At 41.9% G+C, this 139096-nt stretch overlaps 4 protein-coding genes and 2 pseudogenes across 6 annotated transcripts; 4 read left to right on the top strand and 2 right to left on the bottom strand.

The window, feature by feature from the left end:
• The first annotated feature begins 9455 nt into the window (after positions 1–9455).
• BTK (Bruton tyrosine kinase) lies at positions 9456–34088 on the top strand. The gene is made up of 18 exons (XM_081081239.1): positions 9456–9611; positions 10222–10320; positions 12941–13009; positions 14533–14614; positions 20918–21046; positions 21357–21424; positions 22373–22560; positions 22994–23056; positions 23643–23697; positions 23981–24060; positions 24241–24368; positions 25244–25318; positions 26109–26280; positions 26796–27012; positions 28017–28081; positions 29353–29471; positions 29959–30116; positions 33385–34088. The coding sequence occupies exons 1-18, from the start codon at positions 9471–9473 to the stop codon at positions 33454–33456; spliced, it is 1980 nt and encodes a 659-aa protein (XP_080937365.1). The 5' UTR covers positions 9456–9470; the 3' UTR covers positions 33457–34088.
• A 581-nt stretch (positions 34089–34669) lies between these two features.
• Positions 34670–38676, top strand: TIMM8A (translocase of inner mitochondrial membrane 8A). The gene is made up of 2 exons (XM_081081130.1): positions 34670–34911; positions 36378–38676. Exons 1-2 carry the CDS (start codon positions 34780–34782, stop codon positions 36537–36539), a joined length of 294 nt encoding a protein of 97 aa, XP_080937256.1. The 5' UTR covers positions 34670–34779; the 3' UTR covers positions 36540–38676.
• Positions 38677–43451: 4775 nt separating this feature from the next.
• Positions 43452–49330, top strand: LOC308511758 (protein SET-like; annotated as a pseudogene). The gene is made up of 2 exons: positions 43452–43491; positions 48500–49330. The product of its transcript is annotated as a protein SET-like (transcript).
• Positions 49331–67276: 17946 nt separating this feature from the next.
• TAF7L (TATA-box binding protein associated factor 7 like) lies at positions 67277–87411 on the top strand (the record flags this gene model as incomplete). The annotated part of the gene is given in 12 exon segments (XM_081081661.1): positions 67277–67342; positions 68142–68220; positions 71811–71944; positions 73425–73551; positions 73800–73855; positions 76480–76557; positions 77499–77558; positions 77560–77647; positions 78734–78847; positions 80079–80191; positions 81506–81565; positions 87367–87411. Coding segments are annotated over 12 exon segments (1020 nt in total).
• Positions 87412–87837: 426 nt separating this feature from the next.
• Positions 87838–88721, bottom strand: LOC308510845 (large ribosomal subunit protein uL22-like; annotated as a pseudogene). The gene is made up of 2 exons: positions 88650–88721; positions 87838–88406 (listed from the first exon to the last, which is right to left on the bottom strand). The product of its transcript is annotated as a large ribosomal subunit protein uL22-like (transcript).
• A 2918-nt stretch (positions 88722–91639) lies between these two features.
• DRP2 (dystrophin related protein 2) lies at positions 91640–136995 on the bottom strand. Its single transcript, XM_081080894.1, has 24 exons — positions 136818–136995; positions 124429–124514; positions 123165–123348; positions 119244–119407; positions 117337–117493; positions 115786–115906; positions 113476–113744; positions 112938–113084; positions 112148–112226; positions 110360–110420; positions 109985–110046; positions 108884–108958; positions 107238–107439; positions 106929–107014; positions 105156–105313; positions 104600–104766; positions 102692–102803; positions 101232–101368; positions 100871–100936; positions 100553–100618; positions 99532–99675; positions 97490–97727; positions 96163–96283; positions 91640–95852 (listed from the first exon to the last, which is right to left on the bottom strand). The coding sequence occupies exons 3-24, from the start codon at positions 123279–123281 to the stop codon at positions 95728–95730; spliced, it is 2874 nt and encodes a 957-aa protein (XP_080937020.1). The 5' UTR covers positions 123282–123348; positions 124429–124514; positions 136818–136995; the 3' UTR covers positions 91640–95727.
• Positions 136996–139096: the final 2101 nt, after the last annotated feature.

Genomic DNA, 139096 nt, shown 5'->3' with positions numbered 1-139096 from the left:
AATTTCCTAGGATAATCCTCTGGAAGAAGACTGCTGCTGGAAAATAAGATAGGAGGTGGTTGAAGGTACCTTCAGGTTTAAGTAACACACCTAAAACACCTAATCCAATTTATCACTTAATAGAATTAATGATACAGGTGTAAACTAGGAGTTAATCCCTGAGGCGGATTCATTAAGGGAGAAAAATCAACATCCACATTAAATGGGGAAGGTCACAAGGCTTTGTGTGGGCTTACATTTGGACATTTTTATCTGTAGAAAAAATGCTTTCTTAGAAAATGACTCAGCAGGAGGAAGTTTTGTCTCTCATTCTGTCAAGCTTTGTACTTGAGGTCCCTTTGTGAGGACTTTCCATCCTTTATTGTCAGGTTTAACTGTGTGACCCAAGCCTCCTCTACCTTGGAGGACATGAAACTCTAAAGGCACTCTTCCCCTTTTTCCCCTTTGGTCCCTTTGTTTTGTCTTTGTGGGTCCACATTTCTCCTCTTTCCTGTAAGTCTCTGCTGACCATCCTCACAGTCCTTTAGTTATGTTGTCCCTTTACCTTGAGGAGGCAGGCCTGATGACCTGTCTGCTCAAGTGAGCCCCTCTAGAGTCTCGGTGGCTCCAGTAATGTCTTTCAGAGGGGACTGAAGATAGAAGTGTCAGAGGTCCCAAGCAAATGAAGGGCGGAAACAGCTGAGGGGGGGGGGGTGTAGAATAGGGACAGCAGCAGGGAGCCAGATACCATGCTGTTGAGAAGAAGAAAAAAAAAGGCACTGGTTTAAGTCAGGAAACAAAAAAAGGGAACTGAGTGGCTGTGAAAGGGTGGGGTTTGCTCAGACTGTCCTTCCTCTCTCGACTGTAAGAATATGTCTCCAGGACCAGTGTCTTCTGAGATCGAGTCCCACCTTCAAAGTCCTGGCATCTCAATGCATCTGGGAAGCTACCTGCATTAAGTCAGGACTGAGGTGGGTCTGGGGTATGGCAGGGGCTGGGTAGCAGCAGCAAGTGCCTTTTTGGGGGACCCCTGGAGGCCAGAGAGAAAGCATGGCTGGTGCTGATATAGTAGGCTGGCGGAGGAGGCTGACTGAGGGTGAGAATATCATCAGCATAAGGCCCTGGCAGTCCCTTCCGATGATCAGAACAGGCTGTAAGGGTCTTTTCTGAGGAAGGTTGTGGGGGAACAGTAAGAGAAAAAAGTGACATGAGGTGATCATCTGAACAGGTAGCAAATGTTGTGAAGGGACACCTATGGAAAACTTGGCTGTACAGTAATATCGTCAGTGGCAGTAGGATAAAAATAAGTCCTTTGTTCAAATATTGCTTGAAGATCCAAAACATGTACTTGTGTCACTGAGACCCATAGAAGAAAAACATTTAAGATATAGATTATCTGACAAAACAGTAAAAGCTCACATGCCACAATAGGCCGTTGACCTTTCTAAGCTGGGAAAAGCACCAGCTGAACCAAGGTTTGGTAGGCTACCTGCCTCAAGCTGTGTCGGGACAATGTTACCAGGATCAGAGCTGGCTTGTTGGAAGGATTGTGTGCACCAACCTCGTGGTAATAGTGGGTAAGAGATTGGGCCCGAAGAAAGCAGCCTCAGCCTCAGCTCAGGCTGTGTGGCCAACCCCTGAGGTTTTTCCTATTACCATTGCCTGCCATGTGCACGGCTTTCATCTTGCCTTCATCATTTCTTCTCTCCTTTCTGCTTCCCTCCTCCTCTTCATCCCCCTTTTCCCCTCCACCTCCTTTCTCTTACCCGTAGCCCCTCTTCTTTATCCCCTCCTTTATTTTGTCCATTACCACATCCCCTGGAACAGAGTCGGTGCTTAATAAGTAATTGTTGAATTGCTTTTCCTGCCCCTTTCCTGCCCCCTGCTCTTTTGCTTGTTCCCTTTCCCCTTACTTTTTTTTTTTCTTTTCCACCTTACTTTCCTAATACTTTCCCCATAGGATTGTTGAGATCAATATGCATGTGAAAACACGTAAAGCAATTAAAACAGGGTCTGGCAATAGTAAGTGCTAATTTCTCAGTGTTTGCTGTTATTTTTATTCTGCCTAAAACTTGCCAGTGTCCCCAGAGGGCATGACTAGAGCAAATGGTGTGGTATTTGGAACAAAAGGGATTGCTGATTCTGACCAAGACATCTTTGGGTGTGCTGCTGGACCTCCAAAAGGAATCCCGGTCCAGTTTCCAGGTCACCCAGCTCTCCAAGCTCCAAATCAAATGCTTTGCATTCCCAGAAGCAGGGCAGCAGTAAAGCTCAGAGGCAGGGGTCTACCAGCTCAGGGGCTGTCCTCTGTGCTGTTAGTTGTGTGCTAGTTCTGCTCCTTCCCGCATTTTGCATGTCAAGCCTCTGAACCAAGGGTGCTAGAGCCTTTTTTGGAGTCTCAGTTATTTGATAAAACAATGTCACCCTCCACATAAGCCACAAAATGCAAATACTCATGGAACCTAAAGCATTCTACGGAAACAGTATCCCTTAAGGCTAGCCCTATCTGCTCTATTCTGACCCCTTTTATATTCAGGCTATTTAAACTATTTGCTTATGTTAAAGCCCAAATTCCTGTTGCTTATGTCTAGTGATATGTTTGTTTAGAATCCTTTGTAAACTCCTTTTGGTGAAAACTAGTACAACTTTCCGTTCACTTCTAGGGTCTTGGAGCAATTTTAAATGATTTACTATTTCCATTAGAGCAAATTTCCTACAGAGTTTCCTTTCAGTGGACTAGATCTATATCAGGAAGTGACTTAGGTATAAGGACAAGATATGGCTTTTGAAAACCAGTTTGGGTGTTTTCCACAGAGTCCATAGATATCTGCTGCTTTTCACTCAAAGATGCTAAGATCTGATTTCTAACTCCTGGGAATAAGGGAGAGCTAGAATTTTCAGTGAGGCAGTGCTCAACAAGAAGCTATAGACCAGACCGACCTTGAACTAATTCATTCCAAAGCTGCTTGGTTATGCAAATGAAGCCATCAGAGGAGGGAGAGAGAGAACTCCTCTGAGGACCCTGAAACAAATGGGCCACGTGTGACTTTCAGTTTCTATGGAGGTTCATGTGCACTAACTGAGGGTGTTCAGAGAGAATTGGAAACACAAGCCTTAATTTTAGGCTTTCTTTCTTACTCTCTGAGAGCCATCAGTAGATGTCCATAGGGTTAATATTGGTCATCAGGACCTCAAGGAGTTGCTCATCTTATTGACCTGCCTCCCTGGAAAGGAAATAAGCTATAGTCTATTAGCTCATCCCTAGAAGAAGAAAATTCTAGGGAATCAAGATAAGTTAAATTTTAGACAAGTTGTAGGTTGGAACATAGTGGAGTTCAAGATCATTGTCTCAATGAGAAAGCAGATTAGCCTGAAATAAAAACAGAATAAAAATGATTAGAAATGGAGTAGAAAAGAGGTAAAAGTAGGGAGAAAGCAGTCTCTCAAAACTGCTAATGGGAATGGAAATTGGTACAATGTTTCTGGGAACAATTTTGTCAATATATTGCAAAATGCAAAATGCACATACTTTTGACTTGTTCAGTTATTCTTATTTAGAGATCCTACTATCATGGGAAAATAATCAGGAGTAATGTTACACAAGAAATTTAGAAATTTTTGTATTGGATGGATGGATAGGTAATGTGCAATATGATCTCAAATATGATAAAAATGCACAGAAAAAAAAGAAAAGTAATATGGCCACATAATAATGCTTCTGGATAATGAGCTTATAGTTGATGTTTTCTTCTTAATATTCCTGTCATTAAAACATTTTCTATAATGAACATATGCTATTTTGATATCAAATAAAAATAAAAATGTTTAAACCAGGGAAAACAAAAACTGACAAAAAAGCCAAAGGAGAACACAAGTCCAGAGTGAAAGATGGACACTCCAGCAGTCACCGTCAATGTGATGCTGACTGTAAATTTGCACATTAGCTCTCCTTTCCTCATCACTTGGCCAGAATCTACTGTCTCTGGGGCAGGGCAGAAGACATGATGTATTCCAGAGACTCAGAAGTTTCCAAAACCATAGAAGAAAATGTAAAATGTTAATGTGAAATGCTGAAGAAGAACCATACCCCTGAAACATCTTGGAAATGACTATAGCAGATGACAATTTTCCTGGTTAGCACGCAGCCAAAAAACGGATTCTGCCTGGAAGTCCTCACCATAAATTTGGTTTCCTGTAGTCTGACCCTGAAGCTTTTCATAAAATAATTATGTTTCACTAGGGCAGCGATGGCGAACCTTTTGAGCTCAGTGTGTCAGCATTTTGAAAAATCCTAACTTAACTCTGGTGCCGTGTCACATATAGAAATTTTTTGATATTTGCAACCATAGTAAAACAAAGATTTATATTTTTGATATTTATTTTATATATTTAAATGCCATTTAACAAAGAAAAATCAACCAAAAAAATGAGTTCGGTGTCACCTCTGACACGCATGTCATAGGTTCGCCATCACTGCACTAGGGTCTGAATAGAGCTTTTTGAGAACCTAACAAAAGTTTTTAAGTTTCTTTGTTGCTATGGTTATATTTTAAAGAAGACTTCTCTTCTCATTCTCAGGCCAGGACATTCTTAATCAAAATCTCAACCAGAACCTGAGAGATTCTTTTTGGGACTGAGAAGAGATCTTTCATAAGCCAAATTTAGCCCATTGATTATACTCTAATTAGAGACAATTGACAGATAATTCTTTCAGATTTCATAGTAAAGCATCAGTAAGATAGGAATGAAGAGGGAAAAAGGAATAACACAGATAAGCTGGACTTGGGTTTACTACTTTGTCTGAATAAGTGAGAATTCATTTTGAGAATGGAAAACTATCTCACATGTACAAGAATGTTTGTGGCAGCTTTGCTTATAATTGAAAACTAATAACTTCTATATCCACTAATAAGAGAATGGAAAAATGAAGTATGACATAGTCATCATATCATATAGAATATTTTCCACATATAAAAGTGAATTAAAATGGTGAAAAAGGTGAAAGGATTAGGAGAAAAAATATATATGACACATAGACACAGACAACAGTATGGTGATAGCCAAAGGGAAAGAGGGGCAGGGAAAGGTAGAAGAAGGCAAAGTGGGGATAAATGGGGATGGAAACAGACTTGACTTTGGGGGTTGAGCACACGATGCAGTGTGCAGATTATACATTATTGAGTTGTAGACTTGAAAGCTATATGATTTTTATTAACCACTGTCACCCCAATAAATTCAATAAAATATAAAAGTAAAAATGTATGAACTAGAGCTACCAAGACAAATAAATCTTTAAAAAATTACATTGCGAAAGAAAGCAAGTTGTTGAAGAATATGTACCACTTACATAAAAATGTAGAACATGCAAACCAATACTAAATATCTGTTATGAATACTTACATATATAGTAATAATATAAAAACATGCCCACGAATGACAAACACCGAAGCCAAAATACTGCTAACCTCTAAGGAAGAAGGGATGGATTGTGAAAGACACAAGAAGGTTTTTACTCTATGGATGGTATCACATTCTTTTTTAAAAATATTTTTTTATTGATTTCAGAGAGGAAGGGAGAGGAAGAGAGAGATAGAAACATCAATGATGAGAGAGAATCATTGATTGGCCGCCTCCTGCATGCCCCTTACTGGGGATTGAGCCCACAATCTGGGCATGTGCCCTTGACCAGAATAGAACCTGGGACCCTTCAGTCTTCAGGTCAACTCTCTATCCACTGAGTCAAACCAGCTATGGTGCATTTCTTTCTTTCTTTTTTTTTAATGAATTCATTGGGGTGACATTGGTTAATAAAACCATGCAGATTTCAAGTGTAAACCTCAATAAAACATTATCTGCACATGCCTACGTGTGCCCATCGCACCAAGCAAAGTCTTTTTCTGTGCCCATTATCCCCCCTCTCCCGCTTTGTCCACCTCTGGAAGCAATTATGGCAGAAAGTTAGGACTCTGTAGAGCTAAGTAGTGAGTACATGAGTATAATGTTACTCATTGCACTTTTGTCTATTTGCAATATTTCATATTATACAAAAAGTTCATTCAATCAAAATTTTACATCCATAATAAGCAATAACAACCCAAGGGACAAAAAAAGTGAGCATTCCACCTAACCACTGAGCTTTTATCCCATCAACAATGAAAAGGAAACAGTGAGTGACTCTAGGAATCTGCCAGTTAGGATCTCCTTGTGGAAGATTTAAAGAAAAATGTAAGAAAACCTGGCAGGACTTCATGTGGGAAAGAATTTTCATGTGGGAAAAGGTACTATGGACAGTTAACAAGGAAAATAATTTTTTCCAGCCTGGAAGAATATTGTAGAGGAAATTGCTCGACAATCCTTGTACCCCTTTATTTACCACCATTTCCTCTTATGTGGAATGTTCCTGGAAGAAGAATAGGAGTCTGTCCCAACTACTGTTTGATAATAGCCATGGGAAATGACAGCATGCTGAGGTAGATGGCATCACACCTCACTGAAAGAAAAAAAAATCCCTTTGGGAGACAATGAAGTATTACAGAAACAGTAAGGGTTGTGGAGTCCAGATGGATGAGGTTGAGCAATCACATTATCTCCCTGAGCCTCATTTCCTTCATCTGTTTTTTTTTTTGTGATAAATAAAATAATGCGTGTAAAATGCCTGACAGGTAGACTGCATTGATACAAGAGTTCTCTTCCATTTCCCTAGGGGGGAAAAAGAATAGCCAGAATCTTGCTGGAAAACTAAATAATGCTTTAAAGGAGAAATAAAGAGAACACACTGCTTCTTGGATATTCTGGCTAAGTAGTTATTTGAACTATGAATGACTGACTATTTCTAATTAGCATCTTCTGCATTCTTCCAAATCATAGGCAAGCTATGAAGTTTCCTGAATTTTGCTCTGGTGTTGTCCCTAATAGTGTTTTATATTAACTTGAGTAAAGATAGGAGCCAAGGGTGGTTTAGATTACTGATTCTGCAAGTGCTATATATATTAATTTCTTGGCATAGTCCAGTCTGTAAGATGGATGAACTATTTCTTATTAAACTCAAAATCTTTGCTTTTGAGTTTAATAACGAGAACATTATAATGTTGTAATTCTGTATTTTAAACAAAGAGTTTTGTATCTATTACTTTTCCTCCTCTTTCTTTATATGAAGTGTGTGTGTGTGTGTGTGTGTGTGTGTGTGTGTGTGTGTGTTTCATGTCCCTTCCATTTCCACCCTCTGAGTGAAGTGTATGGTCAGTTCTCATGGTGCATGTTTGTCATCAAATCAACCCTGTAGGCTTCTGAAATTGTTAGGAAAAATAATTAGTACCAGCTATAATGCATACCTAAAGAAACTGCAAGTGCTCTCTAACACACAGTGTTCATTACATAGCAACCTTCAGAAAGACATAAAGATAGATACCTCTCCTTTCACATTATTGCTGGATGGACCAGTGGTGACTAAGAAAAAACTGCCACATTTTCAGGCTGCATTTCCAGACTGGATCACAAGGAAATAGGAGAAGAGCAGTCAAAGAAGGGATGACCAGGCCATGGAAATCCCAGGAATCCTCCAGCTCAATGATCTAGACTAGGGTAGAATCCATTTCACTGCTTGCTCACAGGGGTTTTGACTAGTGAGAGGCTTACTTACTTCCTCATACTTAGACCAACACTAAACCCTACCCCAACACAGACACTTAAAAGAGAGGAAGGCTCCCTCTTGTACAAACTGGATTTGTTCTAAAAATGAAAAAGAGCAGAGACAGCTCCCAGAAGGACCTGTCTTATAGGAAATAGGAACAGAGACCAAGACTGAAGCAGATGTTGGGTCTGAGCAGGGAGTATATCTATCAAGAGTTTGCAACAAAACCAAAGACAAAATGCTGGATGTGCTTTACTCAGCTTTAAAAAAATAGCCAGACATGGTTTGTTGGGAAGCTTCAAATCCAATTTTCTGGTTATGCTACTCAGTTTCTTTAGGATTTTATTTTGTTTCATGTAATTTGAGTCTTTGATTGTGAAGAGGTACTTAATTAGAATTCACCATGGGAACAAATGCGATATTATTACAGGAATCTCCATGAGTTGGCAGTTCCCGAGAAAAGAGTATTATTAGTTGGTTACCACTACTTCTGTGTAAATGAATAACTTTAATATCAAAAGAAATCTCTTTGGGATTTTAGCTGAATCTGAACGTAAGAAAGGACTCTCATTGGTTGTAAACACTTAAGAGTTTGTCATTCCCATTTAAACCAAGGAGTTAGGGAAGAGAGCTGTGTGGAAGGGTGTGGGGAAAGGTTTGCTCCTTTGCCCAATTTTTTCTTGAAAGATTATTTACAAACCATGAACTAATCCACCCCCAGAAGACAATGGCATCCACATAGCAGATCATTCTGAACATCCCTGCTGTTCCTTTAACCTATTTTTGTCCCTCCAGTATGATAATAGACACTTCTATATCACAGAAAAGAGTAATATAACGGTGTGGATAGACTCAGGCTTCAATAAAAACTACTCCCTTGCTTTCCCGGTGTGAGCAATAATCTGTGCTTCACAAGCAGTAAAAAACCTGCTAACTTTATTTTGCAACCAAGGTACATGCCCTTGACTGGAATCGAACCTGGGACCCTTGAGTCCGCAGGTCAACGCTCTATCCACCAAGCCAAACCGGTTAGGGCATGAGTTACTTTTTATAAATGATCAGAGATGGCATCCATAAGAGTAATACGACTGCATCATTTTTGCATGATGCTGTTTAAGAACTAATCTAAGTAAAAAGGTGGGGAAAAACCAAAAAACAAAAACAACTCCCTCCCCCAAAATTGTTTTTTTTTTTAATTTTAGAACAAAGCTTCCACGATTTGTAGCTCTATCAGTGGGTGATGAGCAAAATCAGTTGGGCGGCAGTTAGTATTCATCCATAATTGCAGGTGCACCCTCCATATCCTTATTAGACCCCTTGTACTGACCCCAGTGGGACAATGTTTGAAAAATTACACTCACCATCTAGGAAACTGGGAACTGAAAGTCCAATATCTGCTTCAGTGGAGTTCTGGCACCTGCATTATCTCTGTTGTGGATATCAGAGTCCACAGCTGCACAGAGACTTTTGCTATTCACAGATTCTGCACTTATCATCATAAAAGGACGGTTAGTATAAATTTGCCTCTAGACATTACCAAGCACACAGGTACATGTCATTTGCCATCCAGAGCATTTCATAGCCTTATACAAGACCTTCGTTTATGTGAGGTTACAATGTCGAACCAATCCACCCTATTCAATGTACATCCATTATACCTGAAAACTGACAGAGATGGGGACTGTGGAAGAAGAATGTTAAGGAAAGAAGAAGGTCCTTTGTTAGCTCTACACGTTTCTGTTCCATTCGAAACTAGGTGGCTAGGCTGAGGGGGTACCAGGGGTGTTTAGAATTAATGTGATGGGTTGTCAAGAGCTTTCGTTATCAACAGCACAAAAGTGAGCTCCCGAAAGACGAAACTATGGCTGCAGTAATACTGGAGAGCATCTTTCTGAAGCGATCCCAGCAGAAAAAGAAAACATCACCTTTAAACTTCAAGAAGCGCCTTTTTCTTTTGACCGTGCAGAAACTTTCCTACTATGAGTATGATTTTGAACGTGGGGTAAGTTTCTCTGCTGTGATACCTGAGTATCAAGGACTTGGCCTCCGATCTTCATTGGGGAGGAGTTAGAGTCTTTTTGGTTGGAGGAGAAAGGTGGAAGGGACTTAAGTACATTTTAAACTCAGCAAAATATTTCCTAGACTAGAATTAGCTACAACCACATAGGAGCAAAAATTCAAAGGTGCTATAAAACCATGAGGGAAATCTTACCATGGGATTTTTGCCATTGGTGAGCATTCATTAAATGATTGTTGAGAATGAAATCCAAGACTTGAAAATTGCTTCCTTATTTTTTGTTATAAAGACACACAGTCATCTACTCTTTTATAGTGCTTACCCTCCATCTGGTAGTCAAAAAAGGGTGAGAGCTGGAAGTTTTTTTTGTCTTTTCAAAATGACTGGTCCTGATAATAGATCGTGGGTGTCACCTCACTATGTTGAATGAGTAGATAAAATCTAATCATCTGGTTGCTTAATCACTCTTTTTTTCCTTTTTATTGAATTTATTGGGGTGACACTGGTTAATACAATTATACAAGTTTCATGTGTGCAATTCCACAACACATCATCTATATTCTTTCTCCATTTTCTTCCTCACTCTCTTTCTCAGAGAAGAGGCAGTAAGAAGGGTTCAATAGATGTTGAGAAGATCACTTGTGTTGAAACAGTGGTTCCTGAAAAAAATCCTCCCCCTGAAAGACAGATTCCGGTAAGAAGAGACCATTGACAGAACAGGGGTGGGGGTAGGTGATGGGGAAGCAGATAAGAAACTTGGAACACTTCAATTCTCTGTAAATAAACTGGTTGGTGAGATGGTATAATGTGGAACACACAGAAAAAGCTTTATAAAATTCTTCACTCTGTCATGTACTGATTCTACCAAGTCTCAGCATTTTCCCTCAGATTCAGAACAACTCATTTACCTAGAAAAATTTGTAACACATATTTCAAGATGGCATCATATGAACTTTTCTCTTTTTTTTAAAAATATATTTTATTGATTTTTTACAGAGAGGAAGGGAGAGAGATAGAGAGTTAGAAACATCGATGAGAGAGAAACATCGATCAGCCGCCTCCTGCACATCCCCCACTGGGGATATGCCCGCAACCCAGGTACATGCCCTTGACCGGAACCGAACCCAGGACCCTTCAGTCCGCAGGCCGATGCTCTATCCACTGAGCCAAACCGGTTTCGGCATCATATGAACTTTTCAAACTAATCAGAGATGGTTGGTTTTATTCCCCCAGTTACCAGGGTCAGATTTGCAAGGTTGAGTTTGTTTTAAAGCCAGTATCCCAGGACTCTGAATAATAAGAATTTTTTTAAAATATATTTTATTGATTTTTTACAGAGAGGAAGGGAGAGAGAGAGAGAGAGAGAGAGAGAGAGAGAGAGAGAGAGAGAGTCAGAAACATCGATGAGAGAGAAACATCGATCAGCTGCCTCCTGCACATCTCCTACTGGGGATGTGCCTGCAACCCAGGTACATGCCCTTGACCGGAATCGAACCTGGGACCTTTCAATCCGCAGGCCGACGCTCTATCCACTGAGCCAAACCGGTTTCGGCATAAGAATTTTTTTTAAATAGCTCACTTATTCTCTCATTTCCCATAGCCTCTCCTGGGCGTACCACTTACTGAGTTAATTTTAAAGTATCATTTTTTTTCAGATTACAAGAGAAATTAATATTATAGAAACTTGCAAAAATATGAAAAAGCACAAGAAAATATAAAATCACAGATAATCACATCATCTAGCTAAAACATTATTAACATGTTGGTGTATGTTTTTTTCCACTACCAACACATATTTCCAAACTAATATGTGTTATATATTTAAAACATAGAATCATACTACACATCTTGCTTTGCAACCTACATTTTCAATATATGAAATCTTTACCCCATGACAATAGGTACTCATTAATAATATGAATTTCATGGCTGCATCGTATTCCTTATCATGGATATACAATTCTGTAATTTGTTTAACCAATTCCCTGTTACTACACACTTGTTTTCAAGTACTTGACATTATAAACCATGTTGGAGGAACATCCTTGCATACATATGTACTTTTGTTAGTCTTTTTATTCAATAACTTCCTAGAAGTAAAATTTTTCTTCTCTTTATGAAATCTATGCACTTTGGTTATTTTTATCTTTTTATTCTATTTTGTTTACTAGAAGTGGAATTTGAATTTAATACACTCCTACAAATTATACATGAGAATATCTATTTCTCTACATTTTTTTCAATGCCAGATATTATAGCCTTGGACAGGTTTGGCTCAGTGGATAGAACATCAGCCTTCAGACTGAAAGGTCCCAGGTTTGATTCTGGTCAAGGTCTGGTTGCAGGCTCAATCCCCAACCCTGGTCAGGGCGCATGCAGGAGGCAACCAATAATGTGTCTCTCTCACATTGATGTTTCTCTCTCTGTCTCTTCCCCTCCCTTCCACTCTCTCTAAAAATCAATGGAAAAATATCCTCAGGTGAGGATTAAAAAAAACAAAAAATATCAGATATTGTAAATGTTTGTTAAGTTGTCATCAAGAAAAATGGTATTTCATTGCTGCCTTATTTTGCAATTATTATTATTGTTGTTGTTAAAGTCTATGGATTTTAAAGTCTATGTCATCAAATTAATTCACCTTCTACTTAATGATTTTAATTTTTGTCATTATATTAGAAAACTCTTATCTCCCACAAGATTTTATTGTCAGTTGTTTTTTTCTCAGTCATTCTGTTTCATTTTTTATTTATTTCAGAGAGGAATGGAGAGAAAGAGAGAGATAGAAACATCAATGATGAGAGAGAATCCTTGATCGGCTGCCTCCTGCATGCCCCCTCCTGGAGATCAAGCCCACAACCCAGGCATGTGCCCTCATCTGGAATTGAACCCGGGACCCTTCAGCCCGCAGGCCGACACTCTATCCACTGAGCCAAACCAGCTAGGGCTCAGTTTCATTTTTTTTACATTAAGCTCTTGAATCCATCCAGAATTTACTTTGGTGTATGGTGTGAAATAGCTACCTAACTCCTTCCCCTACCACCAATATTAGTAGTTAAATGTCCCAGTACCATTTATGGAGTAAACTCCATTTCTGCAATGATTTGAGATGTCTGAGGCTCTTTAAAAAAATGAATATGTGATGGTTCCTATGGATATGTGTCCTTACTAGGTTATAGGAAGCAGTCACTAAGAATCTGCATTGTCTGTGCAGGAGAGCCTTCTTGGCCTACTGCAAAGAACTCACAGCACCAAAGGAAATACAGGAAAGAACAATGCATCAACCAATAACCATGATTTTTCTTCTTTCATTGCAGAGAAGGGGTGAAGAGTCTGGTGAAATGGAACAGATCTCAATCATTGAAAGGTTCCCTTACCCCTTCCAGGTGAGGTATTTTCTCTCACCAGCTCTCAGAGGAACCTGCAATGTAATCATTAGGGATGGGATGTGGGGCAAAAAGCAGGATACTAAGTCCCAGGAAACAAAAGTTGAGGTGAACAAGGAAACTGGACTAAGAAATGAGACTGGTATGATCTAAGAGTGTTTGCTGTTCTATTTTCCCAATTTCACATAGTTTCTTTTAGTTTCTACACCTCAAAGAGACCCCATAATGGCATTAATTTTATTGTGGTGTGTCTTGTATATGATAACTGCATTGAGAAAGATGAGCTGTTTGTCGAGTGAGCATTTCACTTCCTCTGGTTCTGCATATCTGTCTAACGGTGGCCATGTGGGTTGAAAAGTCAGAAAAGGGAGGGGGGAGAAGTATTAGGAAGTTTGGTATGGGGAAGGCTTATTAGACTTATACATAAACCTAAATTCTATTCTAGTCTGGGATGATTGGAGAGCCACATAGACATATGTTTGGTAGATGCATTGTAAGCCATAAAGGAGAACAAGAAATTCAATTCATCTTGCTTGTGTCCTGAAAACTCTGTAGGCCACTTGTCATGAATATAGAAGCCCCTGCAACAGTGAAAGCCAGAAAAGGAAGTGGAAAGTCTCAGGGGAGGGGGCTTTCTGTCATGGATTGATGAGCACAGCAAGACTAACAAGCAAGAAGAAAAATGTAAAAGGATCTTGCTCATGTCCTTGACTGTATCAAAGTTTACAAAAATTTTGACGGAGGGGTATTTTAGACATAGTTTTGCTATCATTGTGTTTCAACAAGATGACATTGTTTGGCTCGGCTAGTAGAAAAAGCTAAGCTGCATATAATTCAAAATTAATTTACATTTGACTTTAGAATCTACTATGTGAGGTTTATTAAGTCTCTACAACACTTAGCACAGTGCCTTGTTCTTGTGAGGTGTTAAAAATATTGACTGTTTGATTTGATGACAGTGCTTAACATATACTTTACTCTTTTTGGAGTGGATTTGTGTCCATGTTTGGTTTACTTTGCCTAATATTGGGAAGTGGAGGCCACTGGGCTGTGAGGGGAAAATTAGCCATGAGTTAAAATTTGGTTCCATATTATCCAAGTGAATAATTCATATGTACTAACCAAGACTTCAGTTATATAAATCATTACTTCAATTCTCTATACAAACTCATAGTTTAATAGGATTATAAAATAGCCTTTGTTGGATAAACAAAAGTCCTGTCTCCACCATGGGCTGAGGGAAACATTATGAACTAAATTTACACACAAATTGAAACATAAGTCAGGAGAACCTAGTATTCAGTAAGCTAAGACCTTCTAATTTCTACATACCTGGATATGAATTGCTTAGGAATTCTGCAGATAGCTCACATGACCCTGGACCAAATGTTGACTAAAGACCCTGCGTTTTTTTGTTTTCCACTATGAATATACAAAGTTGTGACTTAAGATTATTTACATCAAGATCTTTCTCCTTTTATTCTGAATCCTAACTGCTAAAGTCTCTGTGTCCATTGTCCCAGGTTGTATATGATGAAGGGCCTCTCTATGTCTTCTCCCCAACAGAAGAATTGAGGAAGCGTTGGATACATCAGCTCAAAAATGGTGAGAATTATTTGGAAAAGAAAGAAAGAGAATTAATTTCCAAAGAAAAGAAAGGCAGGAGGAAATAAGAGGAATGGGGGAAGATGGAGAGGGAGAAAGAGAGAGGAAAAGACCAAAGAGAAGAGAAGAGAATAAAGAGAGAGGGGAAGACAGAAGAGAGAAATAAAAGAGAGGGTGAAGGTGAAAAGGAGAGAGGAAAAGATAGATGGAAGGAGGGAAGTGAAAGAAAAATAAAGAGAGGTGGAATGGAGGGAGGGAGGAAAGGGAGGAGATAGGAAGAGGAAGAGAAAAAATATCACACACTAGACTAAGAATTTCAACCCAGTCCCACCACTATGTCTGTAGTGCAATGTTGTAATTGTAAGTATCTCTATTTCTCTATTTATAGAAATGTCCCATTCTTTACACTGTTTATAAGGGTGGTGTGGTATGGCATTCAATGGTTATTTGCAATATTTTGAATCCTAAGTATGCAATACCTAATTCCAAAAAAAAATAGATGTTTATAAGAGTGCTTGAAGTCAATATAGAGAACCTGGTTCCAAGCCCTCTTCCACCACTAATAAGCAGAGTAACCTCTGGCAAGTAGGCTAATAAACTTCTTTAAGACTTGGTTTCTTCTGAATTTGGAGTAATATACATGCCATGCCTACCTCAAAGTTTGTCTTAAGGATTAAAAGATGCTATATATGTGAAAGCATGTGGAAAACAAGTAAAGCACTGTACAAGAAAGCACTATACATATCTTCATTGTGGATAAATACTTTCCAAGGAATTATTTTATGCTCCTAGCTTTATAAAGATCTAAACTTGAACATAGTTTCAGCATTTCATATACACCATATGGTGTTCTCAGATAAACTTGACAGTAAATGCTTGTAGCACAGGATGCATGAACACATATTTGTGTGTATATATAGCCACACGTCAAGTGACTGAGAGATTAACTGGTTGAGTTGACATCAGGAAAGGCTGCCTAGAGAAACAGGAAGGATGGCAGACTGATAACAGCATGGTTGGGTTATTGCATGACAGCCTTTTGTCTCAATAACATTTAGATTCTGATACTTGGTAGCTGGCTACACCAGCTTTGTCCACTCCCTTGAATACAAGTCAATTGGTTAAAATAAAAATTACCAATTTTTCAAGCTGAAAGAGGAGAGGAGTAAGGAATAAAGGGGTCATTTGTTGAATTCTTGCTATGTACCAGACACTGAGCTAAATACCTTATATTTATTTTTTCATTTAAATTTTATAGCAACCGTGGGCACAAAACAACAACTATAATAACTAATGTTTAATGAGCATGTATAATCTACCAGGCTCTGGGCCAAGTACTTCAAATGTACAATTTCATTAAATTCTCACAATAAGCTTATGAATTGTGTATCATTTGTCTATTTACAGAGAAGGGACTGAGGCTCAAAGAGGTTAAGTAACTTGCTCAAAGGCACACAGCTAGTGAGTGGAGAAGACTGGATTCCTACCACATCCCAGAAACTAAGCTAAAAATATAGTTTCATACTACTTGGTTCTCTAGCCCAGAAATTGAAACTATAGTTGGTGTAAGATACAGTCATGCTCTACATAATGACATTTTGTTCAACAGCAGACTGCATATATGACAGTAATCCCATCCTATATAATGAAAGGGCAATATGCAAATTGATCCTAATGGTGGAACGACCGGGAATGACTGGTTGCTATGATGTGCACTGACCACTATTGGGCAGACACTCAACGCAGGAGCTGCCCCCTGGTGGTCAGTGCGCTCCCACAGGGGGAGCTCCACTCAGTTACAAGCTGGGCTGACAGCTTCGAGCCTAAGCTGGCAGGTGTACATCCCCCAAGGGGTCCGGGACTGTGAGAGGGTGCAGGCTGGGCTGAGGGACCCCCTCAAGTGCATGAATTTTCATGCACCGAGCCTCTAATCCTATATAATAAAAGGCTAATATGCAAATTGTCCCCTCAACTAGGAGTTTGACCCAGAGTTCAACTGGGGATTCAACCAGGGGGTGGGCTGGCTGGACTCCACCTGTGCATGAATTCATGCACCAGACCTCTAGTAAGATTATAAAGTAGCTGAAGAATTCCAATTACCTAGTAACATCATAGTGCAATGCATTACTCATGTATTTGTGGTGATGCTAGTGTAATAAGCCTACTGAACTACCAGTCATATAAAAGTACAGCAATATGATTGTGTACAGTACATAAGACTTAATATGATAATAAATGACAATGTTACTGCTTATGTATTTATTGTACTATATCTTTATTATTTTATAGCATACTTTTTCTACTTATAAAAAAAGTTTTCTGTGAAACAGTGTGCCATTTTATACCAGCAGCAACTTCATACATATTGTATTTACCACAGCTCTTGATTGCATCATTTTATCTTGTGCTTGATTTAATCTTGTGTAGTTATGTACAGTACCATGCTACACAGGCTTGTAGCCTAGGATCAATAAGCTATACCATAAGGCTAGGTATGTAGTAGGCTATATCATCTAGGTTTGTGTAAATATACTCTATCATGTTCACACAATGATTACAAGCCAAAACAAACAAAACACAACCACTTCAGTTGTGTCATTAGTGTGGGTAGGTGCAATTCTACCTTCTTTTCCCTTATGTTTTACCAAAGGCATTTTTTTCCAGTTGTTCCAGACCTGGGTGTATGTCCTGTTGAACCTGCTTGGGCTGACAACATGAGTCAAAAAGCAGGTGTCTTGCAACAAAGACCATAGTTGCTGGACGATTCAGATGCAAGTTCTAACAACCCCAGGACAGACTGAGGTGCTAGTAATACCAATTGTGAGATAGTCTAGGAGCCATAAAATCCCACCTAGTTAATGTTATCTCACTTTAGAATAAAATGCACCAATTGAAAGTCACTAACATGCCCTGGCCAGTGTGACTCAGTTGGTTGGGCATCGTCCCATGCACCAAAAGGTTGCTAGATTGATTCCCAGTCAGGGAACATGCCAGGGTTGCAGGCTCGATGCCCGATAGGGGCAGTGCAGGAGGCCACCAATAGATGTTTGTCCCTCATCAATGTTTTGCTTTCTTTCTCCCTCTCCTTTCCTTTCTCTCAAAAGAATCAGTAAAAATATTTTTTAAAATCACTAACATGAGAAGAGGACTTCATCAGAATCCTGGATGCCTCTACTGTGAAGAGGCATGAGGGACCCTTCTCAGGTGCTGGATCTAAGTGCGGTTAAGTGGTTTAGACAAATGTGGTTAGCTGTATACCTTAGATATTTGTACTTTACTTTATGATATGTAAGTTATACCTCAATTTAAAAAGTAGAGCCTCAGGTACCTCTTATCCAGCTGCTATGTTTGTTTATTATTTCAGGGGCACTTTCCAGGCAAAGGTTGTATGCCTGAGGACTTAGCCTTGGGCTTTCTTATTCCACTTCCTTGAACTTGACAGCAGACACTTGTATGTTATAACACCACAGATATTTGGCTATATTAACTCTAGAATCTGTTTACTCAAGCTCAATAGAGCCTATCCTAATTGCAATTTCAAAAATAAGAACTCAGCAAAATGAATGAAAGAGTGGCATTGGCAAAACTCCAACAACCAGTATGGAGACGAATACTTCATTCATTCCTAAAACAGAATTTTAGACATTGTCTTGATAGCTCTGGATATAAGACACCAGTCCATCAAGTACTAGGAGAATGTGCACTAACCACTAGTGCTTCCCAGCCAGGGCTGGCCCTATGAATTGGTGAAGTAAGCAGTTTCTCCTAGCCTTCCCACTGTCTTAGCTCAGGCTGTCATAACAAAATACCTTAGCTTGGGTGGCTTAAACAACAAACATTTACTTCTCATAGTTCTGGAAGCTGGGGAGTCCAAGATCAAGGTGTCTCTGATTTGGTTCCTGGTGAGAATTCTCTGCCTGACTTGCAGACTGGCCACTTTCTCACTGTGTCCTCACATGGCAGAGATAAAAAGAGACTCTCTCTCTTGAGTTTTTTCTTATAAGGGCACTAATTCAATCATGAAGTCTCCACTCTCATGACTTAATTCCCTTCCAAAGGCCCTCTCCTAATACCATTACATTGGGAGGCTTCATAATATGAATTTTGTGGGGACACAAACATTCAGTCCATAACAGACCCTCTGCTTTTGCAATTCTCTCCGAAGTGTCTGGAAATACCAGCTCTGGATTATCTAACAAAAAAGGGCCACTATTTTAAAGGAACCTCTTAAGAGGCAGACGTTATTTGGTAATGTAGGGTGTGTTCTAAATATGTGTGCTGGAGGTGGGGAGGAAGGAAGCTTTATGTCCCTTCATTAGCATATTAGTATACCTTCATTTATCAGAGTAATTAGTTGTTAAAAATTCTTGGCATATCTACTAGTGCCTAGGCTTGCACCCAGGGTCTTCAAGAGTAGTGTCATTGGAAGAGGGGTAGATGGTGGCAGTGATGGGAGCAATCAGTTCTTGCTGAGAGGAGTATATGGAATGTTGTTCAGAATTGCCAGTGCCTGGTAATAATAAAACTCAGACAAATGTTTGGTTGGCTTTACTATTATTTTAAAATTCTTTATGGGTGATGCAGTCCCTTATAGCCTACACTGCATCTGAATAGCTCTCACCATCCTATACTTGGTGCAATGGTGAAGTGGAATGCTGAAAAAGTGAGGTGTGAGGGTGGGCATGGTAAAGTGGTTAGAAATCTTCAAATCCATGTTTAGAAAAACATCAAGATAGCACTTTTTAAAAATATATATATTTTATTGATTTTTTACAGAGAGGAAGGGAAAGAGATAGAGAGTTAGAAACATCGATCAGCTGCCTCCTGCACACCTCCCACCGGGGATGTGTCCTCAACCAACGTACATGCCCTTGACCGGAATCGAACCTGGGACCCTTCAGTCCGCAGGCAGATGCTCTATCCACTGAGCCAAACCAGTCAGGGATCAAGATAGCACTTTTAGAAAAAGATGGCACTTTTGTTCTTTTATTCTTGGCCACCAGAAGTTTCCATGCCCCCCCCCCAAAAAAAAAACTTAAGTGAGTGGAGTATGACTAACAAGTTCTTAAGGACTGGAGGTCTCTATAGAGGAAGGTTTTGTTTTGTTATCTTTTTAAAAATATATTTTATTGATTTCAGTGAGGAAGAGAGAGGGAGAGATAGAAACATCAGTGATGAGGGAGAATCATTGATCAGCTGCCTCCCACATACCCTCTACTGGGGATCAAGCCCACAATCCAGGCATGTGCCCTGATCGGGTATCAAACTATGGCCTGCCTCCTAGTTCATAGGTCAACATTCAATCACTGAACACTAGCTGGGCTTGTTATCTTTTTAAAAAATGTTATGCAGGTTTTCTTCTTTGCAGTAAAAGCTGAGATGAGTATGTCCTCCAATGCTTAGACCAGCCTAGGTCTTAGACCAGCCTAGATCTTTGCCCCAATGGAAGCTAGTGTCAGTTACTTCAGTTGTCTTTGCTTCCCTGTTACCTAACAACATGATCCCAGGAAGACTTACCTAACTGACTCCATGTGAAGGATCTTGAGATGCCACAGTATTAAAAACCATAATACCAATTCCTCTTATCTGCAAAGTACTCCATTCTTTGCAAAATACTTTAGCTTCGGGGAGATTTTCTGATCCTCACAACCCTAGAACAGAAATAGAGCTCCAGCATTCATCTCCTGCAATGAACTCAACCCACATTGGTGGCCCTAGGAAGATGAAAACCATGTTTATTGTAGATAAAATCTAGAGGCAGAATCACCTTAATTTTCCCCTAAGCTTACTCTGTTGATTAGAATATGAACACAGAAAGCCTGGTGCAGAAGTTCTCTCTAAGGCAAATATCTCTAAAATATATTTAGAGATGTATTGACTCAGGGAGCTGGGACATTGGTATATTGAAAGCTGAAGTGAGAGTTTGGCTTGGACAAATTGTGTCCCTTATCTGGAAAAAAAAACACATCGTAATCAACAGCTGCCTTACAAGAAGATTATAATGGCCACATGGGAAAACAGATAACATATTTTTGTTCTTGGGCTTTGGAGACATCAGATATTCTTATCATGCTGGTCAGGAGATAGTTATCATGACTGACCACTGAAGAGAACTGCACAGGACCTCTCTGGGGCTGGGCATGGGAGCCAACTGGCCTTGCTGTCTGCTTCTCTCCAGGGAGGCTGATGAAGGGGCAGTTGTTTGAAGCTCACCACTAAGCTTAATTGAAGAGGAAAACATGCAAATGGTTGATTCTCCTGCATGTTAGATGTGATCTTTCTCTCTCTTCTCTCCTGTTACAGTAATCCGGTATAACAGTGATCTGGTACAGAAATACCACCCTTGCTTCTGGATTGATGGGCAGTATCTCTGCTGCTCTCAGACAGCCAAAAATGCCATGGGCTGCCAAATTTTGGAAAACAGGAATGGAAGTAAGAGATCTGATCAATATCATTTCTCCCTCCTTTGACTCTATCATACACTCTTTCAAGGGTCTATCAAACCCAGGTTTGTACATTTTGGCCATTGCACAAAGGGGCCTGGGAGAAGGTGGGTGCTGAAATCCAGCTAGTGCTCTGTTCTCCAAGCTGTGCAACCTGCCATGGGGCTGTATCCATCCAGACTTTTTCTAACTTGCCTAAAGGCACTGCAGAGAAGAGAGGGCAAAGTCCCTGACCAAACCACTCTCCAGGCCATTTCCTAATATGCATTCTGTATCATCACTGGTATCTTATTTTGCAGGCTTAAAATCTGGGAGTTCTCACCGGAAGACAAAAAAGCCTCTTCCTCCCACACCTGAGGAGGACCAGGTATACAGGAAAATTGGGCACTGCTATTGCTCAAATAGAAACTTACAATTACCACAGAAAACACACCAGAGTCTTTGAATTTTTCTGGGACTTGGTACTGTTAATTGATATTCTTTCTAAGACAGGGAATTTGTCCTTCTAATTAGGACTTCCCCTTCAGTGGAAAGATAGAGGGCTATTCAGAAGCCCTTGGCAACCATTTAATCCAATCACCTATTTAAAACAAAACAGATCTTGATTTTTTAAAATAAAAGTATTTTCAAACATAAAGTTAAAAGAATTTAATAGTGAACACCCAATACCTTCATCCTATTACTAATATATTACTTCAAACTTGCTTATTTGGTTACTTTTTGAGGTCTAGAAAGCTCTTCTTCATATACAGGCATACTTTAGAGATATTGTGGGTTTGGTTCCAAATCACTGAAATAAACCGAGCCATAATCTTTTGACAGTGGAGGGTTGTCAATTTCTAAAACAAACAAACAAAAACAAAACAAAACACACAATATCTGTGAAGCACAATAAAGCAGGGCAGAAATTATTATGCTCATTTACAAACAAGGAAACTGAGACTCAAAGCCACTTAGTAGATCCATGTACCTACCCTCTGTGCCAAATAGGTTTCCTGATTGTGCCTGCAAATGGTTTTTGTCCAGAAGCTTTAAAAGTACTGACATCTGGATCCCATCCCCAAAGATTTTGATGTAATTGGTCTGGGAAACTGTCTGGGTGTCAGGATTGTTAAATAAATTTTCCCTACATGATTCTGATGTGCACTCCAAGCTGAGAACTTCTGCATAAGTGCTTAAAAATGGACGCTGAATAAACTGTCTTACTATGCCTGATTTGGATTAGAATAGTGTCTCTAGTAAACCAGAGAGTTCGGAGAGAAGAGAGTATTTAATGTCTAGCCAAACCACCCTACTTTTTCTCCTACCTATGCAGATCTTGAAAAAGCCACTGCCCCCTGAGCCAACAGCAGCACCAGTTTCCACAAGTGAATTGAAAAAGGTTGTGGCCCTTTATGACTACATGCCAATGAATGCAAATGACCTACAGCTACGGAAGGGTGATGAATATTTTATCCTGGAAGAAAGCAATTTACCCTGGTGGCGAGCACGAGATAAAAATGGGTGAGTCCAAAAAAAGAAAAGAAAAATGGGTGAGTTCATGACAGCCCTTCCTGAGCCTTGTGACCACCCACTTCACACACGTGCAACATAATTTCCTTACTCAGTATTCCAATCAGAAATTGTTCTTCCCACATCAAGGTGAATAGGCTGCCCCTCCAAGCGCTTCCCAGAGTGAAGCTCTACACGTGGCCACCTCTCTGAGCCTGTAGGTTCTGACCCAAATATTGTAGTGCACAAATAATTGATGTCACATGTGCAGAAGCCACACATTTCACTAGCCAAACCATGCATCTGTTACATGATCCTCTTTGAGGGAGGGGTATGGTTTATATACCTCCATTTGAGATTGGTCTCAGGGGTATGGGCCTATGAATCTGTTTCTTCCCCGGGGAATGGGAATGCTGGATTATCTGCCACAATGTCTCCTCTACAGGCAGGAAGGCTACATCCCTAGTAACTATGTCACTGAAGCAGAAGACTCCATAGAAATGTATGAGTGAGTATGCTTATGATTCCAGCGCGCAATCTTCCAGGAGGAATAGAATATAGTATATATGTTTTTGAAGTTTCAACAAAGCTTTGATTTTAAGGTACTCATTAAAATCACTGCTAACTGGGTCAAATGATGCCACCACCCCAAGCTAGTGCCTATGTCTTACCTTCGCCACAAATACCATCTGCTTATGAGAGGTGGGGAGACCACCACACCCCCAAAAATCCAAAAGAACCACACTCTAAGACAGAGTTGACAGTCTGATAGGACACATTTGAAAGGGTGAAAATGTCAAACTTCTGCCATTATCCTTTCTCCTTAATCATAGAAATAGATTGTCCTTGAGTGCCCTGTCCCTGATCCCTTCCCTGCAACCCTCTGCCACCTGTCTTTGTCCTCTACTCTCCATTTCCATGAATTTTCAGTACCAACTAAGTTTGGGAAAGTGATGCAGTTGTGCTTTGCATATGATAGGCATTCAGTAAAAATAGGGGTTGAGTGGATTGACTGAATCAGTAGGATGGACACTCTAATCTTGGAATCAATTACACCATGGTCTAGGAGCCACTCAAGCACTCTCCCTTTACAGGTGGTATTCCAAACACATGACTCGGAGTCAAGCTGAAGAACTGCTAAAGCAAGAGGTAAGTGTGTGACCACAAGTAAATGGCATCCTCCTTGCACAAAACGTGAGGATCCTGAATTGAGGGCTTGCTGCTGCCCACTAGGCAAGGCAGTGTCAAGACCATCATTTTTATCGGGTCCCAATTATACTCTTCATTATCAAAAGCAATGAGGTTGCAGGTGAATCATGGAACTTGGCATTGAAAGCAGGGGTTGTTCTATTTTCTCCCAGGTTTTGGATGCAGATGTGAGCACCACTTCCTCCTTAGAGTAAGCTTATTTTTGTTTGTTTGTTTGTTTCAGGGGAAGGAAGGAGGTTTCATTGTCAGAGACTCCAGCAAAGCTGGAAAATATACTGTGTCTGTATTTGCTAAATCTACAGGGTGAGTGCTACTCTTCCAAGGCCCTGGGGACAAAGGACAGGGGTGCCCACCCAACAGCTCCTTAATGGTGTGCCCCTTGTATTTCCTCTGTCCCTTAAACTCAAAACTCATCTCACTTCACTTCTTGGGTCCTGCATGACCCTTGTTCCCAAGTTGCTGACTTAGAATCTACTTCTTCAGGGACCCTCAAGGGGTGATACGCCATTATGTTGTGTGTTCCACACCTCAGAGCCAATATTACCTGGCTGAGAAGCACCTTTTCAGCACCATCCCTGAGCTCATTAACTACCATCAGCATAACTCTGCAGGTGAGTACCAGGGACACCAAAGAAGGGTGTGCCAAGCCCCAGAAGAAGCAGTTCAGAACAAGGTGATGACGGGATGAATAAGCCTCACAGGGCAGTCAGTGCAAGTAGCTGTGAAAGTCAACCCTTGTGATGCTCGGTGGTCAACTAAAGAGGTAGTCAAAGACAGACCTTATACCCATTGGGACTGGCTTCTTATTTGGTGATTTATGCTCAGTGCTAAGGAAAAACATAGAAGAGACTGATGATTAATCAATCAGCAAGTATTCATTGAGTTACTACTGTGTACTCAGCAATTTCCTTGGTACTAGAGGAAAAATGCAGAAAATTATTAACAAAGGTCCTTGCACTCAAAGAATATAAAGTTAGAAAACATCAGAAAATGGCTTGTAAGTACAGTAAGTTCTTACTTAATATCACCAATAGGTTCTGGGACTTTAAGCAAAATGATGTATAACAAAACCAATTTTAACATAGTCTAATTGATATAAACAAGTGTTAAGTTCCTATGGCAGCTCATCAACATTATAATGAAAACGTTATTTGAGGATCTACTGTAGTGTAGACATTCTAAAAACTGAAAAGTTGGTGAGGGAAAAAGCTTCATGGAGAAGATAGAATGTGAGTTAAGCCTGGGCTGGGAGGTGGGGATATATTTAATTGGGTAGTGCGTTTTAATTAGTATTTCTATTTTTTGTACCTAAAAACTTTTTTATGGGAGGAGTAACTTCCAGAAAATGTTGGGTTTATGAAGATCTTCTGGGATTCAAAATGTACTAGAAAGATGAACATAGGAAGTGTGAGATTTTAAGTGAGGGTGTGTCAGGTATCTCACCCCTACACTGCACCAAGAACATGATGCCCTCTGTATGTTTCAGGACTCATATCTAGGCTCAAATATCCAGTGTCTCAACAAAACAAGAATGCACCTTCTACTGCAGGCCTGGGCTACGGTAACTGTTTATTTTTCCAGGGTAGGGTGGACTAGACAGTTGCAAGGACTACCTTTGGCCGACCCAATTAGACCTTGCCTTGCCTTAACCGATGTGTCTCAGTGGTTAGAGTGTTGGCCCTAGCACCAAAGAGTCCTGGGTTTGATTCCCGGCCAAGGGCATGTACCTGGGTTGCAGGTTTGATCCCTGGCCCATACAGGGTGCATACAGGAGGCAACCAGTCAATGTGTCTCTCTCACATAGATGTTTCTCTATCCCTCTCTCCCTCTCCCCCACCCTCCCTCCCTTCCACCCTCTCTGAAAAGCAGTGGCAAAAATATCCTCTGGTGAGGATTAACAACAACAACAACGAAAAAAGACCTTGCCTCTTGAGTGTTCTTGCAACACACTGTTCTGCACCAGCTGCCTCCAGGAAGGTTAAGACAGAGCTAAACAAGTTATTTAATGATTTACCCCCTCTGGTGGCTCGAAGTGGGACTGCAAAAATATAAATTCATAAAGTGATTATTTTTAAAATTGTGGAAAAAAACGCATAATCATAAACATAAAGGGTTTTAAGATGTCTAGTCTATCTTCTTCCCTTATAGCTGACTTGCACCTAAAATTCCAAGATTCCTCCAACCAGTAATCTCTTGTCCCTGAGATTTACCTGAGCAAAGGTGGATTAGTACCCCCAAGAATTTCCCTTTTACTGCTTGCCTATTTCTATTCCAAGTAGGAATTCTTATTTATTGTAGGAATTATATGTACATGACTCCCAAAGACTCACACTAAGGCTTTGTTTTTATAGGATCATGGGAAATTGATCCAAAGGACCTGACCTTCTTGAAGGAGCTGGGGACTGGACAATTTGGGGTAGTGAAGTATGGGAAATGGAGAGGCCAGTATGATGTGGCCATCAAGATGATCAAAGAAGGCTCCATGTCTGAGGATGAGTTCATTGAAGAAGCCAAAGTCATGATGTGAGTTACAGCCCAAACTCAACTCTCAATCCAGTTGCTGGAGTCTAGGAATTACCAGGACAATCCATTGTGGTTTAAGGTGACTTTTAGGGAGAGATTTGGACCAAGGAATGAGGTCAACCTTTGATTGGTAGAAGTCCTAGCTTCTAAGGTAATCATTTATCTCCCTTAGATATTGGTTGAAATTAGTGTTGATCATGGGTGCTTACCATCTCAGTAGCATTTCGAATGGTTGTGGAATATAAAACTTTCAAGAGGAAGACTGATTCTGATTTAGCCTTAGTGTTCATTGATTCCTCGATTTGTTTCCTGTTCTATTGATGAGTCCCAAGTCCCTGCTCACTCTCACATATTAGGTACTGTTGGGATTAAGGGTGGGAAGGAGGAAAGTCAACTTGCTATTGTGGTCCCTTATCTGACACTCTAATCCCAGGCCAACCCCTTTCTACTCCAGCCCTTTTCTGACTGGTATGCAGAGCCAGAAGGGGAAGACTGGTTCATTGCCTCTCCTGTAGGAATCTTTCCCATGAGAAGCTGGTGCAGTTGTACGGTGTCTGCACCAAACAGCGCCCCATCTTTATCATCACTGAGTACATGGCCAATGGCTGCCTCCTGAACTACCTGAGGGAGATGCGCCACCACTTCCAGAATCAGCAGCTGCTGGAGATGTGCAAGGATGTCTGCGAAGCCATGGAATACCTGGAGTCAAAGCAATTCCTTCACAGAGACCTGGTGGGACCTCAGAAGGATTAGCCTGGGATCAAGGGCTGAGGGGGTGGAAGTAGCAGAGAAAGACATATCGTACATGGATGAGGAGGGTTGCTGATGCTATCATTTCAGTTTTATCTAGAAAACACTGAAAGTTAGGTGAGCCTGTGCCCCAGTGGTCAGCCTTTCAAGGATCTCCAGCCTCAATACCATGAGTTCTGCCATGGTGGGAAATAGAGCAGTCACTTACTGCCAGCCCTGTACCATGCCAAGGAAATGGTGGGGTCCTTCAGGATTAGAAGAGCAACCCTGCTTCCCAAAGGAGCTGCTCCTGACACAGAGTCATCATTTGATTACATCAGAGTCACAAGCTGGGGGCCTGCGGGTGCATGTTATTTAAAAAATGTTATATATAGCAAACACTTAAAAATATGCATTTCATATTTTTTTAAAAAACTGAATTTCCAGCTTCTCTCGAAAGTCTAGACCATCTTGTAACACCAGGTCCACAATCTCACAGGCCATGCTGGAGCTGAAGAGCAGCTGCCTCCTTTAGACAAGCGGCATGCTCTCCACTTTCCTGCAATCTTTTTCCACCCACTTCACTCTATCAGTTTGCCTGCATGACCTCTGAGGCATGAGTTTGTGCCCCCATCAATTTCAGCCAGGTCAAGACTCAAAGGGCCCTAGTCCCACTGGCAGAAAAGTAGAAAACAAAGCACTTGCCTTCTGTTCTCCCTTAATTCTCACAGCATTTCAGTTCAAGAAGGGATGTTGTGGAATTGCCAATGTCAATGAAATCATTCTGCATGTGCTCAGTGTTTCACTTATGAAACAGGTCACTTTACATGTGGTGAAAATGCATAAATGTTTCTCAGTAGCATCAACTAACTCCTGTTAGGTGGAAAGGTGTCTCTAGTTGAAGGAGATGAGGCTGCCTTTGCTTCACTCTCCTGGTGGGAAGAAGCTTTTATGCCTTTAACCTGTATGCCAGGGATGGATTCTCACTGCTATCTGTTGTACTGCAGGCGGCTCGAAACTGTTTGGTAAATGATCAAGGAGTTGTTAAAGTATCTGACTTCGGCCTGTCCAGGTGAGGGTGCCACTTTCATCTTTCTCTCTAAAAGTAAAAATAGCGCAGTACAAATATGAGGAGACATCATAGTTTTCAATCTTTTCTCTTTCTTTTTTTCTCATTCTAGTCTTTTCCAACATCTTTCTACACTTTTTCTTTCTCTGAATGATTTGTCACTTCTTTCATTCTTTTGTTTTACTGTTATATCCCTTTCTTCTATTTCCTTCCCTTTAAAAAATATCTTTATTGATTTCAGAGAGGAAGGGAGAGATAGAAACATCAATGATGAGAGAGAATCATTGATCAATGCATGCCCCACGTGCCCCCTGGGATCAAGCTCAAAACCTGGGCATATGCCCTGACAGGAATCAAACCACTGAGCCATGCTGGCCAGGCTCCCTCCTCTTTTTTTAATTAAATTTTTCCAATACCTTATCTTGATCTGTTAATCCTGTTGACTCTACTCCATCTTTTTCTTTCTTTCTTTCTTTTTTTTTTCAGCAACTAAAGCCTTTCTTTCTTTCTTTCTTTCTTTCTTTCTTTCTTTCTTTCTTTCTTTCTTTCTTTCTCTTTCTTTCTTTCTTTCTTTCTTTCTTTCTTTCTTTCTTTCTTTCTTTCTTTCTTGTTTTCCTTCCTTCCTTCCTTCCTTCCTTCCTTCCTTCCTTCCTCCCTCCCTCCCTCCCTTCCTTCCTTTTCTTTTCTTTTTTTTTTGTTAATCCTCATCCAAGAATATTTTTTTCCATTGATTTTTTTTTTTTTTAGAGAGAATGGAAGAGAGGGGGAGAGACAGAGAGAAAGAAACATTGATGTGAGAAAGACACATCGATTGGTTGCCTCCCGCATGTGCCCTGACTGGGGGCTGGGCATTGAGCCTGCAACCGAGGTACGTGCCCTTTACTGAAATCGAACCCGGGACCCTTCTGTCCGTGGGCTGACTCTCTAACCACTGAAGAAAACAGGTCAAGGCTTTTTTTTCTTAATCAGTCTAAGTCCCACTGGCAACTGCAGAATAGATGGAAGGGAAGGAGAAGAAAAGATAAAGGAAAAGGATAGAGAAGAGAAAGGGAGTACTTATTACATCTTATTTCATTTCATCCTTGCTGTAACTATATTGTCAATCAGGAAAGCTAAATCAGATATGAGAACAGGAACATGTTAAAAATAACATTTGTAGAAGACACTGGATGGCCTGTGGGCATGTATGTGTGCAACTCTTGTTACTGTGCCAAGAAAACATAAATACCAAACTCTCCAAATCCTAACACTAACAAGTCCTGAATTCTTTGCAGGTATGTTCTGGATGATGAATACACAAGCTCAGTAGGCTCCAAATTTCCAGTCCGGTGGTCTCCACCAGAAGTCCTTATGTACAGCAAGTTCAGCAGCAAATCTGACATTTGGGCTTTTGGTGAGTGATTAAGATTATAAATACAATGGGGAAACTGACACTTTGCAAACTGTACAGAGATTATTTGTTTTTGCTTTCATTCATCTAATCCTTAGGGAGTGCTTACTATGTCTGGCACTACAGCATGTCAGGGTATAAAACCAGTAAACTAGACACAATCCCTGCCTACTTACAAAATATTGAGGGGAACAAACAATTCATTCAGTATTCTACAGCTTCTGAATACTGATTATGTACTAGGGACTGTGCCAGGCCCTATTACCACAAAGACAAAAAAGATGCTGTCTCTCTCCTGAAGGACCTAATGGTCCACTGCAACCCCAATTAAGCTCCAGTGTAGTCAGTACTATAGTGGAAGTTTGGACAAAACACAAAAATCACAGAGGGGCAAATCAACTGAATCTAATCTTTGAGGTTAATCTAGGAAGAGTAGGATCCCGGCTACCTGAAAAGACTGAAAAATGACTACTTTTTTTTCATTTTCTAGGGGTTTTGATGTGGGAAATTTACTCTCTGGGGAAGATGCCATATGAGAGATTTACTAACAGTGAAACTGCTGAACATATTGCCCAAGGCCTACGTCTCTACAGGCCTCATCTAGCTTCAGAAAGGGTATATACCATCATGTACAGCTGCTGGCATGAGGTAAGTGTTTTACTGGGATCTCTTAAATTATTTCCCTGAATCTACTTTATCATTTAGCCAGCCAGGCACCCAGTCCCCACTCTCCCTGGCTGCATGGAGCTACATACATTCTAGGACCCCAGCCAGCACCCTAATCCTTTGATAGCCAGAGGCTTTCCAAGGCCACTCCAATCCTCACTAGAGTATTATTTTCAGACTCCAGTACCAACTCAGCTTTAGGGAAAGGGGGTGAGGCCATGTCACCTAGTATACACAAGCAGTCAAAGGCACTCAGACAAATGTATGGGCATTTTTAAAAAGTCATTAAAATTTGTGTTTATTCCCTTGGGAGTCATTGGTTCTTTCTTCTACTTTACTGCCAACCTTTTCTGGCTGTGGTCCTAAGTGAGATTTTAAAAATAATGACGCTATGACCCCAAAGGGAACTAAAACAGGTAGTGCTCTTTTTAAAAAATATGGTACATTATGGGGCATGTGGTATCCTAATATATAAAAACCCAGGGTCCGTAACATCCAAAATGACTGAAGGCTCAACCTACCGAAAGTCAGTCCTGCAGTTAGTGCTGGGTTACCATGGCGACTCAGCACTGACTGATGCTGCTGCAGGTGCTGCAACCCAGCACTGACTGCCAAGGGGGCTGCAGATCAGGTCCGAAGAGAGGCCTGGAGAGAGAAGCAGGGTCTGATCCGTAGCCTCTGTGGCAGCTGTTGATCAGCCCTTGCCTCTCTCTTTCTCTCAGGGCCTGGCCAGCAGCCACGCCTCTCTGTCTCTTGGGCCTTCACTGGGGCTGCTGATCAGCCCCTTTGATAGACCTGGAGACACTGACTGGCATAGAAACTGAACAATCAGAACCAAATCTGGGTGAACTGTGAGGAGCCAATGGCTGCCTAGGAGGTGGAGCTTTTGACACTGACTGGCATAGAGACCAACCAATCAGAACCTAATCTGGGTAAACTGTGAAGGCAGAACCTAAGGTGGGCGCTGAGGAGGGGTTTTAAGGGGAACAGCTGTTTGGTGTAAGGTGTAAGTAAGTGGTTCAATATTTTAATGACCAGTTTGGCAGTATAGTGCATACGACTGGCTATCAGTCCAGATATAGGGGTTATGTATTTTTGTCTGCCAAGAGCATCTCCTGCTGAAAAAGGCTCCCCCCATTTAAGCAACCCTATCTTTTTTTTTTAAATATATTTTATTGATTTTCTACAGAGAGGAAGGGAGAGAGATAGAGAGTTAGAAACATCGATGAGAGAAACATCGATCAGCTGCCTCCTGTGCATCTCCCACTGGGGATATGCCCACAACCCAGGTACATGCCCTTGACGGGAATCGAACCTGGAACCTTTCAGTCCGCAGGCCGACGCTCTAGCCACTGAGCCAAACCGGTTTCGGCAGCAACCCTATCTTATATAATCTATCTATACTACTAAAAGGGTAATATGCTAATTAGACCGGGTCAACTGGCCATCTTCTGGACATCAGACTTCCTTCTGGACAAAGCCATGGTGGTGAGGGCCAAGGCAGAGGCCATTAGTGCTGATCAGGCCAGCAGGAGAGGGCAGTTGGGGGCAAGATCAGGCCGGCAGGCAGAGGTAGTTAGGGGCAGTCAGGCAGGCAGGCAAAGATGTTAGGGGTGATAAGGCAGGCAGCAGAGGGATTAGGGGCAATCAGGCAGGCAGGCAGAGGAAGTTTGGGGCAATCAGGCAGGCAGGCAGATGAGCAGTTAGGAGCCAGCGGTCCCATATGTCCCCCAAGGGTTCCCCGATTGGAAAGGGTGTGGGAACCCCCTCCCCTGCACAAATTTTGTGCACAGGGCCACTAGTTTTGAAAATAAAGGGCCTGTCACATTATTACTAAAATGCTTTGCTGCTCTCACCTTTGGTTCTTCCAGAGGTGCCTTCTCCACTTTTCAGTAGATCCTTGGCAACCTTAATTTGGCAACCTAAACCTCTTAGTTCTTCCCTACTAGAAACAGAGAAGGATAGACAGTGTCCAACAAGCACATATGTGAATCTAGAGCAGTGATGGCGAACCTATGACACGCATATCAGAGGTGACATGCAAACTCATTTTTTTGGTTGATTTTTCTTTGTTAAATGGCATTTAAATATATAAAATAAATATCAAAAATATAAGTCTTTGTTTTACTGTGGTTGCAAATATCAAAAAAATTCTATATGTGACACGGCACCAGAGTTAAGTTAGGGTTTTTCAAAATGCTGACACGCCGAGCTCAAAAGGTTCGCCATCACTGATCTAAAGCCCTCTTGGTGGGGTGAAAATTGGAGATCTGGATCAGAGCATGGCAAGTTTTCCTTCAACAAATGACTTGGGTCACAAAGAAAGTATGGAGAACCTCTTGAAGACATTTCCCTTCTATCTCCTGTGCCATGCAGGATTAAGGGTGACTGGCTATGCTCCCTCCCAGCTAGGTTACCCTCACTCTGTTAGTTAACAGTTTCAGAGAGGCACTTTCCCTACAGCCTGTTTAAAGTGGTAGTCTCCAAACTGGATGCACATCAGAATCCTTGGAGAACTCTTAAAAGTACAGATGACTGGGCCTTATCTGCAGAAATTCTGATGAGGTATATCTGGAGTGGAACCCAGAAATATCTTTTTAAACTTCCCAGGAAATTCTGATACTCAGCTAGGTTTGAGAACCACTGATTCATAGGAACAAGAAATTGATGGCATTTTGGTTTTGATGAATTGAGACCTTTGTGGTATGACTATGCCCGCAATCACTAAATACTTCAGGGGCTTGTGGACCATGACAATAGTCTAGACAAGACAGTAAGTCTCAGGTGCTCAGGATCCCTGCCCAGTGATGCAGTCCATGGTTTCAAAATGTTAAAATTCCTTGTTACTTTTGACTATGAGATAATAGAAACAGTGTTTGAAACCCAACTAAAAATTACCAAAGGTTATAGGATTTTAGTTCTGTCAACCACTTAAATTTGATAACCATTTGAGTTGAGGATGCAAAATAATAATGCACTGGTGTATAATTATGTAATGAATTTGCCCTGTTTTAATCAGTATGTTAGTTTGGTTTGCAAATTGACCTCATCACATTAATAACCCAACGGAAAGTGCACGAGTATTTTATACAGTGCTACTATTTCTTTTCCTTTATTTTTTCTGTCTCGACAGGGTATATTTCTGGGCAGATAGTATATACTTAATAAACATTTGCTGCACACTCATTGCATTTCCCTTGAATTCTGGATTTTAACTCATTATAATACTTTACTTTTTCTTTGGTTTTAGAAAGCAGATGAACGTCCCACTTTCAAAGTTCTTCTGAGCAACATTCTAGATGTCATGGATGAAGAATCCTGAGCTCACCAATAAGCTTCCTAGTTCTACTCTCCTCCACAAACTCCAATTTCACTTTCTTGAGGCAAACCAAAGCTGCAGGCCCTGGAGCCTTTGTGCTCTGGCTGAATACACAAAGGCCCCTCTCTACATCTAGGGCTGCCTCTCTTCTTTGGGATAATACCTTCTGAGCAAAGGCCAAGGAATTATGGTGCCTGGTACTGTCCTCCAGATAAGAAATTTCCCAAGAGTATTAAGACAGACTGACTCTGGGATGGAAACAGTTTTTGGGGAGGGAAGGGTGTAAATAGCCTCACGAGGGGTCCAACAGCTCTTTTGGGTATGCATTAGAGCTTGCTGGGAGGGAGGCCGAATTTGGCAAAAATATAACTGTGTCATAAAAATGGGAGGGGAGGGTGTTTTCATAAAATAAAATTACTGGAAAGCATGAAGGTTTTTTGCTCTCTCGATTAGTCATGCAGCCTCCCTGAAACACCCTAACTCTCAGTGTTCCAGAAAACTATTGTGCAGCATTTGGTTTGGCATATTCCTACCTTGAGAATTCGACAGGATCCTAGGCATTTAACCCCTCTGGCTGTTGGAAAACTCTGCCTCTGAATCAAACTAACAAGCTAAATAAAATTACAGTGCCTTGCACAAAGTAGGCATGTAGTGTTATCGGGATAAAGCTTACAATTGGAGCCGAATTCTCTTGGATCCATTTTTCCCTGTCAGGAGGGGGCAACCATCAAATTAGAGCCGCGGGCCCAGATGGCCAAGAGATGGGCCGAGCAATCCCTGCCGGGCACTAACAAGGTAGTTGGGAAAGCCGGGGCCAATTTGGAAGCAGGCGGGGTTGTAGGGGCTGAAACAGGCCAGGTGGTCTGAAGTAATTTCCTTTTTTACTTTATTTTTTCTTTTCGGAACAATGTCTGCACAGCGTCTTGGCGCTCGGATGCAAGACCTGGGACCTCAGTCAGCAGGCAGGGCCGAAGAAGGGCGCAAAGGCGGCTGGGAGCAGCGCCGGGAGCGGGAGGGACGTGGGCGCGCGCGCGCGCGGGAGGAGCGCCTAGAGAGGGCGGAGGGCAGGGGACAGGGGTGGGTTCGCAGCGCGCGCGAGGGGGAGGAGCTGGGCCCGGAGGAGCCAATTAGAGTGGGGCGCTGGGGTTGCCGGGAGGAACGCCCTGCAGGGGGCGGGGCCCGCGAGGAGAGCTCGCGCGAGTGCAGTGCGCTCACGGGAGAGGCGGTCCCCAAGGCAGCGGGTTGTGGTTCCGGTTCCGTCGCGGAGACACGTGAAGGTCGGCGAGTTGGTGCGGAGTTCGTTTCGGCGCGCGTGGCCGGGCTGGGATGGATTCCTCTTCGAATTCCTCCGCGGCGGGTTTGGGCTCAGTGGACCCGCAGCTGCAGCATTTCATCGAGGTGGAGACTCAGAAGCAGCGCTTCCAGCAGCTGGTGCACCAGATGACGGAACTTTGTTGGGTGAGGATCCTGGGGCTGGGACCTGGCCACCTTACTTTCCCCTTGTCCTTGCCCTGTGGGACTCGCCGCGATGTCCGGAATTCGGGGAGGGGGAGCACCCGACAGCACCCCTTGGTTTCCTTATATTCCACGGGCCGAGCCGGATGGGAGAAAAAGTGACTCCGCTTTTTAGGGGACTGTCACTCCGGACCTAGGCTTTGTTGGTGCGAAGAACCGGGGATCATAGAAGACTTATGCCGCCGTTCCAACCAGCACTTTAGGCCAGCAAGACTGATGACAGCCCCTCCATACTGGGGTCTTATTTTTGGAACCTCGAGTCCTGTTCCATGGTTTACCTTGATTACCCACTTTCTCTAACCGTCCTCTGTGAGAAATGAATGACTCTAGCCCACTACCTATAAAAGTGGTGTAATCTCTCCACACTTACTTGGCCCTTTTCTTGCATTGTTGTGTAATACCTAGCCGTTTTGGGTCTGAAGGTTGAGGAATTGAATATGTCCTGTGAGGGGACTTTGGCAAAAGGGTGAAGGCATTTGCGCCTTGGGATCAAACTGTTCTCTGGCTGCCAACAACAGCATAACTGCCCAGCCCTGATATACAAAATCCATAGACTTCAGAGGCCAAGGGTAATTTTTCGGAAGCAGAGGTTTTGAGGCTTGTGTACAGAGCATAGAATAATGACCAAATTCATTTGAACTGCTTAACTTGAACTATATACACTCAACGGTTTCCGTAGTCCTTTTCCCATAAACTTGCAGTATTGTTGGACTCTGACCCTTGACAAATGCTTACCTAACTCCTGTCTGCCTTGCAGCAGTGCTTTGATTCTTTTAAAAAAATGTGATTCATTGTATTTGGTCCAATGTTGGGTATGATTAAGTACTCCTCCAAGACTCTGTAAGTTTTAGGAAAATTCATGCAATTTACTATTTATATTGGACTCAAGAACCTCTGGCCTAAGTAGACAAGGTTACAGAATCTCAGGTCATAGACCTTTTTTTCCCTTTGGTAGGTTTTTTTATGGTGTCTTGCTGCAATGATTTATCCTTTTACCCTTTTATTCTGCAGTAAATTTAAAGGCATTTAATACAGTTGGCATTGTGGAGTTATAACCAAATTCAGTGAAGGATTAATTAACTTATATTTTACCACTTTTCTAGTTTTGTAATAATCTCAGCTCTACAGTTTTATGGTACTATGATGTTAGGCAAAATATCTCTGTGCCACAGTTCCCCTCTTTATAATGCGAGGATTAATAATAGTACCTATTCTGTAGGGTTATAAGAATTTGATGTAAGGCTGTAGAAAATTTCTCACCACAAAGTAAGCTGCTGCCAAGTGTGAACTATTATTAACACATCAGATACTGTTTTAGGTGAGGTGTTTCCTTTAAACAACAAGAAGTTAGTCCCCTTTCCTTTTTTCCCATGTTCCCTTTGTGATTCTTATCTTGTCCTCCTGACCAGGAGAAGTGCATGGACAAGCCTGGGCCAAAGTTGGACAGTCGGGCTGAGGCCTGTTTTGTGAACTGCGTTGAACGCTTCATTGATACAAGCCAATTCATCTTGAATCGACTGGAACAGACCCAGAAATCCAAGCCAGTCTTCTCAGAAAGCCTTTCTGACTGATTTCAGCATTACCTTTTTGGAAAAAGGAAGGTAGTTCAAGAGTGGTTGAAGAAAAGGCTACAGGGGGATTGGCTCCCACCTTTGGCACTCTGGAAGTATCTGGTCATCTGAGAATGAACAAAGACCAATATTTTTGTGTGTTTGGGGCTTGAGGGTTATATGTATATTTGGTTGTGCTTTTTTAATGTTAATCTTGTGAAAATAATTGGCAGATGAATGGAAAACCTTCTTAGGTGCATATTACTGTATGTGGGACTATGTTTTTCTGAACGTCCCATTAACTGCTTTGTATAATTTGGATAGTGGAACTGCTTTTTATAATTTGATAGTGGGACCACATGGATAAAATCTGTCATTTGTGGGTTCATTTCAGATGCGTAGGGACATTGATACACATCTTGGTGTCTGAGAAAGGGTGGCAATGGGGGAAGAGTTATTTGGTACTTAACTAGTGTTTTGACTATCAGTGCTGGGAAAAAATCTATAGAATATTCATATATAATTCAGCTTTCTAAATTATCTCCCTTCCTTATACTGTGATTTACTTAAGTATCTATATAAAGTATGGTTTTGAGGTAGGTAGTACAGGCAGCCTGATTATCTAGAGGCCTTTAGTTATAAAGGAATCTAGCCAGTGAACATAATTCTCATTACTAAAGTGCCATGAGGAAGAATTTAACTGATCCTGTATATCAGGGTCAAAGAAATTCAAAGATGGGCCTAAATAAGTTGTAAAGATTTAGGCCTGTCAAAAACTAATAGCAGTTTCATGTAGAGGTGCATGTCTAATGTCAATCAATCAGTATAGATTCTATTTACTGCAGTTTTTTGGTCATTGAAATAAAAGCTTCTACAAGATTCAACTGTGTGATTGAGAAGGCTTTCTATTCAGGTTTTCGCCTGCACCCTGGAGAGATTGGGTATGGACTGGTTCCAAGACTGGTTTCAGTCTGGGTACCTGCTCTGTGTAAGTTATAGCACAGTAGTCCAGGGATCCCTGACCTTTTGTGGGGAAAAAAAAGAGAGAGAGCCTTGATGAGAAATGGGGAAGGAAAGAATTCAGTGCTGGCAGTCAATTCTCTGAGTGTAGTAGAAGAGGTTATATTGATTGGATTCCCCTCCTCTTACTTCAAATCCTAGTAGATTGGAGTCTAGTTGGAACTACTTGTTTGGTGCCTCTAGTGCAAATCCATGACAGTTGGGGAAATAATATATTTCTAGAAGCCTCAAGTCCTTTTAGCTTTCCTGCTTATAGGCATAACAAGGAATTTGAAAATTTTCTGATTAAAACAATTCGACAAACATCGAAGTGCTTACTTTGTGCCCGGAATTCAGCAGTGCACAAAAGCAAATTCCCTGTCCATGTGGAACTTATGTCCTAGTGAGGGGAGATAGGCAATAAACACATAAATAATTATTGAGTGCTATTGGAGAAAAAGCAGAGTAACGGTGTTGGGGAATGTCCATGGGGTGTTGATATTTGAGATAAGATGGTTAGAGAAAGCCTCATTGGGACAATGGCATTTCAGCAGAGACTTCCATGAATTAAGTGTCCAAGCCATGTAGGCTTCTAGGAGAAAAACATTTTAGGTAGAAGTGATGCAAGTCCCAAAGCCCCAGAGTGGGAGCTGCATGCGGTGAAGCTAAGGTAGAACAGTGGTCAGTATGGCTGGGGTGAAGTAAGGAGAATTGTAAGAAAATCCGAGATATTCTTGAAATGGATTGGGGCTGGGAGGTGGGGCAGGGATGTGCAGTGATCATGTAGGGTATTGTAGGCTCTTGCAAGGACTTGGATTTTACCCAGCAAGATGGGGAGCCATTTGGGGATTTTAAGCAAAAAAAGTGATGTGATTTAACTTAAGATTTAGGAGGGTCTCGCTGCTGTGTGGGGAACATGTACATGGGAAAGAAATAGCAGCAGCAAAGTAATAAGAATAATGCCATTTTGCCAGAACCGGTTTGGCTCAGTGGATAGAGCGTCAGCCTGCAGACTCAAGGGTCCCGGGTTCGATTCCGGTCAAGGGCATGTACCTTGGTTGCGGGCACATCCCCAGTGGGGAGCGTGCAGGAGGCAGCTGATCAATGTTTCTCTCTCATCGATGTTTCTAACTCTCTGTCCCTCTCCCTTCCTCTCTGTAAAAAAATCAATAAAATATATTAAAAAAAAAAAAAGAATAATGCCATTTTGAGATCCAGAAAATATCAGGTTTTTAGGGTAGTTACCTGCCATACACTTTGTGTCAATATGCTCCTACAAAATTTAGTGTGTTCATGTAAAACCTCAGGCCATAAAGAAAAGATCCTTTTGTTATTTCCTTCTTATTCATTCTTCCTTATTCTTTTTACTAGAGGCCTGGTACATGAAATTCGTGCACGGGGGCGGGGAGAGGTGTCCTTCAGCCCAGCCTGCACCCTCTCCAATCTAGGACCCCTTGGGGGATGTCCAACTGCTGGTTTAGGCCCAATCCCACAGTCAGACATCTCTCTCACAATCCGGGACTGCTGGCTCTCAACCTCTATCCTGCCTGCCTGCCTGATTGCCCCTAATCGCTTCTGCTTGCCGGTCTGATCACCCCCTAACCAGTCCCCTGGTTCCCCCCAACTGCCCTCCCCTGCCGGCCTTGTCACCCCCAACTGCCCTCCCCTGTAGGCCTGGTCCCCCCCAACTGCCCTCCCTCCCCTGCAGGCCCAGTCACTCCCAACTGCCCTCCTCTGCAGACCTGGTCCCCCCTAACTGCCCTCCCCTGCCAGCCTGGTTGCCCCCAACTACCCTCTCCTGTAGGCCTGGTCCCCCCTAACTGCCCTCCCCTGCAGTCCTGGTCGCCCCTAACTGCCCTCCCCATTCAGGCCTGGTCCCCCCCAACTGCCCTCCTCTGTTGGCCTGGTCGCCCACAACTGCCCCCCGCCGCCAGCTATCTTGTGACAGCCATCTTTTGACCACATGGGGGCAGCCACCTTGTGTGAGGGTGAGATGGTCAATTTGCATATTACCTTATTATATAGGATTATATTACTAGAGGCCCCATGCACGAATTCATGCACAGGTGGGGTCCAGCTGGGCCCAGTCCCATTCAGGGTGGATTGGGGCCAGGCCTGTCAGGAGGAGGAGACAGTAGGAGGTTGGCCAGCCTGCTTGTCCCAATCGGGGCCTGATCAGGCCTGGGCCAGCGTGGGGGAGGGGCCAATTGGGGGTGGGGCCAGCTTTGGGGAGGGGCTGTGGGTGGTAGGCCTGCTGGCCCCACCCCCAAATGGAATCAATCGGGGGTCAGTGGCTGGGAGAGGGGCCATGGGAGGTTGGCCAGCCAGCCCCATCCCTGATTGGGGGGGTCAATCGGGAGTGGAGCTGGGTGGGGAGAGGGGCTGTGGGCTGATTGGGGTGGTGGGGGCTGATTGGGGGTGGGGCTGGCTGTGGGGAGGGGCTGTGGGTGGTGGGCCAGCAGTCCCAAATGGAGTCGGGGGGGCCGATCGGGGGCCAGCAGCTTGGGGGAGGGACCATGGGTGGTGGGGGCAAGGGGGAGAAAAAAGGGGGGACATCTGTAATACTATCAATAATGAAAATGATGCTTAAAAAAGAATTTTGATATGTATCAGCAATATGATAATAATTGGTCTGCTTTATTGAGAGTATGTATACTATTTGCCATACTAATTATTTTACGTAGGCCATCTTTTTAAAAATTATGACTCTATGAGAGGAACTATTATTATCATGCCCATGTTATAGATTGAGAAGCCAAGGCTCAGAGAAAGAAACTTATTCAAGGTTACACAGCTAATAAATTGTAGGGCTGGAATTTGAACCCAGGCAGTTTGATTCTAGAGCTCATGGTCAGAACTACTATACCAAATTGCCTCCTGATGTTTAAAGCAGCGGTTCTCAACCTGTGGGTGGCGAACAATGAAAATACATCCTGCATATCAGATATTTACATTACGATTCATAACAGTAGCAAAATTAGTTATGAAGTAGCAACGAAAATAATTTTATGGTTGGGGGTCACCACAACATGAGGAACTGTATTAAAGGGTCATGGCATTAGGAAGGTTGAGAACCACTGTTAGACTAGCGGCCCGGTGCATGGGATTTGTGCCCTGGGGGGGGGGGGCATGGCCTGCGGGATCTGCCCGCTGTGGGAGCGCTGCTCATCCCGGTCAGCCAAGCAGCTGTGGACCAGACCTCTGAGTGGCTGCTCCCTGGTCGGGCATCTTCTGTGGAGCTGGAGCACTTGCCTCTCCAGGGGACCCAGTCGGGGTTGGGCCCAGGGACAATAGCACTGAGAGGCAGCGGAGTAGGCCTTAGTTCCACAGCGGTCACAGACCCACTTCCCAGCCTTCAGGGTCAGCTCTGTGAGCCCTGAGGCAGCACTGCATGGCCTGCAGGCATCCAGAGGAGGCAGCAGGGAGCAAGGAGGAGGAGCCTGGGGTGAGGAGGCAACCATCGCAGCCCAGGTTCCTGCGGGTCAGCCCGGGGTTCGCAGAGGGAGCAGCTGCTCCTCCTGGTCAGCCGACCAGTGCTCCCACTGTGGTAGCACACTGACCACCAGGGGGCAGCTCCTGTGTTGAGCGTCTGCCCCCTGGTGGTCAGTGCTTGTCATAGCAACTGGTTGGTCGTCCTGGTTGTTCCACTCAGCAGGGGTCCTCAAACTTTTTAAACTGGGGGCCAGTTCACTGTCCCTCAGACAGTTGGAGGGCCGGACTATAGTTTAAAAAAAAACTATGAACAAATTCCTATGCACACTGCACATATCTTATTTTGAAGTAAAAACACAAAACGGGAACAAATACAATATTTGTATTTGCATGTGGCCCCCGGGCCGCAGTTTGAGGACCCCTGTTCCACTGTTTAGTCACTGGGTTTTTATTATATAGGACAGGAAGTAATGTTTCCTTAAAAGGTAGAGCTAGAATGACCAGAACATTTCATTCCAGAGATGGGATGGTATAGTGCAGTGGTCGGCAAACTCATTAGTCAACAGAGCCAAATATCAACAGTACAATGACTGAAATTTCTTTTGAGAGACAAATTTTTTAAACTTAAACTATATAGGTAGGTACATTGTTATTAACTTAATTAGGGTGCTCCTAAGGCTTAAGAAGAGCCACACTCAAGGGGCCAAAGAGCCGCATGTGGCTTGCGAGCCTCAGTTTGCCCACAGGTATAGTGGAAAGAGTGTAAGTTTTAAAGCTAAGCAGAACTGTGTTCAAATTCTTGCCGGGAGCTGGTCCATCTTGATGTTTCAAGGGACCTGGCATATATGGCATACTGTTCTTAATATGTTTGCTCACCTTCTTGGCGCTGTGTTTTAACCAAGGTCACCTCTCCGAGAAAGGTTCAATCCCCAGGTAGGGATTTTCCCCTGAAGTTAGGGAGGGAATAAAACCTTTTAACTAAGTGCCAGGCGGGTAATTAATCACTTTAACTATGAACAATCATGCTTAAGCTACATAATCTTTACTCCCTGGAATGGAGATAAGAAACACCCTAACCTTTGAAATAGAGATTGATAGGATTGGAATCAACTGGTATAAATACAGATGTAAGAAGACAGAACGAGAGGGACAGAAATTGGCACAGAACCTACACAGAACGTTCTCTAGAGACAGAAGAACTTCGCTGGAGAGAACATGGCAAAAGATCCTGGACAGAAACTGGCCTCAGAACCTAGAGACAGAACCTAGCCAGAGAACATGGCAAAAGATCTTGGACTGAACCTGACTACAGAAATTGGCAAGAGAACCTGACTAGAACCTGGTGACTGAACCTGGCTGGGGAACCTAGCGAGGGAGCATGGCTGCAGAACCTGGCTGGAGAGCCTGGAGAACCTAGCAAGAGAACATAGACACGGAACCTGCCTGGAGATCCTAAGCAGAACCTCTCTGGAGATCCAGACCAGAACTTGGCTGGAGATCCTGGCTAGGCTGCTGATCAACTGAACGCTGTCTCCGTGTCCTTCCTTCTTCACCGACTCCGTCCACACCTTTGGGGACCCCTGGACCTGCTGGGGTTGGACCCCGGCAAATTCTGACTCTGCCAACACCTATGTGACCTTAGGGAAACTGAGGATCACTTAACCTCTTTGATCCTCAGTTTCTCTATAAAACTGAAATGTAATGCCTACCTTACACAGTTGAAAAATGAAATCACATGTAAAATGCTTGGAAGACTATATAGATGCTTTAATTGGTGCTATTATTATTATTATTCAGAACTGAGCATCTTTGATAATCCTGGCAGACTCATCTGGAAGAACAAGAGAAAAGCAAGAAGCCACTTAATGAAGCTGATTAATTGATGAAGTAGCACAGTTAATGGAGCATGTAATAATATGAATTTTGAGTTTTGCACTCTGGATCAGTTAGATGGGCATCATCCCATGTACTGAGAGGTCACTGGTTCAATTCCTGGTCTGGGTACATGCCCAAGTTGTGGGCTGTCCTCATCAGGTGGCAGGCAATCAGTGTTTTTCTCTCTCTCCCTCTCCCTTCTTCTCTAAAATCAATAAAAACATATTTAAAAAAATAACTTTTAGTTTTATCTTACAATCAATGGAAACTATAGGAGGATTTTAAACAGTTGAATGACGATGATATTTGCACTTTTTAATGAAAAAAGTACTACACACGTTTTAAAACTTTCAAACAATATAGAATTACTTAAATGCAAGTCCCCCTTCCCCCATACATACATTTAGAAAGATCACTTTAGCATCTGGATAAAAGCAGAGAAATAATAGTAATAATATTTCCCTAATCCAGGAAGGAACATTTGGAGGATTCAGTTCAGATAGTGGAAGTGGGGATGGACAGGAGGAGACATTAGGAATATAGGGGAGCTGTGAGAGAAATCTGGAATAAAGTAGAAAGGGAGTAAAACATGATAGAAAAGGAGGTAGAGTATAGAAAAATGTGCCAATGACAGGATACTGTGGGATTCAGAGCAGCAAAAGTGACTGTAAGGAAGATAGCAGAACTAATCATGTTGAATGGGCTGCAGAGAGAGAATGACATAAATGGCTCTCCCCAGTTCTATAGCTCCAGTGTCTAGGTAACCCCTGGAGTTGTTTATTGTAGCCTAATTTAAGGAACATAAGCATACCCCTAAGTCAGAAATATTTAAAAGATTATTCACAAATACAATGTTCTATAAGTTTTAATTGGAAGTTTTAGAAACACGCCAAGAGGGAAACAAAAGATAAAATGTCACTTGAGTTTTAACACCCTACTTTATTAAGTAAAGGAGAAAAGAGTGGAAAGGAAAAAAGGAAACAGTGGGGGATCCAGGGACTCAGAAATATTTGTTAAACTGTACTTCAGACCTATAGTTAACTTCTTAAGGCTGAAACCCGTGGTCGGCAAACTGCGGCTCCCGAGCCACATGCGACTCTTTGGCCCCTTGAGTGTGGCTCTTCCTAAGCCTTAGGAGTACCCTAATTAAGTTAATAACAATGTACCTACCTATATAGTTTAAGTTTAAAAAATTTGACTCTCCATCGGCCTGCGGACTGAAGGGTCCCGGGTTTGATTCTGGCCAAGGGCATGTACCTTGATTGCGAGCACATCCCCAGTCGGGGGTGTGCAGGAGGCAGCTGATCAGTGTTTCTCTTTCATCGATGTTTCTAACTCTCTATCCCTCTCCCTTCCTCTCTGTAAAAAATCAATACTCATTTGTGGAATATAATGATCAACATACACTGATGAACAAGGACTGATCCAGAGACAGAGAGGAATTGATTGGACTGTCGGGCCTTGGAGGGAAGGTAGGGGAGGGTGAGGGTAAGCGGGGAGAGATCAACCAAAGGACTTATATGCAAGCATATAGGCCTAACCAATGGACACGGACAACGGGGGGGGGGGGGGTGAGGGCATGAGCGGGGGGTGGGGATAAGGACACATATGTAATATCTTAATAAAAAATATATTTAAAAAATATGTATATATATTTTTTAAAAATTTGGCTCTCAAAAGAAATTTCAATCGTTGTACTGTTGATATTTGGCTCTGTTGACTAATGAGTTTGCTGACCGCTGGCTTAAACCATTTGCGACATAACATGACTGAATTGTGTACTAAACCAGTGTTGTTTAAATTAAAAGTCTAACATTACAATATTGCTAGATGTACCTTGTCACTACAAAGGAAACTACCAACACTGCCTAACTCTCTTTCTAAACAGCCTTCCTTCCTCATCATTGTGTGGCTGGATACACCACCAGGCCAAAAGAGCTGACCCCTGTTTTTCAAGCACTTTCTTCTTTTTCTTTCCCTTAGGAAGGTCCTAAGGATGCTTTCTTTTCTTCTTAAAGCTGCCAGCACTGCAGGGTTCTTCCCATTAGATTTATTATTATTCCTTACTCACCTCATTCTTCCTATTTGAGACAAACATAGGCCTTTAGGATGTTTAGGGTTTTGTTTTGAATCACTATGTGAAAATAGACATGTGACAACACAGAATAAATATGAAGAAATTGCAAAAGTTACTGAATTTTACAAAATTCTCCAGTCACCTCTGATTCACATTCCCTTTCTCCCTGCTATGGTGATTACCAAGATCCCACGGTCTTTATTCCAGACTGGGCTTTCATTAAGCTTCAGACTTCCCACAAAACTCAGAAACCATAAAATAAATGGTTCTTAATTTTGTCTACATAAAAAATCCTAAACAGCAAAACTTCCATAAGCAAAGTTAAAAGAAAAACAACAAATGGGAACACATATTTGAAACTTCTATAAACGACTAATTTCCTCATTATATAAAGGGCCCCTACAAATCAACAATAAAAGACCAATCATTCAATAGAAAAATAAGCAATTGCTACAGAGAAGGCAGTTCAAAGAAATGAAAATACAAATGGATCTTGACCATGTGAAAATATGCTTATGTTTAACAGAAGAAGAAAAAACCCTACACTGAGCCCTAGCCCTTTGGCTCAGTTGGTTGGAGCATAGTCCTGAACACCAGAGGGTTGTGGATCTGATCTCCGCTCATCCCTGGTCCGGCACTCACTAGAGGCAACGCTCGATGCTTCTCTTTTATCTCTCTCTCTCTCTTTCTCTGTCTCTCTCATCTCTCTTTCTCGCTCTCTCTCTTCTCCCTGCCTCCCTCTCTTTCTCTAAAAAAGCAACAACAAACAACAACAAACACCAAACAAATAACAAAAACATATCCTCAGTGAGGATTAAAGGGAAAAAACAGCCCTGGCTGAGTAGGTCATTTGGTTGGAGATTCGTTCCGATACACTAAGAACACCAACGTTTTGGGTTCAGTTCACAGATATCAACCAATGAATGCATAAATAAGTGGGACAACAAATCGATGTTTCTATTTCTCTCTCTCAAATCAATAAATAAAAAGAAAAAAGAAACCTACACTAAAATATCATCTCATGTATTAGACTGACAAAGCAAAAATATGATACAGTGAGGCTTTGACTTACGAGTTTAACTCGTTCCGAGACCGAACTCGTTAAGGAGCTCGTTAACTCAAATTACTCTGTCAACTCAATGGTATCTCAAAAAACTCGTTAGTCGGGACACTCATAAGTCAAGGCCCCACTGTACTGTTGTGTGTGGGTGTAAGGAAAGAGACACTATTACATTACTGATGGGAGTGTAAGTTGGTACCACCACTACAGACAGCAGTTTAGCAATATCTACCAAAATATAGATGTACAAAGCTTCTGTTCCAGAAATTGACTTCCAGGAATTCATCCTACAGATGTACTCACATGGACAAAATGACATATAAACAACGTTATTCACTGCAGCGTTGTTTATAGTAGAAAGGAACTGGAAGCAACTGCCTCTCATTAAGATATTGGTTAGATAATGTTACTACAGTGAGATACCAAGAAACAACAGAAAAGAGTGAGAAACCTCTTAATATACTGATATGGAATGAGCTCCAATACAAATTGTTAAATTAAAACAGCAAGATTCAAGACATACATTATCTCTTTTTATTTTTATTGATTTCATAGAGGAAGGGAGAGGGAGAGAGATAGAAACATCAATGATGAGAATCATTGATTGGCCGTCTCCTACATGCCCCCTACTTTGGATCAAGCTGGCAACCCGGGCATGTGCCCTTGACCAGAATCGAAACCAGGACCCTTCAGTCCGCAGGCTGACACTATCCACTGAGCCAAACCAGCCAGGGCCATACATTATTTCTTGAAGGATATTGTTAGCATTAGTTTCCTCTGGGGAGAGGAACTGGATGATCTAGGGGAAGGGGAGGGAGGGAGACTTTTTTGTTTTTTTACTACGTATCTTTTCTTTATGCCTTTTGACTTCTGAATCATGAATGTATTACCTATTCAAAAATTAAATATTCTTTTAAAAATAAAAGAAAATTCTCCCCACTTCAGAACTCTGAACTCTGTACTAAAAAGTGGAAAGGTTTGATGGAAACCACTTCCAAAAATAAAAGCCCCATATTTTAACTACAATACTTGCAGAATCAAATAGATTACTCATTTCTAAGGACCTCAAGCAGGGCTGGGATAAGGGTGGGTTGAGTAAGGCACTCGCCTTGTGTGCAAAATTTAAGGATATGCCAAAAACTAAAAAATCCAGAAATATAAAATTTTAATGTAATATTTAAAAATAAAAATAATTCAAAAATCCATGATGAAAATATCAAAATTCTAAATGCCACACACCAAGCCATACTGGAGCATGTGCCCTTGACAAAAGGAAAAATGTGGTCCCCATATACAAAGTTATATACATATAACTTTTTTCTAGAACATTAAAGCAGATGGAAAATCTTTTGAAAAATTGAAAAGTAGATAGATTAAAACTCACAGCATTAAAGATAAATATTTTATCTATACCAAAATCAAAATTTATTAAATTTTACTTTCCTGGATTTCAATGGAAGCAAACTCGTCAATAATATTTTCATTAACTATTTTCCTGGCAATCTGGTGGAATTTAAATGCAAGTAGATGCTGGAGAATCTCTGGAAATGAGAATCACAAAGTAGATGTTTTTTTAGTTATGCCATGCTAAGGACTTTGAATTTTATTTTAAAGGTGGTGGGGTACCTCTAAAGTATTTTAAGCCTGTGTTTTAGGAAGATTACAATCACATCAGTGCCCAGGACTGAAAAAGGAGAAGACTGGAAGTAAAGACCTGATAAACTTTTAAGGTAGAAATGTAATTCCAAGGTTGATGGGCTAGGTTTTGATGACTAAACAAGAGGAGTAAAAGGGAAAATACGAGGGTGACTAGCCATTGACGATTCACCCATTTACAACCTGTTCTGTATCCAGGTTATATTAATTTGCTCCTGAAATGTGTGAAAGGAAATAAATTACCCTTTTCTTTCTAAGAAGCATGCCAAGCACCTTTTATTTTTGTAGAAGAGCTCACCAAAAAAGTTGAGAATCATTAATCTCATCAATTTTCTCATATTAAAAATGACTCATCCATTATATATAATATAAATAGATATATCTCTATATCTATATATATCTATATATATCTATCTATCATCCATCTATCTATCATCCATCTATCTATCTATCTATCTATCTATCTATCTATCTATCTATCTATCTATCTGTAAGGTTCATCTTTCTCCTCACACTCACTATAGTCCTTTAAAAAAAAAGTCCTCTCCAGAAACCTGGCCCCGGAGAACAGGCAGCGAGCTGGGTCGCGGAGCCTGAGTGAAGGAGCACAGCCGCTTGCCCGCCCGCCGCCGCCTCCCCTCTGTAAGCTGTAACTGGGACGGGCCGGCTGCCCCAGCTTCTCCCTCCTGGTCAGGCCGCGAGGGCAGCGCGCGCAAGGCAGGGGGAGGGAGAACAAGTGGCGCGGGAGGAGGCGGCCGGACAGAGCCAGCGCCCGCGTGCATTTGGCTTGAAGGGAAGCCGCTGCCCGCCCCCTTCGCCTTCCCTTCTCTCCCTTTCCCTGCTCCTCCTCCACCACTCTCTCCCCCCAAAACCGCGGAGCAGCACCACCGGCGGCCAAGTTCAGTAAAAAGGAGCTCAACTCCAACCACGGATGGGCCCGCGAGACCTCAGAAAAATAACAGCAAGAAGCGATTGAACATATTGATGAAGTACAAAATGAAATAGACAGACTTAATGAACAAGCCAGTGAGGAGATTTTGAAAGTAGAACAGAAATATAAAAAACTCCGCCAACCATTTTTTCAGAAGAGGTCAGAATTGATCGCCAAAATCCCAAATTTTTGGGTAACAACATTTGTCAGCCATCCACAGGTGTCTGCACTGCTTGGGGAAGAGGATGAATAGGCGCTGCATTATTTGACAAGAGTTGAAGTGACATAATTTGAAGATATTAAATCAGGTTACAGAATAGATTTTTATTTTGATGAAAATCCTTACTTTGAAAATAAAGTTCTCTCCAAAGAGTTTCATCTGAATGAGAGTGGTGATCCATCTCAAAGTCCACTGAAATCAAATGGAAATCTGGAAAGGATTTGAAAAACGTTCAAGTCAAACACAGAATAAAGCCAGCAGGAAGAGACAGCATGAGGAACCGGAAAGCTTCTTTACCTGGTTCACTGACCATTCTGATGCAGGTGCAGATGAGTTGGGAGAAGTCATCAAAGATGACATTTGGCCAAATCCATTACAGTACTACTTGGTTCCTGACATGGATGATGAAGAAGGGGAAGGAGAAGATGAAGATGATGATGATGATGATGAAGAGGAAGGGTTGGAAGATATTGATGAAGAAGGGGATGAGGCTGAAGGTGAAGAAGATGAAGATGATGATGAGGGGGAAGAAGGAGAGGAAGAAGAAGGAGAAGATGACTAATGAACACTGATGGATTCCAACCTTTTTAAATTTTCTCCAGTCCCTGGGAGCAAGTTGCAGTCTTTATTCTTTTTCTTTTCTCTCCCCCCACCCCCTCTTGTGCTCAGTCACCCTCTTTTTGAGGACTCTTTTCTCTCCTTTACACCATGGTTCTCACCTTATTTGGGGAGGATGTACCTTGAGCCAAATACAGTGGGGAAAGAATCTTTGCCCCTTTCTAGTTCCAAATTCATTTTTATCCCTTCCTGTCTCAAGAAAAACTTAATGGAATCAACACCACCGTGCTCTGTGGGAAAAGGAAAAACCTTCTGCTCCCTTAGCTCTGCTGGGAGCTGGAAGTGGCTAAGTCCCTGTGTAGTAGTACATAGAATTCTTGCTTTTTTCCTCCTTTCTCTGTATATTGGCCTCAGAGATTACACTGTGTCTCTATGTGAATATGGACAGTTAGCATTTACCAACATATATCTGTCTACTTTCTCTTGTTTAAAAAAAGAAAAAAAACTTTAAAAGGGGGGGGGGTTATAGAAGGTCAGCAAAGGGTGGGTTTGAGATGTTTGGGTGGGTTAAGTGGGCATTTTGACAACATGGCTTCTCCTTTGGCATGTTTAATTGTGATGTTTAACGGACATCCTTGCAGTCTAATATGGCACTTTTAAAATAAAATTCTCTCCTAATGATGACTTGAGCCTTGCCACTCGATGGGAGAATCAGCATAACCTGTAGGATCTTATTCAGAATTGACATTTCTCTATTGTAATTTTGTTCTGTTTATTTTTAAAGTTTCTTTTTATTTCACTGGAAAGAAAAGATAATGCTCAGTTTTAAACGTTAAAAGTGTACAAGTTGCTTTGTTACAATAAAACTAAATGTGTACACACACACAAAGAAACCTGGCACCAAAGCTGGTATTCTGCCAAATGTGCCAAGATTAGGATAAAAAATAAAATTAAAAGAGGCAGCAGACCTAAGATAACTGGTAAGTTGACAATTTTGTTTCCTTTTTTTAGACAAGCAAAAATAGTTTAAAGATGATGAAATAGGGCAGAAAAAATCCATTTACATTCTTCTATGAAAGAAAGGGAGATGGTCTTTTAAATAAAGAATCAATGTCTAAGCCAATGCTGCCCACCATCCTATGATTATTTTCCTTTAAAAATTATATATGATGTGTATTTCCAGTAATTTAGTGACCAAAATAACTTAAAAATCCTTCCACAGTACAAAACATTTAAAAATTTAGAATAAAATATAATGTCCTTTTAAATGTACAGATGAGTTTTCAGGTAAGTAAAGGAAATCACTATGAGTCCAAACACAAAATGAAAAGCGGAAAACCAGAACTTTTAGTCAGGGTTAGAAGTCTTAGCTGCTCTGATTGTGGGGTCCAGGTGGCTTGATTATCTATTAAGTAAGGTGCTTAGGTTTGGTGTTTTTTAAAAATTTTTTTTCATTGATTTCAGAGACGAAGGGAGAGAGACAGAGAGAAACATCAATGATGAGAGAGAATCATTGATCGGCTGCCTCCTGCACACCCCCTACTCGGGGGCGGGGGGCTCAGAATCAAGCCTGCAACCCAAGCATGTGCCCTTGGCAGGAATTGAACCTGGGACCCTTTAGTACGCAAGCCGACGCTCTATCCACTGAGCCAAACAGGCTAGGGCAGGTGCTTAGGTTTTGATGGCAATGTAGAGGCAGGAGAAAGAACCTTGGGACTAAGTAAGGCAGGGGTTTTGGAACTTAGGCGCCTATAGAAAGTTGAGACTTTCAAAGGACTATACCATAGATAAGGATAAACTAAACAAAAATCTGGACAAAAATTCACTAGCATAGGGAGATGACCTGGGATCTGGGAAGGCAGAAAAAGGGTTTCCCTGTGAGGATTTGTAACTACAAGCCTCCTTTCGAATGAGCTTGGGATTCAAAATGTATACCTCCTGTAAAGTCCAGGTTTTAAAAAAATAGCATAAAGTGGTTCCTAGCTGTTGATAGCGGTCATACTACTTGGCAGAAGCAACACAAAACAGCATTTTCCCAGGTCTTTAAGCAGCAGCAGCAACAAGGTTCATAAGTTTAGTATCTGTTTTCTTCTAGTTTTCTTCTAGTATTTTCTTTTAGTATCTGTTTTCTTTCAGTCTTTTATCCATTTTGAGTTAATTTTTGTTAATTTTCCCCCTATTCTTATTTTACCTAGAGTTTTTATTAGGCATTCCTGATAACTTATTTTTCAAATTCCTTTTCACTATTTATCTATGTGATCATAGGGCTTTCTCCTTTAATTTAGTGATATAATAGATTATGATGATAAATTTTCTTACCTCTAATCACCCTCATCCCTGGAATAAACCACATTTGGTCATAGTCTAACTTGTTATTATGTAATTTTAAAATAAAAATCAAAAAGTGATTTTTAACCAGAAATTATGTTCTAGTTTTTAAATCAGTATCTGAATATTTCTCTTTCTCTGCCATCTGCAACTAGGTAGAACTCTTCTCCCCGTGTTGGGTATCGACCACCATTATTACAGAGCCCCGAATAATTAGGGTGAAGCCCATGGGCCCATGCATATTGAATTATCCATTCAAATAGTAAGATCATAACACTGAATTATGGAGAAACAGATAAAAGGTAAATAAACTTAGAATTCTTTCTCAAGAATTAAGCTAGACAGTTCTTGGAAAAGTGGTAAAAATGACCAGTTCATTACAACTTTTTTACACCACATAGATTTTCTTTTTAGTGTTTCAATAGGGAGTAAGAAATGGTTGTTGAATTCAGAGAGAACCAAGATGGCGGCATAGGTTAACACCGGAGTTTGCTGCCTTGAACAACTACTTCAAAAGTGAAACTAAAAGACGGAACGGACACCACCCAGAACCACAGGAACGCTGGCTGAGTGGAAGTCCTACAACTAGGAGGAAAGAGAAACGCATACGGACACTCAGAGGAGGCGCAGTGCTGAAGTCAAATTCTGAGGTGCGGAGTGCGCAGAGCGGGCTGGCGGTGGAGGGCGCTGCTGGCGTTTTCAATCGGGAGGGAGTCCCAGACTCTGAGCTCCAGATACGGGCGAGTCTTTAGGGACCCAGACTCAAACGGGAGAAGCGGGACTGTCTGGCTTTGGTCAGAGCGAGTGCAGCTTTCTCTCCGAGGTTTGCAGTGTGTGCTGGGACTCAGAGAGGCACAGCCCCTGGGGACAGGACTGAGAGCCGCCATAACTGCTCTCTCCAGCCCACCCTGTTGATCCTGTGCGACCCGCCCCACCCAAGCCCTGCACAGAGGCATTTGCCGGATAGCCTCAGGCAAAGGCTAGATTAGCACCTCCCTAGAGGACAGAAGTTCTCTCACTGCAGACACAGCTGATTCTCATAGCCACGTGGCCTGGAGGTCAAACCCTCCCTGGTATTAGCTACAACAATCAAGGCTTAACTACAAGACTGCGCACAAAGACCACTAGGGGGTGCACCAAGAAAGCATAACAAAATGCAGAGACAAAGAAACAGGACAAAATTGTCCATGGAAGATATAGAGTTCAGAACAACACTTTTAAGGTCTCTCAAGAACTGTTTAGAAGCCGCCGATAAACTTAATGAGATCTACAAGAAAACTAATGAGACCCTCGATGTTATGATAAAGAACCAACTAGAAATTAAGCATACACTGACTGAAATAAAGAGTACTATACAGACTCCCAACAGCAGACCAGAGGAGCGCAAGAATCAAGTCAATGATTTGAAATGCGAGGAAGCAAAAAACACCCAACCGGAAAAGCAAAATGAAAAAAGAATCCAAAAATGCGAGGATAGTGTAAGGAGCCTCTGGGACAGCTTCAAGCGTACCAACATCAGAATTATAGGGGTGCCAGAAGATGAGAGAGAGCAAGATATTGAAAAAATAAATATTTGAAGAAATAATGACAGAAAACTTCCCCCACCTGGTGAAAGAAATGGACTTACAGGTCCAAGAAGCGCAGAGAACCCCAAACAAAAGGAATCCAAAGAGGACCACACCAAGACACATCATAATTAAAATGCCAAGAGCAAAAGACAAAGAGAGAATCTTAAAAGCAGCAAGAGAAAGAAACTCAGTTACCTACAAGGGAATACCCATACGACTGTCAGCTGATTTCTCAACAGAAACTTTGCAGGCCAGAAGGGAGTGGCAAGATATATTCAAAGTGATGAATAGCAAGAACCTACAACCAAGATTACTTTATCCAGCAAAGCTATCATTCAGAATTGAAGGTCAGATAAAGAGCTTCACAGATAAGGAAATGCTAAAGGAGTTCATCACCACCAAACCAGGATTATATGAAATGCTGAAAGGTATCCTTTAAGAAGAGGAAGAGGAAGAAAAAGGTAAAGATACAAATTATGAACAACAAATATGCATCTATCAACAAGTGAATCTAAGAATCGAGTGAATAAATAATCTCATGAACAGAATGAACTGGTGATTATAACAGAATCAGGGACATAGAAAGGGAATGGACTGACTATTCTTGGGGGGGAGGGGGGGGAAGGGGTGTGGGAGATGCGGGAAGAGACTGGACAAAAATCGTGCACCTATGGATGAGGACAGTGGGTGGGGAGTGAGGGCGGAGGGTGGGGCGGGAACTGGGAGGAAGGGGAGTTATGGGGGGAAAAAAGCGGAACAAATGTAATAATCTGCACAATAACGATTTAATTTAAAAAAAAGAAATGGTTGTTAATTTAATTCACTGGGAAGCTCCTAGGAACAAAGAAGCAGCAAAGGCATATAAGGCAGACAAATTAAACTAAAGAAAAATTATTGCAGAAGTAACAATTTAAGCAATGTTATAGTTGGTGGGCTTTATACCTGGGCAAATATTCACTGAAATATATAGTATCTTTTGAACACTCTAAAAATTAAATTTACTCCTAAGTAAAGAAAGATACAAGGAAAATAAAAGATCATTCTCAGCAGAAATAAAATACTATCAGAACTAATAGTATAAGAATTAAAATAAGAATGAGACGCCCAGCCAGTATGGCTCAGTGATTGAGCGTTGACCTATGAACCAGGAGGTCAAGGTTTTATTCCCTGTCAGGACACTTAACCAGGTTGCAGGCTTGATCTCCAGTAGGGGGCATGCAGGAGGCAGTCCATCAGTGATTCTCTCTCATCATTGATGTTTCTACCTCTTTCTCCCTCTACCTTCCTCTCTCTGAAATCAATAAAAATATATATTTAAAAAATAAGAATGAGGAAGCTGGAGTAAAACTATGATGATGCTAACAGAAGTACCAGATAAAACATCTGCTTGCCTGACATATACTTAGTGCACCCAGGGGTTGCTAGGGCAAAGGCACAGCCTACAAAATTGGCAGTTTCTCCAATTCTCACTACAAAGGGGTCACAACGTTCATGGTTAAGTGAGAGAACATGACTATACATAAAACTTGGCATATCTGTCCAATTTTTACATATACTACACTTCGTAAAGTTAAGTCCAGCCCATGTAAAGAATCAAAAGCATACATTTGTGCTGCATAAACTCTGTACTTCTATTGAATTCCAATTTAGCAATATCTTTTTTCCCATTTAAATAAATTCCAACAGCTGTAAAACAGGATAGTTCTTCCTGATGCTCTAGTAGATTTTATCATTATTCTAGTGAGTCAAGATTGATAGTTTCCGGGAGAGGGGATGGGAAGAGATTTATCAAAAATTGATATGCATATATGCATAATCCATGGACACGGACAATAGACTGGTGAAGGCCTGGAGGGCAGGAACAGTGGGGGGAAGGGGTCAATGAGGGGGGGAAAAGGGGACATCTGTAATACTTTCAAAAATAAAGATAAATTTTTAAAAAGATTGATTTTTTTTTAGGTTGAGAGTTTCTAATATGTTATGACAGACTAATCAAAGTGTCAGTAAATGTGCACAAATGGGTAGTTAACAAGGAACAAATGCATCATGTTTTCCAGAGCAAAGAACAGCAGAAAGCATTTAATTTCTATTTTACTATGATTAAGAAAGCTCTACTTCTGCCAGAAGAAAAGAACAAAAATGCAAGATTTTATTTCAGTTTCAATTTCTAGAAATTGATATTAACTTTATCCTTGTCACTTTCTGTTATTTGTTCCTAGGATGCCCCCCCCCTTCATTAGGATAATTTTCCTAGGAATGTTGCTTCTCTACAGTGCAGCTTGAACAGTAATATCCAACTGTAACTCTCAGCCAAGGCAACGGAAGCTTAAGTTAAATTTGCTTTTGACTTAGTCAAACAGAAATGGACCTGAATGTAGAGGAAAGACAGAAATATGTTCTTGAGGTAATTTTTTCGTTATAGAAAAATATGCTTATATGAGTATGTCTGTGTACTAGTATGTGAGTGTGTATGTAATTATGGGAGGAAATAGGATTTTACTGAAAATATCTGGGAAAAGAAAAAATACTCTGAATCTTGTTGGCTTATTCTAAACCTAGGATCCATGAAAAAACAAACTTAAAAATATATATCATTGGGTTAAATATAACTTCAATAGATTGTAAATTGAAAAGCACTTACTGAATATTAGCCCAACCCACCAGAATCATCCTTTCAGGTACGTATACCACCATGACCTAAAGAATGACAGAAAAATTATTAATCTATCAATTTTAGAACTCTGCAATAAAATAAAGCAATACTAAAATTATTTATATTATCACCAGGTAAAAAGACAATTGGAAAATATAACTGTTCTATGTAAGCTTGAATCTTTTCCCTCTCACTTTTAAAAAACCTATTTATTTATTTAGATATATTTTTATTGATTTTGAGAGGAAGGGAGAGGGAGAGATAGAAAAATCAATGATGAAAGATAATCATTGATTGGCTGCCTCCTGCAGTCCCACACTCGGGATTGAGCCCGCAACCTGGGCATGTGCCCTGATCTGGAATTAAACTGACTTCCTGGTTCATAAGTCTATGCTCAACCACTGAGCAACACTGGCCGGGCTAAAAACCTGTTTTAGAAAAGGCTTAATTTTTTAATAATAAAATTAAAATGCGTGTTACCTGCAAAAAAATATCAGAGCAAACAGAAAATTACACGGAAGAAAATATGCTAATGGAAAAGAAAAGCAAGAGGAAGAGAAGAAAAGCTAAATAATCAAACTTTTAAAAAAATGTAGAGATTGCTCAAATAGAACTGCCACAGGTCACTTTAATAAGGTCTATTTTCTTTTTTTAATATGCCTTTATTGATTTTTTTTAGAGAGAGGGAGAAGGGGAGGAAGAGGAGATAGAAATATCTATGATAGAGAAACATCAATCAGCTGCTTCCTACACACCCCTTACTGGGATTTGCATCCACAACCCAAGCATATGCCCTGATCCAGGAATTGAGGCAGCAACCTCTTGGTGCATGGGAGGACACTCAACCCACTGAGCCACACTGGCTGGGTGGGCAAGGCCTATCTTCTTTAATATACAGCTTCCTCCAACGAAAATGCTATAGCTGAGAGCCTAGAATAGGCCAATGTAGAAGTCAAAGTGGCCAGACATTGTCTCCTTCCAGCAATGATTCTCTGGTTGAATAAAATACTAAGATGGGGCCCTAGCCAGGTGGCTCAGCTGGTTGGAGCATCATCCCATACACCAAAAGGATGAGTTTGATTCCTGCTCAGGGCACATGCCTAGGTTGCAGGTTCAACCCCTGGTCAGGGCATGTACTGGAGGCAACTGATTGTTCGTTGATGATTCTCTCTCTCTCTCTCTCTCTCTCTCTCTCTCTCTCTCTCTCTCTCCCTCTCCTTTCCTCTCTCTCTTAAATCAATAAAAACATATCCTCAGGTGAGGATTAAAAATATTGCTATAATGGACAATTTGCCCAGATTTTGAATTCTTATGTTTGTGTGATATCAGTGAAAATGTCAGAGTAGGAAACACCAAAAGTCTTTCCCTTCACAAAAGCAGCAAGTAAACTGGTCAAGTCAACATCAACTTTATAAGAACTCTGGAAACTAATCAAAAGTTTACATCAGGCGCTGCCACTGTGGGAAACAGTATAGAGTTTCCTCAAAAAATTAGAAATGGAATTTCCATTTGACCCAGTGATCCCACTTCTAGGAATATATCCCAAGAAAATAGAAACACCAATCAGAAAGGATATATGCACCCCTGTGTTCATAGCAGCACAATTCACCATAGCTAAGATCTGGAAACAGCCTAAGTGCCCATCAGCAGATGACTGGATTAGAAAACTGTGGTACATCTACATGATGGAATACTATGCTGCTGTAAAAAAGAAGGAATTCTTACCATTTGCAACACCATGGATGGAACTGGAGAGCATTATGCTACGCAAAATAAGCCAGTCAGAGAAAGATAAATATCACATGATCTCACTCATTTGTGGAATATAATGAACAACATAAACTGATGAACAAAAATAGAACCGGCCAGTACTGGTTTAGCTCAGTGGATGGAGCTTCGGCCTGCGGACTCAAGGGTCCCGGGTTCGATTCCGGTCAGGGGCATGTACCTTGGTTGCGGGCACGTCCCCGGTGGGGGGCGTGCAGGAGGCAGCTGATCCATGTTTCTCTCTCATGGATGTTTCTGGCTCTCTGTCCCTCTCCCTTCCTCTCTGTAGGAAATCAATAAGATATATTAAAAAAAAAAAATAGAACCGGAGACATAGAAGCATCGAACAGACTATCCAACCTATGAAGGAAGGCGGGGGTGAAGGAGTAAGAGATCAACCAAAGGGCTTGTATGTATGCATATGAGCATAACCAATGGACACAGACACTAGGGGGGTGAGGGCATGTGCTGGGGGGTGGGAGAAGTCAATGGGGGAAAGAGGAGACTCATGTAATACTTTAAACAATAATTTAAATTAAAAAAAGACATTAAAAAGTTTACATAAACTATATTTATCGAGGGACATCACCAAAATATGGCAGAGTAGGTGATTCCATGGTTCTGTCTCTCCACAGAAACAACTAATACGCTGACAAAAACTGTCAACTTATGTAGAACTCTGGGATGTAGTAAAAATAAATGTAGAACCAGAGGAAATCTTAATGGAGAAAAAGACAGCTACATTGCAGTAAAAAGTCAGAACTGAAGGCTAAGGTGGAGTTGTAAATGGATTGGCTAAGCATTGAAGGAATCTCACAACACAGAGGTGATCTGCAAAAATTGTAAGAGCATTGTTTTCTTTCTCTTTTTCTTTTCTTGGCTCCAGGCATTTAAGACAATTCTGTCAAAATACTACCTGAGCCCTGACCAGTTGCTCAGTAGTTAGAGCATTGGCCGATGGATTGAAGGGTCCTGGATTTGATTCCGGCCAGGGCACATGCAGAAGGCAACCAATCGACGTGTCTCTCTCACATTGGTATTTCTCTTTCTCTGTCTCTCCCCCTCCCTTCCACTCTCTCTAAACATCAATGGAAAAAATGTCTTCTGGTGAGGATTTTAAAAAAATCCAAAACTAGTTGATTACTAAGCTAATGGAATACAAACTTTACTGACCACATTGCAGAATAGAAACTTTACAAAATATTTTAGAAAAGTCATTAAACAAACAACCCACAACAGGAAAGGAAACAAACCCTGGAAGGGGGGGAATCATATATCAATAATTATCATATTATAACACTAAAAATAACTAGCTTTAAAGAAAAATTATAAGGCATGCAAAGAAAAAAGAGGTCACTAGTTGGATTCTCAGTTAGGTCACATGCCCAAGTTGCAGGCTCCATTCCCAGTAGGGGGGTGTGCAGGAGGTTGCTGATCAATGTTTGTCTCTCATCAGTATTTCTCTCTCGCTCTAACTATCCCTCTCTCTAAATAAATAAATAAATAAAAACATTTTTAGTTCTAGCTGGTTTGGCTCAGTGAATATAGCATTGGCCCGAGGACTGAAGGGTTTCCGGTTCAATTCTGGTTAAGGGCACATGCCCGGGTTGCAGGCTCAATCCCTAGTAGGAGGCAGCAGGGGGCAGCTGATCAATGATTCTCTCTCATCATTGATGTTTCTATCTCTCACTTTTCCTTCCTCTCTGAAATCAATAAAAATATATTAAAAAATAAATAAATACTGAGTAGTAAATAAATAAATAAAATAAAAACATTTTAAAAATATGAAGTAGAAACTTAAACAATCTATTCAAAAATTGGTTTTAGGAAAACTGGATAGGATATCCACATGCAAAAGAAGGAAATTGAACTCTGACCTTACACTATATACAAAATTGACTCAAAATGGATTAAAGATGTAAACATAAGACCTAAAACTGTAAAATGCTTAAAAGAAAACATGGAAAATCTTCATGGTATTGGTTTTGGTAATGATTTCTTGCATATGACATCAAAATTATAGGCACAAAGAGAAAAAAGATAAATTGAATGCCATCAGAATTAAAGTTTTTGTGCATTAAAGGATACTATCAAGATTATGAAAAAAAACACCACAATCCACAGACTGGGAGAAAATATTTTCAAACAATATATGATAAGGGGTTAGTTTCCAGAATATATAAAGAATTCCTATAAGTCAATGACAGCAAAAATAATAACAATAATAAAATAATAAATAAGCCAACTCAATTTAAAAAATGGGCAAAGGACCTGAGTGGACATTTCTCCAAAGAACATATACACACGGTCAATTATCACATGAAGAGATGCTCAGCATCACTAGCTATTATGAAAATGCAAATCAACACCGTAATAGTAATGATGGCTGTATGAGTGTTCTGTGTAAGCTACTTTGACAAGAGTGTTATTTCAGGGAATGAATGTGATTGCTCTTCTGTAATGTTTTAGGGATTTATTTAAAATACATATAATACATACGAGAGGCCTGGTGCATGAAATTTGTGCATGGGTAGGATCCTTAGGCTTGGCCAGCAATCAGAGTCGATCGGGGCCTTCTGGCTGCCAGACAGGGTCTCCCTTCCCCGGTGCTGACTGCTGGCCAGGGCCTTCCTTCATTCCATGTTGCCCCCTGGTGGTCAGTGCATGTCATAACGAGTGATCGAACTCCCAGGCTCCTGTCAAACTCCCAAGGGAACAAATTGCAAATTAGGCTTTTATGTATATAGATAATAAAGATGGATATGAATGCTTAAAAAACACAATGAGATACCACTACATACCCATTAGGATAGCTATTTTTATTTTTCAGTGGAAAATAGTAAGTGTTGGTGAGGATGTAGAGAAACTGAAATTGTATGCATTGTTAGTGGGATGTAAAATGGTGCAGCCACTATGGAAAATGGTTTGGTGGTTCCTCAAAAAGTTCAACAGATTTACCATATGATCCGACAATTCCACTTCTGCATATATACCTCAAACAATTGCAAGCAAGGACTCAATACTTGTACACCAAGTTCATAGCATTATTCCTAATATCCAAAAGATGGAAACATCCCAAATGTCCATTGACAGAAGAATGGATAAACAAAATGTGGTATCCTATATAATAAAAGCCCAGCAACCATAATGGCGTAACGGCAAGAATAACTGCTCAACCAGTCGCTATGAGGTGCATTGACTACATCTCCAATCAAAGGATGGCGAACAGGGAACCAGGATGGGTGGTGGGGGGGTGAGACTGGGGACTGGTGAGTGGGCTGAAGATGGCTCTGATCGCAGGCTAGGCCTAGGGACCCAACCTGCACATAATTTCGTGCACTGGGCCTCTAGTATCCATATAATGGAATGTTATTCAGCCTTTAAAAGAAATGAAATTCTGATAATGCTACAACATGGGTGAACCTTGAAAACATTATGCTAAGTGAAGAAGCCAGATACAAAAGGACAAACATTGTATAATTCCACTTTATACAAGGTATCTAGAATAGGCAAATTCATAGACAGAAAGCAAAATAGAAGTTTCCAGGGGCTGTGGGGAGCGGGGAATGGAGAATAACTGCAAATGTAATTATATAGGGGAGGTCTGAGAATGTAGACATAGACACAGAGTCAAATAAGACTGGACTTAAATTAAGTCCATTTACTATATGTGTGACACGGGTCAGTTAAGTAAATTTTTAAAATCTCAGTTTGCTCATCTAAAATAACAACCCCAGGATCATAGTCAAACCAAACTCACAGAGCAATTATGAGGGTTAAATAATATAATACATATAGAGTACTTAGCAAAGAGTAGAGAGCCTTTGCCGAGGCCGGTTTGGCTCAGTGGATAGAGCGTCGGCCTGCGGACTGAAAGGTCCCAGGTTCGATTCTGGTCAAGGGCATGTACCTGGGTTGCGGGCACATCCCCGGTGGGGGATGTGCAGGAGGCGGCTGGTCGATGTTTCTCTCTCATCGATGTTTCTGACTATCTCTCTCCCTTCCTCTTTGTAGAAGATCAATAAAATATATTTAAAAAAAAAAAGAGTAGAGTGCCTAATAAGCATTCAATGAATGTTAGCTATTTTAACTTTTGATAAGTTTCTGGCATATAATGCAATAAATTTCTGTTGGAATACATGCAAGTACATATTTGCTATAAATGATGAAACTGGTTGAAGCTTAGTTGGGGGAGGAGAGGAGGGTTTTGGAGGAGATGGGTCCAGAAGAACTTATCAGAAAGACAGCAACAGGACAGAACAGAACCTAGAAATATATTCTGTATATATTTGACAACACGATAGTATGTATATGACAGGTTATTTGTATGTCTGTGTAACTTCTGGGATCAGTTCTCCCCTACCAAGAGAAATCATAATTCACGACTTTTCTCTTTTGCACTTTTTATTCCCTTCTTCCTTAAAAAGGGGTGGGAAATCTGGCAGCAAGGGGAAAATTACATAATGTGTATGCCTGTATTTTAAGTTTTACCTTCTTCCATAAAACTGTTACCATATTTTAAGCATTTAATAGATGTGTGACATGGGTCAGTTAATTAACTCTTACCATATATTTTTTAAATTTTTTTATTAAATTATTACATATGTGTCCTTATCCCCACGTTACCCCCCCCCCCCCACTCATACCCTCACCCCCCTGTTGTCTGTGTCCATTGGTTAAGCCTATATGCTTGCATATAAGTCCTTTGGTTGATCTCTTCCCCTTACCCCCACCCTCCCCTACCTTCCCTCTGAGGCCCGACCCTCTGATAAATGCCTCTCCGTCTCTGGATCTGTCCTTGTTCATCAGTTTATGTTGTTCATTATATTCCACAAATGAGTGAGATCATGTGGTATTTATCCTTCTCTGACTGGCTTATTTCACTTAGCATAATTTGGCAACAGCCTTAGTGACCATCAACAGATTAATGGATTAGAAAACTGTGGTACATCTACACAATGGAATACTAAGCTGTGGTAAAAAAGAAGGAATTCTTACCATTTGCCACAGCATGGATGGAACTCTTACCATATTTTAATGAACTCTTACTATATTTTAATTATCTCTTACCATATTTTAAGCATTTATGAGATTGTGACACTGGTCAGTTAACTAACTTTTTAAAAAAAATCATGCCTGGCACATTAGATTCTTAATTAACATTTGTCAGGTGATTGAATTATAAGTGAGCTGACTATGCTCCTCACCTCCACCCACAGGGATGCTCCCTGTGACAATTTTGCAAGAGCTCTATTTTTTTTTTATTGTCTAAAGATTTACATATTAGAGTTCTATTTTTATTTATTTATTTATTTTAATATATTTTATTGATTTTTTGCAGAGAGGAAGGGAGAGAGATAGAGAGTTAGAAACATCGATGAAAGAGAAACATCGACCAGCTGCCTCCTGCACACCTCTTACTGGGGATGTGCCCACAACCCAGGTACATGCCCTTGACCGGAATCGAACCTGGGACCTTTCAGTCCGCAGGCCGGCGCTCTATCCACTGAGCCAAACCGGTTTTGGCAAGAGTTCTATTTTTAAATTATCTAATATTTATATTGAATTCACTTTTTAAAAGGTTTTGAAGCAGCTTTCAGTGTTACTTATCACACAAAATAAAAATTAGGGAATTGGGAGAGACTGTTTAAGATAAAAAGAAATATCAACATATGCCAATAAGGTTCACAGTTTTTAGAGGTGTGTTGCAAAATGAGTTCTGAGCCTTATAGCAGCCATCACAAGGAAAGTTACTCAATTCACATTGCCCATATGATTCAAAACACACAATCACTCAACTATCTCAGTGACCAAAAATATAATTATTTTCCTTTGAGTTATTACATCAAAATTGCATTTTGATGTAATATATGCCTTCAAGAATATTATACAGTAAATGAAAGCCAAATTTCATGGTATATTTTGTATTATAACCCTTGATGTAGTAGCCTCAAGGCTAGGTGGATGAATTCTAATAAGGACCAAAAGCAATTTTATCCAGGTTTGAAGCTCTGGTAATTTAGTTTCACTAAATGAAAAAAAATCACTTATTCAAAAGAAATGATTGTACAATAATTAGTGTTCCAAAAATATTGTAATTTAATTTCGGATAAGTGTTAGGCAGTAGAGACTTCGTGACTATAATCTCTAAGAGGAACCCACAATAGCTCTAATATTATCCCTATGCCTTTAAGGAGGATGCCTTTGACATCGTTTCAGGAAAGTACTAGAACGGTTCAAGTCACATGACAGAGCAGGAAGCCATTTTAGTACCTCAAGTAGGTAAACCATGGAGTACCCTGACAGGCAGTTCTCCCAACTGTCGGAATGTAATTCAAAACCACAAACGTTAATATCAGAAACTATGAGTTCCCAAGAGCCCAAAATTGTTGTCGACTCTGGAACTGAAACTGCCAGTGACTACAGAACCCAAATTGCGGGTGAGCAAGGCACCTCAACTCTTGTCGACCATGGCGCCGGAACTGATGCCTACGTCAGCGCCCAAGGTGATGCCCAGACTGCTGCCAGACCTCCTCTGGAAAACTTAACGGGAAGGCAGGGTAAGTGGTTTATGTTCCACCCCCGCCAAAAAAAATTAACGATATTTTTGGGAGTTTATTTGAACTGTGCGACCCCCTTGAGGAGAAATTAGTGTAACTTGTGTTCCTGTCCAAAGATGTAAAATAATGACTCTGTGGAGGAGACGGGGTGGCTAATATGTTACATAGTTTGGGCGGGATTCTAATTATTTCATGGGTTTGCGTAGTGGCGATATTTGTCATCCGGCGAACAGCAGCGGAACGTGCCGCCCATTTACAAATATCGCTGTGCACTAGTAAAAGTCCTGTGGCCACTCTGAAGGTTGCCCCGTGCCAAGAGAATTTGTTCTGAAGCCTTGTTCCTCGAGACCCCAGAGCGTCCTGAGCCTCTTGAGCCTTTTCCCCCAACCCCACCCTCACCCCCACCCGGCACGCGACGATCGGGCTGCCGCCTCGAGGCCACTTGTCTGTCAGCTCCAGCAGGCGGCAGCGGAGGCGTGGCTAGTGGGGAGGGGCCGTGCGCTCTGCTGCTACCTGTGGCTGCACAGTCCACCCGCCGCCTGCCGTGGGATTCCATGGCTTGTTTCCCTGTAGCCCACTCACGCCCCCTTCGGAACCGCCAGGGCAGAGAAGGGTGTCTTCCCCGCTCGGCCTTTCGGGTGCCATTGCGAGTCAGAGGAGGAGCAGGTGAGTTGGTCAAGCGGAGGGTTCTGGAGCTGGTTAGTGCAGTGTGTCAGCGCACGGTGCTTCCCTACGTGCGCTGCTAGCCTAGACGGCGAGGCTCGAAGGCTGGAACCTCCAAGTCTATGAGCTGGGCTCTTCCCTTGGAAGCTTAGTGCCCCCTGGAATAAGGATGGAGGGTCATTGCCTCCAAACTGCAGTCCGCGGCTATGAACTTGAGAAAATGCAAATTTTGGCTGATGCTGACTTAGGCTGTGTGGAGCATGTTGTCTGGTGCCTTCCACCTAGCTATCCTAATTCCAAATCTAATTTCACTGAAGCTAGATGGAGCTTGGGGGTAATGAATGGTGGAAAGAAGTCCCATTAATTTAACTATGTATCAAAGAATGCTTGCCAGAAAAAGTGGATGCCTTTTCTTAAATACGAAACAACCAGTTCATTTGGTTAAATGCAGGTAACAAATTTTAAACCATATTAAAAACTCATTTCAACCCTGTTTTCCCACCTTCACTGAAAGTTTCCCTTTTTACATTCTTTCACAAAATAAAGGCATTGAAATGAACAAAATGTCCTACTCTTAGTTCTGCTGAGAACTCTAAAAGTTACTACTGATCTGATAAAATCTTGCTTAGCAGCCAGTTCTTCAAATATCTGTATTTCTGCTCCCAATCTTAAGTGATTGTTACTTTTTATTCTGTTATGCAATGTTCTCAGCCCCAAGATTTTTAATTTAATTTGATATATTTTAATTAACACCCCCTGTGTATAACTGTATGAAGCAGGAAGAAAAAAATGATTATCACAAATAAGCAATGTCTCTCTTCTCCCATCCTTTCTCTCTCATCCTGGCTGCCTGCTTTTCCACTGCTGGCTTCTCTTGTGCTTTCTATGCATTTCTGATAGTTTCTGAAGTCATATTAAAGGATTGAAATTATAACTGGTGAATGATTTCACCATAATAAGGTCTCAGACTAACTTGTATGTGATTTTTTAAAAAAAGGTTCCAGTGCTTTTAAATGATATTCAAGTTCAAAACTCAGAGCCCAGGTAATGGTTTACAGAGTATTAGGAGCTGTACATTAATCAAAGGTGTAAGATTTTATAACTTGGTATATAGTATAATGTTCTTAGAACCTAATAAAACTTTGTCAGGTTTCATATATGTATATTGTTTTCTTTCCACTTTTGAGAAAAGTTTCCTCAGAAGAAGTGAGAGCCCTAAAACCCAAAATGAAAACTACTTAAGAGCTATCAAAAATAGATGGAAAATAAAATGAAAAAATAAGGATTAATTTAGGATTATTCACTTTACAGAAGGTGTATTTTTAAATATAAATGGATCTGTCTTAGGATTCCTTTAAATAACTTTTAGGGGTGTTTCAAATAACTGGTGGTTGTGAGGCTTATACGAAATAATAGACCTAACACACTCAATGTAGTGCCTACACACAGAATGCACGCAGTAAAGGCTAGCAATGAATAAATCAAATTGGATTTTACAGTCTTTCATATTACCTTTCAGGAATGTCTATTCAATGAAGTTAGGTGTACTCATATAGATAGCTTAGCCATAAGAACTGGACTTTTTGAAAGGTAGATCTGAGCTATTTATGCTGGCTCTAGTCTAGAGTCATAAAAGCTACTGGCTCTCCTATGGGTTTGTTTAATTCCTACCAATCAATTATAGTGAATAAAATATTGAAAATTTAGCTCTTGTTTCTTTCTAATAATCATAGAAAATTTCTGCCAGTGGTTTGGGGGTTGATTTCCGACTTTGGTTGGCACCCTCCCTGCAGAGGAATGTAGTTTGCTTCACATACCCTTCACTTATCCCCTTCACTTACAATTGGTGAAATTGTGGTCCTTTATCTGAGAGTAAAAAAATATCATTAAAAATACCAAATCAGCCGTAGCCGGTTTGGCTCAGTGGATAGAGTGTCGGCCTGCGGACTGAAGGATCCCAGGTTCGATTCCAGTCAAGGGCATGTACCTTGGTTGCGGGCACATCCCCAGTGGGGAGTGTGCAGGAGGCGGCTGATCCATGTTTCTCTCTCATCGATGTTTCTAACTCTCTATCCCTCTCCCTTCCTCTCTGTAAAAAATCAATAAAATATATTAAAAAAATACCAAATCATGTTTTATAACAGATCTTATTTTATTTGTTATGCTATTTGGATTGATTTTTTAAAATCTTCAAGTATTGTAGGGAAGATAAAGAACTTTTAAAAATAATAACGTTATTTCAAATAAGGTATTTCAGAACTGTACACACACATCATTCCAGTGAGGATTATGCGCCAGGCCTTGTATAATTTAACCAGTACTACCAGAAGTGATCAGCAGAGGGAACAAGAGGAGTTTTTGGTGACTTTCTGTTGGTTTTGTTTTTGTTTTCATGAACTCAAAAACCAGAGATGAGTAAACACCAGCATGAACCTCCTTATGAAATTGAGAACCAGTTTATATGGCGTCTGCCTCCGGTAAGAAACCCTTGTATTTCAGAGCAAATATCTTCAGTGCATAAGTATTAGCTCTGCTTGGATTCTGTACCATTTCTATTTAAGGTAGGCTATAAAAACTGAGAACATTTGTTTCCCAGGAATCATGTTCTATTAAGCAGTCCTATCCCAGTGTGTACTCTTTTAGCAGCATTTTTTTTTTGTCCTGTACATACCACCTATCATGTGGGTTGATTTCTTGGCAAACAATTGTGACAATGATGGATTCAGTATCAACAGCCTGCTCATTGGACAGCCAAGATAAGACTCTACTGAAATCTTTTCTGTCACCTCAAAAGGGTTAGTGAGAAGGACCATGTTCTTCAAATTGATCACCATGCAAGGCTGTTGAAGCTCCTGTCAACATTGTGTTAGGTTTCCCCCCACCCACCCATTGAGACCTATATTCAAGTATTATTTAGTCTACAAAACTATATTAAGATGGGCTTCAGAAAGTTATTTCCCCCATTAGGGTTAATTAATGTACTCAGTAAACTGCAGCTAAACCTTTCTTTAGCAACAATAACTGAAGGGTAGCAGTGAGAGGCAGGAATATAGAACTAGGAGAAGGCATTGACTGTAGCTACTAAAAGTCAACAATTAGAGTTCACCTCATCCTAAATTGACCTGCACAATGCATGGTATCTCATGGTGCATGGCATTGTTCCTAATGTTCCTAAGGCTTAACGTTTTTTTTAAAGAAGGACTGTCTCTGACATATCTGTTCTATTAACTGCCAAGTAGACAATCTTTCTAATTTGTCAATTTATCTCCTTTTTAGGAACATGCTTCTACTGTCAGAGAAATTATACAATCTGGAAGTGTCGCCATGAAAGATAAACTAAAAATTGACTTGTCTTGTAAGTAGTTAATATCCATTCGCCATACATTGAACAGTAACTTACTAAGGTATTGCTCTGTGCCAGGTGCTCTATTTCATACTAAGGATTTGAAAAGAATAGAATGCGTTCTCTGTCTTGATGGACCCTAAGAGAGGCTTAAATCACTCCTATCTCTTCTTTTAAGGGGAAAAGAAGTAGATATTATGCAACTTGAGGTAATTATCAAAATGTGTATAAGAAAGAACTTAGGGGTCAACTGTGGGATTTGCCTACTGCTGATTGTCTCCAACATACAAGCTTTGGGATTTCTAACTATGACAAATGAATGTACTGTTCTTTGTTTACAAAGGTGACACACCTTTCTCTCTTTTAAACAACATTTATTAGGTTTTATAGATATAGAGAAGCAGAACCTATGCCCTGAAAATCTGTGTGTATGTGTGTATGTGCATTTAAACCAGGGGTCCTCAAACTACGGCCCGCGGGCCACATGCAAATACAAATACTGTATTTGTTCCCGTTTTGTTTTTTCACTTCAAAATAAGATATGTGCAGTGTGCATAAGAAATTGTTCATAGTGTTTTTTTAAACTATAGTCCGGCCCTCCAACAATCTGAGGGACAGTGAACTGGCCCCCTGTTTAAAAAGTTTGAGGACCCCTGATTTAAACTGTGATTGCCACTTTGCTTTAATTCTAGCTGGATCACCCATTGCAAATCAAAAGCTGCAGAGGGTTTGTTTTTTTAAATTATAGAATGTCCTTTGTTCAGCGAATTTTACATGACAATACATGTATTTATTTAATAAAACTTCTATGGTAAAATGAAGATAAATACAGATAAGTATATAAAGAAGGAAATATAAAATGGCCCATAAACCCACAACTCTAATAGCTCTATTGACATTTTTAGAAAGGGCAATACAAGTTTATGGCTAGGAAATTCAAATAAAACAAAAAAGTTCAAAAGGAGGAGTGAAACTCTCTTTCATAGTGCCCCAAAGTCAGTGCCAAAAATAACTAATACTAACCATTTCTCCTTGTATTTCCTTACAGACAAAACTTTTATGCATAATATAATCATTTAAATAATCTCTGTTTTTAAAGTTAATTTACACAAAAAAGATCATGTGAAATATAGTTTGCATCTTTTTTTTTCACTTACCATTAGAAGATTACACTTGAATCCTCAAAAGATATCCATATTTGAGACATCTGGGCAGGATTCAGAGTTGTCAGTGTATAATGTATATCCTATATAATCCTATATAATAAAAGGCTAATATGCAAATAGACCAAATAGTGGAACTACTGGTCACTATGACACGCATTGACCACCAGGGAGGAGATGCTTAATTGCAGGAGCTGTCCCCTGGTGGTCAGTGTGCTCTTACAGGGGGAGTGCCACTCGGCCAGAAGCTAGGCTCATGGCTGGGGAGCACAGTTGTGGTGGCGGGAGCCTCTCCTGCCTCCACGACAGCACTAAGGAACCTTCGGGGGGATGTCCGCCTGCCAGCTTAGGAGGGAGAGGGCCTAAGCCAGCAGGCAAACATTCCCCTGAGGGGTCCTGGACTGAGAGAGGGCACAAGCTGGGCTGAGGCCTCCCCCCCTTCCATAGTGCACCAATGTCATACACTGGGCCTGGAGTATATTAATAATATACATACTTTTATTTCAAAAAGTTTTTAATCCTCACCTGAGGATATGTTTATTGATTGTAGAGAGAGGAAGGTGGGGGAGAGAGAGAGAAATATTGATGTAAGAGAGAAACATCGATCAGTTGCCTTCCATACTTGCCCAGACATGGAATCGAATCAGCAACATTTTGGTGTATGGGACAATGTTCCAATCAACTGGGCTACCTGGCCAGGGCTACATATTTTTTTCAGTGTTTGGTGATTGTATAAAATTTTATATTTGTGAAGCTAACTAGAGGTTATACATTGAGACTTACTAGCAAGATTCTAGGATCAACCCTTCCCTCACCCAACCCTTTGAAAACACCCATGCATAATGACATGATTAAATGCTTCTTATGGTATTAAAATGAATGGCTTTGAATGAACGGAATTTGCCTCTTAGGATGAGAATGAAACATTTACTACTTTGTTCACATTTGTTCACAACCATTACTAAGAAAATTCTATACTTTTGATCAAGTGACACAAACTGGGGGAAAATGTATTCCATTTACTCTGCCTTCTTTCCTTTGGGGAGTTACTGAGTGCATGTAAAATCCTATATAATAAAAGGCTAATATGCAAATAGACTGACTGGTGAAGCAACCGAACAACCAAACAACAGGTCGTTATGATGTGCACTGACCACCAGGGGGCACGCATGGAACATGGCAGGCAGGCGTTGGCAGCAAGCGGCAGAGCACAGAACATGGCAAATGTTGGCCATGGTAGGATGGTGGAGCAGGTGAGCAAAGGTGCCAGATCAAGGTGGGGCACCGGTCGATGTCATTGGGGTGAGCCTCTGGTGGTTACTGAAAATTCTTTCTCCCGTATACCACGGTCTGCCAGGGTCCAGCCCCAGCGGGCCAGGGGTTCCCAAAGGTGTGGACGGAGTCGGCGAAGAATGATTTACACGGAGACAACGTTCAGATGATCAGCATAGCTCTCTTTAGTCTCCGTGGATCTTCCTGTGCCTGGCTGAGGCCACAGTGAAAGATCCAGAGGCAAACTAAGCCTTTATTTTATAGTCAGAGGTAAACAAGGTAGTGGTTACCATAGTTACACTGTTCTTGTGAGTTTCACTTGTTTTGACCATAGTTACACTGTTCTTGTGAATTTCACTTGTTTTGGCCACTTCCTGCACCTCCCTCAGCCCATTAGCTTCCCAGATAAGATCTAGGGAGCCTTATAAGGTCAAGCCTAATTATGCTAAGAGGACTGTGCACTCTAAGCTAGGACTTGTTTGTGACTTTGCCAACAGGTCAGTCCGAGGCTTAACCCTATAGTGGCTCCCCACAACGGTCCTGCCCAGTGCTCCCACCTGCTGCTGGCACCGGCCCCGTTAGCACCTGCTGCTGGTGCCAGTGCTGCTGTTTGCACCTGCTACCAGCGCCTGGCACCGGCCCTGATTGCTCGGCACCATCAGCGGGTGTGAGCAGTGGCTGCCAGCCCTGATCACCACTGAGGGCTACTCCACATCCCCCTGCTCCTGAGGGGTGATTGGGGCAGCAGCTGCCACTCGCACCCACTGATGGCTCTGGCCCTGCTCGCACCCACTGCTGGTGCCGGCCTTATTCGCTCCGTGCCATCAGTGGATGCAAGCAGGGCTGGTGTCTTCAGCGTGTGGGAGTGGCGGTGGAGGGAGCGGAGCTGCCAGCTGACAGGATACCAGGGGCCGTGATGGGAGGGGCCGGGTGGGGTGAGGAGGATGGGCCGAGGCCTGCCCCTGTGCCCACTGCAGCCTTGCTGCCCACGGTTCCTTTTAAGGTGCAGGAATTTGTGCACTGGGCCCCTAGTTCTAGCATAATGAGAAATAGTAGACTTCACTGAAAGACTAGTTTATCCCACACATGTCTTAGTTATTCAAACCCTAGGAAGTTTAAGAGTACATTGGGAAGATGTCAACTTTAATCTTTCCTGCTTCTCTTTAGCTGATGGACGTCATGCAGCTGTTGAGGTGAAAGATGTCTCACTACCTGCTAAGGTGGTTGACTTGCCTTGCGTTATTGGAAGTCTGAAGACTCTTGACAATAAAATGTTTTATAAAACGGCAGATATTTCCCAGGTATGGATGAGTTTTCTTAGTCTCCTAGCTCTCACATCCTTCCAGGAATCCCTTTCTCCCTCCTTTTCTCTCTTTGTTTTTATTTATTGATTTGAGAGAGAAACATTAATTTGTTGTTCCACATATTTATGCATTCATTCATTGGTTGATTCTTGTATGTGCCCTGACCAAGGATTGAACCTACAACCTTGGCATATTGGGATGACACTCTAACCAACTGAGCTGCCCAGCCAGGGCCCTTTTCTATTTCTTTCAGTGCTTCTTTACACTTGTGAATGGCTGCTTGTCATTTCTAATTCCCAGCTCAACTGTACAGAAATACAATGGCATGTTCTGGTTTAGTGTTTTATTCATAACTTTTCACTATTTTATTTTATCCAAGTATCTTTTAGAGCCCCCTGTTTGCCATCTCTAGTGATTTTAATTACTTGAAATACTAGAGGCCCAGTGCATGGATTCATGCACTGGTGGGGTCCCTTGGTCTGGCCTGTGCCCTCTCACAATCTGAGACCCCTTGGGGGATGTCAGGACTGCTGGTTTCGGCCCAATCCCTGCAGGCCAGGCCAAGGGACCCCACCGGCGCACAAATCTGAGCACCAGGCCCATTTCAGCCTGATCCCCACAGGCCTGGCCAAGGGACCCCACCAGTGCATGAATCCATGCACCGGGCCTCTAGTATGCATATAAGATCTTTGGTTAATCTCTTCACGCCCCCCCCCCCAACACTTCTCTCTGAGATTCATCAGTCTGTTCCATGTGTCCATGCCTATGCGTTGAGCGTCTGCCCCCCTGGTGATCTTGCAAGTCATAGCTACCAGTCAAACAGTCCAATGGTCCAATGGTCGGATGGTTGCTTAGGCTTTTATATATATAGATATGAACATCTGGGATTTCTTCTGAACTCTCTGATAAAACAGTATGCTTTTAACTGTTGAGATTTATGCTGATTCTTATCATCTCTTCTCTTGATTTTTTGTTTTCTTTCTAAATCAAAATGCTAGGATATATCTGTTTTAACCATATTCCTTCTACAGTGTTAAACACTCAAGCTAAAAAATACCCACTCAAAGTCCACATACAGAGTCCACATGCCAAGACACAGAGAGAATGAATATGAATGTATGTAATACTTGGTTTTCTGGAAATGTCAAGTAACATTGTCCTTACTTCTATCCTCTAGGACAGGGGTCCTCAAACTACGGCCCATGGGCCACATGCAAATACAAATATTGTATTTGTTCCCATTTTGTTTTTTTACTTCAAAATAAGATATGTGCAGTGTGCATAGGAATTTGTTAATAGTTTTTTTTTTAAAACTATAGTCCAGCCCTCCAATGGTCTGAGGGACAGTGAACTGGCCTGCTGTTTAAAAAGTTTGAGGACCCCTGCTCTAGGACTTCTGGTGATAAGAATGATCATGATTCATTACTAACCCAAGGTTTGTGTCCATAGTCAACATCTTTGTTTTTGTTAAATGTAGATGCTTGTGTGCACTGCTGATGGTGGTCTCCACTCTTCTCCAGAAGAAGCAGTTACCTCTACTGATCTTAAACTAATCAAGAAAAAGGAAAAGGAGAGACAGAAAAAATATGCCTGGAAGCATGGCAGTAAGTCACCAGCCCTTTTGCTCATTGTGGCTGACTACATTTATCTGTTGAATCCTAATTACTTGTGAACCAGAGACCCATTTACCACACTTGGGTGTTTGGTTCATTAGGCATCCAGACATTCTTTAAGGAAAGAGTCATGTCATGAGCCAGTAGTTTATAACATGACATTTCTCCTTACAAAATTCAGATAGATATGTGACTACCATTAATATTATATATGTTTCACTATGTTAAATTTATTTTAGTTACTCCACCACTTAAGAATGTCAGAAAGAAAAGGTTCCGCAAAACAAGAAGAAAGGTTAGTTGCATGCTATTTCTGTGCCTACTGGGTGGATTGGGAAAGGATTATTAGCAGGGTGTGGGGGAGGGGAAAAGAGACGGTTGGGGATTAATTGTTCATTTATTTATATGTTCGATAAACATTTATTGAGTGTGAGCTAAATGCCACTGTGTGCTAGCAATTGGGAATATATAGTGAACAAAATACCAACCTGATCCTTGAGGTTATAGGCTAGTCCTTTAGGTATCTGGTTGTGTCTTGAATTTGAAACTTCTGCTAATGCTTTTAGTTTTCAATTACAAGATTTAGTTTTAAAGTGAACCCATGCAGCACCTGAGATTTGGGAATTGTGGTTATATTCCTAACCTTACCTCAGATTTTTAGAACCATGAGCAAGCTACTGGAGTATTGTAGTTTGGTTTTATTTTTTTTAATTAAACTTTTTTTATTTTTAAATAATTGTAGAGTCACGTGCAGTTGTAAGAAAAAAAGGGAGTTACCACGTACACTTTACCCAGTTTCCCCATTGTAACTTTTTTTTTGCAAAATTATAGTACAATATCACAAAGAAGAAATTGACATTATTACAATTCACCAATCTTATTTAGATTTCTCCAGTTTTACTTCTACTCCTCTGTGTGTGTTAGTTGTCTGCAGTTTTATACTATATCTACCTACACAGTCAAGATACTAAAAAGTTCTGACACCACAAGAATCCTTCATCTTGCCATTTTATAGTCACACTCACCTCCCACCTACCTTATACCCCTAGTCTCTAACCCCTGGCAATCATTAACATGTTCTATAATTTGTCATTTTGAGAATGTTATGTAAATGGAAACCTACAATATATAACATTTAAGATAGGCATTTTTCCACTCAGCATAGTTTCCTTAATATCTGTGCAAGTTGTTGCATATATCAATAGTTCATTCCCTTTTATTGCTGAGTAATTTCATGGTATGAATGTACCACAGTTTGTTTAACTGTTCACCCATTGAAGAACATCTGGGTTGTTTCCAGTTTTTGATAATTATAAGTAAAGCTGTGAACAGGTTTTTGTGTGAACATAGCATCCGTTACTTTGGGATCAATGACCAGGAGTGCAGTTGTTGGGTCATATGGTAGTTGCATGTTTAATTGTATAAGAAACTGCCAGACTGTTTTCCAGAGTGGCTGTACCGTTTTACATTCCCACCAGCAATGTACCAGTATGTGTGAACTACCTTCTCTATATCCTCACCAGCATTAGGTGTTGTCACTATTTTTTATTTTAGCCATTCTGATAGACGTGTAGTGATCTCCTTGTGATATTAATTTGCATTTCCCTGATGACTAATGATGTTGAACATTCTCTTGTTTGCGTATTTGCTATCTACTTAATCCACTTCAGTCAAATGTCTGTTCATGCCTTTCACCCATTTTCTAAATTGATTTTTTAAATTGTTGAGTTTTGAGAGTTATGATCTAAATATTAGGGTGTTTTTGGGGGGTCATATATCTGGTTTGCAATATTTTTTCCCAGTCTGTAGCTGGTCTTTCATCTTCTTCATAGGATCTTTCAAAAACCAAAAGTTGTTGTTTTTTTTAAATGAGGTCCAATTTATTGATTTTTCTCGTTAAGGGTCTTGCTTTTTGTGTCAAGCCAAAAAACTTTTTGCACAGCCCAGATCCTCAAGATTTTTTTCCCTATATTTTTTTCTAAAAAGTTTAGATTTTACATTTAATTCTACAGTTTGTTTTGGAGTTAATTTTTGTAAGAGGTATAAGGTTTAGTTCAAGGTTTTTTTGTTTTGTTGTTGTTGTTTGTTTGTTTTTGCCTTTACTTGTCCAATTGCTTCAGCACCATTTGTTAAAAAGCCTATCCTTCCTCTATTGTATTTCTTTTATACCGTTGTCAAAAATTGGTTGGGTATATTTGTGTGAGTCTTTTTCTGGGTTCCTTGTTCTGTTGTATTAATCAATGTGTTGATCCTTCCATTGATATCACATGTAGTTATATAATGTCGTGAAATCAAGATGACTGTTCTCACTTTTATTTTCTTTGTCAAGATTGTTTTAACCTTTTAGACAGCCTGTACCTTTTCATATAAATTTTAGAATAAGCCCAACCAGTGTGGCCCAGTTGGTTAAGTGTCGTCCCATGCACCAAAGGTCACTGGTTTGATTCCGTCAGGGCACATGCCAAGGTTTTGGGCTGGATGCCAGTGGGGGGTGTTCAGGAGGCAGCCAGTTGTTTCTCATTGTTTCTCTCTCTCTCTCTCTCTCTCTCTCTCTCTCTCTCTCTCTCTCTCTCCCTCCCTCCCCTTCCTTCTTGTCTAAAACCAATTTAAAAACATATTTTAAAAAGATTACATATTACATGTTAGAATAAGTTTGTCTATGTCTATAGAAAAGTCTTGTTGGAATTTTGATAAGGAATTGCATCAAACCTATAGATTAATCTGAGGAGACTTTACATCTTTACTAGTCTTTCAATCTTTGAACATGGCTGCCTTGGCTTTTATATTGTCAGTCTACAGCATTCATTGAATGCCTACTAAATGTAAACCTAAGTTAAGAATAGTTTTAGACTCTTTAAGCCTTAGTGAAGTATGACAATCGTACTATAACTTCATTGTTTATTATATTTTATTTTATAGCTGGTTGATTTCAAACAAGTCAAAGAAGTCAGCTTTACTGAGGTGGCCGTCATAATACAACCTTATTGTTTGCCCTTAGTATGTTTTATTTCATAGCTTATTAATTTCAAACAGATAAAAAAATCATAAAAGCTACTTTCAAGCCTTCTCACCACTAAACCTCACTCCCACACAAACACTGAATTTGATTCATTGAAAAATGAATTCATTGTTTAATGTCTGATAACTCCTAGAGGAAAAGATATAGTTTGGCCAGTGACCCTTTGTATTCTAACCAGCCTTTTTTCTCTGATACTTATTTAAAATGCCATTTTTTATAAGTCAGGGCTCACTTTTTACCAGCAGTTGTTTGCAATCACTATCTCCCCTCAAAGTTCTAATTTCTATCTGTGGCATGACAAATCTGTTGCTGTGGAGATGATTATCTAAAACTGGTTTAAGGGAGAACACATAGCTAAGACCCATCTTTTAATAGGAAAATATATAAATAATAAAGATGTGGGGAAGTGGAATCTGGGAATTTGGATTTTAAACTAAATTACTTCTAAATAACAAATAAGGAATTATAGTTCTTTGCCAATGTGGGTCAGGGCAAGTAATTAAAAATTGAGGCCTAAGGGTTGCACCTCTGAGACAGGTCTTTAACATAGAGTTGCAGGTTAAAAAGATTAAATGTCTCAAGAAATTTGATTGGGAAAAAGAATAAGCTTAACATACACAAATCTAGAACCTGGTCAAGATTCCTTCGTAGCCCTAGCTGGTTTGTCTCAGTGGATAGAGTGTCAGCCTGCTGACTGAAGGGTCCAGGGTTTGATTCCAGTCAAGGGCACATGCAGGTGTGCAGGAGGCAGCCGATCCATGTTTCTCTCTCATCATTGATATTTCTATCCCTCCGTCTCCCTTCCTCTCTGAAATAAATAAAAATATATTAAAAAAAGATTCCTTCATGAATAGCATTATTTAAGTATAAATTTGGATGGATATCTTAAAGAGGGTTAATTATTTGAATTTGTATGTAGAAAAAGGGCTTTCCTGGAAAATACAGGGTGTTAAATGATATTACTAATATTCCTCCTACCCCCCACTTTGGTACAGTGCACTGAATCTTCTGATCCAGAAAAGGAAGTGAAAAGACTGCTGCGCTCTGATGCTGAAGCTGTCAGTGTCCGTATCCTTTTGTATTTAACTAGGGGCCCAGTGCACGGATTCATGCACTTTGAAAGGAACTGTGGGCCGTGAGGCTGCAGTGGGCACAGGGACAGGCCTCAGCCCATCCTCCACACCCCTTCCTGGCCCCTCCCACCACGGCCCCTGGTTCCCTGTCTGCCAGCAGCCCCTCTCCTGCTGCCGCTGCTCCCATGCGCTGAGGGCACTGGCCCCACTTGCACCCACTGCTGGCGCAAAGCAATTGGGGCTGGCACAGAGCGATTTGGGCTGGCACCAGCAGCAGGTGCGAGTGGCAGCTGCCAGACTCAATCACCCCTCAGAAGCAGGGGGAGGTAGAAAAGCCCTGAGGGTTGATCAGGGCCGGCAGCCACTACTCGCACCCACTGACGGTGCCAAGTGATTGGGACTGATGCCAGCAGTGGGTGCGAACAGCGGCTCTGGTGCCAGCAGCGGGTGTGAGTGGGGCCGGTGCTGGCAGCAGGTGCAAGCACCCAATGGAACCACAGCATGTGGGAACAAAGAATTTTCAGTAACTACCAGAGGCTCGCCCCGATGACAGCGATTGGTGCCCTGTCTTGGTCTGGCGCTCCCACTCACCTGCTGCACCAATTCGCCACGGCCAATGCCCACCATGTTCTGTGCTCTACCGCCTGTTGATGCCTGCCATGTTCCGCGCATGCCCCCTGGTGGTCAGCACACGTCATAGCGACTGGTTGTTTAGTTCTGCTGTTTGGTTTATTCGCATATTAGGGTTTTATATATATAGATATGATATGTGTAGTCTGTTCCATTCCATATGTACTTGCTGACAAGCCCTCACTTCTGGTACTTACGTGCTGATTTTGATGTATAGAACTTAAGATTTTTGGAAATGTTACTTTCTAGCTAGGAACAGTGAATTCATAAAATAAAATTTTATTTACCAGTACATGTGTAATTCAATATAATGCACTTCTCCATACTAGGAATCTGGATAGAAAGGCCTAAAGTTGGATTAAAATAAATAGCACTTTCTGCAGAGAGCCTCTTCTCTTTCAATGGCATCTTCTCCTTTCTTTCTGCTTTTTTCCTTGACCGCCCCTTTCAGGATGGGAAGTAGTTGCTGAAGGTGAAACCAAGGAAATCGAAAGTAAAGGCTCTGTTCCAAGCTCTGACGTGTCCCCAGGAACAAGTGGCTATAAGCGGGGTGATAGATCACCAGGTATTTTAATAAAGGCAAAAAACAGGAGCTTCAGAGAGGGTAGGTGTTGACGCTGTGCAAGACTACTCTCTATAGACTTACAGGCCAATTACAGGAGAAGGATGACTTTGCCCTTCTTTCTGATTATTGGTCACTCAGTACTTTGTGGGTTTTTGATTGTGGTTCTAATCTCTCATCAATCTATGGTATTAAAAATTTCTATGGGCCCTTAGATTCTCTAAATATCTTGATCATTTAATACATGAATGAATGTTACATTGTTTTATATTTCCTGTCCTTGTTTTTTTGAAGGGACTAATATTCCTACAAGAAAAATTACTTATAAAATTCATTGGTTAGCCCAGCTGGCGTGGCTCAGTCTTGAGCATCAACCTATGAACCAGGAGGTCACGGTTTGATTCCTGGTCAGGCCTTATGCCTGGGTTTCAGACTTGATCCCCAATAGGGGGTGTGCAAGAGGCAGCCGATAAGTCTCTCATCATTGATGTTTCTATCTCTTTCCCCATCTCCTTTCCTCTCTGAAATCAATAAAATATATTTTAAAAAATTCATTGATTGCCCAGTAAATTTGAGGTGAAGAAGTACAATGGCAGCTGGAATGGAAGTCACTTGAAAAGTTTCAGGTAGTTTCACCTTTTTCTTGCTTAAAACCAACAGAATATCATATGCTTCGGAGGATACTCAATGATTCTAGCAATAGCAGTGATGATGAAGAGGAAAAGGATAAGTACCAGGACGAGGACGAGGACGAGGACGAGGAGGAGGAGGAGGAGGAGGAAGAGGATGATGATGATGACGATGATGATGATGAAGAATTTTTCTATTATTATGAGAATGAAGAGGCGGAACGGCATTATGAAGAGAATATGGAAAGGGAGCTACAGGCCAAGTTAATTGAATTTGGCCAGTGTAAGACAAAGGAAGGAATCAGTTTAATAGGTAAGTTAGAAGAAAAAACAAAGGGGTGAGACAGAATGGGTGGCAGTGCCTAAGATTGACTCTAAACATACATTAGTTGTAAGGCTAAGTTTGAAAGGTTACTGCTCAGATGCATAGTGGACTTTTATATTTTTTCTTTATTATATAGGATTTATTTGGAAAATGTGGGCATGGACGCCCATACATGCAGGCATATACCCCTTAGACATAGTGGACTTTTAGTTGATTTGGATTTCAATCCATTATTTTAGGCTGTGTTTAGATACATAAAGTTTCTGTCTATCTCCGTTAGTTGTAGAAATTCGGAAGCATATTCATTACATGGAGAAAAAGATCCAAGAGATTCAGTGCAGAGCACAAAGACAAAAGAATCTCATCAAGAAAGTGGAAAACCTGGCACTGAAGGTAAGTTCTTGTTGGCTGGTATAAAGATATCTTGGTATCTTACTTTTAAAATCCCATCTTGGGTTTCCACTCATGTCTTCCCTGAGCAGCATTCTTGTTCACTCATGAAGCTAAACAACCTCTTAGAACCCCCTAATAATAGCTCTACTTCCTTTTATCTGAGTAATTTTGATAATGTCACATAAGCATTTTTTGGAAGGAGCCAGGAGACTTGAAATAATAATTTCCAATATTGAGCGTTTCCTATGTGAAAGGCACAGAAAGAACTTAACAGTTTACATGTATCATCTCATTTCATCCTTACATCCCTGAAATATAGGTACCGTTACTATTCCCATTTTATAGATAAGGATTTTAAATTCAAAGTGGTTAAGTAATTTTCCGAGGACCACAGAAAGCGGTAGGACATAGGATGAACCCTGTTGTTTGTACTAAAATGTATTCATTGCAGTGAAAGAGAATTAACTAAATTTGTTTTTAAATTTTATTATGCATCTTTGAATAAGAATTAATATCTTGATTTATTTTTATTAATACACATTTCAACTAAAAGAAAATGTATGTTTATGCCATGTTTGCTTTCCTTTTTATAGAGAGGGGAATTCTGAAGCATGTTGAATGACCAAGTGACATAATAGATGTGAACACTTTGAAAGATACAGATACATGGTATTGTTGTTGCATGCAGCATAGTTAGGAATAGTAATATTCTGACCTAGTGCAGGGAAATGGAGGCATTCATTAACACCAAATTCCAAGCCAGCTTTTTATTTTTTATTTTATTTTTTAAAAATATATTTTATTGATTTTTTACAGAGAGGAAGGGAGAGGGATAGAGAGTTAGAAACATCGATGAGAGAGAAACATCGATCAGCTGCCTCCTGCATACTCCCTACTGGGGATGTGCCCGCAACCAAGGTACATGCCTTTGACCGGAATCGAACCTGGGACCCTTGAGTCCGTAGGCCAATGCTCTATCCACTGAGCCAAACCGGTTAGGGCCCAAGCCAGCTTTTTAAAAATAGTTCACCACAATCAAAGGATTTGTGCTAACAATGTAACATGAGGCATTTCTAACCTTTATTTCAGGACAAGGAAAAATGCTACGTAGGGTATATAAAATCAAATTGATGGTCTTGTAGTTAGGGGGTGCAGTTTTTATACTCTAAATCTTTTAAAAAGAGTACTCCTTTGTTATGACTGACAGTTTTGTTAGGTATCAAACTATTTGCCAAACTGTTTGCCTCTCTTGGCTCTTCTTTTTTTTTTTTTTTTCAGACTCAGCATGCATTATTTACACAATTTGTTTTTCAGAATCATTTATACTCTGTGCTGGAGAAGCTTGAGTTACAGAAAAAACAAAAAAATGAGCAGGTAAGAAATGTGTTTTCAAATCAATCAGAAAATATTTGATACAAATAATACCCCACCCAACCCTCAATCTCATTTCTGACTGTTCTTTTTTGTCATTGTTATTAATCCTCATTGAGGATATTTTTTCAGTTGATTTTCTAGAGAGTGGGAGGGGGGGGGGAGAGAGAGAGAGAGAGAGAGAGAGAGAGAGAGAGAGAGAGAGAGAGAGAGAGAGGGAGAGAGAAGAGAGAAACATTGATGTGAGAGAGACACATCGATTGGTTTTCTCATACTTGCACCCTGGGGATGAAATCTGCAACTCGGGTATGTGCCCTTGACTGGGAATCAAACCCAAAACCCTTCATTGCGCAGTTGACGCTCTAATCACTGAGCAACACTGGTCAGGGCTCTTTTCTTATTTTTAATCCTCACCTGAGAGTATGCCTTCATTGATTTTAGAGAGATAAAAAGGGAGGGAGGGAGGGAGGGAGAGAGAGAGAGAGAGAGAGAGAGAGAGAGAGAGAGAGAGACATTGATGTGAGAGAGAAACATTAATTGGCTGCGTCCCATATGTGCCCCATCTGGGGGTTGAACTTGAACTGGGTATGTGCCCTGACCAGGATGAACCCAGGACCCTTTGGTGCACAGAATGATGCTCCAACCAACTGAGCCACACCAGCCAGGGTTTGGCTGTTCGAACAGTAGTGGTCAAATCTTCTAAATGAGGGTAGCAAGTTGGAATAAGGTTTTGTGAAAATTCACTCATTCAGCGGATATTAAGTGGAATGTGTATTAAGTGAAATGTTCTGGATATACACAGTGTTTTTTTAAATTTTATTCTTCAATTACAGTTTACATTCAATATTACTTTGTATTAGTTTCAGGTGTACATCATAGTGGTTAGACAATTAAATAATTTACAAAGTGTTCCCCTTGATATTTCCAGTACCCACCTGGCACCATACGTAGTTATTAGAATACTAGAGGCCCGATGCATGAAATTCATGCAAGAGTAGGCTTTCCTTCCCCAGGCTGCTGGCACCAGCTTCCCTCCGGCACCAGGGACCCAGGCTTCCCTCACAGCCCTGGCTTCGTCCTGAAGGTCGTCTGGTCTAATTAACATACTATGCTTTGATTATTATAGAGTACTGACTACATTCCCTATGCTTTACTTTACATCCCCATGGGTATTTTGTAACTACCAATCTGTACTTCTTAATCCCTTCACCTTGAATAAGACATACAATACTTGTCCTCATGGAGCTAACAGTGTAGCAGGGAAGGTTGACAGTAAACAAATTATACAAACTTAAAGGTGCAAATAATGCCCTAACTGGTTTGGCTCAGTGGATACAGCATCAGCCTGAGGACTGAAGAGTCCCAGGTGCAATTCCGGTTAAGGGTATGTACCTCGGTTGTAGGCCTGATCCCTGGCTCCAGGTCAGGGGGCATGCTGGAGGCAACCAATCAATGTATCTCTCTCACATTGATGTTTCTCTCTCTATCTCTCCCCATCCCTTCTACTCTCTCTAAAAAGAAATCAATGGGAAAAATATCCTTGGTTGAGGATTAACAAAACAAAACAAAACAACAAAAAAAGAAGAGGGTGCAGATCGTGAAGAAGTGCTGTGAAGGAAAAAAAGTCAATGGTGCTCTTTGAATAGAGAGTCCTGATTTAATTGGGGTGTGTGTGTGTAATGATCAGCCTTTCTGAGGAAGTTATGCTTAGGTTGAAATCTGATGGATAAGTCCACGCTAAGGGGATGAAGAGCTTTTTGGATGGAGCATATGCCAGGTCCTACATTTGGAAAGAACGTAGCCTCTTTGAGGACCTCGGGAGTATTCAAAACAAGGAAGAGAGTGACAACATAAGGTTGGAGAAATAGGCTGATGCCATATTGTCTGGTCCCTTGCAGGCCATGATAATGAGGATGGATTTTAGTCCTAAGTGCAATTAGAAGCCCTTGAAGAATTTTAAGCAGGAGACTAACATTTAATTTAAAAGATCACTCTGATTCTTATATGGAGAATGTATTATAGGAGGGAAGGACTAGAAGAAGGAGGCCAGTAAAGAGGCTGTGTGGTAATATAATGAGATGATGGTAACTTGGACTAAGGTGCAGGCAATGGAAAGAGTGTGTGTGTGTGTGTGTGTGTGTGTGTGTGTGTGTGTGTGTGTATAAAATTTTAACTGCCATATAAATGTTTTATAACAGCTTTATTGAGATATATAATTCATATACCATACAATTCACTTATTTATTTATTTATTTATTTATTTATTTATTTATTTATTTATTTTTACCATCTCTTTTTTTAAATGGAACTCAAAACGAATACTTTATAGGAGTCAGAGAAAAATACTGCTGCTTAGAGGCTTTAAGAAATTGGCATCATGTATAAATACACACTACAGATACACAGATCCCCCTGATAAGGCCCTTTACCACACAATGTCCTTTGCCCTGCAAACTATATAGAGGAAAATTTTAACTGCATAAATGAATTTAAGTGTCTGACTATGTTGTAGGACAAAAATGGAGTAAAATTAAACATTATCATTCTCTTGACTATAAGAGGATACCATCACTGTCTTATTTGGCAGCAGTAGAAATACATCCATGTTGTTTTTTTTAATTCACCAATTTAAATTGTACAATTCAATGGCTTTTAGTACATTCACAGAATTGTGCAGCCATCACCACAATCAATCTTAGAACATTTTCACTATCCTCAAAAGAAACCTGTATCCATTAACATTCACTTCTCATTTCTTCTGAATCACGTCTATGCTTTACCTCTAGGCAACTACTAATCTACTTCCTACTAGTCTACTTTGCCTATTCTGGCTATTTCATATAAGAAGAAACATATATATTCTTTTGTGTCTCATTTATTTCACTTAGCATAATGTTTTGAAGGTTAATCCATGCTGCAGCATGTATTAGTACTTTATTTCATTTTATGGCTGAATAATATTCTATTGTACCGATATACCGCATTTTGTTTATCCATTTATCTATCAATGGACATTTGGGTTGTTTCCACATATTAGCTCTCACTAAATAATGCTGCTATGAACATTCATATATGAGTGAATACTTTTTAAAGGTGGAATTGATGGGACCTAAGTCAATTACTGGGTGTTGAAGGAGGAGAAGTATTAAGGATGCATACCAGATATCTAACTTGAATAACTATTATTTAAAGTCATAATAGAGTGAGCAGAGTGGAAATATCAGGGCAGTGTGTGATAAGTGAGGGTCAAGTAGCTATATAGAAAATATATGCTGACTCCAGCCCTATACTTTTGAGGGTAACAATTTTAAAGAGATTGGAGATCATATTATGATAATGGGCTTAACATGGGACTCTTAAGGTAGAGATGATGCTGTCCCCCATCCCCATCCAACAAGGCCGGGGGAATTCTTATGTTCTGTATGTTCCCTTCCTCTTAGTAAATCACTTATCCAAGTACTGCTTATAAACAATCATATGAACGGTTAATGCTAAGATTGCTTTAGCACCCCCTAAACATCTTTGTTTTCATCAACATAAGTAGTTAATATTGGGGAGTGCTATTTTCAACATAGAAAGATAGCTATAAACTTTATTCACTCAGAGCCCTTTAGGTTAATTCATTTATTTAATGTAGATTTATTGGGTGCTTATTTAAGCTAGATTCTGCAGAGAACTACAAAATGCTTACAACACAGTTTCTGCCTCCAGTGGGGAAGAAATCATGAGAAGGATAGGAATTTAAAGGACTGCAAGCTCACTACTGTCCACTGAGATTAGGGAAGAGTTTATGGAGAGATGGTGTTGGACTAGGGCCTTAAAATGTGGGTTGGATTTTAATAAGGAGATAGAGAAAGGAGGGCATTCTGTATAGAAAGTAGCATGTACAAAATGGCTCGGGGTATTGATGCCAGGCAAAAGAGTTTAGATTTTTGATGTAGGTCATAATGAGCCACCAAAGCTTTTTTTTTTTTTTTAACCTGGGGAGTAGTAATTCAGGAGGATTTCTCTTCCAGTAATATAGGGGAGAAATTAGAGTGGGGAAAGACTAGAGGAAGATGTAAGAGATAGAAGGAATCAGAACGCAACAATTTATTAGACTTAAAGGACAAAAAGGGGGAGAAAGAGGAGTTCAAAGCCTGGGTAACCAGAAAATGGTGTGCCATTAACACAAATGAAAACAACAGGAAGATATTATTGGGGGTGGAGGATGGAGAAGATGATTAGTTGAGTTGGAAGCTCTCTAAAATGGTAGAGTGGAGAGTGGCTCATGCATAGAAATGATCACTGAAGCTGTGGTGATAGATGGGCTAGTCAGGTTGACTGCTCAGCAAGATGTCTGAACCTATGGGGAAAGCTACCTTTAGGAGGTGGTGGGTGAAGCAAGAGCCCACAAAAGAGAAAATTGGACCAGTCAGTGGTTGTAATCATGGTCAGCATCTGAGTGAAAAAGGCCTCTAAATTACTGCAGGTGGCAATTATAGTAGTTTCAGTAGATGGTGTGCAGCATAGGATCATTTCACAATGCTCCATTCTTTTCATTTCACAGAATGAAAAGCCACATTGGAATGTAGTGAACTAAATTGAATAATATTCAAAAACCATTTTTGTTCCACAGACAGTATATTTCTGAGTGTTATTAGTCACTTTGCCATTTCAAGTAAAAAAAATAAATAAATCCTACATCACAAAAGTTTCAGGGCTTCTGACTTAGAATGCATTAGGATAAGAAGAACATCACAAGCTCCTAACTGGTCAGGACTCTGAACCAGTTTCCAAGTGTCTCTTAATGTGGCAAGAAGCAGCAGCTAAGACCCGGTATAAAACCTACTGTGTTCAATGAATCAAGAGGCTCTCCCAACTGTCTTACCTTCTGACTCTTTGAATATGACTACAGTAATCCCATCTCCATTACTCCCACACTGAGCTATGACCTCTGTATACTCTTCCCAGAAGTACAAATTCTTAACAGCAAGCATATTTAACTTTTCAGTATATTCAATTTTAAAGCTTCCTTTTACAAATTTGTCAAAATAAAGGACAATATCATGGCTGCAGCATTGTGTATGTATTCTTCTTGTTTGTTAATCCTCACTGAGGATATTTTTTTCTTTAATTTTTAGAGTGGGTAAAAGGGAGGAAGGAAGGGAGGGAGGGAGGCAGGGCAGGAGGGAGAAATATCGATGTGAGTGTGACACAATTGGTTGCCTCCTGCATGCACCCCGAGATTCAACCTGCAACCTAGGTAAATGCCCTTGAAACCCAAGTACGTGCCGTTGACTTGGAATCAAACCTTCAACCCTTCGGTGCCCAGGTCAACACCCTAACCACTGAGAAACACCAACCAGGGTTCTGTACACATTCTTTTTTTGTTTTGTTTTTTGTGTTTTTTGTTTGTTTTTTAATCCTCACCTGAGGATATTTTTCCATTGATTTTTTTTGAAGAGTGGAAGAGAGAGGGAAAGACAGAGAGAAACATCAATGTGAGAGAAACACATCAATTGGTTGTCTCCTGCATGTGCCCTGACCAGGGCCCAGGCTGGGAGGAGCCTGCAACCAAGGTACATGCCCTGGACCAAACCAAACTTGGGACCTTTTGGTCTGCAGGCCAACACTCTATCCACTGAGACAATCTGGCTAGGGTTGTACACATTCTTGACTGTGGCATTGTTCTTTGGAACATCACAACATTAACATACCATATAAATGTCAAATTACAGTTCTTTTTTGGTTCATATAAGTAAATTCTAGATCAAGTAGTGGAACTTGATGATTTTTTCATGTTTTTCTGCCTCTCCCTACAGATAATTTCCCTACAGGAAAAACTGAAATTTTTTCTGGAGAAGTGAGGAGAGCCAGATTGAAGACTGCATGAAACTGCATGTTTCCGTTTGTTTCATTGTTTTATGTTGAATCATTTGTATTTGTTTCTCTGTGCCACGTTTTGCTAACTATATTTGAAGTTTCTAATAGTATAGAAAGGGACAAATTATAAAAAAGTAGTAGACCTAAGGACCCAACTCAACTATGGGACTTTGCTTCTCTTTATGAATTTGAGAATTATTTATATAGCTCTGTTCCACGGTGCCATCAGATGATTCAGTCATGCTTGCCAAAGGCAGTCTAACCTTGAAGGCTATGCATCTGGTTTGCATATGTTTTAGCCTTTTCTTCTGTTTGCTTTATGTATTTTCTAAAACATTGAATAAATTGAGTCATTTCTATCAAGGGCTAGGACTAGCTACAGTGAATTTAAGTGCCTACTTCATGGCAGCTAATAGTAGGTTATGCTCTGTCTCTGTTCATGTAATAGGGGCTGCTTTCCTCCTCAGGGATGATTTTTTTACTTTATTAGTATTTATTTCATGCTGAATTTACTCCTGGGCCATAAGTTTTTGTTTCTTCAGTTTCGTCTGGGGCATCTTTTCCTTCTGTGCGACCTCTTCTGGTTTAGGAACAACCTGCTCTTCTTCAGTAAGGAGCATCTCCATGTGGCAGGGAGAGCTCATGTATGAGTTAATCCGCCCATGAGCTCTGTAAGTTCTGTGTTGCATCTTCAGAGCTTTGTTCACCTAGATGCGCTTAATGACTAGAGAATCTGCATCTAACCCTTTAAGTTTAGCATTACTCTCTGCATTTGTAAGCATGTGCAGAAAAAATTCAGCACTCCTTTTGGGCCACCAATCCTGTGTCCAACCCCACTGTTTGGCCTGGGCACACCTATGAACGCCACCATTATAACGATGGAATGGCACACATTGCTTCTGTAAACTGGCACCCTCACATACTTGGTGGCTTTTCAAATATGCATACCCTTGGTGGCCTGGGCAGTTTCATGAGTGCTCTTTTTTAAGTTTTATTTTTTATATATTTTTGTTGATTTCAGAGAGGAAGGGAGAGGGAGAGAGAGATAGAAACATCAGTGATGAGAGGGAATCATTGATCGGCTGCCTCCTGCACACTTGACACTGGGGACCGGGCCTGCAACCTGGGCATGCGCCCTTGACCGGAATCAAACCCTGGACTCTTCAGTCCGCAGGCCGATGCTCTACCCACTTTGTCAGACCAGCTAGGTCTCATAAGTGCTCTTAAAGTGAAAACAAAGATTTGAACCTCTTGATTTGAATAATTTTGTGAAGTTTTCTGAGTAGCGAACCATTTTTAGAGGTCACCTCAGGCCACTTACGGGAAGAGTCAGGGATGATTTCTTGCCGCTACAATCTTTGCCCTGATGTTGTGTTTTTAGGACTGTGTCTGGTTGTTATTTGCTAGCTAAGGGAATAGAGCAGAGATGAAATTCTAAGGGTTCCCCTTATTCTGAGCCTCTTCATCCTAACCCCCATCAGAAAAGGTTAGGAAAGACCAGATGCTGTAATGACTATGAAGACTCTCTTAAAAACCATGGATGCATATGTTTTTTTTAGCTGCATATGTTTTGTTTGTTTTTTTGTTAAGGTTTTCCACTCTGTAATCTTTAAGCAATAAATAAATTCTTCATTTTAAATGGGTTGCTGTCACTTTATTAAACCACTTCCAAAAGGAAACTGGAGAGATACGCAGTTAACTATGATTAGGAAATGTCACAAGATGCTGTCAATACTGGAGCTCCTTCTAAAGAGCCCCTAGGATAACTCCTAAAGAACTAAGCAAATCATCTCATATTAACCATAGAGCTCCAATATTTTTATTGAATTATGTTTTAGTGGAATGAACATATGGTTGAAATCCCAGCTCTACTACTCACCTTGGACATGTTTTTATATCTCTTAGAGCCTCCATTTCCTCATCTGGAAATCAAGGGTGATAATGCTTATTACCAAGAAGCATCTGAGGGTTTTCTGGAAGTAGTTCAGCTAGACCCAGGTCTGGTCCCAATTGATGAAGTTGGTGTTTCTCTGGTAAATGTACTCACAAATTTTCTCTGCCACTTCAGGTACTCCAATTACAAATTGAAGTTAGTAAGCCAAGGGCAGAGAAGGGGAGGTCAATATGTATGGGAAGGGCCTATGGAGGAGGGATAAAGACAGAAGGAATGCTGGGGGCTAACTAATGCAGGGAAGAAGTGGAATTAAGGGAGATAGACATGTTAAGGGTAAACTAAATGAAGCCAAGATTAGGTGAGAAGTTATAGGACAGCTTGAAAACCAAAATGATATAAAAAGATTACCTCCCTCCTCCCCTGCAGAAACCCAGAATTTAAAAGATGAGAAGAGAATCGGGAAAAGGAATTGAGTGTCAGAGGCAGAAGGTGGGAGAAGAGGCAGGGTTTAAAAAGAAGGTAGGCCTTTTCAGATGAAGGAAGGCAGGGGACTGGAACAGAAACAGATAAAAAGTACCCAGGGCACATGGCTGGAGAGACTGAGATCAGTGAGGGTGGCACATATGCCACACATGGCATCCAAGGGTGAGAGAGGTAAAAGAACCCTATCTAGTCTCTGTCTGATACTGCAGCCCAAGGGCAGCCAGAGCTCTGCTGAGAGGCAAGGGGGAAGGGAAAATAACAGGAAGGGACAAGGTCAAATTCATGTGTCTGCAGTGGCCTTTCGTTCCTTCCAATACCATATCTCATTGTAATCCTGGGCAATTCCTTTGCCATTGCACTCCAGTCCCACAAGGCATATTGCCACCCTGACTCTCCATCCCACCCAACATACACATATATGATAACTCACAAAGTCTTTTTTTTTAAAAAAACAAAACAAAAAACAGCCCAGTGATTCTGACTTTTGTATATCACAGACCTGCACTGACCAACATGGTATCCACTAGCCACCTGCGGCTTTTGAACAGTTGGCATATATCTAGCCTGAATTGAGATGTGTAGCAAGCAGAAAATATACACAGGGTTTCTATAGGGGGACTGCTCTGTGCCAATGGCCTAGCAACCTCACACTATCCTCATAGGTCACATAGGCAAGGCTCAAATGCAGGCTGCTCTGGGCCTTGGTGAATGCCCTGTAATTCTATAGGAACATGGGAAGATAGGCAGTCTCACAAGGAGCTCCTACAAGATCATTCTCACTCACCTCCTTATCTTGAGGGAGGCTGCCATGAGGCAGTTTCTCATCTGTCTCCTTCATTCTGGTAAGGCATGGCACTTTATGCCTGCCCCCCAGCACCAAAGGGGACATCTGCAGGCCATAAAACTGCTTAGCTGCAGTTTGGAATTAGCTACTCAGCAACAAGGTACCCCAGCATCCATGGTACATGTCATAAGGCTCCTTTTGTTTCATTGTTGTCCTGTGGGACAAGGGATGCAGGGACCTAGTACCATTGCTGTTCTTGCTTTTGCTGTCTCTCTAAGTAATAAATTGTCTGCATCTATGTGGGTTTCTTGTTTCTTTATAAGCCTGTTTCACAATTTCTAAGACTTCTCTTTTAAAAAAGGAACCTAAAATATCATTAAGAATCGTTTTATACTGATTACATGTTGAAATAATAATATTTTAGATATACTGTGTTAAATAAAATATATTAGCAAAATTTGCTTCACCTGTTTATTTTTACCTTTTAATATGGCTGCTAGAAAGTATTAAATTGCATATGTGGCTCACGTTATATTTCTATTGGACAGTGCTGTTATAGATTGGTGAAAAAAGAAAAACTGTGGTACCAAAGAGGGACTAGCAGAGTTTTATTTTGCCAGAAAATGGCATTTATAAGAAACTATCACCACCAATTATTTACAAGGACATTATACATATAATCTAGAGAATAGACCTTTAAATTGAATAAATGTAACTTTATGGCCACTTACTGCATTATTCTTTTTTGTATATTGTTTCAGGCTGGTAAAAAAAAATTCCTCAGATTAATGAGAATGGTATTGAAGAACCATTGCCATAAGAGCTCATTTGGTGAGGGTATAACTAGCTAATGTGTGTAGGGCATTAAGAAGCAACCACTTCAGGTAACTGTGGTGGATGTAGTCCTTTTGGTCCAGTAGGTATTGGACTCATCTGGTAACCTATGTTTTGCAGTGCTGTTGTGGCTTCTTGGCCCACCTTCTCTTCTCACACACAAATAAGAGAAGGGTGTAGAATATCAGAGTCAAAGAATATATATAACCAGAGGAACCAAAGTAAACAAATACAAATTTATTATTTTCAAAGAAGACTTCAAGGGAAAGGAGAAAAGCACCACAGTGAGTGGCAAAGTTAACTAATTTGTTCCCAGCCCTGCCTCTTTGTCTCAAACATTTCCAGACTTATGTGTCACCCTTGTCATCTCCCCCGAATCTCTTCCCCAACTCCCATCCTCGTGACCAGTTCTTGCAGCCAGCAAGCAGCATAGCAGGCTTCAGTCCAGCCTCAATACTGCCCTGGGGACAACAAGGACATTCAGCAGGTCCCTCCGCCAAATGCAGCAGCTGTGGGAGGAGATGGAGGCTAGGAGCTGAGCCCTGGCCTTGAGCCTTTCCCTCTCCCACAGCCATGGGTGTTAAAAGAATAAGAAGGAACTGAAATATTCCTTTGTTCCTAGGGCCAGATTTGGCAGGGAGTCCCAGAGATAGAGGTGCCCTGCTGAGCAACTAAGTCTCCACAGCTCTAGGGCAAGGCCTCTAGTTTTCTCTTCCAGGGCTGTTTATCTTAAGGCAGCTACTTCCTTGGTTATTTGTCACCTATGTCAAAGAAACTGTGATGAAATTCCTGGCCTGAAATGGTTTCAGAGGCCACAAGTCTACCATTGAGAATGTGTATTGAAGGAACACCCTAGCCTGAACACACCACCTCAGAGAGTATGAGTATTCCTTAAAATGAATCTGGAGGCAAACCATCTCCCAGAACTGGCCTATGCCTGTCCTCAGGATTTCTTATTACTGTAACCTAACAGCCCAGTTCCTGGAACAGATAAACTCAAACAGGTTTCTCCACAATAAAATATTTCCAAACTTTGGGCCTTGAAGGAAATGGGTACTTGAAAGCCTTGATTTCAGCCTTTCTATTCTGGAGGGAAGGGCACATGTCTTCCTGGGTAGGGCCCTCCCTAAGGTTCCATACAACAAACAGCCACATGTCCTCCAGCCAGTCAGACTTCCCTAACAATTTTCCAGTCAACATGACCCCACTATGCTCTCACTACAAGCAGAAGTACCTTCAAAATGGCTTTTTGGCCTATATCATATTCCATTGAGAATAACTGGCCTATCAATCCTAACTGTTTATTGATACTATTTGACAACAACCTCAGCAAACACGTTTCTTATCACAGATGCTAACTCTTCAAGTCAGACATTTTCCTCAGGCTGTCTACCCAGCAACTCCCTTCACCACACTTTCAGTTGAGGGCCATAAACTATGCAACATCACACACAATACCTCCAGGAAACACATACGTGACAGATGCCTAATGACATACACCACATCTCAGTAAATGTCACCTTAATTTGGATTCACAGTGCCCAAGGATCCATTTACCTCACTACAGGAAAACTGCCTGCACATGAGGTAGTGACCGTCACTGGAGCTTTGAGAGATAAACAGGCATACCTTGGAGATATTTTGGGTTCAGTTCTAGACTACCACAATAAAGTGAGTCTCACAATAAAGTGAGTTGTAATCTTTTTTCTGATAGAGGGTCTTGCGTTCAATTTGTAAAAACAATGCAACATCTGTGAAGCTCAACAAAACAAAGTGCAATAAAAGGAGGTATGCCTGTACTTACCTCGGACATTAAGGTAAAAACAGGACCACAAAGTGTCAGTAACCCTGTTAGTGAGAATTCAACACTTCACCTGTTGCTTCAGTCCACCTAACAGCACAAATCCTACATAACAAAATCTACATCTTCTCTACTATTCCTGGCCCACTGCAGTTGCCACAGGCCCTCAGCAGCCCTGGATCTCTTGAGTGGAGTGAGGGTTACAGAAAGGATTTTCCAGGATTTCCCTGGTAAAAGATTGTTTTATAACATCTGACCTCCTAAAGCTTAGGCAGCCATAAACCTCAAAGACCCGAGCTTTCTGTTTTATAGCAAATTTCTTCTATCCCATTCCTGCCCACAATCTAGGCCACTACAAATATAGCTTCCCCCCACTCATGGACAGATGCCTAGGCTCCGTGTTTAATGCCCACCTACCACCTGCTCATCATATATCCGGATACCTAAGTCCTTCTTCCCAGAGACCTCTTGAGCAATAAGGTAGATGTTGTGATGAGGTCTGACACTGTGGGCCTTTGGCTTAATGCCCTGCGGTGATTCTAGAAAGAGGCAATCCTAGGCTTTTGGATCCAAGCTGCTGCCTTCCCTCCTATGCAGCAGATAAATCTAGCTTCCCAGAAGCTATATCCACTGGCATACTGCTTGATTATAACACAGCACCCCAAGCATCTCATACCCTCCTGACCTCAGTGGCAACCACAGCTTTCTTCATGGACCTGAGCCAGACTTAAGAACTGGAAGGGGCTAGATGATGTATTCTGTGTCTTAGCCTTTTACAAAGGCTATAAAAGCCTATTTGTTACTTCTTTTCTGCATGGGGTAGGTAAAGCTTAGATTTGCTCTATTTTGGTATCTGAAGCATCATTCAGAGGAGCCCTAAAAAATTCATCCAAGGCCCAGGTCTCAAGAGAACAAGATTTTCAGTGAGTAAAGAGAAGAGAGTGACTCTTCCTGTTAGATTCCTCTATGGCCACAGGCTTCTGTTGCTTTGGTATTAAAGACAGCTCACCCCAAACATGAATAGAGAGACATCCTAGGGGAGCAGCCAGGATATATCTATCTGTTTAACCAGAGGCTTGGGCTAACAAAAAGCAAGGCAGAACATTAATACTTCAAGAGGTATTAGAATTTAATGTGTGAGTGAGGCCAGAGGAGTACTGATATACAGTAGATATGTAGGATAGATATGTATGTATATAAATTTAGGCAAATGAAGTCATTTTTAGGGCTCTAGGTTATAAAGCTCCTTTTGAAAGAAAGCTGCCTCAGTGGGCTCTGACTCTGTTCCCAAGGTCACGTCCCCCTCCCCCACTATCTACCCTGAATAGTTTCTGGATAAAGGGATCGTGGTATACATTGCCTAGTAAGAGTTAGTTCAGTTTGAGATTTGGGTTCACCTTCTGGAGAGAATAGTTTTATGCAAAGGAAGGCCAGGCTGTTGCCTGGATGGAAAATGGTCAGTGGCTCCTAGGAACAGGCCACTATTCAGGGTGGCCCATTGCATCTGCCTTAGGATTAGCTGGGGACAATCAGCCACCTCATCCAATTCAGTCTAAAAGAAGAAATGTTGTTGGGCAGTCACACTCTTCCAGGCTAGTTGGTGGCTTCCTCTTCTCACCCGAGGAGAGCAAGACCCCCTTGCTGAGTAAGTTGCTTCCCCTCCCCCAGGGTTGTGAGAGTAGATTCAGAAGAGCCAAGGGTGGCTTCACCTGGATTTTCAAAGCAACTCAGCTGGTCTCTCATGATGCTGAGGCCTTCAGGAAAGAGGAGGATGGGGGGTGGGGGTGGAATCTGAGCCCATAAATATTTCTTTAATGTTTCCAAATGTAAGGTGGAAATAGGACCTAGAATGAACTGTTCCCGTCCCCGTGAGAAAGGTCTGCCAGTAGAGGTCTGAGGCAGAGGAACTGAAGATATTTGAGGAGGAAACAACATCTAGGTAGCATCAGGATGGCTAGAGGTATGCCCTCGAGCTGAAGTAATATGACACATGCTGCCCCCAGATTTTTTTCAGGAGCACTTTGATGGAGAGGGGTTGTCTCAGGGATACCCTTTTACCTTTCTGAGTTGGGCCGGAAAATAGGGCTAACTCCTATGGATTCATAATGTTGGAACCTTGGGGTCATTAGGCTTCCCTATCTCCATAATTCCACGGAGAAGAAAAGGAAACAGCAAGCATTACTTAGCTCTGCAAGGCAGCTTCTTTGCTCCCCATCTGAGTGGCCTCCAAGTGCTATTTGCCTGGGCTGCAATAGAAATGTACTTAAGGGACCAGTCTCAGACTTGAAGATTAAAGGGCGCATTTTTGGAGTCATAGGAATCATTCCTTTCCTGCACACACCCACCTCACATACCACCAGATCTCTGCTGCTGCCTAGAGCCCAAATAACTCTGGCTGAGAAATGTGGGGCCAGTGGGGACTAGAAAGATTGGGTGAAGGCTGAGGAAAGGCTTTGACAGAACTAGGAGAGGACTATGCACTATAGCATGGGGATATGGCTCCATCAAGAGGCCAGCAGTGTGTTGGCAGTCACATCAGAGCTTCGCACACTGGGGAAGGCATGGCGAAGCTTCTCCATAATGTCCTCCAAGCACAGGCTGACATTTTGGCTCTTTGACCCCACGTCATCTGTGTTGGAAAAGAGAAATTTGGAAAGGAAACTAGAGATTCCCTAATGAAGCAAAGGGGCTGCAGTAGGACACCACAAGCTGAAGGGCAAACCCACAGCATTTGTGTCTTCTCAGGTGGTGCTACATGGATGGTGCTCAATATACATATGCAGAATTAAAAAAAAAAAAGAATGAATTAGTCAATAAGCCAATCATCCATGACGCTAGGCTCAAAGCCACGAGGAGAAACCAGAACCAGCCCTAGCAGAACTTTAAGTAGGAGATCTAGGGCAGGACAAAGCATGGAGGAAGGGGCTGGGGGAACTCACCTGCAGCCTCAGTGTCTGGAGTAGTCTGTCCCTTCTCCTGGGGGTGACTGCCTTCTGACTGCTGTGGAGAGGAAGCTAGGGACGAGCCTGCAGAGCCATTGCCATTTGATTCATTGGGTGGCTAGGAAGAGGTAATGCATGACTTAAGTGGCTTTGCCTTCCTGACCTTACTTTGACAGACTCCTGAACTTAGAAGGGGCCTTAGAGACCTCATGTCCATCCCTTTGCCCTTGGACTTCAAGAAACTTTGGTAGTGCCCCAAACAGTGGCCTACCCTTTGTGGAAATTTCTTAGAATATTTAATTACCAATTACCTTCCTCCTTCAATAAGATGTATCAAAGTCCCCCAGTTCTTATAAGAATGGCATTGCACCTAAGGGTCTCTTGTTGTTATGTCAGCTATAATTATGCTGTTCAAAAACAAATTCCCTCTAGAAATGTGGAGTTGCACACCTGATCCTCAATTCATAACATATCATATATTAGAGACCTCCAAGCATCTAGAGGACATCCCTTGGAGGATCTGGGGAAGAGGCAGGGTGTGGTATCAACTGGTATGTATAATGACAATAGGTAACATTTATCAAGTGTTTACTATATTCCTGGCATTGTACTAAATTCTTTAAATGCATTATCTCATTTTATGGTCACCACAATTCCATGAAGTTGGTATATTATTATCCCTATCTGACAGATGAGGGTACCAGGGATTAGTGAAGCTAAGTAACTTTTCTAACACCCCACAGTCACTAATTGGCAGAGCCACATTCAAACACAGGGCATTCTGATTCTAGAGCTACACTATATAATATAAACTATCTCTCAAAGAAGAAAAGGATTAACAGTAAAAAGAGCTCCCTTCACAGAAAAAAATCTTGCTCTTGCCAAGCATGTTCAAACTTGATTCTTTCCAGCAGACATAAGAGAAAAATCAGTTTTGGATGATTCTTTGAACTTTGTTCTTTCAATACTGGGTTCAAATAGGTTATAGGGAAGTGAGCTCTCAGAAGTCCTCTCTCTACCCCAGACCCCACAGTGGCTTGAGAGTAACACACAAGGATGGAGTGAAAGCTAGATGGAAGAGAATTGGCCAAGTAATGTAACATACCAGGCCTTCCCTTCCCTTCCCTTCCCTTCCCTTCCCTTCCCTTCCCTTCCCTTCCCTTCCCTTCCCCAATTTCCAGTCCAGTTCTCTTCAGAAGGCCACCTAACAGCCATGGCCAAGGAGTTCTTTCTTTCCTCCCTGTTGTTACATATCTACTCCACTGCTACCCATCTCTACCCCCTGAAGGGGTCACACTGGCCCTTCCCCTGGCTTCAGCCTCACCTGCAGGAGCAGTTCCCTTAAGCGCTGCAGCTGGGACTCTAGCTGCTTGTTGTGGTCTTCAAGGATCTGCATGCGTGTCTCCAGGCGGCTCTTGTGCTGCCGAAGGATCCGTGCCTCAGCCAGAAGCTCCTCATTGCGGTGGTCCTGTGCCACCTCAGCAGAGCCCTCAGCCAGGGTGGGTGCCTCAGCAGCCTCCTCATGCTGCCACTTCAGGCGCCTCAGCTCTCCCTGGAGAATCCTGCCACGGACAAAGAAGCCAAGATCTATGGCCCTAATGAGTTCTTGACTATCCCGGTCCCAAATGATCCCTCATATCTGGGTGTGAGCAATACTTTGGCTCTCCCATCCCCACCACCACCCCAGCCGTGTTCTTGCTTAAATGGCTATATCCACTTCCTTTCCAGCACATATGCCATTTATTCTGCCATCCTTGGGCCTCAGAGCAGAGAGAGCTATTATTTCATATAACAAATCTCAGGGCTTTAATGTGCTACTTAGGTGATTGATTCTAACCTTAAAAATCAGGCAGAAATACAGTCTGCAAAAAATGAGGCATTATAGCCACTGACTCACCTTCTGCGTTTTTAGATATTTAGAAGACATAACATAAACAAAATATCACCCATCTTCCCTCTTTTGTCAACTACCCTACTCTTTGGCCTACTTTGAACACTCATGTTGAGTCATCAAGAACACAGATTCCAAAGAGATCATCTGCTTTGGGGACATTACTTTTTTTTTGGCAACAGAATTATTTTCTCCCCATTGTTCCCCAGGGCCTACTAACTGCTGCTCTTATGCAGTGCTTCTCAAACTATCCATAGTGAAGACTTATGGGGTGATAACTTTGTAAGTTACATGAATATCTAATCACTACGTCATACACCTGAAACTAATATAATATTTTGTCAACTGTAATTGAAAAAAAAATTAAACAAAAAATAACTATCCATAGTGAAACACCAGGGGGATTTTTCAATCCACTGTGGACCAATATGTGGTCTGAATGTGCATGGCTAGTACACAGCTCACACCTTACATGACTTGCCATACAAGTTCAACAACAAAGTGATCTATACACTATTCAATGAAGATAAATCCACTAAGTATGTGCTGAGATGTCATGGCAATGTCAATAAGCACTTCTAAAAATTTACTCTCTATTTCTATATTTATCTTGTTTTGAACCAGTAACAAACACCTTGCAGACTGGCCCTGTTCTAAGGACTTGCTACTACAAGTACAGTCTGTGGACCAGTGACATGGGCACACCTGGGAGCTGGTTAGAAACAGAGGAACTAAGGTCCCTACCCAAACCTGTAAATCAAAATCTGCACTTTACCGAGCTCTCTAAATGACTTGTATGCTCACTATTGTTTGAGAAGCACTGTTCTATGGATTCTACTGCATGCCCCCAAAGTGGCTTGGACCATCCTCTGGCCCCTGCTGTCATAAATACTTTATGGAGTTAATGCCATTCCTGTCATCTTCTTCACCTTCGCTCTTCCAGTCCTCAAATGTGCTATGCAGTGTCACTTTCCTCTTCTTTTATTACTTTAACTTACTGCTAGGTATCTCTTTCCAATCCAACCCTGGAAATTCCCTGAGGGCAGAGACATGTATACTCACTGGGTTTGTATTCTTTCTGCTTGCATCTAGTGGGTACTTGAAAATATTTGGGTTGAGTTAAAGGGGTTTAACTAGTTAACTGCCACGCATCCAAAGATGCTTTTATCTCGTTTGCGTCTATAGATGCTTATGGTGTACAAAGGGTTAAAATAATTACTAGACTAGCTTGCACTTATTGAATACTTACTCTAAGCTAGGCACTGGCTAACACATTATATGCCTGATCATTTGATCTTCCCAAGTGCCCCTAGAAGGGAGGTACTATTACCAATAGTCCCATTTTACAGATGAGGAAATGGAAGGTCACAGAATATAACTTGTTTGAGGTCATATAGGTAGGATGTAGAAGTGCCAGGACTTGCAAGCTGCCTGACTCTAGAATCCCCATAGATCTGTGTCATAGCCACACCCACCGGTTCTCATCCTCTAAGTGGGCCAGGACCTTCTCTAGCTCCCCCTTGCTTTCTGTGGCCATGTTGCATGGAACCTGCTGTCCGAAGCCTGGCTCCCGGTCTGTAATGGGGCTGGAGTGCCGCAACAGGTACTGATCCTCGTCTCTGCATGGGTGTGGGGAGAGGAAAAGAGATGGCTGGGCACTGAAACAGCTCAGGGCATGAGTTCTCAGCTCCCAGTTCAGGCCTCCGGAAATGCATGCTGAAGGATTCCATTCTAAGTCACGTAGAAAAGGAAAAGACTATGTATTTAGGTTTACGAGGAATGGAAGTATTCAAAGGTGGCAGAGGTCATGATTGGTATATATTAGGACAGAGTGTTTCCAGTATGCTGGGGCTTGTGGATTCTTAAAGCCCTATGGGAAATGATTCCCTGTTTGTGCTATTCTTCTGCCCCACCTTCCCTTCACTTCCCCATCCCCAGAAGGATCACTGGCTGCCTTAGTCCCGCTCAGGGCCAGATTGATCCATGTAGTTAGCAGCTCCTAGGCCCTCTGAGCAGGCCAGATACCTCCCTAGAGATGCAGGGCCTGTTCTTGGGGCTATAGCACCAGGGAGTATCTCTGGCCACACTTCAGTCACGCCCCTGGTATCTCCCAGGGTTGCTGTGGCACTATCTGGGCCTTCGGCATCCTGAGCATAAGGTAATGGCTCATTTCTGCCAAGTTAGATGAAAACAGTCTTCATTCTCAAAGCTGGGATAAAAGGATGGGATCGTGCAACAGAAAGGGATCTGGGCAGACGGCAGGAAGATAGTTCATCATTCATTCCCCGCCCCAAGCCCCGCTCAGTTAATAGAGGGCAGACTGCTTCTTTTTCTAAACTCTGTGCTCAGAAAGCAGTCTTCCTTCCTTAGGGTATCAAATACCCTAACCACCATTCCCCCTCCCCTGGAGGATATACCCTTCCCAAGTAAATGGTGGCAGAAGGATCTTAAAGAGAGCTAGCTATTCCTGGAAAAGGAGCAGCTGTGAAAACTCACATGCTGTCATCTGGGGACAGGCTGTCATTAAAGAAGGAGCAATTTTGATTTTCCATCTCAGCAAGCCTGGGAAAAAAGAGGAGCAACAGAAGGGAAAACAGGATGTGGGGCCTGCTTTCATCTCAAGCATTCTAATCCCACAACAGAATATTAGTTTTGGGGGCTGTCCCAACCACACCTAAGTGTTGGGACTCGCTGGTTGCCACATACCCCACTGTGCACACACACCCCGGCCCTGACTCCTTTCTCTTTGCCCCAACCAAAAACCCCTTCCCCATGAGATTCCTTATAATCCCTGTCCCCCAAACCTGGTGGTACCTGCTGGCGAAATGCTCAATGCGGGAGTGTGTGTCAGCATGTGGCAACCTCGGGGAAGAAGCCGGCCTAGAAGAAAGCAGCAAAGACTCAGAGGACCAAAGACTGGGCAGCTGGGCAACCTGTTTCTTCACCCCCTCCCCCAATTAGTGAGATGGGAAAGAGATGATGGGAACAGGATACAGAGACTGGATTTATAGGGTCTAGTTCTTAGGCAGGATTCCTAGTCAGGCACAAGTTGAACTGCTCTGTCACTAGTTGGGTTTGCCCTGGAGCACTCCCCTAGCCCACATGGCACTCTGCCCCTTCTTAAACCCAGGCTCAGTGAGGCTGTCCACAGTTCCCACCAGCCATTGGTACTCACGTGTCACTGTACTCGGCCTCCAGCACTGATTGCACAGGCAGATAACCTCGCTGAGGGTGTTTGCTGAAATAATGCTTTGAGCGGAATTTGTTCTTTAAGGTTGTGGCAAAGTCTCTCATATTCTCACTGGATGTGGTCTGAGGGGACAGAGGGGAAAAGGACTTACCTTAAAGGCTTTGGGACATGATGGGGTAGGTGTGGCTGCTCCCCTACAGCAGGGAACGTGACTGGTCCTCCACTCTTGTTCATGCCTACCACACCCCACTCCTATAAAAATGACTAGGAAGACACATGCCAAACTATGAACACTGGTTGTCTCTGAGAATTTGGACCATAGGGGTGGGGACCAGGCTGAGGAGAGAGAAGGACTTTCATTTTATACTTTATTTTTTTTTATTGGTTAAAGTATTACAAAAGGTATTACATATGTGTCCTTTTTTTCCCCCCGCCTCATTTTATACTTTAAATACCTCTATATAATTTGAATCTTTTACAATGAACATATATTCATTAATTTTTAAAGTATCATTTGCAAAAATTCTAGAGACATAGATGAACAAGAGGTAGAGGATTATCAGTATACCATCTTGAGCCAGTTTTCCATGCATAACTTTTATAATATTTACTGATCCCACTGAGTCGCACATGTTTCTGTGCCAACAAAATTTGGAGAAGAGATGATAGCTTGGAGAGATGGATTATGGGGAAACAGGTTGAAAAATGGGAGGTATGGTGGGAGAGAGCAGTGGGGGAATATAAGCATCCCAGACATATGCTTGGGGCTTTGGGAGTATCTATGAAATGGAATGAAATAAACGAGTTGAGGGAGCCAAGTCGGCTCAAGCAGCTAAGTCTGGAGCTGTGGATCCTGAGCACAGTGGAGGAGAAATTGCGTGGCTGGAGTCCAAGGATGTCGACCAATGTGGACTTAGGTGGCTATGAAGGGCACAGTACCCAATGAAAACCAAGTGGAATTGGAGACCCAGGTAAAGAACATACCTCCCCCCCGCTCCCAAGAGACTAAGTAATTAATTTGAGGACAAACTTTGGTATTAACTAGAGAGATGGAAGCAATGACAAAGTAGCAGGTGAAGACCAGGTGACAGGAGCAATATAGGAAACTAGGCAGGAAAAAATAAAGTGAGCAACAGAAGCTTGTTGCCTAGAACTGTCTTACACTATTTTTCCTCAAACTTTTCTCTGCAGGAAAACAGTGAATGCCTTTTAAATGGCTGAGAATGTCCTGGGCTCCTATACCCAGCTGTGGCCCTGGTGATAGAGAAGCTCTGCTGGAAGAACATAGAGGCTTGAATCCCCCAAACTGGTGAATCATCAGGACTGCTGGGAGAATGTTCCCCACAGGAGAGCAGAATAAAGTTAGTCAGTGCTTGGCCAAGTAGATCAAGGGCCCAGAATCTGAGAGCTGTCTCCCCCTCCCGCTCGGCCCAGAGGCTCCATACCGGGGTGTAATACTCCATGATGGGGTAGTGCAGCTTGTTGCCTTTGCTGGCCTTGCCTGTCAAGAAGCAGGTCTGGCAGATGTCCACGTTAAATTGTTTCAGACTCCGGTACCTTGGGGAGATGAAAGGTTGTAGGGCAGAGTATCTAGTGGACTATAGTGACCTCCCCATTCCCCTAACATCCAAACACACACACATCAGGAGGGGGTAGAGCATGGAGCCATAATATGCTCAACCTCCTATACATAGCAGTGGAGTCCTTACTAAATGACTAGCCTTGCCGAAACCGGTTTGGCTCAGTGGATAAAGCGTCAGCCTGCGGACTGAGAGGTCCCGGGTTCGATTCCGGTCAAGGGCATGTACCTGGGTTGCGGGCACTTCCCCAGTGGGGGATGTACAGGAGGCAGCTGATCGATGTTTCTCTCTCATCGATGTTTCTAACTCTCTATCTCTCTCCCTTCCTCCCTGTAAAAAATCAATAAAATATATTAAAAAAAAAATGACTAGCCTTATTCTAGAGAACATAAGTCTCCATCAAACTACATGCTCAGACTCTTAGGAAGTGTGGGAAATAGCACTGTCTCACCATCCTTTTTAAAGGGAAGGGGGGTGCAGGTATAAATTGCTCACAATAGCAAATAGCTTTCTAAAGAAGGATCACCCAAAAAAAGTCCAGTCTCACCACCTACATTGGAGAAGTCACTCTTCCCATATGAAGGCCGCTTATTCTACCAGCCCTGGGTAAGTTAGCTAAAAGTTATTCCCAAAGGTTGTTTTTAAATAATAAACCCTATTATTACCCAATGTAGACTAGCCCTTCAAATCCAGTTCCAAAGCCTGGCTGAGCTGCCCAAGCCTAGTAGTATATAGAATGGTGAAATGCCTAGACTTTGAGAAGTCAGAGGAGCCAACATCTGGTCCTAGATCTATACTAACCAGCTGTGTGAACTTGGGCAAGTCACATTCTACCTCTTTGCCTCATTTGCTTATAAAAAGACTGGGTGGTTGTAAAGGGGGTGTGTATCAGTGCTTTGAAAAGTCAAAAAACTGAGCGTTGTATGATGAAACTCATTTTCAGGATCGTGGCTATTTTTGTGGAAGGGGAATGGGAATGTAATCAGGAGAACTTAAAATGTACTGCAATAATTTTTTATTCCTTACGCTTGGTGGTGGGTAAGCGCTGTGGGATGCTGGAGCTGGTTCACAACAGCTCACAAGAGCCAACTGTTACAATTTCAGGGATTTTCTAAGCTGGTTGTTAAATACAGCCATTATTAAAAAAAATAAATTCTATAAACTCACAATTAAGTAAATGACATTAAAAACTGAAGTAATAAATACTCAGAACTCATGAGGTTGTTTATGTCTATTGGATTTTTATGGTGGAAATACTATAAATAGTGTGCAACTGTGCATCTCTCCCCAACCTCCTGTGGGTAGCTAGACATCGGCCACAGTGGGAGTATTTACATCATGGAAATTAGCAAATGCTAAAAATTAGGTTCCTTTCTTGCTTTCTGTAGCGTCAGTTGTGAGCCATTTGCCAGCATACCATTTGGTTCATAGATGTTCTTATGTCAGGATGCTGGGGCTTCTGAGTTCTACTTAATGCTCCCTGGGAAACCACAAGCAAATTACTTCCCTTTCTGTGCTGTTCCCTCCCTCTCCCCCTTTGGCTTCTCTATACATTTTTGTAGGTCTGGAATATTTCACAATACAACTAAAACAAAAGAAAATATTTCCGATTTTTTAAAATGTTAAACATTGTGCAATAGAATTACAATACATACCAATGTACACTAGATAAGCTGTAATTATATTATTATGCAATACATTTTTAATATATGATTTATTTGCAACATGGCCTATTTACAATTATTATCATTCCATCAGGTACTGTTTTCCTACCTGAAGCCCTTGATGGGGCACTGCCTACAGATAGAGCACTTGGTCTGATGCTTCACTTGCTCAGCAATGGTGACCCGATGCAGAACAGCCAGCCACACCATGGACTGGGGCTCTAAGTTGACCCATTCCAAGAACTGTGAAGCTTCAATGACTGGCTTCCCAGTGCTCTAGAGAAACAAGAAGTCCAATGGCAATGACTGAGGCCCAAAGTGTCCCTAGAATGGCAACCCTTCCCAAAGTGTCCCTAGAATGGCAGTCCTCCCCAAAGTGTCCCTAGAATGGCAGCCCTCAGAGGAGCAGGATAACTAGCAAGGCCTGGGTTGGCCTAGTGTCCAGAGGTGATTACCTCTGTCCTGTTCTAGTAGAGCTGACACCCTTTCTGGCAGGACTCTGACCCTAAAAGCCCAGAGAATCCTCTGCCCTGTTGTTCCATCCCAACAAACTCCCTTATATCTGAGTAGTTCAGATCAAAAGCTTAGCTCTTAGTCCTCCCTCCTTTCTTTCTACCCTCCCTCTCATAAGCCCTCCCTTCCACCCTCCCAAGTTCCATACTCACAAAACGAAAGCAGCTACGGACACTGGGCTCCACATTGCTGCCCCCAAAGGCTGCCACTTCCCCCAGCTGACGGGGCACCTGAATGGCCTCATGAAGCAGGACACCAAGGTGGCGTTGGTCACACTGGCTGCCTGAGTTGGCTACTTGGCTGAAGAGGTCTGCTGGCCCCACCATAAGTCATGGCCAACCCCGATGCAGGAATGGCCAGAGAATGAGCAAGGAGAGAGCAGAAAAAGAAGACAGGGAAAGAGCACATAGACTTAGCTAATGACTTTTGAAACTGGAATACCTAGAGGCCTATCCCTGACCTCCTAGAAGCTCAAGAGTTCTAAAAATAGCATTCTCTGAGTTCAGAGAGTAAGAGTGAGACAGGCAAAAGAGAGAGTACAGCAGAAAGCGAGGGTATAGAGATGAAGACAGAGAGCAAGCTGTGTGAGAGCAGTGCCTGTTGGGAAAACAGATTCTCAGGAAGCAAGATGAGGGTGTATGGGGCTCAGTTGTGCCTGAACATGAGTTACAGCTAGTCTTCCCTAGCTTATGTAGTCTGATATTCCAGTATTCTCTCAATTATCCACACAATTGGGAAGAAACCCTGGCACGGATCATCTAAAAAGAGGAGCTAATTCAAAGCATTTGATCATTTAAGAATTACCTCTAAGTGACTGTGGTACTTATATTTGAATACGAACTATATCTGCCCTTGTGGGAACTCTCCTATTCCACCACCCCCTTAGAAAACCTCCTCCAAATATTATTGTCTGTCTGCTTCGTACCTCACGTAAGGCTTAGAAAACACACAAACATGGAAGACAAGGGCCTGGCTTTTCATAATGGATCCATTACTGACTAGCTTGCACAACATTAGGTAAGTCATGAAACTATACTGAAGTTTTCTTACTTGTAAAATGAAGATAAATAATCATCGTCCACCAAACTCAAAGTAATGTTGGGAGAAATAAGTAATACAGCTATGGACATGCTCTGAAAGGTTTCCTTCCTTGTAAAGTTTTCCCAGACTGCTGTCATTTCTCCTCTGTGACATGATATAGCACATATCCTTTACCATTCTGATTAGTCTAATTAACACTGTAAAATTGCTTTCTGTGTACTTCTGTCTCCTCCTCTGGACTGTAAACCACTTGAAGCAGGGACCATGTTTAATTGAACCTAGCACTCACCACATTTAGTACAGTGGTTAATACACCATAAGCACTTGACAACTAAGGATGCTGCTATAGAAAAGTACAAAAATGTTGTACAAAAGATGAAAGATGGAGGAGAAGACAAAGGTACTATACACCAGAGAGGTTAAAAAATACAGAATTACATACTGTGCACTGCCCAATAATGGGGATTATTGCACCCTGCCCATGTAATCCACATAGAAAGTCTTCAGTAGAATGTGTGACATGGCTTGAGCTCCAGATTAGAGAGTACTACGCCTTATAGGCTATAGGGAAATATAACTATAAAGTCCGGGCTCTGGGTACCCCAGGATGCTAACTCAGATCCTGGTAAAGTAATTACATCAGATTAGAAGAAACCAGACCCATTGGAGTGATACTGGCAATAAAAATAGGCCTTAGGCCCATCTTGGTCTTTGGCTATTGTAGATTCTTTGCAACAGCCTGGCCTAGAAAGTATCACAAGGTAGCCTGAGTAGTCCTATGCTAAGTCATAAGACCTACCTTCTGCTTGTCTTATACCATCTCTCCTCCCGCCACACCTCTCCCTCCACCGTACTCCACTTCTAGAATTTGGAGTTGTACTCACACTCCAGTTTTTCCTTCACTTCTGTGCCACATAGGCATGCAATGCCAGTCTTAAAGGACAATGCCCGCATCTTTCCACTGCGACCACTAGGTTTAAAAGAAGAGACTGAGAACATGAATATATGTAAAGGGTTAACATCTTGGCAGTCATTTCCCCTCACAAAATTGACTTCAATAGGGCTCTGTGCCAACCATGTCCCAAGCTGAGTTGGGTCCAAGTCCACCATGGGAGAAACCCCTTCCCACCAGGTCCACTCCAGATGTCCCATTGAATTTCATCCTGAAGACTGCCAGGGTTTTCAGTGCTTACCTATCAAAAACATTGAGGAGCCAATTGAGGCTCATGTCCACACAGAGTGGCACGTTGACCAGGATGCCTCTTTCCTCCTCCAGCCGTTCATATAAAGCAGTCAGGCAGTGAATGACCTCCACCACATCCATCACATGCTCACTGGCCTGAAGATCATGCTCATTAAAGATCTCCAAAGCTGTGGTTAAAGTGACCAGGTCCACTGAGAAAGAAAGGAGAGGGGGAGAAAATATAGCCAAAAGAAGAACCCCAGGGTCTAGATAAGGAGATAAGGCAACCAGCTTCACCAAGTTTATCTCAGTTTCCAGACAAACCATTTGTGAGAATGACACAGCTTGCTCTTTACCAAGACACTCATTAGAAGGAAGGGGAAAACAGCAAAACTCTCCTAAATTAACCCAAAATGTTTCTATACCCATATGTTCTTTGACATCAGTTTCAAGATGGTATGATATGAATAAACTCATATTTAAAAATCCATTTTGTATGTTGTTGGATAAATCCATTTTAAATTTCTCTGTCTTTATACATATTTTATCTGTAAATAGATTTGTCCATAGATTTTGTCCTGAGAACCTAGTCACCAGTTATGAAGGCTCCAGTGTGCTTGGGTAAGGGTAACATACTTCAGGAGAACTTTATAATTACCCCCAATGTTGGAAGCAGCCTAGCCAGATGTGCCAGGAAGATTGAATAAACAGTTTTTCTGAGAAAGGCCAGAAAGCACATTATATCTGCAACCATGTTGTCCCCTAACCACTGGCATCTGCTTCAACAGATCTGCTACTACATTCAATCACCCCCAAATGACAAAAGAATACAAGCCCCACACTGGCCAGTGTGGCTCAATTGGTTGAGGATCATCCCATGGACTGAGAGGTCGCAGGTTTGAATCCTGGTCAGGGCACATGCCGAGTTGCTGGCTCAATCCCCAGTAGCAGGTGTGAAGGAGGAAGCTCATCAATTATTCTCTCTAGTACAGCGGTTCTCAACTTGTGGGTTGCAACCCCTTTGGTGGTCAAACGACCCTTTCACAGGGGTCACCTAAGACCATCCTGCATATCAGATATTTACATTACGATTCATAACAGTAGCAACATTACAGTTATGAAGTAGCAACGAAAATGATTTTATGGTTGGGTCACAACATGAGGAACTGTATTTAAAGGGCCAGAAGGTTGAGAACCACTGCTCTAGTATCTCTCTCTCTCTCTCTCTCTCTCTCTCTCTCTCTCTCTCTCCCTCTCCCCCCCCTCCTCTCCTTTCTTCTCCCCGCCCCCGCCATCTCTAAAACCAATAAAGCATATTTTTTAAAAAGAATACAAGCCCTCAGTGGTTCCAAACCATCATCTGGGATACTTCCTGCCATAAAACAATTGCTTGATTATCCACGTTGGACAGGGAAGAAGGGACAAGGAAGAGGATAGCTGTGGGTTAATTTGGAAACAAGTCTGGGACTTTGGGAGAAGAGAAGGGCCCTTGGAAGAGCAGGTGTCAACAGCCAGGATATCCCAGCCTTTGGAGAGTTCCCACCAAGTCAATCAACAACCCTGCCCAAGGTAGGATGAAAGTGGGAAACAGACCACAGATGAAGAAAGGAAGAAGCAGAGGGGGAAGGCCATAACGGAGTGTGATGGGAGACTTACAGCGTAGTGCCTTTTGAACTCTGCGTAGCTTCATGGCAGTGCGGTAAGCTGAGAACTTAATATTGTTCAGATCAGCTGCAGAGAATGAAAAGAGATCTACTCAGATCAGGGAAATGCAAATTAAAACCACAACAAGATACCATTACACACCCACCAGATTGGCAAAAGATAAAAGTCTGACAATAACAAGTGTTATCAAAGATGTGGATGAATAACTGCTGGTAGAAGTGTAAACTGAATACAATGTGGTATTAGCCAGTAAAATTGAACGTTCAGGTCTCCTACAACCCAGCCTGTTATATATCCAGATCAGTGATTTTCAAGTGTTTTTTGCCCAAGACACACAGTAAGAAATTCATTTTATATCATGATCCAATATATATACATTCATGTGAATATGTATAAATAACTGAACCAAACATTTCAGGAAATAATACCTTACTAGATTTTACAAAGTAAAAACATAAAATTAATATCAAATAAGACTCTTATTAAAGATTTGTAGCACTTTCTTTCATATTTCCTAGTTTGTTTCAATTTTTAAAATGCTTGTCATAACACTGAAACAATATTAAACCTGTAGTCTGAAAAACACACATATGTGTACCAGAAGACATTCACAAGAGCTCTTCAGCAGCACTGTTCTTATTAACTCTAAACTGTAAACAAGCCAAATGTCTATCAACAATAGACTAGATAAAGAAACTGTGGTGTATACAATGGGACACTCTAGCAGGTAAATAAATGAACTAAATTCACATACATCAACATGAATAAAATTTGCAGCCTAATGGTGAGTCTCTGTTAGTAGCAAAGGCAAGGCACATGAGAGTCACATTCATTACACCTGGGAATTGCCTTTCAAAACAGATCTGGTTTACGTCTACAAGCATAAGTTTTTAATGTGATAATAAAGTGGTCCAGGGTGAATGTAGAGCCTCCAGTTGAGGGAGGTGCAGAGGGGAAATGAAAGGAGGCTGCCGGAGAAAGGACAAGGCACTCACTTCCATCCCCACATGCTTGTTGAACGGGATTCCCTTCTGTTCTTATAAAACAAAGACAGCTGAATATCCACCCTATACAGGATCCCTGAATTCTTACCCAGGGTTTGGTATAACTCGGTCATCTTGGGATGGTCCCAGCATGTGGTCTGAGCCTGGTGGCTACAAACAAAAGCATCAATAGCACCAGGGGCCACACCACCCCTCACCCGCCTCACACATGTGCACACCACTCAGCGATAGGTTGGATGCAAGGAGCTGCAGGATCCAGGGTTGAACCCTGAAGATCCCAAAGCACAAGGGATCACCTTTACCCAGGTAGAATCTTGAGCTCTTGAGATGAGCAGGAGGAAAAATTGGACTGGATAAAGGAATTCAAACAGATAAGGAGTGACAGGGACAGGTAGAGAAAAAGACAGGTGAGGGAGGGGGTAGGCAGGTAACTGAGCTGCTTCTGATTCAGACAGTCACTCACTTGATATAGTAGGGAACTCTATTGGGTGAAATTGCTCTTTCCCAGGGAACCTGGACAGAGGCTGGTAAGGAAGAAGAGAAAGAGAAAGAAGCTGGTCACCAATGCTCTTCAGGCCCATAGAGACGCCCCTGCTCTGTCATCCTAAGGAGAGGTCAAGCCCCAAAGGGAATGCTTGACTCTCATTGCCAGATCTTAACAGGCCCTCAGAGTGGGGCAACTAATAAACACACTTCTCTCCTTGATCTTAGGGCAACGAAAGGAGAAGGTTGTCACTGATATCCTCATATGCCAAAGACATGGCAAGGGCATGAACTGGAATACTTCACTTTGGTTACCCTAAAAATCTTCTCCCCGACCAGACTGGCATTTCTATCCATTCAGCTACAGGCAGCTGGCGTGCTCCTATGGATATGAAGTGGAATCTACATTCCTCCTGGTGCTCAAACCCCTTCCCCAAGAAGGTCAAGGTACTCAGTCCTGTGGAACAATAGGGAATGGTACTGTCCATTTCTTTATGGTGAGGAACTCTTTAAAGGATGTCCCTCTCTGCTCCATGTCTTTATCTTCTGATGTTGCAGGAGAGGCTGTTACCTGACCAACCTTCTCATTGCTATTTCCCTGAGTACAAGAGCCCTCTGCAGGTATAACTACATACAAGTGATTGTAATAGCAATAGTTCTGACATTAACATTTATTGAGTTCCTACTATGTGCTAGATACTCTTCTAAATGCTTTGTGTACACATCTAATTTTCATATCTGTATTGTCACCATCTCCACCGCTACCACCCTGATCTGAGCCACTATAATCCCTCACCTGGATTATTCCAATATGCTTAAGAAGTCTCCCTGTTTCTATTCTCAGTCCCCAACACTCTGACTCTGTTGAAACATAAGTCAGATCATGTCATCCTTCTGCTCAAACTCCAAGGTTCTTCATTCCATTTAGAATAAAACCCCAAGTTCTTACCCTAATCTACAAGGCCCTCTGTACTCTGGCCTCTTGCCACCACTCTGACCTCCCACTCTCTCCCTTGCTCACTTCTACACCAGCTTCCTTGCTGACACTTAGGCATGCCCCTGTCTTAAGGTCCTGGCAGTTGCTGTTTCCTTTCCCTGGTATGCTCTTCCCTCAGACATCCACATGGTTCATTCCCTTACCTCCCTGAGGTTTCCACTTCATCGCCATACTCTCAGTGAGGCCTTTCCTGACCACTCTATTTAGAATTGCAATGCTTCCCCTGCTTTAAGTTCATCACTTCCTATTCATCCCTTAGCTGCTTCACTTTTTCCCATAGCACTTGTCACCAATTCGCCTCATATATGTTTTTACTTATTTGTTTATAGTCTGGCTTCCCTCACTAGAATTTAAGCTCTATAGGTCTAAAGACTTTCCTCTGTTTTATTCACTGATATAGTCTCAGTGCCTAGAAGAGTCCCTGGTCCATAGTAGGCTCTCAATGAATATTATTGAAAAATAAAGTCATTAATTCCCATAACCCTGTGAGCTAGGTAATATATTTACTTCCTTTTATATATGGGAAAACTGAGGTTCAGAAAGGTTAAACTATTTTTTTCAAGCTATTAAGTCAAGGAGCTGTGTCTCAGACCTAGGTCTCTCTGATTTGAGAGCTTATCCTTTTAAACACTATGCTACACTCCTTTATCCTTACTGTGCCTAGAATGTCAAGGTATACTGGGATCCCACTACGTCCCCAAAGGACAACAGTAGAATCTCCTGGAAGGTGGCTGAGGCTCTGCTAAGTAAAGTCCAGTTTGTCTCACGTACTGGAGAGGAAGTGCTGTGACCCAGGCCCGAAGTCCCTGTGGGCATCCTGCAGCTGCTTAAGCCTCTCGCCAACTGACACCTATGGAAACAACAGGTAGGAAGTGAGGGGATTCATTCCAGGTATTTAGTGTGGGATTTCCAGGTGCCTCTGAGAATCTTTGTGAACTCCCTCATAGACTGATTCTTCTCTGGTTCCAGCTCCTCCCACCATCACCCAACTGCTAGCTTTCCCACAGTATTCCCAAGGGTCAGAGATGAGCATCTCTAATTCCAGACCACAGTTACTCTTTTTTTGTTGTTTTGTTAATCCTTACAGGAGCATATTTTTTTCCATTGATTCTTAGAGAAAGTGTAAGCGGGAAGGGGAGAGACAGAGTGAGAGAGAAACATCAATGTGAGACACATCGATTGTTTGCCTCCTGCACACTCCCAACTGGGGCCAGGGATTGAGCCTGCAACCAAGGTATGTGCCCTTGACCAGAATCAAACCTGCGACCCTTCAGTCTGTGGGATGAAGCTCTAACCACTGAGCAAACAGCTAGGGTCACAGTCACTCTTTGTCCCTGTATACTCTAAGTATCCATATTAGACAGGTCCCTCTCAGATCCTCATTTCAAGTACTCCTTGTAGCTTAGAGGTTGAGAAGCCTGTTACCTAGCCCCAAATTACAATTTTTCTCCCATGTAGGTCCCATTTCAATGCACCTTCACTTCCTTTGGGTCTAGAGAAGTTCCTCCCAAGCCTAGTTATATTGAGGCTCTTCCCCATGGCTCACTCAAGAGTTCTCTACCTGCAGCTGTTTCCACCGGATGTTGATCTGCTCCAGGGCCCGGGAGTTCTCCATTGACAAGTGCACATCAGAAATGGCAAGTTGATGGGCCAGATCATTCACCAACTTCACTCCATCTTTCATGGGGGAGAATTCTTCTTTGAATAGCTGCGGAATCAAAGCCCAAGTCCCACAGTGGACAGATAGTGGGAAAGATAAACCATTAGTTATTCACCTCAACTCCTCCCTCTTCACTCCAAGATTTTGATCCAACAGAACAACCTAGGTGCTTCCCTATTAGGGTAACAGGACTAATATATAGGTGGCCACTGCCCTTATCCTCTTCCTTTCCTACTCTCAGAAAACATCAGAGAAAGAGAAGACAGTAGATGACAGAGGAGACTCCAGCAAAACCAGCCCCCAAATCCAGCACATAAATTGATAGGCTTGGTTGTAGTGCTGGTCAACAATGGCCTCTCAGGAGCAGAAACATTGTCAGTGTCTGGGAGGAGTGTCAGGTATCAGGGTGGATTGTAGCCAGGTGAGGGGGCCTTTATACCTTAAGAGCCTGAATGTGGTCAGGGAGTGAATCAATGAAGAGATCCCCAATGGGCTCCCAAGTGGCTCGGACTCCCTCAGCCTGAGTCAGAGTAGTACTTAATTCCTCCATTGCCCCTTGGATCTCCAACAGCTGCTCCAGAGTGCGCTCAATGTGGCGGTGCTGGTCCACACAGCGGGCTGTGAGCTTCTCCCATAGTTCACTGGCCACTGTCGCCTGCTTCCATACAAAGCGGCTAAGATTCTGGATCCGCTGTCTGGGAGAGGTATCTGCAAAGGCAGGCAGGAAGCCAGGTTAGGCCAACCAGTCAGGGGAAGCCCATGGAAAAACAGAGACAAAGACAGCCCTTTGTAAGATGTGCAAGCATGTGCACCCATGGGCATGCATTTGTACATGTATTTAAACAAATGCATTTTGCACAAACAAATCTGTAATCATTCAAATACAGATTTCCCCATGATTGTGCTCCTTTTGTACATTCAGGTTTTTAAAAAATTAAACTTTCTGCCCAGCCAGCATGGCTTAGTGGTTGAGCATTGATCTATGAACCAGGAGGTCACGGTTCAATTCCCGGTCAGGGCACATGCCCGGGTTGCAGGCTCGATCCCCGGTGTGGGGTGTGGAGGAGGCAACCAGTCAATGATTCTCTCTTATCATTGATGTTTCTATCTCTCTCTCCCTCTCCCTTTCTCTCTGAAATCAATTAAAATATATTTTTAAAAAATAAAAATTAAACTTTTTATTTTGAAATCATTATAGATTCACATACAGATGTAAGAAATAATACAGAGATCTCATGCACTCTTTACCCAGTTTACCCAAACAATAACATCTTGAAAAACCAATAGTACATTCTCACAACCAGGATATTAACATGGATGCAATCCACCAATTTTGTTTAGCATTCCCCAGTTTTAGTCGTGTGTGTGTGTGTGTGTGTGTGTGTGTGTGTGTGTTTAGATCTATGCGATTTGATCACATGTGTAGGCTCATGGATCCACTACCATAGTCAAGAGATAATGTTGTTTTCCATCTATTATATCATGAGGATTTCCTCATATTCTTTAAAAATGGGCATGGTAAATGAGTAAAATATTTTAAGAGGCACAGTGAGGCAAATCATCCAGAGTCCTATTTACATAACACTGAAGTGTGATTTTGCATTAGTGTCTGCTGCCCACTTCCATCCAAAGAAGGGATGCATTTCATGAAAGACCAACCCCAGAGAAGTTAGTGTAACATGCCCAACTTTTCCACCTAGGCTCCTAAACTGTAGGTTTCTTCTTCCTCCTTCAGACCTCCTCTCAGAAGTAGATTCATATCTCTAAACTCTAGGCCAGTGATGGCAAACCTACGACACGCGTGTCAGTGGTGACACGCGTGTCAGAGGTGACATGCGAACTCATTTTTTTGGTTGATTTTTCTTTGTTAAATGGTATTTAAATATATAAAATAAATATCAAAAATATAAATCTTTGTTTTACTACGGTTGCAAATATCAAAAAATTTCTATATGTGACACGGGACCAGAGTTAAGTTAGGGTTTTTCAAAATGCTGACACACCGAGTTCAAAAGGTTCGCCATCACCGCTAGGCCAACTGGAACTGTCCTGCTCTCTCTTGAGTTTGTCCTATCTAAAGCCCAATGGACAGTAAATTGAGAACTAACCTCCTACTGAGGGGCTCAAGGAAATTAGAGGGTCAATGGCATTGACAAAGGGCTCAACTAATGAAGGGTCCTTCCAGGCAACCACTCAGACCTAATCACCACAGATCCCAGTAGCCTTATATGGAGATGTAGAGTGGCCCACTCTATTGAGGAAAGGTGCCAGAAGTCACTAGGGTCAGTATCAAAAAGTCATACTCAAAATTCTTCTCAAGTGTCATCACCTAACTTTTTAGATTTTTAAAAGAACTTTTTACTTGCTGGTTGATTAGAGCATTACCACATGTCTCTTTCTATGTTGAAATAAAGTCATATATTTTAAAAAGACACTACTACTACTTGGATTGATGGAGTCAGCTCAATGCATTTGAGTCTTTTGTTTTTTCTTTTTCATGACTCATTAGAAGGCCACATGTGATGCTCCAGAGCCACATACAGCTTTGGGACAAATGTAGGTGTACCCTGCTTCAGGCTCTGTTCTCTTTGCTTTTTCTTGTAGTATGAATCTCTCCTCTCCAACTTTGGACTCCTAGGAGAAAGCTATCCTCCTAGGTAACAGCTGAGGAAATTAGTTTGGGGAGGGCAGGAAGGTGTTTAGTTGTTCATAGTTCAAGAAGAAGGGTGAAGAAAGGAAGACCACCCACCTTTGCTCTCCAAACGAGGCTCCTCTAATTCCTCAAATGGGTGCTGGGATAGGAAGGCCTGAGCTGACTCTAGCACGGAGTAGATATAGGGGCCCCGAGACTTCACATCTTCCATAAATGTCTGTAAAGTTTAGCAACACAGTCAACAGGGAAGGAAAGTCTTTCAATCAATCACTTTACATTCCATTCTACAATTGACAACCTTTCTTCTCAGTGTAACTTGATCCTGTGGCATTGTCATGTACCTTTGGCCTATCCAGACAAAAAGTCCTCCCTATAGGCAGAAGAAAGAATAACTGTGACACTGGAACATCTATGTAGTATGAAATGCGTCTCTTTGCCACAGAGTAGAGAGAATCGTGGGGACTTGGGGCTGGGAATTTGGGTTCTTTAGAAGACTGAGAAAGTTCCCTGTAAGGGGCTTAGATAAATCAAAACCAGAATGAGCAAGATTACATTGATTTTAATTAACTTTTTATTGAAGTATACATAGAGAAAAGTAAAAAAATCAAAAGTGCACATCTCAATGAATTTCCATTAAGTGATTCCATCTCTATAACTAGTACTGAGATCAAGAAACAGAACTCCACTAGCATCCCAGAAGAGCCCCTCATGGCCCTTTCTGGTCTCTATCTTATACTCCCCACCCCCCACCCCCCCACCCCCGTTGGGTAACCACTATTTTGTCTTGTTATTCCACCAATTAGTTTTTCCATTTTTGAACTTTATATAAAAGGAATCATACAGTATATCCTCTTTTTGTATCTTTTGTTTCAATCAACATACTGTCTTTAATATTCATCCATGTTGTGACACAAAATTATAGTTTATTTTCTTGTTGTGTTATATTCCATTTTGTACGTATTTTTAATTGTGATATAATTGACATATGATATTGTGTAAGTTTAAGGTATACAACATATTTATTTGATACATTTATATTGCAATATGTTGCATTAGCTAACATTAGATGGTAGCATTAGCTAACATCTGTCATGTCACAATTATCATTTTTTTCAGTGCATCTGTATATATTTTTAGAAATCTGTTGCTATTTTCTGATTATAAAGGTAATATATGTCACAGAAATCTTAGAAGTTTCAGAAAAGTATAAAAAAATCAAAAAGAACTCCAATTTCATAATCTAGAGTTGTTAACCATTATGGATATTTTGATATACTTCCTTCTTATGTTTTTATATGTTTGCATACATGTACTAACATCTATATATATTTTATATAATTGAGATCCACCTGTATATGTTTTTGTATCCTATGTTTTTCAATTTATGTTATATTAGGTTTATTTTCCACAGCACCACTAAAAATCATGCCATGATTTTAAGGGAGGCCAATATTTGACAGGAGAAAGAGAGAGGAAAGATTTGAGTTTCTCTGTGGAGTGCCATTCACAGGTCTTTAGGACCGCATGCAACTTCCTGTTACTTTAAGTATGTAAGCGGAGACTGGGTGTCCTTCTGACAGGGTACTGTAGAAGCAATCTCTTCACAACTGAGAGGCACACACCATGGCCTCCATAATTTGAACCTACCGCATGTGTCTCCTTTTCCTGTTGCACCAGGGCCACATCCCCTTGTAGGGGCAGCTGCGCTGACAATTCCTCATCCTTTTGGCTGAGCCAGTCAATAATCTCTTGGAGAGAGAGCTGAAGCTTTCCACTGTGGTCTGAGAAGGCCTCTAGGCGAGCACTGCACACAATGGGTAAGACCAATGATTTTCATCTTGTTTTTAAGTGGCAAAACATTTTCTCCCAAACAAACACTTATGTGGAACATTAATATATATATATATATATATATATATATATATATATATATATATATATACACAAAATACCGACTTCTGTGCATGGGCCACGAAGTTTCAATCGCACTGTACATGTGCGCCCGCACATGGTATTTTGTGGAAGAGCCACACTCAAGGGGCCAAAGAGCCGCATGTGGCTCGCAAGCTGCAGTTTGCCGACCACTGCCCTAGAGGAACTCAACTCATGCCAACTGCTCATACACAGAGGCTTTTTGGAGCCTGCTCTCTGAGCAGGGAAGGATGCAATAAGTGGGAAGGGCAAGTCAGGGGGTTGAGTGTAGGCACTCACATGTGCAAGGATGCATACAAATAAAAGAGGTCCAAGGGTCCCAAAGAATAATAGCAATATAGGCTAGAGGTATAATATATGGCATATTAAAAATGTGCACTGTATAATCATCTCTGTCAGCCTCTCCCCACAAATGAACCATGAGCTGAGGTCCAGGTGGTGGGAAGCTGGAGGCCAGCCTAGGCTGTGTGCAGTCATCGAGTCCATTTCCCTTAGCTGGCAACAATAATGATGCATTGCCTCCGTATTACCTGGGCCAAGCCCTTTCCCTAAATTTTTGTTTCCACTAATTCTCAGAGCAACTTTATAGGTAGGCACTACTATAGTATTGCCCAGAGAGGTTAAGTAATTTACTCAAGATCACATAGTTAAGTCACTAATAGAGTTTTAATTTGCATTTAGTTTTATCTGACTCCAGAGACTGCATTTTTTTTAATTTCTCCACACTGCCTCATCCCTACTAGAGCTTACCAGAAACTATAGGTTTGGGCTTTGATGATATAGTGTGGAGAAGAAAAGTGTGGGGTGGGGGATACAGTAGGGGTAGGGAAAAAAGGAACAACTGATATAGAAATTGCCTTCCAGCTCTTACTGAATTGTCCTCAGTTGCGGAGCACTAGGTGGGTTAATAACGAATGGATGGGAATAAAGCAGGGGTGGGGAACATCCGGCCTGAGGGCCATATAAGGCCCTCAAAATAATTTGGTCTGGCCCTGCCAAGGCATTAGGGGTGAGTTAATTAAATGTTTGACCAATATAGCAGGCTAATTTTTTAAGCTGATAATTTTGTATAGCCCACAAATAAATATTCAAATAGCCCTTGGCAGAAAAAAGGTTCCCTACTTCTGGAGAAGAGGGATGAAAGAATGGGAGAGAGAGCAGATGAGATCTACCAAGAGGGAGAACAGTTATGCAAAGAGGAGGAGGAGGAAATAATCATATCTTTCATTTATATATCAGTGCTTTTAAGTTTAGCAAGCATTTTCATATCTTAGTTGAATTCTCATGACAACACTGTGAGGTAGGTAGGACAGGTATTATTCCTTCACCCATTTTTTTCCTTAAAAAGAATCCAAACAAATGGAAGCTAAAATTCAGATAACTAAAACCACTTAGCCAAGGTGACACAGCTACTTAAACCTGAGGCTCAAATCCAAGTCTCCTGATTTCTGACCCAGGTTTTTCCTCCAGTGCCAGAGAAGGAAAGGGAGGAGGAGACAGTTAGGCTAATGAAAGGGTGAGGTACAGGCTGAGAGGAGAATGACAGGCTGCAGCAGTAAAAGGAGCCCAACACTACCCAAGCCAGGTTCCTACGGCCCCTATTTGTAGGGAGCAGGCCTTACCGGAGGTTGTGAGACTTCTTCTTGATTTCATTCCAACACAGATTCATGGCTGACGGTTCCAGGGGTCCAGAGGTACCAACAGACCCATTGAACAGCTTTGTGCTTAGGCAGAAAACCCCAGCACCATCTTGAGGAGGTACAGGGGAGATGGCAGCAGCTCTAACCTGGACAGAAATACAGACATCCTGTGATCCCTGGAGTGTGCCTCACCCTGGTCTGTAGGAAGACAAGGGTGGGACAGGTATGAACAAGGAAAAATAAGGGTTTGTTCCAGGGTATGTTTGGGGGTGAGATAAAGACTCGGTGGCTCTGTTCATTGCAAGGTCCACTCTTGTTATAGGTCAGTCACATATGGCCGCTGATTACTATAGTATTACTCTTATTATTGTAAATTCTGCCAGGACTACTGCCCAGGTGTGAACCTGAACGTCCTTGCATTAGGTAAAAGCTGCTCAGAATTTCCCCAAATGCTGGCAACCACAGAAATAGATGAGCTGTAACCTCCTACTTCAGGGTCCCATCCTTTACCCAACCTCTGGAAAAGAAAGCTCCGACCAGAGTGGGCAGCTAAGAGGACCAGCCATGGAGTCTGCCAAAATCTCGGGTACCCAAGCCCACAGCCCATCACTTGTCGCTCTTTGGGGTAATGTAGGGTTTGGATGAATGGGGTTATGCCAAATAGCCCTAAGAAGTTAGCTGCCTCCAACACAATGTCAAGACTGCTCAACAAGGGGGGCAGTAGGGGTGGAGGAAGGGGGAGTGTGGAGGAGGAAATCTCAGCTTAGCCTCTTCACCCAAGCCCCGGGAAACCTACTGCCTGCCTGTCCACCTGCTTGCCTTCTCTGGAAAGAATACAGTCCCATTTGTGGCTAAGATTGTCTAGGTTCCTTCCCCCCCAGACTTCTTTCCCACACAAGACTCTCCAGGCAATTTAGAAAACCAACCATACCATTAAAACCATAGCTTGCAGCCACATACTAATAGGGAACTGAGGGCGCAGCCAGGTTCTGGGGCAAAATTCTTAACTCAGTCACCCTGCATCCCAAAGAGCTGACACTACCTGTGCTGCAGGGACTCCGTTGCAGGATGGAGCAGCTCCATGATTATCCCTCAGCACGAATCCAGACCCAATGCCTGGTGAGCCACAGGCAGTCTTGACAGGCTCTGAGCAGGCTCCCGCAGAGAGGGCAGGCAGAGCTTCGCCAGGCCAGAGGTGGGAGCTGTCACCCTGTTTGTTTACTGACCCCCCAGGAATCTTGAGGGGGCGGCTATGTAAGGGCTTAGCCGGTGAATCAGAGCTTTGTCCCTAGGGAATTCCGGCTCACTCCCAACTGGGCCCGCCACACCGGGGCCAGGAGGGCCCACCCAAGCTGGCAAGGATGGCAGGAGTGGGACTGGGCATTCCATGGTGCTGAGGAGGGGCATGCAGAGAGTAGTGCCTGCCGACTTATTTTCATTTGCTGTGGAAGACACAAAGGATTCACTCTGTTTCCAGGCCCATCTCTCCCCTGAGGTGGAGGAAAGGATCAGACCACTTTGGTGACAAACCTCTCTGATAAGCAATTTCCCAAAGGTCTTCTAGGAGGATGGGCTTGGAAATAAGCCTTGTCTTTGACGAAGTAAGTGTCCTTAGAGTCAGTGAGGAATATGTGTGTCACAACTGGGGACAGAGCCGTGGGGTAGCAGGATCAGGTTGTTGGGCAGCAGAAGATTCATCTGAGCCCACTGTGAAAACATGGGGGTGCTCTGCCCTGCCTTTGGAATGCAGAGATGGGTAGGAGTAAAGTCATACCCCCCCCCCCCAGACATCCCACCGCACTCTAAGGCCAGAGGGAAATGGATGGTCTATGGACAGCCTTGAACCTCTGCAGGGGAAGGAAAGGGCAAAATGGCAGTGAGCAGCTCTATGTAGGGACCCAGTTCTAGAGAGTCTCTTGTGCCCTGCCTGTGCTGCCCTGGGCCACTGGCCTGACAGGCAGGGTCCCTTCTGTATGTGAATACCCTCCTTTTCCAGCAGACTTGCCTGGGGAAAGGTTAACATTCCCAAGCTGGACTCCCACCCCTCAGCACTAAGGGAAACACTTCATTTTTACCAAAAAGGGTTCTGTTCCCATCCTTATTTATCTCCCACAGAGTCTTCTGGGCTTTCCACAGTTCTACATTGTTTCCATGCTGAGGCCCACCTACAGGAATACTTGGAGCAGCTGCCTGACCCTTTCTGAGAGTCTGGGATGGATGGGGGATGGCAACTGATGGTAGGCTAAGCATGGAGAGTGGCTCTCCTTCCACGTCACAGCTTTGCTTATGCTGGGATAATTGGGCTCAATCCAGTCTTGCAGATTCTCCTGGACTTGGAATGCCCCAGAGTTAGAAATGGTCCCTTGTGACCCAGCCACAACCAACTTCTCCTGGTACTGTAGTAAGTGCCTACAATGAGCTGGCTCCACCCATGTTAGTCTTTCATTCCCTCTAGCCTTCTTCTTAGTCTCCTAACCCCCTACTTGGCTCCCTTACTATGTTCCTTCACCCTGTCCTCCCCTCCTAGTTCCCCCTTATACTAACAAGTCCATGTAGCAGAGACAGGCAAACTACAGGTAAATAATGAACAATAATTGTCTTCTTTCCCTATCAATGGCTTCCTACATCTGGCCAAGATATTTGCTTCTCAACCCCACTCCCCACAGGGCTCTTTCCTCATCTCTTGAAACTTTAAGACAAAGTCGGGGCCATCGGGAAGGAAGAGAAGTGACTGGACAATGGCAGAGGAGAAAAGGTGGTCTCACCATTGTCAATCATAAAATGAAGCCCTCAGGTCCCTGTGTCTAGGCTGTGAAGCTTGAAGGGGGTAGACAATGAAAGGGGCAAATCTTTTGAAAGGGCCCAGGCTTCTCGATCCCTTGATCCTATGAAAGTCCCACTCTGGGGAAGAGGTAGGTGCACTGAGGGACTCTAAGTTGACACTGACTTTGAGAACATGTTAGATGTAGCACTTTCTCTCTGGCTAGATGTGGAGAAAATAGCTCAGGAGAACCTGGATCTTATGCCTCTCTGGACTTTAACTCTCCCTCACTATTCTCCCCCAAAATGGGCTCCCTGGCACTCACATTCTCCATTTCTACCACCTTCCTTCCTTCCTACCTTCCTACCTTCCTTCCTTCCTTCCTTCCTTCCTTCCTTCCTTCCTTCCTTCCTTCCTTCTCCCTGTATATTCATCTGCTGTCTGTACCTCCAGCAATGCTTTAGCACAGCAGCCCACCTGTGAGAAACTAGGAGATATAGTATTTTCTCACACCCTCTTGGCCTCTGGACCCCAAAGAACTGTAGGGCAAGCCAAAATATGCTTATGCTTCTCCCTTGTCAGTTCAATTTTCCCATGGCCTCTCTGGCTGCCCTCTTCAGGATTACTGCCTCTCACACATTGTCTGCCTACCTACCAACATACACAAGCAGACACACACAGTACCACAACTACACTCCTAGAGGAGGAGAGAGAAGAAGCAGGTACCAGGCACAGGGGATTTTTAGTGGGGCTGAGCCAGGAGTTTCAAGTAAGGCTAGGTACTTGAGAGGAGCAAATGGAAGGAGGTGTAGAATATGAGGTATGCCACAGAGAAGGTCCTGCCTAGACTGTGCCCTGTACGAATACGGTCTTCTGGAACGCCCCTTGGAAGTTAACATGAAACCAGCCCCCTAAGCCATTGTGGCCTTTGGCTTGCCCAGCCCAGTACATTTCCGTGCCCAATCCTCCCTCCCCTAAAATGCCTCATGAATGACAAGGGACAGGCCAGAAGGAGGCCATGTGCTATCCAAGGGGTTTCATGTATATGAAGAGTGACCCTGAGCTTTAGGAAGCATGGACACCCACAAGAACATATACAGATCCTGTATTCACTTTTTCTCCTTTTGCTACTGGCTTCTTACCTGAAGCTGGGGGTAGGTACTTCGGAGGCTGTTGCTATGATGGAAATGGTCAGTGGCTGGCCACTCATGACATCGTGGGAAAGTGTAAGGGCATCCCTGCATGACCATAGGTTGCATCAGAACCAAGGCTCATGCGGGGGGGGCGGTGAGGATGGGCAGTGCATCCACCATTGATCATAAGCACCTGGAAGAAAAACAAGGGAAGATTTAGTTAAGACCTAGAAAAGCCCTATCAATCAATCAATCCAGCTCTTACCTAGAGGTGCTTCCATCAGTTGTATTAATGAGTTTTCAAAGCTTACTGACCTACCCAATAGTTTTTTTCCAGGTAACCATGTACCATAAAAGACTTTGTCTAATTATTGATCAAGGAAGTATTTATTGTTTATTCATTATATTTTGTGCTAGAAATACAAAGATGATTTGCTGTCTGACATCTCACAGCCTAGGGATGGGGGTAGGGTAGGAGGCAGCCATGTAAGTTGATAATTATAATAAACTGCTTATGTGGCAAGTGCTATAATTAAAATTTGACCAGAAGGCTAGGAGAGAACACAGTGGAAGACAATTAATTCTATCTAAGAACATGCAAAGATATCAGAAAGACTGTGTTTGAGGTGAATCTTTTCTTAAAATATATTTTTAGCCCTAGCCAGTGTGGCCCATTGGATAGAGTGTCAGCCTGCAGACTGAAGGGTACCAGATTCAATTCTGGTCAAGGGCATGTACCTTGGTTGCAGGCTCCTCCCTGGCCTGGGCCCTGGTCGGGGCATGTGCAGGAGGCAACCAATCAATGTATTTCTCTCTGTCTTTCCCTCTCTCTTCCATTCTCTCTAAAAAATCAATAGAAAAATATCCTCATGTGAGGATTAAAAAAATAAATAAATAAAATATTTTTATTGATTTTATTGGGGTAACATTGGTTAATCAAATTATATAGGTTTCAGGGGTACAATTCTATAATATATCACCTGTATATTGTATTGTGTGTTCACCACTCCAAATCATTTCCGTCCATCAGCATTTGTCCCCCTTTCCCCTCTCCTACCTCCCCCACCCCCATTTTCCTCTGGTAATTACCATACTGTTATCTGTGTCTATGAGTTTTCTTTTCTTAATCCCTTCACCTTTTTCGCCCAGCTCCTCAAGCCCCCTCCCCTCTAACAGCTGTTGTTCTTTCTTCTTTGAGTCTGTTTCTATTTTGTTTGTTTATTTATTTGGTTCATTAGATTCCCCCAAATAAGTGAAATAATATGGTTCTTGCCTTTCTCTGACTGGCTTATTTCACTTAGTATAATACTCTCCAGGTCCGTCCATGAGGTGAGTCTTGAAGGATGAGTAGATGTTTGCCTTTGCAGAGAAGGGGAGAAAGGGAGAAGGGCAGTCTCACCAGAGGGATCTATCTGTGCAAAAAAACCTTAACATGTTCAAAGTATAATTATAATTATAAAGTTCAGTATGGCTAGAGTTAGGAGGCACAAAGATGAAAAAGACATGGTGCCTGCCCCATGAGGAGTTTACATACAGAAAGAACAGATGTGGGGAAAATCAGGCCATAAAGTGTAACTTGCATTAATAATAGAAGTATTAAAAAACAACCTGACCAAAATAATAATAATAATAGTAGAAGTATTGATGGGATGGAGTGAAGGGATAGATGAGGTGAGTTCTACCTGGTCAGGTCAGGAACAGTCTCTCCTAGAGGAAATATACTTGAGGTGAGTCAAGAAATAGAAGTTGGATTGTCATTAGACAGAGAAGATAAAACAAAAAGAACATCCTAAACAGCATGAAAATAAAATGTATGATGTGATCAGAATACAAGGCAGGTGCCTTATGGGAAGTCGCTGATGAGGTTGGAAAATGAGGCTGTGGCCAGATTGGGCCGTGCCTTGAATGACAAGCAGAGGCTTCTAGGCTTTGTCTTGCAGACAACAGGGAGGCACTGAAGACTTTAAGCCAGGGAATGACATGACCAGATTTGCATTTTAGAGAGAGCCTCTAGCTGCCTTGTGAAGTGATTCTCCCAGGGAAAGAACCCATTGAGAAGCTGTTACAATAGGCAGGCAGTTGTGGTGAGGATGAAACAGAGAGCATGGCTTTGAGATATACTGAAGAGATTAAAAACATTGGGCTCTGTGATCAATTGGATGTAAAGTGAAGGGTGAGGGAAGTGAAGAAGACAAAGGTTTCTAATTTGGGAGCTGGGTGGATAATGTTGTTGATAGTAAGAGAGAGAAGGAGCAAATTTGGTGTGGTGGGGGTGAGAGCAGTGTTCCATAATAAGCTATGCTTGAGACAGTCAGCTTTATATGTTAGTCAGTAAGCTTATAAAAGGAAGATATGAGTAAAAAAATAAGATGCTTAAACCAATTGACAGCTTAGTGACTATACACCAATGTAATGAGAATGGGTAGCAAAGACAATGTTTGCAAATGATAAAAGTGCTGGGCAAAGACATGCGAACCCTGATCCCAAAGGACAGGAAGTAAGCATATTTAATTCCTGATGCTGATGATTCAATAACCATCATTTTTAGTCTCTATTTCAGTGGTACCCAACACTTTAGGTATAAGAAAGAGTCCCTTCTTAAGCTTAAGAAAATCACACTTCACCCACTCATATCTACAATAGTAGCTGTATTTTAAGTACATACAGAGTGAGAAAAAACACTTATCTATTTTTTTTAAATGATAGCATTATTATTATTATTATTCCTCACCCAAGAATATTTTTCCATTAAATTTTTAGAGAGAGGGAAAGAGAGGGAGAGGAGGGGGGGGGGGGAGAAACATTGGCATGAGAGAGACACATCAATTGGTTGCTTCCCGCACATGCCACGAGAGGGACTAGGGACAAAACTGCAACCGAGATATGTTACCTTGGCCAGGAATCGAACCTGAGACCCTTCGGTCTGTGGGCTGATGCTCTAAACACTGAGCAAACCAGCCAGGGCAACACTTATTCATTTAAAGATCTGATCTGTAGACTCCTTGCATTAAACACCCTTCCCTCCACTCAGGGGTCTATGGTCCAAACATTGGGAATTACTACAGATGGTGGGAATCACTACAGATGATGAAGGTGCAAAAATTTATGGACACTCTCTTGTAGTCAAATTCCCTAGATATTACACAGCTACATAACTCCTCATCCCCAAATAAATTCCCCAAAGAATAGTTTAAAAGGTGGCTCCCCTCTGATCCAACACCAATATAAAAGAGTTAGTACCTCAGGTAAAAATGAAGTATTGCTAAAAATGCACTATAAGAATGAAACTAAAAAGGCTTGTTTTCAGACTCCTTTTTATATTAACATTTTCATTTTTGCCAATTACACAAGTAGTGCATGTTTTTCATAGAAAAATTGGAAAACACAAAAATTATAAGGATGCAAATAAAACTAATCTATAATAAATACTACCATCCAGAAATTACCATTACTAGCAGGTTTGAAGGTTTGAAGCCCTACACAGTTTTACTATGAAAAATATATACATATACTTTAAAAATAAAATTGTCATCATAGGAGATTTTATATATCTATATATCTATATATATTTAATTTTGTATTGTGCCTTTTTTCATTTGCCATTTATATCACAATCACTTTAGAATGTCACTAACTCTTCCTCTAAAACATGATTTCTTAATGGCAGCAAACGTGATAGAGTGGTGTTGTTGAGGCCATGGGCTTTGGCATCAGACAAACCTAGAGTCAAATTCATACTATTCAACCAAATAGCAGTGTGGTCTGGGACAAGTTCATCTCTCTGTACTTCAATGTCATCTGAAAAATTGGGATGACAACAATACTTCCCTCATAGAATTGTTCTAATGATTAAAATTGTTCTAATGACTAAAACTTAGGATAGTGTCTGGAAATAGTACACTGCTCAATAAATGTCAGATGTAATCATTATTGTATATTATTTCATTGAATGGATATATCATTATAGTTAGACATAAGTCACACTGCAATGAACAGCCATGTGAATATTTATAATTCTTTCCTTGGGATAATTTCCTAGAAGGGAGAATTCCTGGATCAAAGGGTATGAACCAATTTCAGCTGTGATGCATAGTTCTAAATTGCTCTAGAAAAAAAGTTAGATCACTTTATACTACCACTGGCAATGTATGAGAGTGCCAGTTTTCCAGCATACTTGCCAACAGTGACATGATCTTATTTTAAAAATATCTTTGCCAAATTTGTGATGATGGCATCTTGAAGATTGCTTTGTATTTCCTTAATTATTAGAGATGTTTAACTCTCCCACTACATTTTTTTGTGGCCAGGTGTATTTCTTATGTCACAAACTATCTCTTTTTCTCCTTTGAGATTCACTTACAGATTAACTTCCTGAATTATAATTGATTGTTCACAAACAAAAATAAACCAAACCCAGGAGTTAGAGAACTTGGAGCTTCCAATCCCAATGCAGGCAGCAATATACTCCTCTTGGTTCTAGCATGACTAGCCTCGGGTATTTTCAGACTTTGCCACTAACTGTGACTTCAAGTCATTTCACCTCTCCAGATCTTGGTTTGCTAATTTATAAAATGTTAATGTTTCAGAGTTGCCACACATTAAAACTTTAGCATTCCCTGTATTTGTATAGCATGCTTTACATGCTGCTGTACTGTCTTTCTTGATCCTCAGTGCAACCTGGTAAGGTTGGCCCAACCAGAATTATGATCCCATCTGACAGATGAAGATGCTGAGACACAAGTGAACCTGGGCCTCCTGACTCCTGTCCAGTACTCTTTGTTCTACACAAAGAATATTCTTTCTGACCCTCTATTTATCTCCATCCTGTCCCTAATTACCATCTGTACATACTGATTCTCTTCCTATTCCTTTGTCCAATTTGCAGAGGCTATGAGGAAACAGAGATGAATCCAACTTGGTCCCCAACTGGTCAAGTTTAGGAATAAGACATATAAACAAAAAAAGTATAACTTAAGAGAGAAAATGATTTGTACCGTAAGTGAGACAAGAAAGCATGCAATGAGAGGACACAGAGGAAGAAGTGTTCACCTTTAAGTTGAAGGGATTTAGGATGTATCTATGGAAGAGGTGTTTTTGATGTAAGGTGAGAAAGAATATTTGGATGCACAGAGTACTGGAGGATGCTTTTGGGGTGGAACTTACTCTTCTGTGCTCTCCTCTAAGGGTCCTGATGGATATCAAGCTGTAGCTTTTTTTTTCCACTAGGAATACTCTTACTGATTCTCAAAGGTACACATAGGAGGCCCTTACAGGAGGTTGTGGGGAGACATTGTTCCTCTTGGGCAGAGATAAAAGCTTTAAAAACACATGGGAAATACCAGAATTTTAGCATGAAAGCAAGATTGTTGGCTCATGGAGGACAAGGTCCATGTCTGATATTTATTTCTATCCCACATATTTTTAGCATAGTGTAGGGCGCATAGCAGGCACTCAGTGAATGTTTCCTGGGTTGATTTATTGAATTGAACTCCAATTAGGTAAATGTATAGACTAACTTTGTAGGTACAAATCCCAGGAATCATGAAGACAAAGATTTTGGATATACATATTTCCTTGCATTTCTGTGAAATGATGTATGCAGAATGTTAGCATTTGAAGCAAGACTTGAAATGGCAAAAACAAAAACAACCTGCAAATAACCAAAATGTTCATTACTAGAGGACTAGTTAAATAAATGTGTGTCCATTCAGTGGAATTCTATACATCTATTAAAAACAGAATTAAAAACTTTTTATGTGCCAATATGGAACAATCTCTTAAGATATCTTTTTAAGTGAAAAGAAAAGAAGAAAAAAATAAGATGGTTTGTTTATATATGTGTAAAAAGGGAAAATATGTGCTTATATATACAATAATATATCTTTGAAAGTATTACAAAAGAATCTGTTAACATTGACTGCCTTTGGAATTTTTCTCTATTTTCTCCCTTTTATAAAAAAACTGAGAAATATAGTTACAAAAACTGCATAAAACATGCGCATAAAATATGTTGAATTATTATTAAGTCAATCCCCATATAATCACTGCTTGGGTTGATAATTAGAATAACTACCCACACCCACAAAAGCTCTGTGTTGCTAATAAGAGAGGTTAATTTTTATGGAATATCTTTTTGTATCTTTTGAGTATTGAACCATGTGAGTATATTAGCTACCTAACAGATATTTTCTCCTTCCCTCCCTCCACACTCCTCACAAAAATGCCAGGGACACCTTGAACTCTTTTATGGAAAGATTGGTGTAGCGGTTTTTCTATAGCCAAATAAATAATATCAGTTAAACTTACTTTATTCCATGTTTCACATATATTAACTAACTAGAGGCCCAATGCACGAAATTAGTGCAAGGGTAAGCTTTCCTTCCCCTGGCTGCCAGCACCGGCTTCCTTCTGGCTACCGGCACCCAGGCTTCTCTCTGGCTGCCGCAGCCAGCCCTGCCCCCCACCTGCACCCGCCTTGGCCTGGCACTGCCCGAGTCCGCCGCCACCCCTTTTTCCCCCTCGATTGATCACCCCACCAGCCGGTGGTCTGGGCCTCCCTCTGTGGGGCGATGTTGGGAGCCCCCCAGCCAATCACATCGCACCCACCTTGGCTGACCTGGCGCCAGTGTGTGTCATAGTGTGGTCGTCAGGACGGTCATTCTGCTGTTCCGTTGTTGGATCGATTTGCATGTTACACTTTTATTATTATAGATCAATCTACATACAAGTCATTTAAACCTATGAAGTATCTGGTATGTTGTCTTATTGTGCACATAAGAACATGGAGGCACAGAGGTAGTAAGTAATGTGTTTAAAGTGGCATTGTGAATAAGAGCTGAGAAGCTGGGATTCGTATCTAGGTAAATGTGTCCCAGAATACCAGTTCTTCACTGTTCCACCTCTGTAAATTCTATAACCCAGGCTCTGAGGCATTGTAGTTACTGACCCCAAGCAAGTAGAGAAGACTTTTGGCTAAGGGCCACCAGGTGGGAGCCTAAGAGCTGACTTATCATGCAAAGACAAGAGCAATTGAGAACAGACAGGGTGCAGTGAGTCTGGGGCCTAGAGTATCACCCAACTGGTAAACTCTACAAAATATTTAAATGACATTCGTAGGACACTAGAGAAGTAAAATTCTGGTCAATTCCCCTAGTCTGACCTCAGAGCTTCCCCAGTGTCTTAGAGCTTAGTAAATATTTTTTGACTGAATGGATAAGCTTTTTCCACCTATAAACTGGAGAAGTCTAAGAACCTAGCCTACAGAAATACTTGCAGAAGTAAGCAAGTACGTATGCTGAAGTATTATTTGCAATAGCAAAACTGCAATCAATTCAAAATCCCATCCACAGGGTACTAGTTAGGTGGACTATATCTGAGAGACAGCACAGCATTACAGTTAAGGGTGCTTACTCTGAGCCAGGATGCTCGGGTTTGCATCCTGGCCATGCCACTTATTAGCACAGGTTTGGACAAGCTCCCTGACTTACTGTGCTTTTTAGTCCTTTCATCTGTAAAACAGGGTTAACAAAAAGACCTATTCATATATCTATTAGCATAGCCATTCACACAATGGAATATTATGCAGCTGTTGAAAAGAGGTAGATTTCTATGCACTCATTTGAACAGATGTTAAAGGTATATATTTTAGGTAAAACAAAACAGGTGTCAGAATAATATGTCTGATACAACTCCAATTTTGTAAAAAACCTTTTGAAAAAAATCTGTGTGTTGTGTGCACAGAAAGAAAGCCTTCAAGGACACATAAAACTGCTTAGTGACATTACTTCTGGAGAGTTGTATGAAGGGGAGTCTCCCTTTGACTTTATACACTTTGTGTGTGTGTGTGTGCACAAATTGTGTATATATATATATATATATATATATATATATATATATATATATTTGCAACAAGCATTCATTATTCTTGGGAGAAAAAAATAAGTAGGGAAGACTTCTAAATCAGAGAGGCTCAGGAAAGAACAGGGCAGTGGGAAGAAGACATCCATTCTTGTGGGCTCTCCAATCCAAGGTAATGCTGCATGATGGCCCTGTGTCTCACAGTACTGCCTTTCTACCTGACAGCATGACACTAAGAGACGAGACACATATTTCATTGGTACCAAACCTTGTTATGTGTTCCTAAAATAATTCCTGCAATGTAGCAAAAAACCAAGGTTCTGCTTCAGATGTTCTAACTTAATGAATAAATCATGGAAATTCAGATTGTCAACCTGGAAGGATCTTAGAAATTATCTAGGCCAACCCTCTCATTTACAAATGGAAACAACGAAATGTGTTCCTGAGAAGTTATTAGCTGTCAAGCAATTTTGAGATATAAAATTTATTTCTAGTGACAAAATCAGAGACATCCCTTGGGGAGAATTTTATTCTAAAAGCCAATTAATGCACAACATCAGAACCTGCTGCAAGTTCCCACGTTTCCTCTCTCCTTCCTTTTAAGCCAATGCTTTCCACACCCCTTCCCTTCCCTCTAATTTTATTCTAAGGGTCAATTAATGAACTACATCTGAAACCTTTATACAGTGCAAGTTAGTAAACCATTTGGGAGAGCAATTTGATGACATCTCCCAAAGGTGAAGATTCTCAGACCCTGTGATGGGACAATTCCCTCCTAGATACAAACCAGATAGCAATAGTCACATAAGAATATCTACACAAGAATGATTATAGTAAGCCCTAACTGTGAGCCAAAAACTGGAAATGGCCTAATTGTCCATAAACAACAGAATAAATAAATCACAGCATATTCATTAAATGGAGTGCTATACAATAGTAAAAAAAAAAATGAACTAGAGCCACATAGCACAACATGGTTAAATTTCACAAATACAGCACAGAATAGAAAAGAAATTGGAGAAGAATTCAGACCATCGATATAAATTTTTAAGACATAAAGCAGTGGTATATGCTGTTTAAAGACAGTCATATATAGTAAAAGTTTAAATAAATACATGAGAATAATAAACACCAAATCCAGGAGAAGGGTGACTTTGAAGAGAGGGAGGGAAGAAGGGAGGTCTAATTACAGGATAGATGGGGTTTCATCATTACTGATAATGTTTTTTCTGAAGCTGAGTTGTTGGTAATCTGATTTTCATTACATTATTCTTTACTAGAGGCCTGGTGCATGAATTCATGCATGTGTGGGGTCCCTCAGGGTGGCCTGCAGAGATAGGGCCCCAGCTTGTGCCCCCAGACTCATAGCCCTAGCTTGTGCCCCCAGCCTCGTAGCCCTGCCTGGCACCCCGACTTGGCCTGGCACCACCCCCTCACCTGCTCCACCATCCGCTTGCCTGGCTCTCTCAGCACCTGGGAGCCGGCGGCAACCCTGCCCCCCGCTGCCACCATTGGTTGCCATCTTCGGGGCAATTGGTGGGGTGATCGGCCCTGCTCACACCTGCCTTGACCTGGTACCACCTGCTCATCTGCTCCACCATCCTGCCACAGTCCCATTCTCTTTGGGGCCCATCAGGGCGCAGCGCCTCCACTGAGGCCTGCTGCCAGCACTGCATTGCCAACGCCTGTTGTGTTCTACACCGCCCCCTGGTGGGCAGTGCACGTCATAGCGAGCAGTCAAACTCCCAGTAGAACGACTGCCCGAGAGGGAAATTTGCATATTAGGCTTTTATTATATAGGACTAGAGGCTCGGTGCACAAAAATTTGTGCACTGGCGGGGGGGGGGTGTCCCTCTGCCCCACTTGTGCCCTCTCACAGTCTGGGACCCTTCGGGAGATAACCACCTGCTGGCTTAGGCCCGCTCCCCAGGTGGCAGATGGCAGGCCCGATTCCTTGGTGCCTGCCCCACCTCCCCGGGTCGCGCTCACAGCAAGGCTGATCCAGGAGTTGGGGCGCTGCCCCAGGTCGGGTCGCACACGGGACACCCAGACCGGCTGGCGGATTGCTGCTGCCCCGCCCGGCCGCCCTGGGTCAGGTTGTACATGGGATGCCCGGATGGGCCAGTGGTTCACTGCTGCCCCACCCCGCCGCCCTAGGTCAGGTCATACACAGATGCCCGCCACCCCGGGTCGCAGATAGGAGGCCCGGATGGTGGCAGGGCAGGCGGGATGGCGCTGTCCCATCCCACCGCCCTGGGTCGCAAATAGCAGGTCCGGATGGTGGCAGGGAAGGCGGGATGGTGCAGTCCCGCCCTGCCTGCAGTATGTAAATTAGCCGCCATTTTGTTGGTGGTTAATTTGCATATCGTGCTGATTTGCCAATGGGAGGCATAGCAAAGGTATGGTCAATTACCATGTTTGTCTATTATTAGATAGGATACCTCTTTGAATGTATAAACATTTTCACAATACATTATTTAAAAGATGCAACAAATCCCATGCTGAAAGGAAAATTCATAGTTTTCGAAAATAACAAAATATTAAAAGAAATGTACTAGTATAAGATATAAATGCTGTTTTCAAAATGATGGTATTATTCCTTAAACCTGACTCATTTTCCTGGGACTAGTTTCATGGGAGGGAACCTGCAAGAGAAGCTGCAGTTGGGCACAGTGGACTGACAATCAGGTGATAAGGATTCACTCTCTCAGATACTCATCGGCTTTGGGAAAGAGAACAATTTGATTAACCTCTTAATCTTTTTCACATTTAAAAATGCAGTGTTGGACTAGATCAGCCGTGAGCAAACTACGGCCCGCGGGCCGGATCCGGCCCCTTTGAAATGAATAAAACTATTGAAAAAAAAGACCGTACCCTTTTATGTAATGATGTTTACTTTGAATTTATATTAGTTCACACAAACACTCCATCCATGCTTTTGTTCCGGCCCTCCGGTCCAGTTTAAGAACCCATTGTGGCCCTCGAGTCAAAAAGTTTGCCCACTCCTGGACTAGGTTATCTTACCAGGGTTTTTTTTTTTTTCCCTCGTGTGACAATTTCTTCCAGCTTTTTATTTATTTTTTATTTTATTTTTTTGAGTAGCAATTCCCAAAACTGTGTCTGGAAGATGTTAAAGTGTTTTCCATGTAGAAAAGTGTTCCCTGGTCAAATTAGTTTGGGATTAAGTGCTGCAAATCAGGGCCCTTTAAAAGGCAATTTACCTGAGGGTCTTCTCTATACTGGGTTAAACAAAATTAAGCAGATTTATTTGTAGCAGTCCTCAGAACCTTTATTTATTTTTTCATATGTACAATATTACATGCTTTGTTATCTTTTGTTTTAAAATGAGCTTTAAATTAAGTTATAGATATTTAAGTAACAAACTGAGATTTCTGAAATCAATCCACAATTACACAAATTTACAGAAAGATAATCTGAACTACCGTTATCACAGCTAAACAGTAAAGGCCAATCTAGGAGAATAGGCACCACATAAAGGATGTAAAACAACAACCCAATAATAATAATAATAATAATAATAATAATAATAATAATAATTGTGGTACTAAAACATTATTGACAACTTTGCAGCTATGTAAGCCTGAGAAGTTACAAATAGTTACCTTAAATTGCAACTAGAGCAGTCTTCCTCGGCCTTTTTTCTTTTTATCATTGACCCCTTAGGAACCATTTTTATTTTATTTTATTTTATTTTATTTTTTCCATCGCCATTTATCAACTCTATGACCTCTTCCATCTCCACCCCTGCCCCCACTATTGTCCATGTCCAAGTCCTCAGAACCTTTAATATCCTTATATGCATTGTGAGTCTCCAAGAGAATTCTGTTTTAAAGCATTTTCAAAAAAAGTATTGGACCACAGAATGCACCCACCACCACCACCACCACTCCTTATTTTAAAACGGAATCTATTAACATTCTCTCAGAACCATGATCTGTGGATTATCGGTTTGATAAATACTGTCTTCAGAGGATTTATCTCGCTTGCTATTTTAGTTGCTGCTTTGTGTTTAGAATCCTTTGTAAAGGAGGAATGCAGTTTCATACTATTATTTCTGCAGAGTGGGTTCCCTTGGGGTGAGTGTCCACGGCAAGTTTAGAAGGATATCTCTTGGGTTTTGTTAGTGAGAGCCCACCCTATCTGTCATTGTGGCAGATTTAACATGAGAAACTTCTGTGTATCTATGGTTCAAAGTTCTGCAACCCAGATGTGTTCTCTGTATTTGGCTCTTGGGTCTTTGATAATTTGCTGCTTCAAACCACGCTCCCCTCCTTTTGGGTGACTGCGGAGCTAAAGGGTCCTCTGGCCCAGAGCTCAGAGACACTTAACAAGGGAGGAATGCCTCGGGGAACAAATCTCATAGGAAGAGGAGCCCTTTCCATGTGCCTTAATCCCCCAGCAATAGTTTGCAGGAAGCAGGACTGTAGGATGGAGGCTGGCCTACCCAGGAAAAGAGGGGCTCAGTCTTCTCTCAGGGTCAGGACACTTATCACTTCCACTAGCAGCATGGCCTTTCCAGGAGGGGGAAGGGGTGTTCCTAAAAGGCCCCAAGGTTGTCTGGAACCAGCTCTGACCCAGATCCCAGAGGTAAGATCTCCTGAGGTTTGGCGTCCCCACAGGACCCCCAAGGTGATTTACCCAAGGGCCTTTCATCTAGAAACAAGGATTCCTTTGGAAACGTCAGGAGCTAAGGTGAACTAGATATAGAGCTTATTAAAGACTTTTGTTCTTTTGAACAATCAGAAAGAAAACATAAGGGGAAAGTATGTTCTTTCCCAGACAGCATACACCATGCTCTCAACGGAAGCAGAAGCAGGCAGCTGTCACTGCTGCCATCCCTCCTTCTCTACTTCACTCCACCCCAGCCCAGCAACCTGCTTGGACCCAACACCTGGGCAGCCTGGCTTCACCTGCTTACTAAAGGCAGGATAAGCTTTAACTCCCCACACAGTCTCAAGTCAACTTACCAGGCTGGGGCATTGGGCCTGCTGCTGGAGAAGGGTAAGGAGAACAAAAGGAATGGGTGCTTGACTTCAGGAAAGGTAACCCTGATTTCAAAGCACTCCAAGCTGTGCTCCCAAGAGTAGAGAGGCGCTTCCTGATTACAGAGGGTAGAGAGGAAACCAAGAGAAGAGCAAGGGGGAAATGCAATAGGGAAGGCAGATTGAGCCAGGTAGTAAATGCAGAGATGAGGCTGCGCCTTCTGCCCCAGGATCCTAAGTCAGAGTCCCGTTTACTCCACGGAGGCACTCCTGTGTCCTGTCTGCGGACAAGACACACATTTGTTCAGGGAACCTGCTGCAAGTTCCCACGTTTCCTCTCTCCTCCCTTTTCAGCCAATGCTTTCCACACCCCTTCCTTCTCACCAGGAAATCCAAAACCATGGATTTTTGTCCTTCCACCCGTGGACAAAAAGCATGTCATTGAGGACAAACAAACAAACAAATAGCACCCCCTCCTCTTGGACCTTCTTCTAATTCATTAGTTGCTCAAATTGGCTTGAGTTTCTATTCCTAGGCATCTTTTCCCCCTCTATAAATCCAAGCAGTAGCCACTTCATTGTGGGTATGTTTTAATGCAAGTTTTTCCCTAAAGGCACACACAGGCAGCAGGCAGGCGTGTGTGTGTGTGTGTGTGTGTGTGTGTGTGTTGACTGCGTGCGTGCGTGCGCATACACACACACACACACACACACCATACCTCTGGAGCTTCCCCTCCCTCAGTCTTTTTCCCTCAGCTAGAAGAAAAAGGGTGAGGCTTAAAAATCATTTCTCTGTGGCCTACCTTCTGAGTCCGTCAGGTCTGAGGAGCAGGCGGTAACTGAGAGCTAGGAGGCCCGGGGCTGGACTGCTTCTGTGAATCAGCAAAGAAGTCCCTGAGACAGGGATGCTGACAGCTGCTGTGTGCACACTCTCCCTCTGTCTCTCCCACCTCCCTGCCCTCCTTCTCCTTCTCCTCCTCCCCTCTCGGAGCTGCTCTGTGTTGCTATGCAATCATATCACCGGGACTAAAAGCATCACTTCAACCTCCGGCTAAGATACCCTTGACTGGGCAAACGCAGAAAGAGCAAGGACAGTTTTGTCAAACTCCCAGAGCCTTGGCGGCTCTCAGAAATTCCAATTCATTAGAAGCAGAGGAGGAAAGCGGAAGAGGCTGAGAAGCGGCCAGGGAGAGGGGGAGAGGCTTCCACTGAGGAGGAGGAGAAGGAGGAGGAGGAGGAGGAGGAGGAGGAGGAGGAGGAGGAGGAGGAGGAGGAGGAGGAGGAGGAGGAGGAGACAACAAAAGAGGCCTGGAGATCAATACAAGCTGCTGAGTGAGGAGCCTGGGCCCCAACTTCCACAGATCTAGCTCAGAACCAAAGCCAACTTCAGAGCCAGCTGCTGGCAAGGCCCTTTGGTAGCCAGTCCAGGAGTTACTTTATGTTGGAGGTTAAAACATCCAGTCCTAGAGTTAACCCCCGGTACCCAAGGTGCGGTCTTGGGCCCAGGGCTCTGCCAGTCAACCCTAAGTTACATTCTTGCCCACTCTTAGAGCTACATGTAGAAAAAGCCTAAACCATGAGGGAAACAAAATGGACCTTGAATGATTTGAGAAAATGCAGCATCTCCATGCTTTCCTTCAACAATTACCCCACTCATTCTTCCTCCTGTTCATACTAGCCCTTACTTTTTTCACTATTACCCTGTTAGAGAGAAGAAAGTAAGAGCTCCAAACACCCTGAAAGACATGGGTGAAGCCACTAAAAGGATGGAGGGGAGTACATCCCTATAAAGAGCACAGTAGGTTACCTACTAAATATTTGTGGGATGAATAAATTGAATGGATGGATGGGCAGATAGCAGCCAGAAAGCTCCCATCTCCATCCTCCTACACAAACATACGTATATTTAAAGCACTAGAACCTCCAGGCCAGGGCAAAGGATAACAGAAGCATTCTTCCAAGAAGAGGGTGTGCATATGAGAGAGAAACAAATTGCTTTGGATTTGAGTTGCTTAACTTTATTAATTTGTCTCTAAAAAGTCTATAAACTCTGATGGCACTGGGATTTAGAACAGAAAACACTTCCCACCCCTAAGAACCTGAGATTAGTATTTACAAAGTGTCTGCAAGGACTGAGTATTATTATTATTATTATTACTAGAAGTGGTACTAGTACTATTATTGGAAACTCTTAGCCAGGTAATAACTAGTGCGTGTGCATGTGCGTGTGTGTGTTTGGAGAAAAAATTTTAAAAACTTTAGCTGCAGGTTTCAGTAAAAGGTTAGCAACCAGGCCTGATCTCTTAAAAACAAACAAAATGGGAACCAACTACCCCTTCTCCCAAGCTTGGCTTTCAGAGATGCATGAGTGACCCCTCCTGCCTGGCCAAAGTGGCAGCAGCCAGGCCCCCATGCAGGCACAGAAAGGGCCTTTGATTTGTGAAGGGCCTTTTGAAAGCACATCCGGCTTCTCAATCTTCACACCCTCAACAGAGCATTTCTTAGCTACCCAGCCTCACCCAGGCCAGGCCCTGAGTCTCAGCCCCAGTCTTAATGCTGGCAGCTTTCAGGGTTTCTCAACACCATCCAGACCCAAAGCCCCAGGGGTCCTTTACAAGTGACTTTGAATGACTTGGAGCGGGGAGTTGGCTAGAAGAAAGACCAGAAGGAACACTCTGAGAAATTGTTTGGGCTGGCACAGACACAGAATGGCTGTGACAGGCACATACAGAACACATGGGAACCTGACTCACTGCTCACCCTTGGCATTAGCTCAACAGCACACCGAACAACACCAGAATCTAGGTCTAGAAGGAGGAAGGAGAGTAAGCTGGGGGGGTACTTGCTGCCCACTTTGATTGCAGCTGGACTTGCCTAGATCATAAGGAGCACTTGAAATAATCCTTTACTTTTCTCTTTCCACCTCTAGAGCAGGGATGGGGCCTGTGAAGTCATTTGGTCTAGCCCTGCCAAGGCATTAGGGGTGAGTTAAATGAATATTTGACCAAATATAACAGGCTATTTTGTTGTTGTTAATCCTCACCAGAGGATATTTTTCCATTGATATTTTAGAGAGAATAGA

The sequence above is a fragment of the Myotis nattereri genome, assembly GCF_964212035.1.
Source record: "Myotis nattereri genome assembly, chromosome: X".
NCBI lineage: Eukaryota > Metazoa > Chordata > Mammalia > Chiroptera > Vespertilionidae > Myotis > Myotis nattereri.
Note: the sequence above shows the minus strand (reverse complement) of the source record. Positions and strands in the feature narration are given on the sequence as shown.

Coding starts and splice junctions, on each gene's coding strand:
- BTK (XM_081081239.1), top strand. CDS start 9,471: ATGGCTGCAGTAATACTGGAGAGCATCTTTCTGAAGCGATCCCAGCAG. Junction 13,010..14,532: donor GGTTCCCTTACCCCTTCCAG/GTGAGGTATTTT, acceptor CCATTGTCCCAG/GTTGTATATGATGAAGGGCC. Junction 25,319..26,108: donor TACTGCAGGCCTGGGCTACG/GTAACTGTTTAT, acceptor TTGTTTTTATAG/GATCATGGGAAATTGATCCA.
- TIMM8A (XM_081081130.1), top strand. CDS start 34,780: ATGGATTCCTCTTCGAATTCCTCCGCGGCGGGTTTGGGCTCAGTGGAC. Junction 34,912..36,377: donor AGATGACGGAACTTTGTTGG/GTGAGGATCCTG, acceptor CCTCCTGACCAG/GAGAAGTGCATGGACAAGCC.
- DRP2 (XM_081080894.1), bottom strand. CDS start 123,281: ATGCAACCTATGGTCATGCAGGGATGCCCTTACACTTTCCCACGATGT. Junction 100,619..100,870: donor ATTGAGCATTTCGCCAGCAG/GTACCACCAGGT, acceptor CTTTTTTCCCAG/GCTTGCTGAGATGGAAAATC. Junction 95,853..96,162: donor TCCAGACACTGAGGCTGCAG/GTGAGTTCCCCC, acceptor TTTCCAACACAG/ATGACGTGGGGTCAAAGAGC.